Source organism: Tamandua tetradactyla, chromosome 1 (genome assembly GCF_023851605.1).
Source record: "Tamandua tetradactyla isolate mTamTet1 chromosome 1, mTamTet1.pri, whole genome shotgun sequence".
Taxonomy (NCBI): domain Eukaryota; kingdom Metazoa; phylum Chordata; class Mammalia; order Pilosa; family Myrmecophagidae; genus Tamandua; species Tamandua tetradactyla.
Window position 1 is genome coordinate 64,856,517 of NC_135327.1, and position 137,307 is coordinate 64,993,823.

The 137,307-nt window shown below is 38.2% G+C and overlaps 2 long non-coding RNA genes, 1 other non-coding gene and 1 pseudogene across 3 annotated transcripts; 1 reads left to right on the forward strand and 3 right to left on the reverse strand.

The window, feature by feature from the left end:
* Positions 1–29,384: 29,384 nt before the first annotated feature.
* On the reverse strand, positions 29,385–92,365 carry LOC143684736 (uncharacterized). Its single transcript, XR_013176135.1, has 3 exons — positions 92,328–92,365; positions 68,401–68,464; positions 29,385–29,477 (listed from the first exon to the last, which is right to left on the reverse strand). It is a non-coding gene; the product is annotated as an uncharacterized LOC143684736 (long non-coding RNA).
* On the reverse strand, positions 54,923–55,807 carry LOC143684728 (cyclin-G1 pseudogene; annotated as a pseudogene).
* On the reverse strand, positions 86,673–86,779 carry LOC143652723 (U6 spliceosomal RNA). The gene has a single exon (XR_013160806.1). It is a non-coding gene; the product is annotated as a U6 spliceosomal RNA (small nuclear RNA).
* A 12,694-nt stretch (positions 92,366–105,059) lies between the features above and the next one.
* LOC143648239 (uncharacterized) lies at positions 105,060–118,297 on the forward strand. The gene is made up of 3 exons (XR_013158470.1): positions 105,060–105,171; positions 113,402–113,530; positions 117,741–118,297. It is a non-coding gene; the product is annotated as an uncharacterized LOC143648239 (long non-coding RNA).
* Positions 118,298–137,307: the final 19,010 nt, after the last annotated feature.

Consider the following 137,307-nt stretch of genomic DNA (forward strand, 5'->3'; position numbering starts at 1 on the left):
TAACATAATATAACAATGAGACTAGAATTCCAGCGGTGCGGGGAGGAGGGATTTCATAGTACCACCCACAGGCAGTATGTAATTTTTGTGCCTCAAGCCTCTGAAAAATGAGATAACAGATCTTTTAAGTGAAAACATTAGTAAAAATCTCTGGGCAAATAAAAACTATTGTTGATAGCATTTTTGCGTTATATTGTTGAACGACAAATCAGAGTCGAGTTTGCAGACTGCAGCATTTTATTCGGGCCACCAAAGTTTTGCTGCAGCAAAGAAAGCCAGATCACTTGCAAGACCAGAAGCAGCTTCCGGGTTCTAGGGATGGCAAATGATTTTTCTAGACATAAAAAGGAAGTTAGTTTGACTCTTATTGATTGGACAAGGGTTTGTCTGTCTTATAGGGGGCGGGTTTAGGGCAGGTGGGCTTTATTTTGTATTGGGTCAAACCTAATGAATTAGGAGCTTGATCGGTTACTAGGTCAATTGCCTTGGTGGGGATTTCAAATTTCAAAAGAGAAAGAGGAAACTCAAGAGAGAATTCAAAGAAGAAGTAGGGCATGGGTTTTTTCGTTGTTGTTTTCTCTGTGTGTGTGTGTGTGTGTGTGTGTGTGTGTGTGTGTGTGTTTTGACTCTGAGTGCTCCCCGGGCCCATTAAATTAAATTATTTTTAATTTTTAAAGTAATAAGTATTAATAATTATTATTTTGTTATTATTTTTACTCCTAATAATAGGGAAAATCAAAGTAGTGACTGAAATCCTTGGCACTGGAGCCAGAAAATGACTTACAGCTCTATGACCTTAGACAAGATAGAACCTGCCCAAAACCACAGTTTTCTCACTTGAAAAATGGGTTTAAGTTCCTTTCTTTCTATGAGGATTAAATGAGTTATGTTTGTAAAGTGATTAATATTTTTTCTGCCAGACTTTCCCTTTCAGAGAAGCCATTCTACTTTTCTGAGCATCCTGGTCTTCTTTGGTATAATGGAAGCTCACTACTGACTGTTGCCTTGAATTCAGAAAATAATTAATGGTCAGTAGTTTCGAGATGATATGTACAGCCAAAGACCGAAATCCCAGAAAAAACAGGATTAGGAAGGGTTTTCAGGAAAAGGCAACATCTAAATGGCCTGGTGGAAGGATGCATTGTGCCACTGGAATTAGGGAGTTCAGGTAATTTCCTTTTTTATTAAGCTTTTCTAGCTTCCTAGGCTGCTCAAGCAAATACCATGCAATATGTTGACTTAAACCATGGGAATTTATTAGCTTATGGTTTTGAAGCTAAAAGAAAGTCCAATCAAGGCATTATCAAGGCAATGCTTTCTTTCCCAGAGACCCGCATTCTGCAGCTGGCTACTAGCAATCCTTGGCTCCTCTGCCACATGGAAAGGCACATGGCGGTGTCTGCTGGTCTCTTCCTTCTCTTCCAGGTTTCACTGATTTCAACTTCTTGCCTCTGTGGCTTTCTCTCTCTGTGTCTAATTTTCAATCTGTTGTAAAGGACTCCAGTAATAAGATCAAGACCCATCCTGAATGAGGTGGGTCACACCTGGTTTCGGTTTGCTAAATCTGCCAGAATGCAGTATACCAGAAATGGGTTGGCTTTTTCAGATAGGGATTTATTAGGTTACAAGTTTACAGTTCTAAGGCTGTTAAATGTTCAAATCAAGTCATCAGCATGACAATACCTTCTCTGAGGAAAGGCTGCTGGCATCCAGGGTTCCTCTGTCACACAGGAAGGCACATGGCAATGTTTCCTGGTCCTTCTCTCCTGTTCTAGTTTCCAAATGGGTCTCTCAGCTCCTGTAGGTCCTTGCTTGTTTCTCACAGGGCATTTGTTTCTCTGAGCCGTCTCCAAAATGTCTCTTTTTACCTCTCATAAAGCACTCCAGAAAGGGAATTAAGACCCACCTTGAATGGGCTGGATCACATCTCCATGGGAACAACCTAAGCTAAAATTCCTACCTACAATAGCTCTGTACCCAAAGGGATGAATTAAAAGAACATAGGCTTCCCTGGGGTATGTAACAGAGTCAAACCAGGATACACCTTAACTGAAGTAGCTTCATCAAAAGGTCCTACTTACAATGGGTTCATACCCATAAGAATGGATTAAATTTAAGAAAAAGTTTTCTGGGATACCTATGGCTTCAAACCACCACACTTCACCCTCTGGACCCAAAAAGACATGTCCCTTATGCAAAACACATTAATTCCACTCACAGTATCCCAAAAACCTTAAGTCATTTCAGAAACAATGCTTACTGCAAAATCTTACCAAAATCACTTATAGGTATGTTCTGTCCTGGGGCACAATTCTCCTCCATCTGTGAACCTATGAAACCTATAGAACAAGATATCTGCTTCCAGTACACAAAGAAGGGAGAGGTATAGGATTAACATTCCCATTCCCATAGGGAGAAATTGCAAAACCCAGCAGGGCATACTCCATTCGATTTCAAGTTCTGAGAGTCATCTATGGAATGATGGATTGTCCTCTGGGACTGGTGTAGCAGCAGCCTCACCCCTTCCAAATGCTTACCCAGCAGCCATGCTTTCCCCAAACACAAGCGTAAAGATTCTACCCTTTCCCAGCATCAGGATGGAAACCAGGCTCTCCACTAACTCCAGGGCACAGGACCAAATCTCTCAAAACACTGGGGTGGCAGCACTCTTCTTGAACAACAGAGTGGAAGGCCCCTCCTCTCCATGTGCTGGGACAAATTCACCCTCTCCACATACATGAGTGGGCCTACTCTCTTGGCCTGAAAAGATGTCTTTGACCCAGACCTCAGCTTCTGTGGTCTGTCCTTAAAGTGATGTTTCCTTCAATCTGTCCATACTTTGTCCCTTTTAGTCCAGGCTGGCAGTGGTTTCATCCATACAAATTATGCAAAAATCTGTCAGTTTTGTATGTAGTTCACAGGGGTCCAAATCATCAGACAATAGGACTTTCCACAGATCCTTCATGGATAATTTCACCTCCAATCCTAAATTGCAGGGAAATTTATTGGTTTCATGTTCAGTTAAACCTATACATGGAGCACTATTCTCTAGAACTTGCTTTCCAGAAGCTCAGAATTTTCCAAACCATCCATTTCTTGTTACTTTGTGCCCAGGAGTTCAGTTCTTAGCTTATCCTTTTCCTTTCACATTTTACTATAAGCTGCAAGGAGAAAGCAGACTGCTCTCTCCACAATTAGCTTGTAAATCTCCTCAGCTAACTACCTAAATTCTTCACTCTCAAATTCTGAGATCAGAACTCGATTTTGCCAAGTTCTCAGCCACTTAAAACAAGAATCCCCTTTCCTTCTGTTTTCAGTAACACAATCATCATTTCCTTCTAAGGCCTCTTTGGAAGGACCTTTAGCATCCATTTATCTATGAGCAGTCTGTCTTCAAAGCAATCCAGACTTTTCTATCAAGCCCTCACAATTCTTCTTGCCTTTACCCTTTACCCAATTCAAAAGCCATTCTCCCATTTTTGGTATTTGCAACAGCAGCATCCCACTCTCCTGTTGCCAAAATCTGTTTTATTTTCCTTAGCTGCTCAACAAATACTGTGAAATGCGTTGAGTTACACAGTAAGACTTAATCTGCTCATGGTTTTGAAGCTAAAATAAAGTCCAAATCAGGGTGTCATCAAAGCAATGCTTTCTGCCTTCAGAGAGGCATTCACCAGTGGTCCTTGGCTTCCCTGTCACATGGCAATGCACATAGCAGGATCGCCTCATCTCTCCCTTCTCTTCCAGTTTCCATCAATGTCCAGCCTCTTGTTCCTGTGGCTCTTTCTTTGAATTTCGTTATTTTAAAAGGACTTCAGTAATAGGATAAAGACCCATCCTCAATGAGGTGGGTCTCATCTTAACTGAAGTAATCTCAAAAAAGGTCCTACTTAAAATGGTTTCACAACCAAAGAAAGGGATGAAATTTAGGAACATGTGTTTCTGAGGAACATACAGCTCCAAACCTCCACATAAGCTTGGTTTTTTTGTTCTGTTTTGTTTTTGTTTTGCCTGGGCATGCACCAGGAATCAAACCCGGGTCTCTGGCATGGCAGGTGAGAACTCTGCATGCTGAGCCACCATGGCCCGCCCAGCTTGTTGGTTTTTAAAATATGTTTTTTAAAATAATAAGTCATACAAGTTCAGTGAAGTTGTCTCCTTCCTCCACATGGGTTTTAGTGCTTATGTAACATTCCTTGCATAGAGAAACATAATATGTTTAAACCAGCCCCTACTATTTTGGATATAAATATTGCTACCAGTATTTGTTATTATAGGGAATGTGAGCAATAAATATCCCTATAGCCAAAACTCCCATACTCTTCTATGATTATATTCTTAACCTAAATTTCTAGGAGTTGAATTTCTGGGCCAGAGCATATCAGTATACACACACACACATACATATATAGACAAGCTGTATACGTATACATAGATTGCCCTCCCAGCATGCTCACCAACACTGAGTGATAGTGCATTTGCCAAAATCCTCTTTACTTCTAAATTTTACAATTATTTTTATCATTGCCTATTTGATTCATTACAATCAGTATTTCACTATAATTTTAATTTACATTTTTTCAGAAGAAAGACTATCACAATAAAGAGAAAGCTTCAAACTCAGAAACTAACTGCAAACATCTCAAAATCAAACAGAAAAGGCTTTTCTTTTATAGATTAAGAGGGAGAGACAAAATTTTAGCAGATACATTTAAGGAGGAAGTTGGACAAGCAAAAAGATAGACCACAGGGACTTACATGGAAAGTATCTCCCTGTGGTCAGCTGATTCTCAGGATAAGTGGTTGAGGTCACATCCTGCATTTTAGTTCTTGCTCAGGCTTGGGAGAAAATAGAATTAAAGGGCTTATAGGAAAGCCTAATTAAATTTGTTTGAGAAAGAGCACAGGGTAAGAAATGAGCAATTAGGAACACTTGGTGAGTCTCCTGTGTTACGTAAGACAGACAAGTCTGTCCATAAACATGATTAGGGATGGAATAAGAATCATTGTGAGGTTGAGGTTATTTGGGGTAGTTTTTAAGACTGGGCTGGCCTCACATTCTGTTGGCCCTGAAGGATTAGCTGTTGAGTATGACTTTGGACTGACAGCTGTTGGAGGGTTTTGGAGAACAGGCATTTACCAAGAGATATACATTGGAATATCATAAAAGGAATAGGTATTAAAGGGAGAAAAACCAAGATTTGAAGTTTTGAGTGTGCCAATGGAGAAAATTCTAAGGTATTGGACCCAAAGCATCTTTAGATGGTGGCATGAGACAGCAGAGGCAAGATGATAAGTATTTCAGCTTGTGGTCTGAATATTTTTGGTGATGGCATAGATATCAGAGTGATTTCAGGGAACACATGCACAGCAGTTACTTTCAACCATTGGACAGTGCCTCCTTGGGAATGCAGAACTATGTCTAATGCCAGATGATTGTATAGGTCCACTTGCTGGAGTTCCTGGAGTTCCCTGGTAATGATGTTGTTGATTACAGTAAGATTGTCAACAGTTCTGGTTATTTCCCAAAGCAAAGCAAGGGAAAGGAAGAAATTCTGGCAAACTTTCTGGGTGGCCCACATAGCTGCAGCTCCAGCATGAAGGTTGCCCATATATGACCTTTTAGAGCAGTAAAGTCTTTTTAAGTCTATCTCTTTTGGAAAAGGAATGCTGCAGCCTCCTTTCAGGGCTGGGAGTCTGGGCCTAAGCTTATAGTTGTAACAGGTTTTTGCAGACTTTTTGTGTTACCTACTGCCTGGAAAACTCAAATTAGAAGTAATGGAATAGTTGAGGTCAGAAAAGAAGGCAATTTGGTTAAAGAATTGATAACAGGATCCAGTCTAGTAGATGCACTTGCCACAAATAATATACCTCATTAGAACCTATCACGGAAAAATTGCCCAATAGATATGCATTCAGGAGGTTTTTTGAAAGGATTCCATTTTGGAAAATACTGAGGTTGAAGGGGGTTCCCTTTGAAGTCTAGAGAGAAATGCTAAAGGGCCCTAAATTGATAACACAAAGGATTCCTTTAAATCTCAGACAGATGTGAGCTTTCAAAGGAAAGGGAGTACATAACCAATGATCAGAAGTGGGGTTGTGAGATCATCCTATGAGTTAAGTGAAGGAATATGCAAAGAGGAAAGAGTATAGGGGAAATTACCAAAGAGGAAACAGTTTAGGTGAGAGGGATATGAGACTATACAAGGTATGGCTCATTATGGAATACTGCCATTGCAATGATGGAAGTCAAGTAGATAGCGAAGTTGATGCTAGATGTGATAGAGAAGAAGGATTCAGCAAAGAAAGACAACAAAAATGATGAGGATGAAAGGTAGACCAAAACCTCCTAAGGTTCCAATGTCTTGGATGGAAGTTGACCACCATCCATGATGTCATCTGCTTGGTCCAAAATTTCTGGGAAAATGTCTTCCTGGTTGTTTTCTGGCTTCTCTGAGCTCTCAAGAGAGCCTCAGTTTGAGCTTTTCATTTGGGGTGGACTTCTGTTCAGACTGGCTGTTGTATCTTTTCAGTTGAGGAACATGAATCCAACATTGGGTCCCATGGAATTTGTCAGCAGTGTTAGTGGTAAAGAGAATGATATAAGGAATTTTCCAATGGAACTCAAGACTAGTTTTTCTGTTGTTTTCACTTCCAGAGAACTAAGTTTCTAATGTCAAAGTTATGGAGTGGTTTGGAGGGAGGGACTAGAGAAAAAGCAGTCTTAACTTATTGATAATAACTATGAGTATAATTAATTAATAAGTGCCTTACAGTATTTCGGAATGTCTGATTTAACCAGGTTAGAATTGTTCAGAGCCTTGGAAAAACAGGGAATTTTCATGGGTTAGCCAGTTATTTTTAAATATAGTTTTATTGATAAACCTTGACACGCAAACATTCCCTACATGGTGTATAATCAATAGCTCACAATATCATCGCACAGTTGTGTGTTTATCACCAATTATCTCTTATAGAACATTTGCATCACTCAAGAAAAATAAATAAAAAGAAAAAACTCATATAGAGGAGGGGTAGGATGGCAGGTTAGTGAAGTGTAGAGTTTAGTTCATCCTCCAGAGCAGGTAGCAAATAGCATGAACAGTATAAAACAACTGCTGGGGCTACATCAGTGACCGAACACACAGCATACACAAATCTGGAAAAGCTGGACCAGCTGAGACCCCACACAGAGGTGAAAGTTCCCCAAGCCATGGAGGCTGGCAACCCCCCCCCACACAGGCACAGAGGCCTGGTTCCCCAAGAGGAAAGGAAACAGACTTTACTAGCAGCAAGGATTAGCTTAACAAAGCTCCACTTGTGGAATTATTAACAAATTCAGACTACTGAAAATAGTCCCGCAGCACAGATAAACCTGAAATAATACATAAAGGTACTAGGAGAGAGGAGGTGGGACTGATGGGGGGAGAAAAAAAGAACAGAGGCTTTTTGAGTCAGACAGCAGCACAAAATACTGCAAAGGGGCTAGACCCCAAGGAAAGGGGCACATAGACCTGGGGATAAACAGAGCCACATACCAACATAAGCTCTTCATTGACAAACCCAAGGACCAGAGGTCTTGCACTGAAGAGTCTTTTTTTTTTTTTTCTATTTCTTAACAGCTCATTCGATAGATCTGGAAGACTTCTCAGGCTCCAGCAGTACTCCAGGGAAGGGGGGAATTAAGCTTTTCTGAGAGACATAGTAACTAGACAGGTGAAAGGAGTAAATTCCCTAAAGGTTGTATCTTACACAAGAGAAAGGTGGGGCCCAGCTCAAGAGGAATTACTCCTTCAAGGAATGCAGACCCCAAGGACCCGAAAACTAAATCAATTGATGCCAGCCTACAACCTCACCTCTGTCTCGACCACACCCAAGCAGAGAGAGTGTGCTGAAATTAAAGGCATAGCATCACTTTACACTGGTGGGGAGACACAGGCAGACAAGAGCCACGTGCTAGGCAGGAAAGGAAAAGCACAGGGTCTAGAGGCTTCTTAGGAAAGTCTGACAACCTGCTGGGTCTCATCCTTAGGAAAAAGTAATGCTGGAAACTCTTTCCTCCTAAGACATGAACCAGTCCAGTCTGGGAAAATCTGATTGGGGTCTATAATACCTCAGGAAACCCTCCTCAAAAAAAAAAAAAAAAAAAGGCTCCATATATGCATGGAGAGAAACAGGAAAACAAAACGGAAAAATTCTGATCAGTTAAACAAAACCTATGCTAGAGGTCTGGAATAAATTGAACTGAATGTCAAAGAACAGATAAAGAACAAAGCCATCCAGCAGGAAAATCCTATGAAAAAGAGTGAAAAACAACCGCCAGAATAAACTAATTAAGAAAATCAGTTGCCTAGACACCAGTAAAAAATAAGGACTCATACTAGGAAAATCAAAGATATCGCTCAGTAAAAGGAAAAAACCAATAATTCAAATGAGATACAAGAGTTGAAACAACTAGTTCAGGATGTTTTAAAAGATGTGGAAAGACTCATCAAAAATGAAAGCAACAAGCTGAGGGAGGATATAAGGAAGATATTGGGTGAACAAAAAGAAGAACTCAAAAATTTTCAAAAACAAATCACAGAACTTACGGGAATGAAAGGCACAATAGAAGAGATGGAAAAAAAACAATGGAAACATACACCAATAGATTTGAAGAAGCAGAAGAAAGAATTGGTGAACTAGAGGACTGAACATCTGAAATCTGACAAACAAAAAATATATAGGGAAAAGAAAAGAAAAATAGAGCAGAGTCTCAGGGAATTGAATAACAACATGAAGTGAATGAATATACGTGTTGTGGGTGTCTCAGAAGGAGAAGAGAAAGGAAAAGGAGGAGAAAGACTAACAGGAAATTATCATTGAAAATTTACCATCTCTTATGAAAGACATAACATTACACATCCAAGAAGCGCAGCATACCCCAAAAAGAATAGATCCAAATAGACATACTCCAAGACACTTACTAATCAGATTTTCAGATATCAAAGAGAAAGAGAGAATTTTGAAAGCAGCAAGAGAAAAGCAATGCATCACATACAAGGGAAGCCCAATAAAACTATGTGTGGATTTCTCAGCAGAAACCATGGAGGTGAGAAGGCAGTGATATGCTATATTTAAGACTCTAAAAGACAAAACTGTCAACCAAGAATTCTATGTCCAGAAAAATTGTCCTTCAAAAATGACAGGGAGATTAAAATATTTTCAGACAAACATTCACTGAGAGAATTTGTGAACAAGAGACTGCCTGTGCAAGAAATATTAAAGGTAGCACTACAGGCAGATAGAAAAAGGCCAGAGAGAGAGTCTGGAGAAGAGTGTAGAAATGAAGACTATTAGTAAAAAGAGAAAAAAAATAGATGTAACATATGAAATCCAAAAGATAAAATGGTAGAACAAAGTACTGCCTTTACAGTAATATTACTAAATGTTAATGGATTAAACTCCCAAATCAAATGGCAGCATGGATTAAAAAAATAGGACATGTCTATATGCTCTCTACAGGAGACTCATTTTAAACCCAAGAACAAAAGTAGGTTGAAGGTGAAACATGTGGAAAAGATATTTCATACAAACCACAATCAGAAAAGAGCAGGAGTAGCTGTACTAATATCTGAAAAGTTAGACTACAAATATAAAGCGATTAAAAGAGACAAAGAAGGACACTTGTCATGGTCAGGTTCATGTATCAACTTGGCCAAGTGGTGGTACCTGTTTGTCTGGTTGGGCAAGTGCTCACCTGTCTGTTGCTATGAGGACATTTCATAGAATTAGATCATGATCATGTTGGCTGCATCCACAGCTGATTCCATTTGCAATCAGCCAAGGGGAGTGTCTTCTGCAATGAATGATGCTTAATCTAATCACTGGAAGCCTTTTAAGGAGGATTTAGAAGAGAAAGCTCACTTCCTGCTTCAGCTGGCAAGCCTCTCCTGTGGAATTTGTCCAGACCCTCCCTCGAAATCATCAGCTTCATAACCTGCCCTACAGATTTCGGAATGTATGTTCCCATGGCTATGTAAGACACTTTTATAAATTTTTTATTTATGGATATTTCCAGTTGATTCTATTTCTCTAGAGAACTCTAACTAATACAGACACTATGTATAAATAAAAGGAACAATTAAACAAGAAGATATAACAACCATAAATATCTATGCACCAAGCCAGAGTACTCCAAAGTACATGAAACAAACACTGACAACACTGAAGGGAGAAATAGACACCTATACCATAATAGTTGGAGACTTCAATTTCCTACTCTCATCAATGGATAAAACATCTAGACAGAGAATCAGTAAAGAAATAGAGAATTTGAATAATACAATAAGTAAACTACACTTAATAGACATCTACTGAACATTATACCCCACAACAGCAGAATACACATTTTTCTCAAGTGTTTATGGATCATTCTCAAGGAGAGACCATATGCTGAGTCAAAAAGCAAATCTCAATAAATTTACAAGGATTGAAATCATACAAAACACTTTCTCAGACAAAATGGAATGAAGTTGGAAATCAGTAATAGGCAGAGGCCAAGAAAATCCACAAATATATGGAAGCTAAACAACACGCTTTTAAACAATCAGTGGGTCAAGGAAGAAATTACAAGAGAAATCAGTAAATATCTTGAGGGAAATGAAAATGAAAGCACAACATATCAAAATTTATGAAATGCAACAAAGGCAGTATTAAGAGGGAAATTTATTGCCTTTAATGCCTTTATCAAAAAAGAAGTAAGAAGAAATATTGAGGAATTAACTGTTCACTTGAAAAAACTAGAGAAAGAACAGCAAATTAACCCCAAAGCAAACAAACAGAAAGAAATTGTGCTGGTTTGAAAGGATGTATGTACCCTTGAAAAGCCATGTTTTAATCAAAATCCCATCTCATAAAGGCAGAATAATCCCTATTCAATACTGTATGTAATTGCATCATCTCCCTGGAGACGTAACCACATCAAGAGTGGTTGTTAAACTGGATTAGAGAAGACCTGTCTCCACCCATTTGGGTGGGTCTTGACTGGTTTACTGGAGTCCTATAAAAGAGGAAACATTTTGGAGAATGGGAGATTCAGAGAGAGCAAAGCAGAACAAAATAGCCACGAGAAGCAGAGTCCACCAGTCAGCGGTGGAGATCTTCATCTTTGGAAATGAAGAAGGAAAATGCCTCCCAGGGAGCTTCATGAAACAGGAAGCCAGGAGAAGAAGCTAGCAGATGATGCCATGTTCACCATGTACCTTTTCAGATGAGAGAGAAATCCTGACTGTGTTCGCCATGTGCCTTCTCACTTGAGAGGGAGAGATCCTGAACTTCATCAGCCTTCTTGAACCAAGATATCTTTCCCTGGTTGTCTTTGATAGGACATTCTATAGACTTGCTTTAACTGGGACATTTTCTCAGCCTTAGAACTGTAAACTAACAATTTATTAAATCCCCCCTTTTAAAAGTCATTCCATTTCTGGTGTATTGCATTCCAGCAGCTAGCAAATTAGAACAGAAATAGTGAAGATTAGAGCATAAATAAATCAAATTGAGAACAAGAAAAAAATGAGACAATTAGCAAAACCAGAAGTTGTTTTTTTGACAAAATCAATAAAATCAACAGGCCATTAGCTAGATTGACAATAAAAGAGAGAGAGAGAATATGCAAGTAAAAAAATCAGAAATGGAAGAGGAGACATAACCACTGATCCTGCAGATATAAAGAAGGTAATAAGAGGATACTATGAGCAGCTATATGCTAATAAACTAGACAATGTAGGTGAAATGGACAACTTACTAGAGAGGCATGAACAACCAACATTGATTCAAGAAGAAACAGATGACCTCAACAAACCAATCACAAGTAAAGAAATTGAACCAGTCTTCATGAAGCTCCTAAAAAAGAAAAGTCCAGGACCAGGTGACTTCACATGTGAATTCTACCAAGCATTCAAGAAAGAATTAGTACAAACACTTCAAACACATTGAAGAGGAGGGAAACCTACCTAACTCATTCTATGAAGCCAACATCACCCTACTAGCAAAGCCAGACAAAGATATTACAAAATAAGAAAACTACAGACCAATCTCTCTAACGAAAATAGATGCAAAAATCTTCAACAAAGTCCTTGCAAATTGAATCCAGCAGCACATTAAAAGAAACATACACCATGAATAAGGGGGATTTATTCCTGGAATGCAAGGATGGCTCAACATAAGAAAACCAATTAATGTAATACCCCACATCAACAGATCAAAGCAGAGAAAACACATGGTCATTTCTATTGATGCAGAAAAGGCATTTAACAAAGTTCAACAGACTTTCTTAATGAAAACACTGCAAAGGATAAGAATAGAAGGGAACTTCCTTAACATGATAAAGGGAATATATGAAAACCCACAGCTAACATCATCCTCAATGGGGACATACTGAATTTTCCCTCTAAGATCAGGAACAAGACAAAGATGTCCACTGTCACCATTGTTATTCATTGTGCTGAAGTTCTAGCCAGAGCAATTCAACAAAAGAAAAGGCATCACAACTGAAAAGCAAGAAGTAAAACTCTCACTGTTTGCAGATGACATGTTGAAAATTCCAAAAAAAAAAAAAAAACTATAGCAAAGTTCCTAGAGCTAATAAATATTACAGAGAAGTGGCAAAGTAGGAGATCAACAGCTTAAAAAATCAGTACTGTTCCTATACACTAGTAATGAGCAATCTAAGGAGGAAAAAAAATTCCACTTACAATAGCAACCAAAGAATCAAATATTTAGGAAAAAATTTAACTAAGGATACAAAAGACCTAAACACAGAAAACCATAAAAAATTGCTAAAAGAAATTATGGAGGCCCTAAATAAATGGAAGGGCATACCATGTTCATAGATTGGAAAACTAAATATAATTAAGATGTAAATTCTCCTCAAATTGATTTATAGATTCAATGCAATACTGATTAAAATCTCAACAACTTATATTACAGAAATAGAAAAACCAATATCTAAAAATTTATTTGGAAAGGAAGGGTGCATTAAATAGCTAAAAATATCTTGAGAAAGGAAAATGAAGTGGGAAGTCACACACTACCTGACTTTAAAGCACTGACATGAAGATAGATATACTGACTAATAGAATAGAATAGAGTGTTCAGATATAGACCCTCTTGTCTACGGAAAATTGATTTTTGATAAGGCAACCAAGCTAACCCACCTGGGACAGAACAGCCTCTTCAATAAATGATGCCTGGAGAGCTGGATATCCATGTGCAAAAGAATGAAAGGGGATCCATATCTCACACCTAATATAAAAATTAACTCAAAAACGATCAAAGACCTAAATATAAGAGCTAAAACCTTAAAACTTTTAGAGGAGAATGTAGAGAAATATCTTATGAAATTATAATTTTATATTATGTATACAATTATAACTGAGGCAGTTTCTTAGACCTTACACCCAAAGTTTGAGCATTGAAAAAAGAAATAGATAAATAATAACTCCTCAAAGTTAAATACGTTTGTGCATCAAACAACTTTCTCAAGAAAGTAAAAAGGCAGCCTATGCAATGGGAGATAATATTTGGAAACCACATATCAGATAAGGGTTTAGTATCCAGAATACATTAAGAGATTCTTCAACTCAACCCCAAAGGACAAACAACCCAATTTTAAAAATGGGCAAAAGACATGAACAGACACTTCTCAGAAGAGGAAATATAAATGAATAAAAGGCATATGAAAAGATGTTCAACTTCCCTGGCTATTAGGGAAATACAACTCAAAACCACAATGAGATATTATCTGACATCAACTAGAATGGACATTATCAAAAAAACAGAAAATGAAAAATGCTGGAGAAGATGTGGAGAAAGAGGCACACTTATCCACTATTGGCGGGAATGTAAAATAGTACAACCACTCTGGAAGGCAATTTGGTGGTTCCTAAGGAATCTAAGTTTAGAATTGCCATATGATCCAACAACCCCATTACAAGGTATCTACTCAGAGGAACTGAAGCAAGGACACAAATGGCTATTTTCACACTGAAGTTTATAGCAGCATTATTTATGATTGCTAAGAGATGGAAACAGCCCAAATGTCCATCAATGAATAAACGGCTAAACAAGCTGTGGTATATACATATGATGGAATATTACAAGCTGTAAAACAGAATAAAGTTGTGAAGCATGTAACAACATGGATGAAACTTCAGGCCATTATGCTGAGGGAAATTAGCCAGAAACAAAAGGACAGATACTGTATGGTCTCACTGATGTGAACTAAAATTAATGAGTGAACTTTGAGAATCGAAGAATACAGGTTATCAGGAGAGAGAAATAGGGTAGAGATTAGGCAATTGGTGCTGAAGGAATACAGATTGTATAACATGACTGATTGTAAAAATTCAGAAATGGATAGAAGATACTACCTGACTGTAGCACAATAATATAAGTACTTGTGCCAGTTTGAAAAGATGTATGTACCCTAGAAAAGCCATGTTTTAATCCTAATCCCATTTTGTAAAGTCAGCTGTTTCTTCTAATCCCTATTCAGTACCTTATGTTTGAAACCTTAATTCGATCATCTCCCTGGAGATGTGATTCAATCAAGAGCGTTTGTTAAAATGGATTAGGTGGAGACATGTCTCCACCCATTCCAGGTGGGTCTTGATTATTTTGCTGGAATTCTATAAAAGAGGAAACATTTTGGAGGAAGGAGGAGATCCAGAGAGAGCACAGAAGGACAACACAGCCACGAGAAGCAGAGTCCACCAGCCAGCGACCTTTGGAGATGAAAAAGGTAATCACCTCCTGGGGAGCTTCATGAAACAGGAAGCCAGGAGAGAAAGCTAGTAGATGATGCCATGTTTGCCATGTACTTTTCCAGATGAGAGAGAAACCTTGACCATGTTCGCCATGTGCCTTTTCACTTAAAAGAGAAACCCTGAATGTCATCGGCTTTCTTGAACCAAGGTATCTTTCCCTAGATGCCTTAGATTGGACATTTCTGTGGGCTTGTTTTCTCAGCCTTAGAACTGTAAACTTGCAACTTATTAAATTCTTTTTTTTAAACACCATTACATTTCTGGTATATTGCATTCTGGCAGCTAGCAAACTAGAACAGTACTGAATGAAGCTGAATGTATGATAGAGGGGGAAGGGATGGAAGTACATATGACCCAGAAGGAAAGGTAGAGAATAAGGACTGAGACAGTATAATTTAGGAATGCCTAGAGTGGATAATCATGCTGATTAAATACACAAATTAAAAAATGTTTTTGCATGAGGGAGAACAAATGAATGTCAGTAATGTAGGATGTTGAAAATAGATGGTATATGGGAAAAAGTACAATCAATGCAGGCTAGGGTCTGTAGTCAACAGTAACATTGTAATATGCTTCCACTGAATGTAACAAAGGCATTATGCCAAAACTAAATGTCACCAGGTGGGGGGCATGAGGAAGGGGTATGAATTCTCTGTAGAAGAAAAGGAAATGTCTTTAGCAAATTATGGTGGCAAAGGCATGTCTATATACTTAGCTTGGGTTATATGATGTGTGAATAAAACTGTTTAAAAATGAACATAGAGAAATAAGTGCTAGAGAAAATGCAAAGAAGTAGATGTTCTTATTCACTGTTGGTAGGGAAATGAGAGGTGAAGCCCCTCGGTGGTCAGTGTGATGGTTCCACAGGGGGCTAGGGGTGGGCTTGCCATATGATCCTGCAACCCTGTTGCTTAGTATATACCTGGAGGAACTGAATATGTGGACACAAATGGACATTTGCACACTGGTGTTTATGGTGGCAGTGTTCCTAACCCACAATGGATAGAAGTGGCCTAAGGGTATAGTGACTGAGGAATGGAAGGGGGAACTATGGTGTATACATACAATGGACTACTGACTGGCCACAAGAAGGAATGAAGTTGTGAGATGTGCAACTAGGTTAATGAAGCTTGGGGACTGTATGTTGAGTGAAATGTCAGAAACAGAAAGATAAATATTATCATGCCTCACTCATATGGACTATGATATAGTCCATATGAGTGAGGCATGGACTATATATATAGTCATATAGTCATATGGACTATATCATAGTCCATATGAGTGAACTGAAGTTCAAAATTTGGTGAACTGAAGTTAAGAGCATGGGTTATCAGTTTGGGGCCTATTTGAAGGGTCTTAGATTGTAAACTCTTACAGCAGTCACATATATTCATGAGTTGTAACTATTATTTCTAAATTCAGACACTAAGCTGTTTTTTTATAGCCTGGCCAGTTCTAGAAACTTTGGTATTTATGTGGCACCTGAGACTCAGAATTATAGCTCTGTAGCTATAAAAGTCAGCAGTATCCCATACAGGAATTGTTTAAAAAGTTGAAAAAGGGATTTCACTTCAAGTAGAGACATGAATGAAGCTGATCGGAATAAGACTAAGGTAAATCAGAATACAGGATAAAGGATGATATCCATATTTTGAAACTTCAACTTCTGTTTGAGACCAAAGGGAGAGATGTTTATCTGGTGCAAAATTTATATTTTGGATAGTGCATTTCCTAACTTAACCCTTATGGTCAGTTTAGTTGAATACTGTAAGAACATGGAATCTTGAAATATGGTTGAGATTTTGTTGGTTTGTCCAGGTTAGTGCGATATATCCCAGAGTAATTTGAGCAGTGAATAAAGAAGTATTTGCAAAGTGCCCTTGGAGCACTGGGGAGAAAGGAGGAAATATTCAACTTCCCCATTTGGAGAATTTCTGATATCTTCACAAGCGTTGGAGACTAAGTCAATAGACCAAGCCCTAGATCTTGGGTTCAACCCTGTGGGACTTATTCCTACAAAGTGTAGGCTAGGCCTACTTAAATTGGACATGAGTCACCCCCAGAGAACCTCTTTTGTTGCTGAGATGTGGCCTCTCTCTCTGGGCCAACGCAGCAGGTGAGCTCACTACCTTCCCCCACTTCTTGACCAGGAGGGGTAAGAGAGAAATGAGACAAAATAAAATTGAGATTTCAGGCAGAGTTGGGAAGCTATCCTGGATATTATTTTTATGCATTATACAGGTATCCCTTTTTGGATTATGGTATATTGGAGTGGCTGGAGGAAAGCGATTATAAATTTTTTCTTTTTTTTTTTATTTCTTTTTCTGGAGTGATGCAAATGTTCTGAAAGATGGTCATGGTGATGAGTGCACAACTATGTGGTGATATTTTGCACCATTGTTTGTAAACCATGGGTGGAATGTTGTATGTTAAGATTTATTGATAAGAATATTTTTTAATAAAGCTCATACATACCATACCCCTTACCCCTTCCTGTCATTGACCACTAGTATTTCCATCTACCCAATTTATTTTACCCTTTGTCCCCCCATTATTTATTTAATTTTTATCCATTTTTTAATCCATTCTTCCATACCCTGGATAAAAGGAGCAATGGGCACAAGGTTTTCATAGTCACACTGTAAAAGTTATATCGTTATACAGTCATCTTCAAGAATCTAGGCTATTGGAACACAGCTCAACAGTTTCAGGTACTTCCCTCTAGCCACTCCAATACACCATAAACTAAAAAGGGATATTTATATAACATGTAAGAAAAACCTCCAGGATAACCTGTTGACTTTGTTTGAAATCTCTTAGCCACTGAGACTTTATTTTGTCTATTTCTCCTCTTTCCCCTTTTGGTCACAAGACTTTCTCAATGTTCAGCAAAACTCAAAGAGAGAGTTTATAACTTCAGTTCTAAAATTTTCAGCCATGAGTCAGACCTAAACATAGAAATGCAAAACTCACTGGTTTGTATAAAAGACCTGATTCTCATCTTTGCCCCGCTGTTTATTTTTGCCAGGCAGATGGGACAAGTTGAGGTTACCTGCTCAATATGAGGGCTAAAACTTCCCCATTAATATTCATGGAGGAGACTTTTAAGATTTTGATTTGCTCTGGTATGTAATTTTATGGAGGCTGAGGGCCAAATTTTGGGTGAGAACTGAGGAGACACCAAGCTGCTGTCTGGGTGTCTCCAAAGTCCATCTAAGTGAATAAAATATCTAGTCTGTTTTCAAGAAGTTTTTTTTCAGCCTCGGTTGGTTGCTTTTGGGTGGCCCTGAGCCTTTCAAGAGCACCCAGTGAGGGTGGGTGGCATAAAGCTCTAGTGACCATAAGGAATTGAGGGACAGGGGTGGGAAGGAAAAACTGGCAAAGGTGGATAAAGGGGTAGAGAAAGTAAATATATTGAAAGGGGACAGATCAAAGGATTCAAGGGAGGTGGAGGGAAGCCTGAAGGTATTAAAAAGGAGGAAGGGGATGAGTGGGGAGAAGGGGCAATGGAAAGGGAGAGTTCTTAAATGAGTTAGTTTGGGAAGATCTAAAGCTTCCCAAAGAATCACTGAAGTTCCAGATTATACTTTGTGAATTTTTTCCATTTTTGGAGATACTAGGCCAAATGACTACCATGGTGGCAGAGCATCTAGTCAGCAAGGAAGGAGAAAGGAGGGTACCCAGGAGATTGAGACTTGCCCATGGGAGGGGGAAGATCAAGTAGACAAAGGAGCTAGGCAGCAAAAAGTCTTACTAGAAAGTTCCACACACCATCCTCATCTTGGAGTCAAAGGCATGTCTTTTGCAAGCCTCACTGAAGACCCAAGGATCTGCTCTGCATAATCTCTAGAGGAGAAGTTGGGAAAATTCAAGGGGACTCACAAAAGACCTGCAAAGTTCAGGGAGTATATCCTCACTTAAAAAGAGCTAGATAGATTTCCATCCAGGAAGATTCTTGCTCAAACCGAAAACAGCCAAGAAGAGCTCCATTTAATAAAATTAAAACAACTTCCTATCATACTACCACAGACAGATACGTCCAACACTGGAGTGGGAATATAATTTACCGTCCCGGATCCCTATTTCTCTAGCCAGGAAGGACACAGAGTCTCTTTCTCTCTCTCTCTCTCTCTATATATATATATATGTCAATACTGCACTGTCCTGGTTAACTTACCTCTATTGTAAGTCTTAAAACTGGGTAGAATGCAATACTAGTGATCAATGAAAGGGAGGAATAAGGGGTATGGAATGTTTAGGGTTTTCTTTTTTGTTTTTATTTCTTTTTCTGGAGTAATTTAAATGTTCAAAAAATGATCACGATGATGAATACACAATTAAGTGATGATAATGTTAACCATTTGGATGAATTGCATGGTTATGTGAAGATACATCAATAAAAATAACATTTTAAAAAATTAAGTGAATATGATATAAAGCAATTTCCAGTGGTGGCAATATTCTTACAGTAGCAAATAATCTACATTTAGGAGTTCTTTCCTATAATGCAAGGATTATTTAATACCAGCAACACAGTCTGTAAAATACTATCACATTTAACATTGCAATTTACTGAAATTATACAGAGAAAAGTCAAACGGAATTTTATATCAACTACCATTGAAAGCTCAAAAGAAGTTATTAATAAAAATATATGCCTTAGTGCTCCAATTTTCTGATTTTATTTGAAGGGGTATATGTGTGTGTGTTAGGTTTCTAAACCAACTACCGTACTTGAAACATATCAAATGTTGATGCTTTTTGAAGAGACAACTAAAATTATGCTTAGGACCTGGATTTACTCAATTGTATAATTTCTGCTATATAGCATTAATAATTAAGATAAATTCAGCTCTGAAAAAACTAGAGTCCTTTGTGTGAGCAACAAAGAAAATCAAAATCCTGAGTGCTGTGACAAGCTTCTTAATTACATGCCCAGATAGTATCCTGCCTTTCAGTGATGCTGTCTTCCAGTTACTGGCCCTATGTGACCAATGCCACAAAAAAAAAAATGAGAGAGGACTTGCTTGTCTTAATACGTATTTGCTAAAAGTAAATATAGCCACTATATTAATAGCAAAAAAAAAAAAAAAAAACTCCCAGTGTTAATACAATGCCACCAACAAAGCTGCCAATGTAAAATTTTGATCTTTTATTTTCTTTAGAATTAACAGTTGCTGCAATTGTTACTATTGAAGAAATAGATATCACTGAACTATTGTGGGCCAGAGATACGCATCCTCAGAAAATTTTGTTATATACACATATCTACTATTTATAGCTATTGTATTGCTATTTATAGCTTGCTTTAAAAAATATTTAGTTAAGTGAAGATAAACTTGGTTCTGTAACCATAAATATGAAGCCACATCATTCCAGCCCATCACTCAACTATCTGATCCTCTGTTTTGACAAATATAAACTTTCCAGTTTGGAGCCATCCTGAACATTGCTAGTGAGTGACATCTTGATACATGTATCTCTGAGCAGTTCCATTTTTACCCTAACTGATGTGACATTGAAAGTGAAATTAATGGGTAAGTCAAAGGCTATGCAAACATGAGAGTCTGGAGATTATGTATTATAACATACATGAACTTTTGCAGTATCTTCCAACTATTCCTTTTCCCACAGGCCCTAGAGAACTGTTGTTCCCCTGTTGGTAAAACAGTAAATCTCAGCTTGAGGAAAACAGCAGTGTTGTCAAAGAAGTTGTGCCAAGCAAGATAAATGGTACCATCATCAGAAGTCATGCCCATGAGGAAAACATAAAGTGTGGTAGAAGCTTGATAGGCCAATATGTAATCCTTAATTTGACTGCACACACACAACCAACCACACTGTACCAGTACCTCACCCCACCTCCCTCTGTTCAAATCTTATAAAACATGTTTGTGTCCTCTTGTCAGTGCAGACAATCATAGCAAGGAATTGCTGTATCTCTTTCTACTACCAAAGACTATGACCCCATGTAAGCCCCTAATAAATGCTCTTACTTGCGAAGCTGGACTTGTCCAAGTCATACTTTTTTCTGTTGTATCCCTTGCAGTTTGGTGGAAGGCTGCCTTTTTACACAGACCCTCACTTTATTTGAAACACACACATACATATGCATACACTTAAAAAAAACATTTTAAAAATTTAATACATGTGAAATTGAACTTACTATAAAATATGAAGTGTAAGAAAGGAGTTTGACTTGATTTCCCCCTAAGTGATTAACCAGTTTTCCCAACAAGATAAGTTAAGTTTGAATTTGGGAGAAGCAATCAGAAAATGTCTGAATCTTGAGCCATTTTGTGGACGGCAGGACTGGGCGTGGCATTAGGTTGGCACCCCATTTGGAGGAGCCAAGCAGGAGGGCATTAAGGCCAAGGATGGTGGGGAGGGGCTCACTTGGGCAGGAGACATGGCAAAAAGAAATAAAGGCTTGAAATGAAACTATCCCCTGCCCACTCAATACCAGTTAGGTCAGTTTTGTTTTTTGTTTTTTTGTTCATTTCTTTTTTGGGGGGGGGGTCCCAAAATTTGACACAGCATCAGGGGATTCCCTGATGGTAAAGTTTGATAGTTCCATTTTTTTTTTGCCCATCCTTCAAGGGATTTTGCCGATACTTTTTGGTTATCTGTTTAATGTACTCTAAGATGTATCCAGGCATTACATAAAGCTATACAGGATTAAAGGATCTCTTTCTTATTCTGGGCTCCCTGTGTTTCCATTATTCAAATGAGCTATACAGATAAATTGAGTTAGATTATGTGCTGCAGAAAATTCCAGTTACACACTAAATAAACCTTTCTTCCTTTGGTCTTAAAGAGTATGTGTGGTTCTAAAATACAGACAATAACTTCCTTACCCCTGTGTTCTAAATTACTTTAACCCCAACCTGATTGGCTTTGCTCTTCTCTCTAAATATCAGGTTTTATTATATATATATAACAGTCTCTCAAAATCCAGAAATAATAATTACCACTCTGGACTAAATGTATAGCTGTAAAATCTTACAATCTAGGCCCCTGTTGGTTAGGTCAGTTTACAAACATGTCTACAGAAAATATGGCCTTGACATGGCCATACTTGCAGATGCCTGCCAACCCTTCTCCCTGTGTCTGTCCTGTCATTCCCAGAATATGTCCTTTTGACACCCACCTGAACTGGATCAGACTCTATGGCTCAGACACTGGGATACCAAGGATGAGGAAAATGAGAACCACTAAGCACATCAGAAGAAAATGGTCAAAAGTTGGCAAGTCACAAAATATGCTACACAAAGGTCCAAAAACATATGAAAAATAATTTGGATTTCACTGATGATTTAAAAATTGCAAACTGAGTATGATAGTTTGGGAAGGTAAGTATAGAACTGCCATATGACCTGGCAATCCCACTACTAGGTATATACCCAGAAGAACTCAAAGCAGGAACTCAGACATCTGCACACCAATGTTCATAACAGTATTATTCATAATTGACAAGAGGTGGAAGCAACCCAAATGTCATCAAGAAAATAATGAATAAATAGACTATGGTATATACACACAATGGCTTATTTTGTAGTTATAAGAAGAAAAGAGATCCTGAAGCATGCAACAATATGGATGAACCTGGAAGATTTTATGTTGAATGAAATAAGCCAGTCACAAAAGGACAAATAGTGTATGATCTCACTGATATGAACTAATTATACTGAGCAAACTTTGGAAGTTAAAATCTAGAGTATAGATTATCAGGAGATAGAGGGTAGAAAATGGGCAGATGCTTGAGGTGTGCAGAATTTATTAATATGATTGAGTGTAAATGTTTAGAAGTGGATAAAGTATAATTAACAGTGCTGAGTGTGAGTATGGTTGAAAGGGGAAGTTTAGAATCATGTGGTCACTAGAAGAAAAGCCAGAGAATAAAACATGGGACTGTATAACATAGTGAACCTTGTTGTGGATGTTGACTGCTGTTAATTGTACTAATATAAAAAAGTTCTTACATGAACTAGAACAGAAATTCTTCACTATTAACTACCAAGGTATTAATAACAGGGTGGTATATGGGGAAAAATACAATTAATGCGAAAACAAAGAACAATAGTTAACAGTAACATTGTAATATTCTTTCATCAACTGTAACAAAGGTACTGTGGCAGTTAAGTACAGGTGTCAACTTGGTAAGGTGATGGTGCCTAGTTCTGTTGCTGTGGACTTGAATCATTAGCATGTGAAACTCATCTATGGCTGATCACATCCGCAGTTGACTAAGGGGAGTGCCTTCCACAATGAGTGATGTTTAATTTAATTCACTAGAGGCTTAAAAGAGAGCTCAATGCAGCATTGCCCAAGCATCTCAGCATACCTCATCCTAGCATTTGCAGCTCAGCCCAGACATTTGGAGATGTAGAAAGGACTTACCTTGGGGAAAGCTGTTGGAACCCAGAAGCCTGGAGAGAAGGCCAGCAGACATGGTCCTGTGCCTTCCCTTGCAAGAGAGAACCTCAGGTGAAAGTTAGCTGCCTTTCCTCTGAAGAACTGTTAGTTTTAACCAAATAAATCCCCTTTTACTAAAAGCCAGTTCATTCCTGGTGTATTGCATTCTGGCAGCTTCAGCAGATTAAAACAGGTATTATATCAAAGCCAAATTTCAATAATAGGGGGATATAAAGGATATGGAAACTTTTTTTCTGGAGCAATGATTGTGGTGGTGAATGCATAACTATGTGATTATACCAACAGCCATTGATTATACACTTTGGATGGATAGTATGGTGTGTGAATAAAACTAAATTGCAAACTGAAACTCAAGTTCACTCATCTCTTATATGGGTTAAAAAAAGGATAAAATTAAATTTAAAAGACAAAACACAGTAGAAGAAATAAAAGTCTGTATCAATATATTAAGTGATATCAGTTACAGAAAAAAAGTCAGTTACAGAATAATATCTCTAGTTTAAGTATTTATCTAAATGTTTTTGTGTGTGTTTATATGTACATTTATAACTCTGGAAGCAGATACCCCAGATCATTAATAATAGTGATCAGGGGGGAGGGAGTGGGGAAGAATAATGGGGATTGCTTTCACTTCTCTATATTATTTGGATTTTTTACAATAAGCAGTATTATCAGGGGAAAACAAATCAAGGTATTTCCATTAAATAAAAGAAATTCATTAAAAGAAAACAAAAAGATAATGCTTATTTTTGTTTGCATACCAATTAACTACACACTATTTACTTTTTAAATATACGTGTGTATTTACACACACAAATAAACACATCACATAGATAACCCAAAAGGTTAACAGTGCTTTATTTGGGTGATGGAATTGTGGATTGTCAGAGATACATTTCTTTTTTAACTTTTGCTTTTTTGTATCCTCTAAATTTTTTATAATAAAATCCATATTACTCTTGTCAAGAGTTCTTAAAATATATCCCAATATTTTTTTAAAAAGCTCCTACAAAGCTATAAAAAAAAGAATAAGAAAAATCAACAAATGACATATACAGACCATTCATAAAATAAAAACTACAAATGGCCAATAAAGATATAAAATTGCAAATAACCAAATAAATGCAAATTAAAACACCATGGCTGGGTGATGCAACAGTGGCTCAGTGGCAGAATTCTCACCTGCTATGCTGGAGACTTGGGTTCGATTCCTGGTGCCTGCCCATGCGAAAAAAAAAAAAAAACAGCATGGCATTTTTCACCTATCGGTATGTCAGAGCTGAAGAAGAAGCATGATTTCCAGGACTGATGAGTGCCATCAATGAGTGCAGAATTTCTGGAGAGCAGTTTGGCAGTGTCTAGCAACAGCCATACATGGTATATATGCTTTGGCTCAGAAAGCCTGGCTCTAGGAATTTACTCTAAGGAAGGAATCAGGGGTGTAAATAAAGTCTTATCTCTAGGTATTAAAAGAAGTTTTATAATGGCAAATCAAGAGAGGAAGAAACACAAGTTGGTTAAGTAAAGGCTGGTTGATGCTACTCACCAACAGAAAAGGCTGCCAAGGAATAATTTTCTTGCTGTCTGACCACCTGTCAAGGGTGCGCCTGTTCAGGGTTGGTGCTCCCTCTCCTATTTCCATGTCCTGGCCCTATTACAGGCTGTCCCCACTCCTAGCATTCACTCTGTGGGATTTTCCTGATTGCACCTAATTGAAATGATCTTTAATGACTTTTTATACCACATTTGGGGGCAGGATCCTTGTGTCTTGTTCTGCTACTCTATCCTCAGAGTGCAGTACACAGTAGGTGCCCAGTAATTATCTGTTGGCACAATAAATATAAAGGTGAAGAAAAAAGTTAGTTACACAACTACGTACAGTGTGGTTTCATTTTTTATCTTTAAAATGTGTTGTAAACATTCCTATCTCTGCAAAGGAAAAGAAACATTGTTTTTTGTGGGTGTGCCTTCTTAAATGCTCATACATTACTTTTTTCATTAAAAATTTTTTTATTGTGAACATAACATACATACAAGAAAAGCAATAAATCTCAAAGTAAATTTTAACAAGTAGTTTTAGAACAAATTTCAAAGTAGCCACAATTTCAGGTGTTTCCTTCTAGCTACTCTGACACTGGAGGCTAAACAGAAATATCAATATAATATAATGATTCAGCCGTCATATTCATTTGTTAAATCCTATCTTCTCTGATACAACTCCTTCTCCTTTGAGCCTTATTCCACTCTTTAGGGATCATGTGGGCAATAGCCATTCTAACTTTTTCATGTTGGAAAGGGGTATCGACCTTATGGGATAGGAGATGCAACAGGTAGATGCTCTTCAAGAAACTGGTAATTCTGAGTTTTAGGACTTACCTGGCCTAGAAACCATCTGAAAGTTATAGGTTTCTGAAAAATAAACTTAGTAAGTGAAACTTTACTATAGCGTTTCATATAGAGTCCTGGTTATTTTTTGGGGTTCACAGGAATTCTATTGATTGGGGCTTGGCATACCACAGCAATTAGCAATATCTAGCTGAAACTTGCATAAGAGCAGCCTCCAGAACATTCTTTCAACTCCTTTTGATACCTTGTTTAGTTATACTTTTGTCGATCCCACAGATTCAGAACCAGGCTCATCCTTGAGAGTCATGTCCCATGTTGCCAGTAAGACTCAAAGCCCCGGATGTCGTGTCCCGTATGGGGGGGTGGGTAATGATTTTACTTACAGAGTTGTTCTTAGAGAGAGAGGCCACATCTGAGGAACAAATGAAGTAACTCTTAGGCACTATTATACATAGGCTTAGTTTCTCCATTATAGATATGGGTTTTATAAGAGCAAGCCTCAAGATCAAGAGTGTGGCCGATTAACTTGGGAGTTCCTACTGTTTGAGAGAGTATCAGGGGTTTCCTAGGTGGGAAAGTTTAATAGTTTCATATTTTTTTCTCTAGTCCCTACAGTGACTTTGTTAATACTTCTTAATTATCTGCCCAACATACTCTGGAATGTATCTGGGTTGTACATTAAGCTATACAGAACTGCAATTCTTCATTCCCAATTCTAGGCTTCATGTGTTTAGGTTGTTTAATTGAACTGGCCAGACAGGTTAAATCAGATTGCATGCTGCAGAAAATTTAGGTTTTTGATAAAATAAACCTCTTCCTTTGGTCTCATACAATAGGTGAAGTTTTAAAACATAGACAATATCATCCTTTACCTTGTATTCTGATTTATCTTAGTTCCAACCAAATCAGCCTCATTCTTACATTTAATTGAAGACTGATCTCTCAGTTTCTTTAATAGTTGCTATATGTAAGAATGCTAACTTTCAGAGCTGCAGAACTCCAGCTCTGAGTCTTAGTCACACAGGTACCTAAAGGTCCAGGAAAATACCATATACATGGATAGCTCATAGAGTTTAGAAATTACATTAAAGCTCAGGAATAAATGTGACTGCTGTAAGAGCTTACAATCTAGGCCCAAATTTTCTTATAAGTATTTTCTAAAAAAGATCATGCAATATTTGTCCTTTTGTTCCTGCTTTAGTTTGCTCAACATAATGTCCTCATGGTCGCTTCACCTCATTGCATGCCTCATGACACTGTTCCTTTCCATAGCCACACAATATTCTATCATTATGTATACATTATAGTTCTCCCTTCTGCTTCTCAGTCAGTGTACTCTTCTGTTACCTTCATCCATTGGGCATTACGAATAATGTTGCCATAAATATCAGTGTAAAAATGTCTATTTGAGTCACTGCTTTCAGTTTTTTAAATTATATTCCCAGAAACAGAATTGCCTAATCATATGTGAATTCTATATTCAGCCTTCTGTGGATCCACTACATTATCCCATTCTGCTACCCTACCGAAATTGAATAGGTATACCTCTCTCTCCACATTTTCTCTAACACCTTAGTCTTTATTCATTTCTTTTATTGTTTATTACTTATTTTGATTCTGCAGATTTTGTTGAGATATATTCATCTAGTAAAATAAATAATGTTTCACAGTATCCTCACTTAGTTGTACAATCGTCATCACTCTCAATTTTAGACAACTTTCATTGCTCCAAAGAGAAAAATAACAGATAGACACACCCACATCAAAAAGAAAATCCAAAACTTCTCTTAACTCTTGATATCCTCTGTGCCAGTTTGAAATGATTTATGTACTCTAGAAAAATCATGTTTTAATCCTATTTCCACTTTATAAAGGCAGTAATTTCTTCTAATCCCTATTCAGTACTGTATGTTGGAAACTTTAATTAGCCTATCTCCATGGAGATGTAACTCAATCAGTGTGGCTATTAAACCTGATTAGGTGGAGACTTGTCTCCACCCATGATCTTGATTACTTTACTGGAATCCTATAAAACAGGAAACATTTTGGAGAAAGCGAGAGATTTGGAGAGAGCAGAGAAGGATGACAGAACACTGTAGAACAACATAGCCATGATAAGCAGAGTCCACCAGCCTTCATCTTCGGAGATGAAGAAGGAAAATGCTTTGAGGGGAGCTTCAAGAACAGGAAGCCAGGAGAGAAAGCTACTAGATGATGCTGTGTTCGCCATGTACTTTTCCAGATGAGAGAGAAACTCGGACCATGTTTGCCATGTGCCCTTCCACTTGAGAGAGAAACCCAGAACTTCATCTGTCTTCTTGAATAAGATATTTTTCCCTGTATGCTTTGATTTGGACTTTTCTATATACTTGCTTTAATTGGGACATTTCCATGGCCTAAAAACTGTTAACTTGCAACTTACTAAATTCCCCCTTTTTAAAAGCCATTTCGTTTCTGGTATATTGCATTCTGGCAACTAGCAAACCAGAACAGCCCTCCACATACCAATTATTTACCCTTAGTATTGTTGCGGTACTAGTGCTATATTCCTATTTAATAGACCATAGCATGCAATAAGTATTATAGGGATGGGAAGGGAATAAAAGCTGTTATACCTGGATTTTGTGTTAGGACCAAAAGGATTAAAGCCTGGAAAGACACAGACCCTCTAAAGGGCTGCAGCTCAGCTTCAAAGCATCTCACTCCTGAAACTGTATTAAGGTGATCCTGGATTGACAGTGCTTTCAGGCAAGTTTTTGACACAAAAACAACAGTAAAATCTTCCTTGGAGGAAAATAAAATCATGCTAAGCTTCAAAAAAAAAAAGGATGCAATAAGTAACTTTTCCCATATACCCTTCTATAATTAACTCTTTGTACAAGTGTTATCCTTTTGAAGTAGTTCATGTAATAAGTTATTTATATTTGTAGTCTCACATTACTTTTGAAATAAGGAAAACATTGCTGGGCTTGCAACAGGAATGACATATTTGCCTCAACCTCAGGGTTCCTCATCATTCAACTACACTTTTGTTTTGGTTAGGAGCTCTATAGCACCAACAGTTCTCCGCTACAGACCATGCTGTTCTAAAATGCTGTGTGAAAGTTATCAACGGACTTGAATAACTAAATTTGGAACATTACTTAACAAACGCAAACTAATGTTTGTATGGACATAGGAATGGGAAGAAGAGGAGAGAATATTACAAAGAAGACTTGGAGATGTAAACTGTGGAAACTTCCATTTTGAACTTAACCTGAGGGCACACTGCCACCTGAAGACCATTCAGAAACTAAGATAAAGCATCACTGAAATAAAAATTTAAGCTTTGGAAAATTAAATGGATTTAGGGAAATATGATTTTTAAAATTTACTTAAAAACATGTTTTTCTGAAATTTACAGTATAATTGATAATTGTATAAAATTTGGGAACTTACAGGAAGTACAATCACCCACAAACCCCACAATGCAGAGATAAATATTTAAAATTTTTAAAATAAATGATCTCTATTCTTTTTTCTATGAATCTTTTTTATTTCTGCCCCCCCCGCTTCTTTTTTTTTTTCAAATTACAGAGCCAGGACTCAAAGCTAGGTTTTCTGATACCAATGCTTTTTGGCTTTCCAAAAAAAATTTTTTTTAATTACACAAGTAATGCAAACACATATTCATTTTATACAAAATACAAACCATATAGAGGTATGTGGAATAAAACTCCTTTTCCCTCAACTTTTCTCCCTTTCCCAGAGGTAATTATATCAACAGATTGGCCACTGTATGTTATTTTAAATTTTCTTTATTACCTTAACAGCAGGAGGTCAGGAACTGGCAGGCATGTGTTTATATCCACCTCTGCCATTTATTTCTCTGTGCCACAGTTTCTTCATCTAAACAATGGAAATAATAACAGCATCTACTTTGTAAGGTGGAGTTAATATATGTAAGACACTTAGAACCGTACCTGGCACCCAGAAAATACCATGTTAATATTGCTCATTTTAATTATGTGGTTAATGAATATCTATTCTCCATTCTTTGTTTCCCCTCCAACAAAGGGGAATTCTTATAGAACAGTTTGCCAATATCTATTAAAATTTTAAATATTTGCCACTTTTGACCCAACACTTCTACTTGTAGGAATTTATCCTTCTGAAACAGTCAAAACATTGTGCAAATGTATATGTACAATTGTTCTACTTTGAAAGCTGCTGGAATATGATATACCAGAAACAAAACAGTTTTTAAACAAGAGAATTTATTAAGTTGCAAGTTTAGCGATGTCCGCCAGTTTTCTCTCCAGGAATCTTCAACAGCTTCTCCAGGGCTCTGACAATTATGTTGGCTCTGTTGGTTCTGGTGACTCTCATGGCTCTAAAGCTTTTTCCAAAATGGTTCCCTCTTAAAGGACTCCAGTAAGCAAACCCCACCTTGAATAGATGGAGACACATCAACATGGAAACCATCTAATCAAAAAGTTACCACCAATAATTGGGTGGGTCACATCTCCATGGAAACAATCAAAAAGCTTCCACCTAGCTATACTGAATGAGGACTAGAAGACATGGCTTTCCTGGGGTACACAACAGATTCAAACAGACACATTTGACCCTTTTGACCCCCAAAAGAGATGTTCTTTCCAAATGCAATACATTCATTCCATAACAATATCAGAAAGCCTTAAACCATTTCAGTAACAATACAAATACAATACAAAGTCAGAAATAGTGCGAAATCTCATGAAAGTCTGCTACAGGCATGGTGTGTCCTAAGGCAAAATTCTCCTCTGGCTCTGGAACTGTAAAGCTCAGAACAAGTTATTTGCTGCCAACATACAAAGGAGGTACAGTTGTAGTATACATATTTCCATTTCCATAGGAAGAAATTGGAAGGAACAAGAGGTCACCAGACCCAAGCAGTTTAAAAAATCTCAAGGGCAAACTCCATTAAATTTCAAAGTCTGAGAGTCATTTATCTTGGAGCTTTAGAAACTGGCAGTCCCACCCTTTGCAAAGGCCTATGCAGCAGCCCGCCTCTCTCTGAAGGCAACCTTGGGGGACATTAAGACCACCTTTTTCTTGATTCCACCCTCTCCAAGCATTGGGGCTGCACCTGGGCTCTCTGCCATTTCCAGGGCACATACTCAACCCCTCCAGGTGGTGGCAGCCAGGCTCTTCCCAGTCCCCAAGGAATGTGCTCCAGCCTCTCCACGGCTGGAGGCAGCACAACTCTTCCACGGCAAAGACATGGAAGGCCCAACTTCTGCCTTCAGTGCAAACTCACCCTTTCCAAGTGCTTTGGTGGATCTGCTCTCCTGGCCCATGGTTTCTTGACTTCAGACCTAGCTTCCAAAGTTCTGCCTCTGAAGTTATTTCTCCTCCAATGTGTCCCTTTTCTTCCCCCTCATAGTCTAGACTGGCAATGGTTCTGTTTATACATATATCACACCACTCTTGTTGGCTTTCTTTATAGTAAGCAAGGATCATACCCATCAGACAGATGGATAGGAGTTTCCACAAATCCTCCCTGGATATTTTTTTGTTTTTGTTTTTATTTTTTGTGGTTTTTCTGCCTTTGCCATTTTCCACCATTTGATTTATTTTTTATTTTTTTAAATACAAAAAAACACAAACGCAAACATTCCTATTTTGATCATTCTGTCCTACATATATAATCAGCAATTCACAATATCATCACATAGTTGCATATTCATCATCATGATAATTTCTTAGAACATCTGCATCCATTCAGAAAAAGAGATCAAATGAAAGCAGAAAAAAAATTATACATGCCATACCCCTTACCTCTACCTTTCACTGATCACTAGCATTTCAAAGTAAATTTATTTTAACATTTGTTCCCCTTATTATTTAATTTTATTTCATATGTTCTACTCATCTGTTGACAAGGTAGATAAAAGGAACATCAGACACAAGGTTTTCACAATCACACAGTCACATTGTGAAAGCTGTATCATTATACAATCATCAAGAAACATGGCTACTGGAACACAGCTCTACATTTTCAGGCAGTTCCCTCCAGCCTCTCCATTACATCTTGAATAACAAGGTGATATCCACTTAATGCATAAGAATAACCTCCAGGATAACCTCTCAACTCTGTTTGGAATCTCTCAGCCATTGACACTTTGTCTCATTTCACTCTTCCCCCTTTTGGTCAAGGTTTTCTCAATCCCTTGATGCTGAGTCTCAACTCATTCTAGGGTTTTTCTCAATCCCTTGATGCTGAGTCTCAGCTCATTCTAGGATTTCTGTCCCATGATGCCAGGAAGGTCCACACCCCTGGGAGTCATGTCCCACATAGACAGGGGGAGGGTGGTGAGGCTGCTCGTTGTGTTGGCTGGAGAAAGAGGCCACATCTGAGCAACAAAAGAGACTCTCTTGGGGGTGACTCTTAGGCCTAAATTTTAAGAAGACTTGACCTATCCTTTGCGGGGTTAAGTTTCATATGAACAAACCCCAAGACTGGGGGCTCTGCCTATAGCTTTGGTTGTCCACACTGCTTGTGAGAATATCAAGAATTCAACTGGGGGGGTTGAACTTTCCCCCGTTCTCACCATTCCCGGGAGGGGACTTTGCAAATACTTTTCCACTCACCGATCAAATCACTCTGGGATTCAATGGGGCATCACTCTGGAAAAACCAACAAAATCTCATGTCCTACTCAAGGTTCCATGTACTTATGTTGTTCAACCAACTATCTATATAAGTTATATTAGGATATGCACTAGTCAAAATATAAATTTTGTACCAAATAAACATTTTTTTCATTAGTCTCACACATAAGTTGAAATTTTAAAATATTAATTACCATCAATTTTCAGCACCCTGGAGTAATGACATTCCTTTGTTCTTCCTCATGCAAAAACACTTTTTAAATTTGTACATTTAGTCACTATCATTATACATTCTAGGGATTCCTAGATTATACCATCTCAATCTTTATAATCTATTTTTCTTTGTGATTTCATTTATGCCTCCAGTCCTCCTCCCTCTGTCATTCTCACATTCAGCTTCATTCAGTGTTTTAACATAGTTGTATTAGATAGGTAGTATTGTGCTGTCCATTTCTGAGTTTTTCTGTTCAGTCCTGTTGCACAATCTGTATACCTTCAGCTCCAATTACCCAATATCATACCTTATTTCTATCTCCTGATGGTCTCTGTCACCAACGAAATATTCCAGGTTTGTTCACTAATGTCATTTCATATCAGTGAGACCATACAGTATTTGTCCTTTTGTTTTTGGCAAATCTCACTCAGCATAATGTCCTTAAGGTCCATCCATGTTGTTACATACTTCATAACTTTATTCTGTCTTAAAGCTGCATAATAGTCCATCATATGTATATGTCACAGTTTGTTTAGCTACCTGTCTGTTGATGGACATTTTGGATGTTTCCATCTCTTGGTCATTGTAAATAGTGCTGCTATAAACATTGGTGTGCAAATGTCCATTTGTGTCCTTGCCCTCATGTCCTTTGAGTAGAGACAGCATATAGATGGGTCCTGTTTTTAATCCATTCTGCCAGACTATGTCTTTTGATTGGAGAGTTTAATCCATTAACATTTAGTGTTATTACAGTACGGGCACTACTTTCTTCTACTATTTTGCCTTCTGGATTTTATATGTCATATCTAATTTTCCTTCTTTTTACCTTTACTCATAATCTTCCCTTCTACACTCTTCTCCACACCTCTCTCTTCTGTCTTTTCGTATCTGTCTCTAGTGCTCCCTTTAGTATTTCTTGCAGAGCTGGTCTCTTGGTCACAAATTCTCTCAGTGATTTTTTGTCTGAAAATGTTTTAATTTCTCCCTCATTTTTGAAGGACAGCTTTGCTGGATATAGAATTCTTGGTTGGCAGTTTTTCTCCTTTAATAATTTAAATATATCATCCCACTGTCTTCTCGCCTCCATGATTTCTGCTGAGAGATCTATGCATAGTCTTATTGGGCTTCCCTTGTATGTGATGGATTGCTTTTCTCTTGCTGCTTTCAAGATTCTCTCTTTCTCTTTGAACTCTGACATTCTGATTAGTAAATGTCTTGGAGTACATCTATTTGGATCTATTCTCTTTGGGGTATGCTGTACTTCTTGGGTCTGTAATTTTAAGTCTTTCATAAGAGTTGGGAAATTTTCAGTGATAATTTCCTCCATTAGTTTTTCTCCTCCTTTTCCCTTCTCTTCTCCTTCTGGGACACCCACAACACGTACATTTGTGTGCTTCATATTGTCATTCAATTCCCTGAGTCCCTGTTCATATTTTTCCATTTTTTCCCCTATAGTTTCTGTTTCTTGTCGGATTTCAGATGTTCCATCCTCCAGTTCACTAATCCTATGTTCTGTCTCTCGAAACCTATCATTGTAGGTTTCCATTATTTTTTTCATCTCCTCTACCATGTCTTTCATTTCCATAAGTTCTGTGATTTGTTTTTTCAGACTTTCCATTTCTTCTTTTTGTTCATTCCTTGCCTTCTTTATATCCTCCCTCAATTTATTGATTTGGTTTTTCATGAAGTTTTCCATCTCTGTTCATATATTCTGAATTAAATGTTTCAGCTCCTGTAGCTCATTTGAATTGTTGGTTTGTTCCTTTGACTGGGCCATATCTTCAATTTTCCTAGTGTGATTTGTTATTTTTTGCTGGCATCGAGGCATTTAATTACCTTAATTAGTTTATTCTGGGGGTTGCTTTCACTTATTTTACCTAGGGTTTTCTTGCTGGATGAATTTGTTGTCTATCTGTTCTTTGACATTCAGTTCAGCTTTATCTGGACCTCTAGCTTAGGTTTTGTTTAACACAGGAGAATTTTTCAGTTCCTGTTTTCTTGTGTCTTGCCCTGCTTGTATGGTTCATTTCCCCCCACACACACACTTAGGAGGGTCTACTTAGGTATTTTAGACCCCAGCCAGATTTTCCCAGACCAAACTGGCCTCCTATCAGGAGGAAAGAGTCACCTGCGTCAGTTTTCCCTGAGGGTGAGACCCAGCAGGTTGAAAGACTTTCCTGTGAAGTCTCTGGGCTCTGTTTTTCTTATCCTTCCCAGTATGTGGTGCTTGTCTGCCTGCAGGTCCCACCAGCATAAGATGATGTGGTACCTTTAACTTTGGCAGACTCTCCCTGCTGGGAATGTGGTGGAGATGGAGGAGAGGTTGTAGGCCAGTTTTAATGGCTTCAAATGACCAAGCCCTGGTGTCCGAATTCCTTGAGGGAGGGATTCCACCCGAGTTGGGCTTCACCTCTCCCCTGGGGAAGGCACAGGCTCCAGACACACTCGCAAACAACCTTGTTTCTGCCTATGTCTGAGGCAGTTGCAGCCTAAGAAGCCCTGCCGCTGTATCCAAAGTCAGTCAAACCTTTGCAGAAACACAGCCACAAGAACCTCTGTGTCCTTTTTTTTTTTTTTCTGTTTCCATCAGCCTTGCCCCCTTGGCGCTGGAGCAAAAATAAGTGACCTCTGCTTTGACCAGGTTCACCTGAGCTGGGGACCTATTTTTAGTAGTCAGAACTTGTTAATTAATTCCACAATTGGTGTTTAGTTGAGCTCAGCCCCTGCTACCAGTAAATTCCCTTTCCTTTCCCCTCTGGGAAGCAGCCTGTGTGGGAGGGGCGCTGGCCACCACAGCTTGGGGAACTCACAGTTCTGGGGAGGCTCACAGCCGGTCCAGCTGGCCAGACTGGGGTATGCTGTGTGTCCAGTCACTGACATGGCCCAGAAGCTGTTCTGTACTGTTTCTGGTTATTTAGTAGTTTTTCTGGAGGATGAACTGAAATGCACCCATTGTTAAGCTGCCATCTTGGCCCAGAATTTTACCAATACTTTTTGATTATCTGCTTAATATATTCTAGGATGTATCCAGGCATGACATTAAGCTATACAGGATTAAAGGCCCTCATTCATATTCTGGGCTCCTTGTGTTTTGATTGTTTAAATGAGCTATCCAGACAAATTGAGTTACATTATGTGTTACAGAAAATTTAATTCCAGACAAAATAAAACTTTCTTCCTTTGGTCTCAAAGAGTAGGTGTGATTCTAAAATATTGACAATGTCTTCCTTACCATTGTTTTCTTAACTTACCCAGACCTGATTGGCTTCATTCTCATCTCGAAATACCAGATTGTCCATATATAAAACAGTCCCTCAGAAATCCAGAAATAATAGTTACCACTCCAGACTAAATGTGATGATATAAGAGCTTACAATTTGACCCCTGTTTTCTTATAAGCATTTTTTTAAAGGAGACCATACAATAATTTTATTTTATTTTAAAATTAAATTTTAAAGCTCTTTCATTTCTGGCTTATTTTGCCTCACTAATTGTCCCACAGGTTCATTCACAATGTTGCATGCCTCATGACTTTGTTCCTTTTTGCAGCAGCATAATATTCAATCATATGTATACACCAACATTTCCCAATCTCCTTCTCAGTCAGTGCATCCTTCAGCCACCTGAATTCATTAGGCATCATGTATAATGCCCAATGTCCACACAGCCTATCAACAGTCTGAATTTTACATAATTTCATTGTTCCTGAGAGAAAGATAACAAATAAACACATCCACATGAAATAGGAAATCTAAACCTCCCCTTACCACTCATCCCTCCCCGCATTATTTACCTATGGTGTTGCTGTGGTACTGCTGATGTTTTCCTGTCAAACATAGCCCATAGCATGAACTAGCAGATTTCCCCCTTTACCCTGAACTTAAACACTGTACATGAATTATACCTTTGAAGTAGTTCATGCAGTAACTTATTTATATTTGTAGTGTTAATCAGTGGGACACATAGGTCTATACAACCCCTTTTAATCATGTTCACCTTCAATATGGTAAATTACTTATAGACCTAGTGAGCCACTTTTACTTCTATCTATTCCCTTAAATTTGAGTTCAATCTCATTAACTAACCATTTACCCATCTCTAGCTTCTATGTATCTCTAAGTCCCTTATATTCTGTATTATAAGCCTCTGATTTTACCTTTACCATTTTCATAAAAGTGGAGTCATACAGCATTCATCCTTATGAGTCTGGCTTATTTCACTCAGCATTATGTCCTCAAGGCTCATCCATCTTGTCACGTGGTTCAGAATGTCATTTCATCTTACTGCTCCATAATATTCTACTGTATATATTTACCACATTTTGTTAATGCACTCATCTTTTGATAGGCATTTGGATTGTTTCCAACTTTTGATGATCGTGAATAATGCTGCAAACATTGGTTTTCAAATGTCTGTTTGTGCCACTACTTTTAGCTCTTCTGAATATATACCAAGTAGTGTTATTGCCAGGTCATAGGGCAACTTAATATTTAGATTCCTAAGGAACCATCAGAGTGTTTTCCATAGTGGCTGCAACACAATACATTCCCACCAGCAGTGCATTGGTGTCCCAATTTCTGCACATCCTCTCCAACGTTTTTAGTTTCTTGTTTGTTTAATAGCAGCCATTCTCATAGGTGTAAGGTAATATCTTATTGTAGTCTTGATCTGCATTTCCCTTATAGCTAATGAAAATGAGCATCTCTTCATGTGCTTTTTAGCCCTGCATTTACTCTTCAGAAAAACGCCTTTTCATATATTTAGTCCACTTTATAATTGGGTTTTTCATATATGCCGTTTATCACTGTTCTAGCTTGCTAGCTGTTGGGTTGCAATATGCCAGAAACTGAATAGCTGTTTAAAGGGGGGAATTTAATGAGTTGTATGATTTCTTTATATATACAGAGTATCAAACCTTTATGTGGTGTATGATTTCCAAATATTTTCTCCTGTTGAGTTGGCTGCTTCTTTACCCTTTTGACAAAGTCTTTTGAGATGCAAAAACATTTGACTTTGAGTTCTCATCTATGTATTTTTGTTGTTGTTGCTTGTGCTTTGGGTCTAGAGTTTAGGAAGCCACATCCTACTACTAGGTCTTGAAGATGTTTCCCTACATTTTCTTCTTGAAGCTTTATGGCACTAGTTCCAATATTTAGGTATTTGATCCACTGAGTTAATTTTTGTATAGGTTGTAAGGTAAGGGTCCTTCCCACCTATTTAGATTTTCTTTGATTTCTTTTAGCAATATTATGTATTCTGTGTACAAGTCCTTTACATCTCTAGCTAAGTTCATTCCTAGGAATAATTCTTTTAATTGCTATTTTGAATGGAATTTTTTCCTTAACTGACTCCTAAGTTAAATCATTGCTTGTGCAGAGAAATGTAGCTAACTTTTTCACATTAATTTTATAGCCTGCCACCTTGCTGAATTTATTAGCTCAAGTTACTTTGCTGTAGATTTCTCAGGATTTTCCAAGTATAGTATCATGTCATCTGCAAATAATGAAAGTTTTACTTCCTCCTTTCCAATTTGGATGCCTTTTATTCCTTTTTCCTGATTGCTCTAGGTAGAACTTCTAGTACAATGTTGAATAACATCAGTGACAGTTGGCATCCTTGTCTCATTCTTAATTTTAGGGGGAAATTTTCAGCCTCTCTCCATTGAATATGATGCTGGCTATGGGTTTTTCATATATGCCTTTTATCACTGTTCTAGCTTGCTAGCTGTTGGGTTGCAATATGCCAGAAACTGAATAGCTGTTTAAAGGGGAAATTTAATAAGTTGACAGTTCTAAAGCTGTGAAAATGTTCAAATTAAAGCAAAGCTGTAGAAATGTCCAACCTAAGGCATACATGGAAATATACCTTGGTTCAAGGAGGCTGATGACATTCGGGGTTTCTCTCACAACTGGAATCCCACATGGTGAACATGGTGATATTTGCTAGCTTTCTCTCCAGGCTTCTTGTTTCATGAGTCTCCCCCAGGGCTGTTTTCCTTCTTCATCTCCAAAGACCTCTGGCTGCATGGGCTCTTGTGGTTCTCATCATTCTGAAGCTTCTTCAAAATGCATCCTCTTTTAAAGGATTCCAGTAAACTAATCAAGACCCACCTGGAATGTGTGGACTCACATCTCTCTTTAATCAAAAGTTCATACCCACAATTGGGTGAGTCGCATCTTCGTGAAGATAATATAAAAGCTCCCACCTACCAGTACTGAATGAGTATTAAAGGACATGGCTTTTCTGGGGTCCACAAATTCAAACTGGCACATTCAGGTTCAGGAAGTTACCTTTGATTCCTATCTTTTGAAGCGTTTTTATCAGAAAAAAGATGTTGAATTTGGCAAATGCTTTTTAGTATCAATTGAGATGATGATATGATTTTCCCTTTTGATTTAATTAATGTGCTGTATTACATTAACTGATTTTCTTGTGTTGAACCATCCTTGTATTCCTGGTGTAAGCCCTACTGGGTCATGGTGTAAAATTCCTTTAATGTACTGCCTGATTTGATTTTGTTGAAAAATTTTGCATCTATGTTCATTAGGGAGATTGGTCTATAGTCTCCTTTCTTGTTGCATCTTTACCACATTTTAATATTAATATGATGCTAGCTTCATAAACTGAGTTACAGAATATTCCTTTTTCCTCAATTTTTTGGAAAAGTTTGAGCAGGATTGGTGTTAACTCCTTTTGGAATGTTCGATAAAATTTCCCTGTGAAGCCATCTGGCCCTGGGATTTTCTTTGTAGGAAGATTTTTGATGACTGTTTGAGTCTCTTTACTTGTGATTAGTTTGTTGAGATCTTCTATTTCTTCTTGAGTCAGTGTAGCTTGTTTGTGTGTTTCCAGGAATTTTTCCATTTAATCTAAGTTGCCTTGTTTCTAAGCAAATAGTTGTTCATTGTATCCTCTCCTGATTTTTTTTTCTTTGCAGTCTGTTATGACTCCCCTCTCATTTCTGATTTTGTCTATCTATTTGCTTATTCATTTAACTCTGCTTTAATAGTTGTTATTTCTCTTCTTCTATTTGCTCTGGGGTGAGTTTGCTGTTCTTTCCCAAATTCCTCCAGGTGAGCAATTAAGTCCTCAATTTTTGCTCTTTCTTGTTTTTTAATATAGGCATCTAGGGCAATAAATTTCCCTCTCAGCACAGCCTTTGTCATCTCCCATAAGTTCTAATATGTTGTATTCTCATTTTCATTCATCTCCAGATAAATACTGATTTCCCTAGCAATTTCTTCTTTGACCCCTGGTTGTTTAAGTGTGTGTTATTTAATCTCCATATATTTGTGAAGGTTCTCATTCTTTAGTGGTTATTGATATCCAGCTTCATTCCATTATGATCAGAGAAAGTGCTTTGAATCATTCCAATGTTTGTAAATTTATAAAGATCTGTTTTGTGCCCCAGTATATGATCTATCCTGGAGAATGTTCCATGAGCTGTAGAGAAGAATGTATATTCGGGTGTTTTGGGGTGTAATGACCTATATGTGTCTGTCAAGGTCTAATTCATTTATCAAATTTTTAAATAAATGATCTGTCTATAGAAGAGAGTGATGTTTTGAAGTTTCCTACTATTACTGCTGAAACATCTATCAATTTTGCCTCTGCCTCATGTCTCTGTTATGTACTTTGGAGCTCCTTAATTGGGAGCATAGATATTTATGATTGTTATTTCTTCTTGGTTAATTGTCCCTTTTACTAATATATAGTGTCCTTCATTGTTTTTACATTTAGCATCTATTTTGTCTGATATTAGTTTACCTATTCCTTCTTTCTTTTGGTTACAACTTACATGGAACATCTTTTTCTATCCTTTCACTTTCTATTTGTCTGTATCCTTGTGTCTAAAATGAATCTCTTGTAAGTAGGATACAGATGGATTATATTTCTTGATCAATTCTGCCAGTCTGTATCTTTTAATTAGTAGGTTTAGTCCACTAAACACTCAAAGTTATTACTGTAAAGGCATTTATCAAATCCACCATCTTACTCTTTAGATTTTATTTTTCAGATCTATATGTTCTTTTCCCTCTTCATCTTTTTATCCTTTTGGTTACCCTTACTGGTATTCTTCAATTTTATGTTGTCCTCCAGACATCCCTCTCATTTCTTTTTCAGCTGGCAGAACTCTGTTTAGTATTTCTTGTAGAGCTAGTCTCTTTTGACATATTCTCTCAGCCTTTGTTTGTATGTGAAAATCTTAATCTCTCCCTCAATTTTGAAGGACAATTTGGTTGAGAACAGAATTCTTGGCTAGAAGACTTTCTCTTTCAAGATCTTAAATCTATTGAATCATTGCCTTCTTGTCTCAATAGTGCCAGTTGATTAGCCTGAGCTCAGTCTTATGTTGTTTAGTATGTAGTAGATTGTTTTTCTCTTGGCACTTTCAGGATTTTCTGCTTCTCTTCAACATTTGATAGACTGATTAATATGTGTCTTGGGGTTGGCCTATTTGGATTTATTCTATTTAGAATTTGTTTGGCTTCTTTGATTTGCATATTTATATCTTTTATAAAAGTTAGGAAGTTTTCCCCATTATATCCTCCACAAATCTTCTTAGCCCTTTACTCTTCTCTTCTTCTTCTGGGACACTGATGATTCTTATATTTGTGTGCTTTATTTTGTCCATCATTTCCCTGAGTTCCAATTCAAAGTTTTCCATCTTTTTTTGTTATTTCCTCCTTTGTGTGTTCAAAATCAGTTGTGCTGTCTTCTGCCTCTTCAAATCTGCTGTTGTGTGTATCAAGTATATTTCTTATTTGGTCTACAGCATCTTTAATTTCTGTGATATCTGTTATTTTTCTAGCTATTCTTTCAAATTCCTCTTTATGCTCTTCTAGTGCCTTCTTTTTTTTTTCTTTTTTATTACTTTTTTTTTTTTTTTTTACATGGGCAGGCACCGGGAACCGAACCTGGGTCCTATGGCATGGCAGGTGAGCATTCTGGGACCCGCCACTGTGGCCCACCCTTCTAGTGTCTTCTTGATCTCCTTTATGTCATTAGCCATCTGTATTAGTTAGGGTTCTCTAGAGAAACAGAATCAACAGGGAACACTTGCAAATATAAAATTTATGAAAGTGTCTCACGTGACCATAGGAGTGCAGAGTCCAAAATCCACAGGGCAGGCTGCAAAGCCGATGACTCCAATGGATGGCCTGGATGAACTCCACAGGAGAGGCTCACCAGCCAAAGCAGGAATGCAACCTGTCTCCTCTGAGTCCTCCTTAAAAGGCTTCCCATGATTGGATTTAGTATCACTAATTGCAGAAGACACTCCCCTTTGGCTGATTACAAATGGAATCAGCTGTGGATGTAGCTGACGTGATCATGACCTAATCCTATGAAATGTCCTCATTGCAACAGACAGGCCAGCGCTTGCCCAATCAGATGAACAGGTACCACAACTTGGCCAAGTTGACACCTGTCCCTAACCATGACACCATCCCACTGATTTTATTTAATAAAGTTACATGAGCATCTTTGATTAGTTGTTCCAGTGCTGTGTCTTCTCTGGTGTTTTAATTTGGTCATTAGACTAAGCTGTATCTGCTTGCATCTTCATATGGCTAGTGATCTTTCATCTTTGCGGCATGTAAATATCTTGATTGGGGTACTTTGGATGTTGATTTCCTTCAGTAGTCTAAGCCTTTGTAGTTAAAGAATGGGTAAGGGGCAGGATGCAGGGTGTGGGGAAGGGCACAGCAGTCCGATGACAGGTTGCAGTGCAGGTATATGCATGGGTTGGGGACTCTACGCCAGTGCCTGTGAACATGGGTGCAGGTCATGGGGTTGTGGACATGTGATGTGGGGGCCGTGGAGATGAGGTGTAGCTCAGGTAGGTTTTGGAGCTCCGGAGCAGGATGTGGCATAGGGGACACAGAGATAGGGCATGGCAGGAGGTGGATGGGGTGGCTGAGCAGTTGTGCTGGGGCTGGTATATAGGTAGGATGTGGGTGGACATATGAAGCATATGGGTCATGGGTGTCAGGGTGTGGTGCTCAGTGAACAGAAGTCAGGGCACAGGGAAGTTGGGGCACAGATTGTCCTTGCACAGGGGGAAGTGTCCATGGGGACTGGGATGTAGATGTGCATGTGTGTAGGGGCACAGAACAGGTCACAGAGGTTGTGGGACAGGTGTCAGGGATGGATGATGATGGGTTACCAAGGACCCTGGCATGGGTCTGTAGGTGGAGGGGTGGAGTATGGTAGGGGTGCCCGCTTGTGCAGGACAGAGGGTATGTGGCACAGATGTGCCCAAGAGTACCAACCAGGTGTGGGAGAATGGCAGTGTGCTGTGGGGTTTGGCAAGGGTTTATATGTATATGTAGGGTAGGGGTGGGGTGGGGTACAGGAGTCAAGAGGTCTGTTCATGGATACGTGAGTGCCTGGCAGGGAGGATGTGGCTGTTCTGGTGCATAGGTCTGGGGGGCCGGGCCCTGGTAGACATGCATGGGGTAGCAGGGCCCTGATGTGTGTGGGTCTGTGGAGGCAGGGCCCTGGTGTGCACGTGCACAGATCTCCAGGGCAGCTGGTTGGGATTGTGCCTGCATAGGCTGGGGGAAGATGTGGCCCGGATGTGCAGGTCAGTACTTGCCCAGAGTTGAGGGGGGTATGGCATGAGTGGGCGCATGCGTGTGCACCCATCTAGGGGTCAGATGCTGATGTGCGGTGCACCGAGGTCGGGGTGAGGGTGGAGCCTGGTTGTGGTTGAGTGATTGCATGGTATGAAAATGAGAGCCTGCAGCCCGGATGCTCAGGTGACTGCCTGCAGGGGGCACAGAGGGAGGGATAGGAGTTGAGGGGCTGGCCGCTGGTATACGGGTCTCAAGAGGGGCGGGGTGAGACTGCCTGCGTGCGAAGGAGAGACTGTGCACATACACAGGGCCGGGGTGCTTGGAGCAGGTAACGGGGTTCAGGTGTGTGAGGTATGCAGGAAGTCACGAATTACATTGGAGGGTGGTGCACATAAGGGTAGCACATTCAAGCAATGCAGCTTGGCTTAATTCCTTTTCCCCATTTCCCTGTCCATGCATTCCTGATGTGGAGTAGAAGACTCTCCCAGGTCGCTTACTCCCTGAAATCACTCTCCTGGTCTTTTTTTCTGTCCCTTCTCTAGCTGGTCTTTGGAGCAGGGATGAACTTGATCTATTCTATTCTGCTGTCATCTCAGAAGATTTTTTTTTTTTTAATTTTTTGGAGTGCTGTAGATTTGCAGAAACAGCATGCAGAAAGTACAGAATTCCCATATACCTCCCTCTCACATTTAGTTTTCTCTATTAATAACATTTTGCATTTGTGTGGTATCTTTGTTACAGTCCATAAAACAATATAAGTATTATTATTATTACCATTATTATGCTATTAACTTTAGCCCACTATTTACAGTAGGGACAACTGTTTGTATGGTCAGTTCTTTAGGGTTATATGTCTGTGATAACTTAATAATCTTTGGGGTCATTTGTCTGTTTGTGATAACTTATCTACAACCCCAAATTTTCCTTTTTCTCCCTTTTGGAATATACAAATCAGTGGTGTTAATTTCATATGCAAAGTTGTGGCTCCACCCCTCTCATTCATTGCCAAAACTTTTCCATTATCCCAAACAGAATTTCTGTATCAATTAAACATTAAATCCTTATTCCCTATTCCCATTCAGTCCCTGGAAAACTGTATTCTAGTTTCTGATTTTATAAGAATGCATGCTCTGCTTATTTCATATAAATGAGATCTTGCAGTATTTGTTCTTTTAGTATTTGGCTTATTTCACTCAAAAGGTGATCTTCAAGGTTCATTCAAGTTGAAGTATGCATCAGGACTTCATTTTTTCTTACAGCTGAATTATATTCCATTTTATCTGTATACCATATTTGTTTATTCATTCATCAGTTGGTGGACTTGGGTTGCTTCCATCTTTTGGCAATTGTGAATAATGCCACTACGAACATCAGTATACAAATTCTTGTTCAATCCCTGCCTTCAGTTCTTCTGAGTATATACTTAGACGTGGGATTGCCAGGTCATATGATAATTCTAAGCTGAACTTTCTAAGGAATCAACAAACGTTTTTGTACAGTGGTTGAACTGCATTTTACATTCCCACCAACAATGAACAAGTCTTCCTATTTTCCACATCCTCTCCAACACTTGTTATTTTCTGTTTTTTAATACCAGCCTTTATAGTGGGTGTGAGAGGATGTGGTTTTGATTTGCATTCCTCTGATGGCTAATAACTTTGAACATCTTTTCATTTGCTTATTAGCCATTTGTATATCTTCTTGGGAAAAATGTGTACTAAAGTATTTTTCACATTTTAAAATTAGTTGTTTTTCTTTTGGTTATCAAGTCATAGAAGTTCTTCATATATTCAACCCTTATCAGATATATGGCCTCCAGATATTTTTCCCATTCTGTAAATTATCTTTTTACTTTTTGATAAAGTGCTTTGATGTATAAAATTTTTTTTTAATTTTGATGAGATCTCATTTATCTATTTTTCCTTTTGTTGCTTATGTTTTGGTGTCTAAAAAAAACCACTGCCTAACACAAGGTCCTGAATATGATTCCCTATACTTTCTTCTAGGAGTTTTATAGTTTTAATTCTTATAATTAGGATTTTTCTCCATTTTGAGATAATTTCTGTATAGGGTGTGAGATACAGGATGACTGTCATTCTTTTGCATATAGCCATCCTATTCTCCCAGCACTATTTGTTTTTTCCCATTGAATGGACTTGGTACCTGTGTCAGAGATCAATTGGCCAAAGGTATGAGGGTTTATTATTGAATTCTCAACTCAATTCCATTGGTCTATATATCTGTCCTTGTGCCATTACCATGCTGTTTAATTACTGGAAGTTTATAATAAGTTTTAAAATCAGGAAGTGTGAGGATGCCAACAGTTTTCTTTTTCAAGGCAATTTTGGTTTTAAGGGCTGCTCACCTTCCCAAATAGTATTCCACTTCTGCATATAACTCTATTGGAATTTTTACTAAAATATGTTGAATCTATATAATGCTTTGGGTAGAATGGACATCTTAACAATAATCTTCCAATCCATGAACACAGAATGTCCCTCCATTTATTTAGGTCTTATTTGATTTCTGTTAACAAAGTTTTATAGTTTCCCATGTATGTCCTTCACATCACTGGTTAAATTTATTTCTAGATATTTCATTCTTGAAGTTGCTATTGGAAATTGAATTTTTTTCTTATTTTCCTCCTTGGATAGTTTATTCCTAGAGTATTAGAAACAACATTTATGTTTGCCTGTTAAAGTTGTACCCCATCACATTGTTGAATTCATTTATTACCTCTAGAAGCTTTGTATGGGAATTTTTAGGATACTTTATGTCTAGGATCATAGGGAAAGTTCCACTTCCTCCTTTCCAAAGAGGATCCTTTTATTTCATTCTCTTGTCTATTGCTCTGGCTAAAACTTCCAGTCCAATAGTGAATAACAACAGTGACAGTGGGCATCCTTGTCCTGTTTCAGATCTTAGGGGGAAGTTTTCAGTCTTTCACCATTGGGCATGCTGCTAGCAGTGCGTTTTTCATAGATTCCTTTATTACTTTGAGGAAATTTCCTTCTCTTCCTGTTTTTCTTAGTGCTTTTATCAAGAAAGATGCTGATTTTATCAAATGCCTTTTCTACATCAATTTAGATGATCATGGGTTTTCCCCCCTTCATTTTGTTAATGTGGTATATTACATTCATTGATTTTCTTATGTTAAACCATCCTTGCTTATTTGGGATAAATTCCACTAGATCATATTGTATAATTCTTTTAATGTGATGTTTGATTCACTTTGCTAGTATTTTTCAATAGAAAGATTATACATTTAAAGGAAAATCATGCATAAAATACAGTTACCATGTAACAGTCTATTTCTTTTATCCTTCAACCAGTTCCTTTTAAAAAATATATTTTTTAGGTGGGCCATGGTGACTCAGCAGGCAGAGTTCTTGCCTGCCATACCAGAGACTTGGGTTCATTTCCCAGTGCCTGCCCATGCAAAAAATATATATATATATAATATATTTTGTTGAGAAATTTCCATACACATATAGTCCAAACATATTATACAATCAGTGGATCACAGTATCATCATGTAGTTGTGTATTCTTCACCATAATCATTTTTAGAACACTTGCATCACTCCAGAAATAAAAATAAAAATAATTCATACATCTCATACACTTTACCCTCCCTCTCATTGACCAACAGTATTTCAATCTACCCAACTGTTACCCTTTATCTCTTCTTATTGTTTATTAACTTTATATCTTTTTCTTACTCATCTGACAGTATCCTGGATAAAAGAAGCATTATCAGTCACATTGTAAAAGCTATATAATTATACTGCCCCCTTCAACAATCAAGGCCACTGGAACACAGTTCAATAGTTTCAGGTACTTTCCTCTAGCCACTCCAATACACCATAAACTAAAAAGGGATAGCTATATATTGTGTAAAAATAATTTCCGTGATAAACTCTCAACTCTGTTTGAAATCTTCCAGCTACTGAAACTTTAATTTGTCTCATTTCTCTCTTCCACATTTTGGTCAAGAAGACTTTCTCATCCCTATGATGTGGGTCCTACCCCATCCCTGGAAGTCAGATCCCACATTGCCAGGGAGATTTACACCCCTGGGAGTCATGTCACCTGTAGGGGGAGTGAGCAGTGAGTTCACCTGCTAAGTTGACAGCCTGTTATTAACCCCTTGCATTAGCATGGCATGTGTGTCACTGTTCATTGAAGAATATTTTTATAATTGCACTATGAACTATAGTCCACCATTTACAAATTCTGGGTTCACTGTGTTTTTCAGTTCTAAAATGCTGGGTTTTTTAAATTTTTATTCAAGTAACATGTATTCAACCATAAATTTCCTCCTTTTAACCGCACTCAAAAATATAATTCACTGGTGCTAATTATACTTAAAATGTTATGCTACAATCATCATCATCCATTACCAAAACTTCAGGAACAACCCAAATAGAAACTCTGTATAATTTAAGCATTAACTCCCTGTGATATTTAGATTCAGGTGTCAACTTTGCCAGGTGAGGGTACCTAGTTCTATTGCTGTGGACATGAGCCAATGGCATGTGAATCTCATCTGTTGCTGATTATATCTGCAGTCAACTAGGAGCCATGCCTTCTGCAATGAATGATGTTTGATTTAATTGGCTGGTGCTTAAATGAGAAAGCTCAACGTAGCACAGCCAAGCACTCAGCATACCTCATCTCAGCACTTGGAGCTTAGCCCAGGCCTTTGGAAGATGCAGAAAGGAATCACCCTGGGGAAAGTTGTTGGAACCTAGAGGCCTAGAGAGAAGGCCAGCAGAGATTGCCCTGTGCCTTCCACATAAGAAAGAATCTCAGTTGAAAGTTAGCTGCCTTTCCTCTGAAGAACTATACGTTGACTAAATAAATCCCCTTTTATTGAAAGGCAATCCATTTTTGGTGCATTGCATTCTGGCAGCTAGCAAACTACACTTCCCATACCCTATCCCCACCCCATTCCTTTGTAATTTGTATTTTATATTCTGACTCTATAGGTTTGCTTTTCTAATGATTTTGTATCACTGAGGTTACACAGTATTTGTCCTGTTTTGTTTGGCTTATTTCACACAATAGTTGTCTTCAAGTTTCATCCATTTTACTGCATATCAGAACTTAATTCTTTTTTACAGCTGAATAATATTCCATATACATCACATTTTATTTACCCAAAGCCTGATCTTCTTTGCTGATAGTTTCTGGAGTTTTATATTGTTGTTTTGGATGGGCTATCACTTGCTGTTTCTTTTCCTTGTAATATTTTGTTGCACACTGTACATTTTAATATTTTAAAGTGTCAACTTTGGGTTTTAGTCCATAGTGTATTCCTTAAGTTGTATCCAGCTAGTGATATGACAGAACATCTCAGCCCTCTTATCACACAGATCAGCCTGAGGCAAGCGAGAAGTGCAAGGTCCTCTCTGTCTTATCTGAGCCTGCTTCTTCTCCTGGGTATGTGCTCACTAGAGGCCCCAGGAATTCCCCAGTTACAGTCCACCATAGTGTGATTGAAAACTTCATCAAAACAATGGGAAAAAGTTAAAGGCTGCATTAACTGGCAAGTACTGCATTAAAAAAATGAAGCTTCAAAAGCCAGAGAAGAAGCTCCTGGTGCCCTAGCTATCTCCTTGCACGCTGCTGGTGGACCTTGCACTTCTCACTTGCCTCAGGATGATCAGCCTGATAGGAGGGCTGAGAGCTGAAGGAGAGAACACCAGCCAAAGCAGAGCTGATTTGCAAAGAGAGTAAAAGGTGCCTTCTGCCATGGTTTATTTGTTTTGATGCACTCTGGGCATTCAAAAAAAAAAAAATCTGCCATATGACTAGCTGGATACAACTTAAGGGATAGACTATGGACTAAATCCCAAAGTTGACACTTTAAAATAGTAAAATGTGTGATAGCCTATTCAAAGCAACAAGATAAAACTCCCTCGTCTATCTTTGGAACAGACCTCCTACTTAATGGGTGCTCTTTCCAGTGACTTTTTGCAAGTAATCCCTTGCACCAGACTATTTCTGGTGTAGAGGGACTGATTCCTGGATCTTCTTACTAGGCCCTTTTGCCACAATCCTCTGGTTTGCTAGTATTTTGTTGAGGATTTTTCCATCTATATTCATAAGGGATAATGGTCCATAATTTTCTTTCCTTGGCATTTTTTTTATCTAGCTTTGGTATTAGTGTGAGATTGGCCTCATTGAAGAAGTTAGGAAGTGTTCCTTCCTCTTCAGTTGTTTGTAAGAATTTGCACAAGATTGGTGTTAATTCTTATTGGGATGTTTGGTAGAATTCACCAGTGAAGCCATCTGATTCTGGACTTCTCTTTGGGATGCTTTTTATTACTAATTCAATCTCTTTACTTCTTGTTTCTCTGTTGAGATCTTCTATTGCTTCTAGAGTCATTGTAGGCAGTTTGTTTGCTTCTAAGAATTTGGTCATTTCATATAGATATAGGTAATTTGTTGACATACTGTTTTTCATAGCATTCTTTTATTATCCTTCTTATTCCTGTGGGGTAAATGGTAATGTCCCCCTGTCCATTTTTTGTTTTATTTATTTTTGTCTTCTCTCTTTTTTACTTTTCAGTCTAGCTAAAATCTTGTCAATTTTATTCATTTCTTCAAAGAACCAACTTTTGCTTTTGTTTTTCTATTTCATTTATTTCTGTTCTAATCTTTATTATTGATCCCTGCAGACTCAGGATGCTTGGTGCACTCAATTGTCAATCCTGAGACACTGGAATTTCTTTTTTTTTAAATTTTTAATTGAATAATATAACAAATACACAAAGCTAAGAAAGAAAAAAGCAATAGTTTTTAAAGAACTCTTCTACAAGTAGTTGCAGAACAGATCCCAGAGTTTGTCATAGGCTACCATATTGTCATTTCAGATTTTACCTTCTAGCTGTGACAGAACATTGGAGGCTAGAAAGAATATTATTTTTATATTTATATTTATATTATATATTTATATTTATATTATATTATATAAATATATTTATATTATATCATCACAGTAGACCTTTTTCTTTTTTTGTGAAAAATAACATATACACATAAAAGCAATAAATTTCAAAGCACAGCACAACAATTATTTGTAGAACAGATTTCAGAGTTTGGTATGGGCTACAATTCCACAATTTTAGGTTTTTATTTCTGGCTGCTCTAAAGTACTGTAGACTAAAATAAATATTAATAAGTGATTCAGCAATCAAACTTATTTGTTCAACCTTACCTTCTCTGTATAACTCCATCATCCCCTTTGATCTTTCCATCACCCTCTTTAGGGGTATTTGAGCTATGCCCATTCTGACTTTTTCATGTTGGAAGGGGCTGTCAATAATATGTAGAGTAAGGAAATAGAAGAAGCTGATGATGCTCTGGAGAGGCTGGACCCTCTAGGTTTCAGGACTTATCTGGTCCAGGGACCCATCTAGAGGTTGTATGTTTCTGGACAGTTACACTAGTGCATGGAAACTTTGTAGAAGCATACATATTGCCCAAGTGTTCTTTAGGATTGGCTGGAATGGTTTTGGTTGGGGGTTGGCAAGTTATGATAGATAGCAATATCTAACCAAAGCTTGCATAAGAGTGATCTTCAGAGTAGCCTCTTGACTGTATTTGAACTCTCTCAGCCACTGATACCTTATTTGTTATAATTCTTTTTCCTCCTTTTGGTCAGGATGGCATTGTTGATCCCACAGTGGCAGGGCCAGACTCATTCTTGGGAGTCATCTCTCATGCTGCCAGGGAGACTTTCATCCCTGATGTCATATCCCATGTAGGGGGGAGGGCAATGATTTCACTTGCAGACTTGGGCTTAGAGAGAGTGAGGCCACATCTGAGCAACAAAAGAGATCCTCCAGAACTAACTCTTAAGCATACCTACAGGTAGGCTAAGCTTCTCCACTATATACATAAGTTTCACAAGATGAAGCCTCAAAAGCAAGGGCATGGCCTATTGATTTGGGTATCCCTGATGTTTGACACAGTATCAGAGGATTCCCTGGTGGTAAAGTTTAATAGTTCCATATCGTTTTCTCCCATCCCTCAAGGGATTTTGACAGTACTTTTTAATTATCTACTTAATATATTCTAGGATGTATCCAGGCATTACATTAAACTATACAGGATTAAAGGCCCTCATTAATATTCTGGGCTTCCTGTGTTTCAATTGTTTAAATGAGCTATCCAGAGAGGTTGAGTTAGTTTATGTGCTACAGAAAATTTAGGTTCTGGACAAAATAAACTTTCTTTCTTTGGTCTCAAAGAGTAGGTGAGGTTCTAAAATGTAGCCAATGTGACACTAAAATTTCAAAGAGAGAAAGGGGCTTTATTTGCAGTTGTACAAGGTAAGAAGAACAGGCAATAAAATCTCAGATCTGTCCTCCTGAATTGAAGGAACTTTGGATTTTTCTGAAATTCAAACAAAGGGAGGTGAAGATAGTGAAGTTGGAATGTTAAAAGATATTGATTGATTTGTTCAGTTGGAAGCATTTAAGCACAGGGCCCCAGAGACTCCTCTTGGCAAAAGCTGGTTGGGATAAACATTGGGTTACAGATTGTAACCAAGTTGCAAATTGCTTAATTAACAGAAGATAACAAGTAAAGAGACTAAACTAAACAAAATAGGCCATTCAGGAACTGAGAAAATCTGGCTGGGGTAATACATATGGTTATAGGTTGCAGTAGAGTTATAAATAGTTCTTTTCACATGAGATAAGTAAGGAGGCTAAGCTAAAGAATTGGAAATCACTTAATTAACATGAGATAACAAGCAAAGGGACTAAGTTAAACAAAGTGGGCCATTAAGGGTTATAACGAAATGACAAAATCCTGATGGGACATATATGATAAAATAAGAGGATGTAAGCAGGGCTGGTCACCAGTTCAACTGGTCACTGTACAATTACAAGGTAAAGACTATGCAGTTGCAAAGCATAGCATCAGCATCAAAGAAACAATTTAAGTGAGTTTTAACAGTTACAGGTATTTACCTCTAGCTATTTCAAAAGGGTAACATATATCAAGGCTATCGGTTATTTGTTAATTCTCAATACTCAATTTCATTACTTCTTTCTACTTGCTTTGAATGCACTTTGTTTACTTTTTCTAGTTCCTCTGGAGTTTGATTAGGCCTCTCATTAAGTTCTTTTTTGTTTGCTTAATTTATTTGTTTCTTTCTTTGTTTTTTAATTTACATGAATTTATTTATTTAAATTTTAATTATGAAACGTAACATACACAAAAAAAAGCAATATATTTCAAAATACATTTTAATAAGTAGTTATAGAACAGATTTCAAAGTTTGGTATGGGTTACAGTTTCACAATTTCCTTCTAACTGCTCTAAGAAACTGGAGAATAAAAAGAAATATCAATGTAATGATTCAGTAGCTATAATCATTTATTAAATCCTAACTATTCTGTTGCAACTCTGCCATCTCTTTGATCCTTCTCCCAATATTTAGGGATATTAGGATTATGCCCACTCTAACTTTTTTTTGATCATCACAATTGACTTTTTTTGTGAAAAATAACATACATACAAAAAAAGCAACAGATTTCAAAGCACATCACAATTAGTTGTAGAACTGATTTCAGAGTTTGGTATGGGTCACAATTCTACAATTTTAAGTTTTTACTTCTAGTTGCTCTAAGATGCTGGAGACTAAAAGAAATACCAAAATAATGATTCAGCAATCATACTCATTTGTTAAACCCTGCCTTCTCTGTATAAGTTTACCACCACCTTTGATCTTTCTCCCACTCTTTAGGTGTATTTAGGCTATGCCCATTCTACTTGTTCATGTTGAAAGAGGCTCTCAATAATATGTGATAGGGGGTTGGAACTAGTTGATGTTCTGGAGAGGCTGGCCCCTCTGCATTTCAGAACTTATCTAGTCTAGGAACCCATATGGAGGTTGTAGGTTTCTGGAAAGTTACCCTAGTGCATGGAACTTTTGTAGAATCTTATATAATGCCCTAGGAGTTCTTTAGTATTGGCAGGAATGGTTTTGGTTGGTGTCATGGTCAGGTTCATGTGTCAGCTTGGCCAAGTGGTGGTACCTGTTTGTCTGGTTGGGCAAGTGTTGGCCTGTCTGTTGCAATGAGGACATTTCATTGAATTAGATCATGATCATGTCAGCTGCATCCACAGCTGATTTCATTTGTGATCAGCCAAAGGGGAGTGTCTTCTGCAATGAGTGATGCTTAATATAATCACGGGAAGCCTTTTAAGGAGGATTCAGAAGAGACAGGCTCTATTCCTCCTTCAGCTGGTGAGCCTCTCCTGTGGAATTTGTCCAGACCCTCCATCGGAATCATCAGCTTCACAACCTGCCCTGTGGATTTTGGATTCTGCATTCCCATGGTCATGTGAGATACTTTTATAAATTTTATATTTGCGAGTGTTCCCTATTGATTCAGTTTCTCTAGAGAACCCTAACTAATACAGTTAGTATTTGGCAGGTTATGGTAGGTAGCAATGTCTAACTGACGCTTGCATAAGCGTGACCTCCAAGCAGCTTCTCAACTCCATTTGAACTTTCTCAGTCACTGATACCTTGTTTGTTATGCTTCTTTTCCCCCTTTTGGTCAGGATGACATCGTCAATCCCTCGGTACCAGGACCAGGTTCATCCTTGAGAGTTATCTTCCACCTTGCCAGGAAGTCTTTCACCCCTAGATATCATGTCCCACCTAGGGGATGTTTGCTTGGTTTTTTGCTTTTTGCTTTTTTTTTTTTTGCATTTCAGTAATTTTATTGAAAGGTATATCCTTTAGTACCAAACATAGTAATAGTTTGTTAGGTTACTTCTGCCAACTCAAAGTTAACACTGATGTATTCAAAATATTGAAATGTGTCAGCCCTTTGGGAAAACTGAGAAGTTATCCACCAACATAGTTTACAAAAGTTAGGTATGACTTTTTAAATATTATTGTAGTTCTTTGGTTTATTTTTCAGTGTATATTTATTTATCTACAACATGATGTCAAATGTAAATATGAATTGGTTAAAGCTATTCTGGATGGACTCAGACTATACATGTGCACTGAGTTACTGTTTAACAACAGTGATTTTAACATACACCTTACATTCACATGGAAAATCCTGAAATTAACTATTTTAAGGGTGCCTATTCACTTTGTTTTTGGCATAGTATGGGCATTACTGAAAGTATATGCTTCCCTTTAAACTAAATTCTAAATAAGAAAATGATGATTTTATGAAAACAGTCCTTAGTAAAAACTTATAGAGTGTTAATTTAAGCCTGAACTTGCTTTGGTGGGGTAAAGCAAGTTTTTGGAGTGATTCTATTGTTCCAAGAGAAACTAAGTTTGTTGATGGGACTAGACTGAGGCAGTAGATTTTATATAAAAATGTTTATCATAGATATAAACATCACCTCTGTTCTAGAAAAAATATTAACAATAATTTAATGAATATGCCAGGTTTACCAGGTCTGTATTTTTGCTTTATATAAAATGCCCTCAAATTTAAATGTAATTGCCATGTAGTAGTAAATCCACATCTCTGGAATTTCCATCACTTGGCATTATGAGTACCAAGAAAACTAATACTCCCTCAAATAATGTTATGCCTGAAAAGTGCACGTGGAAGTTGGTTTTGATGTACACCTCACACTTTAAAAAAGCACACTTAAGATGACTTATAAGTAGGTTACCACTTTCAATACCTCCTAAATTGATCCAATACAGAAATCTGGATCAGTGTTAGAAATGAAGATTCACAGTGTATCTTCCCAGGCTTGTCATTAGTTTCTTATGTTTGCTGTTAGCTGATTTGTAAGCTTCACAGATAAATTCAAATCTAAACATAATTCTACTATAGCGTAATATTAAGCAGGCAGTTTTCCCACATCTGAGAACATCAGTGTTAATCTAGTTGTGATGTTTTGAGACTTCACAGCTTAAATCCCTTATAGCACTAATGAATCCATAGCTCAGGTTGTGGAAAAAGGCTTCAGAGAAAAGATATTGTTGCTGTAATAATCCAATTAAGGAACCGTTTCAGGAATTGTTGGAAGGTAGGTGATTCTGTAGTAACTATGCTTCAGTTGTCGTGCAGTATGCCCAGAAACAATCCATTTCAATGTCTGAACATTTGGTTTAGAACACTTGTTTGATGAATATTCAGCTAAGCACTTGGATACAAGCTCTTGCCAGAAGATCAAACCTCTGTCATTTATCTTGGAATGTTTCTGAACACATTCTACTCCTTGTGTTAATTCTATACACTTCTGTGCTTGGATCTCCAATGCAATGATAGACAATGCTAACACAGAAGGCTTTGCTTTAGAAAATATGATCCTGCAGTGGCATGCCTTAAGTTGAGCTTCTAGTCTTTCAAAATTAAGATTATTTCTCCTTCTACATGGCATGTTCTCTTGAATGAGTGAATAATAGAGTTGCAGGAATTGAAAGGCAGTAGTAGGTTTGACTTTCCAACACACCTTTTCCAATACAATCTTTTCCATTCTCATCAAGTCTGAAACTGAACCTACACTGGCTTATACGGATCGAGTCAGTTGCCAATGGGACTTCCTTTCCTCTTCAATTGATTTTATGGCCAAATAAAAGCAGCTCAGTCCAACACATCCAAGGTGCTTGGGCTGAACCTTCATTTTGGACAGGAATCTGTCCAGTAGATTCACTGCTAGAGAAAATGTCTCAGTATCAAAGCCAAAGAACTGAGTTAAACTTAGAAGATCTTTTACTTCAAAGTCCCTTAGGCTTGCAGTCATTCTGAAGCCATTATCATGTGCAGACTCAATTAGTCTCAAGCCACAGACCTTTGGCTGACATCTAGACTCCTGTTCCAAATGGGCATTCAGCTGGTGTGGCAGTGTCTGAGTGTCAGGACCTCTATCATCTGGATCGTAATGGCGGCTCCTCAGTGGTAACCACCCTCCCCGGGCCTGCTCACACCTCACCGCACAATATCAGATGCGAGAGGCCTACGAGCTGTGGGGACTCGAGGGCACGAGGGGAGAGGCCCAGGGAGGGGGAGCCGTCCTCAGCGGAGGTCCCTGCAGCGCCAATGAGAGGAAACCACCCGCTGCCTGGGTCAGCTCAGAGAAGAAGCTGCTTGGTTTTAATGTAAACAGTTTGAGTGACAAATTTTCCTCCTAAGACTGACATTATGGTGTCCCATAAGTTTTGATATGTCGGGTTTTCATTTTAACTCAACACAAGTTATTTCTTGATTTCCTTCTGATTTCTTCTTTGACCCATCGATTGTTTAGGAGTGTGTTATTTAGCTTCCATATATTTGTAGAGTTTACCAGCTCTCCCTCTGTTATTGATTTCTACCTTCTTTCCATTGTGATCAGAGTAGATGCCTTGTATAATTCCAATTTTTAAAAAATTTGTTGAGACTTGTTCTTGACCCCAAATATAGTCTATCATGGAGAATCCATGTGCACTTGAGAAGAATTTGCATTCTGCTATGTTGGGGTTCTGTGGAGGGCCAGCAGTAATCAATCAGGCCCAAGCAGGAGCAATCAATCAGGCCCAAGCAGGGAAAGTCCCCATAACATTGGGATGGAATGTCCCCAAGAGTTGAACAATAACCAATGTTAGGAAACTGAGGGAACGGGATGTGTTTTTGCAACAGCTAACGGCATTCCTCTGCTTCTATGATACACTTGCTTGCTAGCAACTGCAAAACCACAACATGATTTTAGCCTTTATAAGCACACCTTGAAAACCTCTGATGGCTGCTCTCTGAATCTTCCTTCTTGGAGGTTTCTGAGGCAGTTGCTGGCCGGCTAATAAAGACTCCAAATTGGCTTGCAGTTTTGAATTGTGTGGTCTCTCTTTCGGTGTGCCCCACAACAGTTCATTGTTCTGTATATAACTACTAGATCTAATTCATTTAGTATTGTTCAAGTTCTCTATTTCCTTTTTGTTCTTCTGTCTAGATGTTCTATCCAATGATAAAAGAAGTATATTAAGTTCTCCAACTATTATTGTAGAGATGTCTATCTCCCTCCCTCATTTTATTTGATCAATGTTTGCCTCATGCATTTTGTAACTAGGTGCATAAATGTTTATGACTGTTAATTCTTCTTGGTATATTGACATTTTTACTAATATATAGAGTCCTTATTTTTTTCTTGTAACAGTTTTTTACTTAAAGTCTACTTTGTATTACTATAGCTACCCTAATCATCTTTTTTTTGGTTGGGGGGGTTGCATGATATGAGAATCAAACCCAACTCTCCTGCATCTGGCCCTCTTATTGTTTCTGTTTGTATGAAATATTATTTTACATCCTTTTACATTCAATCTATTTGCATCTCTGCATCTAAGTTGAGTCTCTATAAACAATGCATAGTTGGATTATGCTTTTTTATCCATTCTGCCAGACTATGCCTTTTGATTGGGGAGTGTTTCTTGTTTGTTTGTTTGTTTGCTAAAGATGCTGGAATGCAATATACCAGAAATGGATTAACTTTTTAAAAAGGGATCTATTAAATTACAAGTTAGAATTCTAAGGCCATGGAACTTAAGACATCAAAAAGAAGATGACATCACTGAAAAAAAAAAAGGCCAATTGCATCTGGGTTCCTTGGTTACATGGGAAGGCACATGGTAGTGACTGCTGGCCCTTCTCTTCTGGGTTGGTTTCAAAATGGCTTTCTCAGTTCCTGTGGGTCCTTTGGCTTCTATTGAGGCATTTTCTTTTTCCAAGCATCTGTGCTCTCTCCAAAATGTCCCCCTCTTAAAGGACTCCAGTAAATGGATTAAGACACGCCTTGAATGGGCTAGGTCACATATCCATAAAAGCAACCTAATCAAAAGTTTCATTCCAACAATAGGTTTGAGCCCACAATATTGGATTAGAAAAACATGGCTTTTCTGAGGTCCATAACAGTTTCAAGCCACCACAGGGAGTTTAATCCATTTAAATTCAGTGTAATTATTGATAAGACAGGACTTACTTCATTTATCCTTATGTCTTACCTATTTGCCTCTCTTTTCCTTTATTGAAACTCCTTTTGTAAACAGTTGATTTTTTTGTAACTGATCTGTCCATCATTTCTGTCTGTGTATATTGTAAATACTTTTCTGTGGTACTTAGGTGTGTGGTTTCTCTTTTTTTTTTTTTTGTATGCTGTATGGCAGGGGTCATATTTCATCATTTTCCATGTGAGTATTCCCTTATTGCAGAACCATTTGTTGAATTTTTGTTTGGTTGGTTTTTCATTTGTTCATTTGGGAAGTGCATGGGCTAGGCATAGAACCCAGGTCTCCCACATGGCAGGTGAGAATTCTACTACTGAGCTACTCTTGCACCCCCTGTATTTAGGTTTTATTAAGCAATTTCAGTTTAACCTATTGTGCTGGTTGGAAAGGATGTATGTCTCCTAGAAAAGCCATGTTTTAATCAAAATCCCATTCCATAAAGGCAGAATAATCCCTATTCAATACTGTATGTAATTAGATCATCTCCCTAGAGATGTAACCCAGTCAAGAGTGGTTGTTAAACTGGATTAGGGGAGGTATGTCTCCACCCATTTGGGTGGGTCTTGATTAGTTACTGAAATCCTATAAAACAGGAAACATTTTGGAGAATGGGAGATTCAAAGAGAGCAAAGAATGCTGAAGCACCACGAAGCAGAGAGTCCACAAACCAGCGACCTTTGGAGATGAAGAAGGAAAACACCTCCCAGGGAGCTTCATGAAACTGGAAGCCAGGAGAGAAAGCTAGCAGATGACACAGTGTTCACCATGTGCCCTTCCAGCTGAGAGAGAAGCCCTGACTGTGTTCTCCATGTGCCTTCTCACTTGAGAGAAAAACCCTAAACTCATCAGCCTTCTTGAACCAAGGTATCTTTCCCTGGATGGATACCTTTGATTGGACATTTCTCTAGACTTGTTTTAATTAGGACATTTTCTTGGCCTTAGAACTGTAAACTAGCAACTTATTAAATTCCCTATTTTAAAAGCCATTCTGTTTCTGGAATATTGCATTCTGGTAGCTAGCAAATTAGAATAGATTTTGGTATTGGAGAGTGGGATGCTGCTGCTGGGTTTGCAAATACCAAACATGTTGGAATGGGTTTTTAAATGGTTAAGGGGAAGATTCTGGAAGAGTTATGAGAAGCTTGATTGAGAAGGCCTAGAATGCTTTGAAGAGACTGTTGGTAGAAATGTGGACTCTAAAGACACTTCTGATAAAGCTTTAGACAGAAATAAGGCATGTGTTATTATAGACTGGAAGGAAGATAAGCCTTGTTTTAAAATGGCAGGTAATCTGGCAAAGTTGTCTAATGGCTTTGACTGGAAGGCTGATTTGAAAAGCCATGAACTTGGATATTTAGCAGTAAAGATTTCCAAATTAAATGTTGAAAGTGCAACTTGGTTTTTCCTCACAGCTTATAATGAAATGAGACAGGAAAGTGATAAGCTGAGAACTGAACCCTTGGGTATAAAGGAACCAGTAATTGATGTCCTAGAAAATTCTGGGCTTCCAGGAGGGGAGACCCCAAAGAATGGTGCCCCATGTGAGGATTTGGCTAAATGTGAAACCAGCCAGCCATTTCAGAGAAAGCCAAGATGGGACATGGAGTTATGTGGGAAAGATTTGTGGAAATTCCTTATATCTGATGGGCATGATCCAAGGCTACTGCATAGAAAGCCAACAAGAGTGTTGTGGGACCTGTATAAACAGGGCTTCTGCCATTCTGGACTGGGGGGTTCAGAGAAGGGGTGAAGGGACACACTGGAGGAAAATAGCTTCAGAGGCAAAACCATGGAGTCTGAGGTCTGAAGTCAAGAAGCCTCAGGCCAGGAGAGCAGACCCACCTAAGCCCTTGGAGAGGGTGAATTTGCTCCAAAAGCAGAGGATGGGTCTTCCACCTCATTGCAGTGGAGGAGTCATGCCGCCTCATGCCTTGGAGAGGGTGAAGCATGTTCCTTGGGGTTTGGAGAGAGCCTGGCTGCCATCACATGCTGGGGTTGAGCATGTGTCCTGGAGATGGCAGAGAGCCCAGGTGCAGCCCCAATGTTTGGAGAGGGTGGAGCTGAAAAAAAGGTGATCTCCCCAGTGTCCCCCAAGGTTGCATTTGGAGAGAGGCAGACCTCTGTGTAGGCCCTTGGAAAGGGTAGGACTGCCGCTTTCTAAAGCCCCAAAGATGAATGACTCTTGGACTTTGAAATTTAATGGACTTTGTCCTGCAGGCTTTCGAAATTGCTTGAGTCTTGTGACTCCTGTGTTCCTTTCTCCCTATGGTAATGGGTATATGTATCCTATGAATATTCCTCCTTTGTATGTTGGCAGCAAATAACTTGTTTTGAGTTTTTTATAGGTCCAGAGCTGGAGGATAATTTTGCCTTAGAAATATCATGCCCATAACTAACTTTGATAGGAGTTTGTACATTTCTAACTTTGTATTTTATGTGTATTGCTACTGAAATGATTTAAGGATTTGTGATATTGTTATGAAATTAATGTATTTTGTATATGGGGAAAACATGTCTGTTTTAGGGTCCAGAGTGTAGAATGTGCTGGTTGGAAATGATGTATGTCCCATAGGAAAACCATATTTTAATCAAAATCCCATTCCATAAAGGCAGAATAATCCCTATTCACTATTGTATGTAATTAGATAATCTCCCTGGAGATGTAACCCAATCAAGAGTGGTTGCTAAATTGGATTAGGGGAGGCATGTTTCCACCCATTTGGGTGGGCCTTGATTAGTTACTGAAGTCCTATAAAAGGAAACATTTTGGAAAATGGGAGATTCAAAGAGAGCAGAGAATGCTGCAGCACCATGAAGCAGAGAGTCCACAAGCCAGCGACCTTTAGAGATGAAGGAAAACACCTCCAGGGGAGCTTCATGAAACTGGAAGCCAGGACAGAAAGCTAGCAGACGATGCGATGTTCGCCATATGCCCTTCCATCTGAGAGAAGCCCTGACTGTGTTCTTCATGTGCCTTCTCACTTGTGAGAGAAACCCTGAACTTCATCAGCCTTCTTGAACCAAGGTATCTTTTCCTAGATGGATACTTTTGATTGGACATTTCTCTAGACTTGTTTTAATTAGGACATTTTCTTGGCCTTAGAACTGTGAACTAGCAACTTATTAAATTCCCCATTTTAAAATCCATTCTGTTTCTGGTATATTGCATTCTGGCACTAGCAAACTAGAATACCTATTACTTCAAAAACATACCTATTGAACGTTTTTTTTTTTGGTATGCTGTATGGTGGCAGTCACATTTCATTCTTTTTCCATGTGACTATCCTGTTATTGCAGCACTGTTTCTTGAATTTTTTGTGGGGGAGGGTACATGGGATGGAAACTGAACATGGGTCTCCCACATGACAGATAAGAATTCTACCACTGAACTACCCTTGCACCCTATACCTACTTAACTATAATAGCACACACAGTCTCAGCTCCTATATCCCTCCACTTCCCCCTCTTTTTTTGTTTTTATCACATACTTCCTCCATATATTTTGCATGCCTATTACAAAGAAATATGATTATTTCTTATTCAATTGTATTCTAAATTCTATAGGAAAGAGTAGATTTATGTACTGAGGATACAGTACTATTGGGTTTTTTAATATCCTTTACTGGAGATCTTCACTTCCTCATACTGCTTCAGGCTACTATCTCCTGTTCTTTCCTTTCAAACTGAAGTTTTCCTTTAGTGTTTCCAGTAGGGCAGGTGTTTTGATGACAAACTCTCTCAGTTCTGGCTTATTTATGAATGTCTTAAACTATGTCATACCACTGCCTTCTTACCTGTATTGTTTCTGATGATGCTACTGGACAAAGGAAGTAAATTCTTTGCCCAATGTGCTCAAATGACCAATTCCTGAGACACTGGGGTTTAAAAGAGAAAACAAGTTTATTGCTAGATGTGAAGTAGAAGATAAGATGGCCCGGCAGCCCCAAATTTGTGTTCCCAAGTTTAGGGGGTTCAAGGTTTTTATGGATTCAAACAAGGGGAGATGGAGTTGTTACCATTATAACAGTAAGTGTACACTGGGCTGAGACTAGGCTAGAATAGCCATTACAATGGTAAGTATAAACAAGGGCTAGACTAGTTCACTTTCAGCAATTTTAGGTATTAATATTTTCTATGATATAGAAATTTTAAAAAATCGATATAATGATTTAGAAACCATAATTATCCCTTAAATGTTAAGTTCTTGGTTACCACTTCTCCCTCTCATTTGATGATTATCTCTCAATCTTGGGGATATCTGGGCAACAACTCTTCTAGTTTCTTCATGTTGTAAAGGATCATTCACATTAGCAGAGAGGGATGGAACTGGTTGTTGTTTTTGGAGAGACTGGTAATTCTGGGTTTTAGAGCTTATCTGGCATTGGAACAATCTGGAAGCTTTAAGTTTCTGACAAACAAACTCAATGAGTAAAACCTTTATAAAGCCCAGGGGTTCAAGGAATGCTGTTTGTCAGAGCTTGCCCTACTGTGGCAGTCTGCAATATCTGGCTGAAATGTGCCTAAGAGTAACCTCCAGAATGACCTCTCAACTAAATTTGAAATCTCATAGTCATTGAAACTCTATTTCTCACCCCCCCTTTCAGTCAATCAATCCCATGATGCCAGGAACAGGAATAATGAGAGTCATGTCCCACATTGCCATGGAGACTTACATCCTTGGGAGTCATATCCCACATAGGGGAGAGAGGTCAGAGTTTGGCATAGAGAGAGACCACATATGAATAACTAGGAATGATTCTCAGGCATTAATTATAAGTAGGCTCAGGTTTGTCGTTCCAGAAATAAGTTTCATAAGGTCAAACCTCTAGATTGTGGGCTTGGCTCATTAAATTAAGAACCCTTATTGCTTAAGAGAATATCAGGAGAAACAAATGCTGGATAAAATTCAGAGAAAGAGATGTACCTATTTACTGTCAGTAGGAAAATTGAGAAGTGCAGCTTCTTGGAGGACAGTGTGGTGGTTCCACAGGAGGCTAGGGGTGGGGTTGCCATATGATCCTGAACCCCCACTGCTCAGTATATACCTAAAGGAATTGAGTGTGGAGACAAGAATGGATATTTGCTCACTGGTACTTATGGCAGCAGTGTTCTTGATCCACAATGGATGGAGGTGGCCTAAGGATACCTGAGAAATGGAATGGGGAACTATGATGTATGCAGAAAATAGCTACTGAGTGGCCACAAAAAGGAATGAAGATTGGAAGCATGCAACTAGGTGAATGAACCTTAGGGACTATTGTTGAATGGAATGTCAGGAGCAAAAAGACAAGTATTATCATGTCTCAATCATATGGACTAACTATATTCTAAAAACTCAGTGAACTAAAATTGAGAGCATGGGTTATCAGGTTGGGGCCTATTGTAAAGGGTCCTGGATTGTAAGCTCTTACAGTAGTCACATATATTCAGGAGGTGTAACTGTTAATTCTAAATTCTGAGATACTAAGCTATTTGTATATAAGATGATTGTTTCCAGAAACTTTGAGTATTTATGTGACACCTGAGGCTCAGAGCAAGAGCTCCAAAGCTATGAAAGTCAGCAGTACCCCATACAGGAACTGTTTAAAAAGTTGAAAAAGTGATCAGACATTGACTAGAGATATGAAGGAAGCTGATCTGGATACAATTATGGTATATCAGAATACCTGGCAAAAGATGATAGCATCTATATTTTAGAACTTCAACTTCTGTGAGACTAAAGGGAGAGCTGTTTATTGGGTGCAAAACTTATATTTTGGGTAGTACATTTCCTAATTTAACTTGTATGTTCAATTTAGTTGAACACCATAAGTACATGAAATCTTGAATAGGGCGTGAGATTTTTTTGGTTTGTCCAGAATAGTGTGATACCCCAATAAATCCCAGAATAATTTGGACAATGAATAAAGAAGTATTTGCAAACTCCCATTGCGGAACTGGAGAAAAAGGAAGAGATGTTCACTTTCCCCATTTGGAGAATTTCTGATATTCTCACAAGCAGTGGGGACAACCAAATGAATAGTACCAGCTCTAGATCTTGGGATTTGTCCCTATGAACATTCCTGCAAAGATTATTCTAAGCCTACTTAAAATTAGGCCAAGAGACACCCCCCCCCCCCCAGAGACCCTCTTTTGTTTTCAAATGTGGCTTCTCTTACTATACCAACTTGGCAGGTGAACTCACTGCTCTCCTTCCTACGTGGGACATGATTCCTAGGAGTATAAATCTCCCTGGCAACATGGGACAGAAATCTCAGGATGAACCAGGACCTGGCATCAAGGGATTGAGAAAACTTCTTGACCATAAGGGGTGTTATGGTCAGGTTCATGTGTCAACTTGGTGAGGTGGTGGTACCTGGTTGCCTGGTTGGGCAAGTGCTGGCTGGTGTCTGTTGCTATGAGCACATTTCAGGAACTTAAATCATGACCACATTGGTGGCATCCACAGCTGACTGCATTTACAATCAGCTAAGGGGAGTGTCTTCTATAGTGAGTGATGTTTAATCTAAACACCAGAAGGTTTTTAAGGAGGATTCAGAAGAGACCATTACTCTTCCTGCTTCAGCCTACAAACCTCTCGTGATATTTCATTGAGGACGTTCATTGGAGCTGCTAGCTCATAGCCTGCCCTAAAGACCTTGGGCTCTACATCCCCACAGTTATGTAAGACACTTTTATAAATTTTATATTTACAGATATCTCCTGCTGATTCTGTTTCTCTTGAGAACCCTAGCTAATACAAGGAGGAAAAGAGAAATGAGACAAAATAAAGTTTCAGTGGTTGAGAGATTTAAAAAAGACTTGAGAGGTTATTTGGGATGTTATTCTTATACATTATACAGATATCTCTTTTTAGTTTATGGTGTATTGGAGTGGGTGGAAGGAAGTACCTGAAACACTTGAGCTGTGTTCTAGTAGCCTTGATTCTTGAAGATGATTGTAAAAAGATATAACATTTACAATGTGACTATGTAATTGTGAAAATCTTGTATCTGATGCTCCTTTTATCCAGGGTATGGACAGATGGTTAAAAATATGGATAAAAATTAAATAACAGTGGGGACAAAGGGTAAAATAAATCAGGTAGATGGGAATACTAGTGGTCAATGAGAGGGAGGGGTGAGGTGTATGGTATGTATGAGTTTTCTCTTTTTTCTTTTTATTTCTTTTTCTGGAGTGAGGCAATTGTTCTAAAAAGCAATTATGGTGATGAGTACACAACTATGTCATGATTTTGCAAGTCACTGATTATACACCATGTATGGAATGTACATGTGTGAAGATTTCTCAGTAAAAATATTTTTTATAAAAGAGGATATTTAGGAATTCTCTAGGTGGAGAAGTTTAATAGTTTTACTTTTTAAATTCCATGTCAAATTAAGCTGAATTATGTTATCTAAATAAACTGACCAGACAGGTTAAACTAGGTAGTGTGCCACAGAAAATTTAAATTTTGGACAAGTGAAACAATTCTTCTTTTGGTCTTTCATGGAAGTTTTAAAATACGGATATTGTTATTTTTTACCCTGTTTTCTGATTTATCTTAGTCTAAATGAAATCAGTTTCAGTGCCAGTTTGAATATGTTGTGTGTCCCAGAAAAGCCAAGTTCTTTAATCCTCATTCAGTATAGCTGGGTGGGATCTTTTTTATTGTTTCCATTGAGATATGACCCACCCAATGGTGGGTGGTAATTTTTTAGTTTAACTACCTCGTTTAACGTGTCTGGTCAGTTTATTTAGATAACATAATTCAGCTTAATTTGACATGAGAAACCTTCATGGATGGTTTCCATGGAGATGCATCTCCACCCATTCAAGGTGGGGTTTGCTTACTGGAGCCCTTTAGAAGGGAACCATCTTGGAAAAAGCTTTAGAGCCCACACAACGAGACACCTTTGGAGATGAAGAAGGAAAACATAACTAAGGAAACTCCTGAAACAAGAAACCAGGAGAAAAAGCTAGCAGAGTTTGCCATGTACCCTCCCAGCTGAGAGAGAAACACCAGACTTCATCAGCCTTTCTTGAGTGAAGGTAACCTCTTGTTGTACCTTAATTTGGACATTTTCATGGCCTTGCCTTGATTTGGAAATCTTCATAGTCTTAGAACTGTAAACTTGCAACTTTATAAATTCACCTTCTTAAAAGCTATTCTGGTTCTGGTATATCACATTCCAGCAGCTTGCAATCTAGAACAATTTCATTCACATTCTTAGTCAAATTCTGATTTCCTTTTCATTTTTTAAACAACATTGTTTGTAGTAATGTTGACAATCAGAGATCTAGAATTCTAATTTTGAGTCTCAGGTGTCACACAGATACTTAAAGTTCCAGGTAGACAAAGAGCAAAGCATCTCAGAATTTAGAAATAACAGTTAAACTTCAAAAGTAAGTGTGACTACAGTAAGAGCTTACAATTTAAGCCTTAATTTTCTTATAAACATTTTTTAATGATGGTACTTTCAGAAATAAAAACATTTGATAGTCACCTTGTACTGGCAATATCACAGGTTTTGTTCTGTTTCACCTTTGCACATTTACCAAAGTTGTGTTGATTAACAGGTGGAATATAATTTATGTATCTGTACTGCCAGTCTTTTAAGGTCTCTCATTGTTGTAGATGAAACTTTGACCTATAACTGGCCACATATACTTTTAGAGAAATATAACAGCTAAGCAATGTCAATGACAAGTAAATTTGGCTGTTTCCATGATTTGTAGACATTTTCTAAGAATAACTAAAACCATGACTAACAATATCATATTGTTATTTAATATCATACATATACAATGAGAACATTTCTAGTTTTTAAGAATTTTTATACCATCTCTAAATATAAGGATAATATTTTACCCATACAAATTTAGCTAAAAGAATGATAGAAAAGGCTTTTTAATTTAATACTTCCCAAACACTTCTTATGTAATATGTTACACGATTTTAGCACTTCAACTTTACAAAGTGAAAGACCAAATCTTTGTAACAGTAACAGTTTTTCTTTAAAAGTGAGAATTCTTGTTTTCTGAAATAAAGGATGATAAGCCCAAGTAAAATTAACAGAGATATTCTGATATAAAATCTTTTTCTTCTAGACAGAGTCCTTGGTTGGTTAAGAAAACTTTTTATAACTTTCATTAACAGCAGGCTAACAATTCATATTATTTTAACAGAGAGCAAAGTAAACTTCAGTTTTATATGAATACATGGTGTTCTAGTTTGCTAGCTGCTGGAATACAATATACCAGAAGCAGAATGTCTTTTAAAATGGGGATTTTAATAAGTTACTAGTTTACAATTCTAAGACCAAGAAAATATTCCAATTAAAGCAAGTCCATAGATGGGCGGGCCGCGGTGGCTCAGCGGGCAAAGTGCTTGCCTGCTATGCCGGAGGACCTCGGTTCGATTCCCGGCCCCACCCCATGTAACAAAAACGGAGAAACAGAATACAATAAAACAAGAAAATGTTTAAAAATGTTTCCCTTTCTTCCTTCCTTCCTTCCTTCTATCCTTCCTTCCTTCTCTCTGTCTTTCCTTTAAAAAAAAAAAAAAAAAAAAAAAAAAAGCAAGTCCATAGAAATGTCTAATCTAAGGAATACAGGGAAAGATAGCTTGATTCAAGAAGGCTGATGAAGTTCAGGGTTTCTCTCTCAAGTGAGAAGGCACATGGAGAACACAGTCAGGGCTTATCTTCAGCTGGAGGGGCACATGGTGAACACTGTGTCATCTGCTAGCTTTGTCTCCTGGCTTCCTGTTTCATGAAGCTCCCCGGGAGGCATTTTCCTTCTTTATCCCCAGAGGTCAATGACTGGTAGATGCTCCTTCTCATGGCTGCATCATTCTGCTCTCTCAGAATCTCTCAAATTTTCCAAAATGTTTCCTCTTTTATAGGATTCCAGTAAACTAAGCAAGACCCACCCAAATGGGTGCAGATGCTCCTCCACCTAATCCAGCTTCACAACCACTCTTGATTAAATCACATCTCCAGGGAGATTTCTAATTACAGTTTCAAACATACAATACTGAATATGGATTAGAAGAAACAGCTGCCTTTACGAAATAGGATTAGGATTAAAACATGGCTTTTCTAGGGTACATACATCATTTAAGACCAGCACATGTGGTTTGACACAAAAGCTTTTTTTTCTTAAGGTTATAGACAGGCTTATCAACTTCAGGTCAGCATTGATTGTGACAGACTAGAATTCACTTTTGTAAACCTTCCACAGTATTCCAAATCCTTCAAGGTTTGTTGTCAGATACGAAGAAAATTCACTTTAATAAAAAAAAAAAATGACTGCATTAGTATGGAAAATAATAAAAATACTATCCATCCCACCTACAGTTTTTCTTTATCCAGACTGCATATAATCTTAGAAGTAAACTTGATAACAAATTTACAAACCTTTTTGAACATCTATACTTCCTTCCAATAAGAGTATTCATGCAGATGAGAAGAGACAGAGATTCTACAAAATAATGGGAGAAGGAAGAAATTTATTCTTAAGTTTGGAACACAGCCAGGCATTTAAATAATTTATACTCACAACACACAAATGATGACTTTACAATATGTCTAAAATTTAGATTTATATCCAGAAAAACCTCAAATTTTTCTCAACATTATTCCCAAGTGCTAAACAATACCAGGAATATGTTAGCTCACAAAATTAAGTTATGGCTTCTTAAAAAACTAGTTCAGAGCTCTATTTCTCCAATACTACTTTTTTATTTATTAGATCTTCTTTGATTTTTTTTAGTAATGGTATGTAGTTTACTGTGTACAAGGCTTTTGTGTCCCTAGTTAAGTTCATTCCTAGATAGTTGATTCTTTTAGTTGCTATTTTGAATACAATTGTTTCCTTAGTTAGGACATTGCTTGGTATAGAAACATTACTGTTTTTTGCACATTAATTTTATATCCAACCACTTTGCTGAATTTGTTTATTAGCTCAAGTAACTTTGCTGTATATTCCTCAGAATCTTCCAAGAATAGTATTATGTTATCTGCAAATAATGAAAGTTTCACTTCTTCCTTTACAATTTGGATGTCTTTTATTTCTTTTTCCTGCCTGATTGCTCTAGCTAGAACTTCTAGTACAATGTTGAATAGTAGTGACAGAGAGCATCCTGGTCTCATCCCCAATCTTAGAGGAAAAGCTTTCAGTCTCTCTCCATTGAGGATGGTGCTGGCTGTGGGTTTGTCATATACACCCTGGCTAGAACTTACAGCACAATGTTGAATAACAATGGTGACAGTGGGCATCCTTGTCTTGTACCTAATCATAGAAGGAAAGCTTTCAGTCTTTCTCCACTGAGGATGATGGGTTTTTCATACAGTGCCTTTATCATGTTGAGGAAATTTCCACCTATTCTTATCCTTTGAAGTGTTTTCATCAAGAAAGGATGTTGAATTTTGTCAAAGGCTTTTTCTGCATCGATAGAGATGACTGATTTTTGTTTTTCTGCTTTGATTTGTTGATGTAGTGTATTACATTAATTGATTTTCTTACATTGAATCATCCTTGCATACCTAATAAATCCTATTTGATTATAATGTATAATTCTTTATATGTGCTCCTGGAATCAATTTGCAAGTATTTTGTTGAGGATTTTTGCATCTAAATTCATTAGAGAGATTGGTCTGTAATTTTATTTACTTGTCGTATCTTTGTCTGGCTTTGGTATTAGGGTGATGTTGGCTTCATAGAATGAATCAGGAAAATTTCCCTCCTCTTCAAATTTTTTGAAGAGTTTGAGCAAGATTGGTACTAATTCTTTCTTGAATGCTTGGTAGAATTCACATGTAAAGCCATCTGGTTCAGGACTTTTCTTTCTTGGAAACTTCTTGATAACTGACTCAATCTCTTTATTTGTGATTGGTTTGTTGAGGTCTTCTATTTCTTCTTGAGTCAATGTTGGTTATTCATGTCTTTTTAGGAAGCTGTCCATTTCATCCATGTTGTCTAGCTTATTAGCATATTGCTGCTTGTAGTGTCCTCTCATTACCTCCTTTATTTCTGTAGGGTCAGTGGTTATGTCTCCTTTTCCATTTCTGATTTTATTTATTTGCATTCTCTCTCTCTCTCTCTCTTCCCCTCCCCCCCTCCCCACCCCCTCATCAACCTAGCTAAGGTCCATCGATTTTATCAGAGAACAAACTTCTGGTTTTGTTAATTTTCTCAATTGTTTTCACATTCTCAATTTCATTTATTTCTGTTCTAATCTTTGTTATTGCTTTCCTTTTGTTTGCTTTGGGGTTACTTTGCTGTTCTTTCTTTAATTCTTCCAAGTAAACAGTTAATTCCTCAATTTTTGCTGTTTATTTTTTTATATAGGTATTTAAGGCAATAAATTTCCCTCTTAGCAATCCCTTTGCTGCATCCCATAAATTTTAATATGTTGTGTTTTCATTTTAATTTGCTTTGAGATATTTACTGATATTTCTTGTAGTTTCTTCCTTGACTCACTTGTTTAAGAATGTGTTGTTTAGCCTCCATATATTTGTGAATTTTCTGGCCCTCTACCTGTTATTGATTTACAACTTCACTCCACTATGATCCAGGAAAGTGTTTTGTATTATTTTAATCACTTTAAATTTATTGAGACTTGCTTTGTGACCTAGCATCTGGTCTAGCCTTGAAAATGACCCATGAGCACTTGAGAAAAATGTGTATCCTACTGTTGTAGGGTGTAATGTTCAGTAAATATTTGTTAAGTCTGGTTCATTTACATATTCAATTCTCTGTTTCTTTGCTGATCCTCTGACTAGATGTTCTATCCAATGATGAGAGCAGGGAATTGAAGTCTCCAGCTATTATGATAGAGGTGTCCATTTTTCCCTTCAGTGGTATCAGTGTTTGCCTCATGTACTTTGGAGCACTCTAGCTTGGTATGTTAATATTTATGACTGTTATATCTTCTAGTTGAATTGTTCCTTTTATTAATACATAGTGCCCTTCTTTGTCTCTTTTAATTGCTTTACATTTGAAGTCTAATTTGTCCAATATTAGTATAGCTACTCCTGTTCTTTGCTGATTGTTATTTGCATGAAATATATTTTCCCAACCTTTCATTTCAACCTATTTTATCCTTGGGACTAAAATAAGTCTCCTGTAGACAGCATATAGATGGGTCCTGTTTTTAAATCCATTCTACCAGTCTATTTCTTTTGATTGCAGAGTTTAATTCACTAACATTTAATATTATTACTGTAAAGGCAGTACTTCTACCACTTTGTCTTTTGGATTTTTATGTCATATCTATTTTTTTTCTCTTTTTACCTGTAATGATTGTCTTCATTTCTACATTTTTCTCCAGATCTCTCTCTCTTCTGTTTTTTTCCAATCTGCCTGTAGTGTTCCCTTTAGTATTTCTTGAAGATCTGGTCTCTTAATCACAAATTCTCTGTGATTGTCTGAAAATATTTTAATCACATCCTCATTTTTTAAGAACAATTTTGCTGGGCATAGAATTCCTGGTTAGCAGGTTTTCTCTTTCAGAATCTTAAATATATCATACCACTGCCTTCTCACCTCCATGGTTTATTCTGAGGAGTCCACACATAGTCTTATAGGGCTTCCCTTGAATGTGACAGATTGCTTTTCTTTTGCTGCTTTCAAAATTCTCTCTTTCTCTTTGACATCTGACAATCTGATTAGTAAGTATCTTGGAATATGTCTATTTGGATTATTCTGTTTGGGATATGCTGCACTTCTTGGATCTGTAATTTTATGTCTTTTGTAAGAGATGGGAAATTTTCAGTGATTATTTCCTCCACTAGTCTTTCTCTCCCTTTTCCCTTCTCTTCTCCTTTTTGGGACACCCACAACATGTATATTAATGGGTTTCATGATATCATTCAATTCCCTGAGACCATGCTCATATTTTTCCATTCTTTTCCCCATATTTTCCTTGTGTGTTTGAATTCAGATGTCCAGTCCTCTAGTTCAATATCCTTTCTTTTGCATCTTCAAATCTACTGTTGTAGGTTTCCATTGTTTTTTCTTTTTTTTTTCTTTTTGTTGTTGTTGTTGTTCTTGTTGTTCTTGTTTTGCATGGGCAGGCTCCTAGAATCAAACCTGGGTCTCTGGTATGGCAGGAAAGAATTCTGCCAGTAAGCCACCATTGCAACACCCTCCATTGTTTGTTTGTTTGTTTTTATCTCTTTTATTGTGCCTTTTATTCCCTTAAGTTCTGTGGTTTGTTTATTCAAACTTTTGAGTTTTTTATTTGCCCAATGTCTTCTTTATATCCTCCCTTAACTTGTTGATTTGATTTTTGATGAGATTTTCCATGTCTGTTCAAACATCCTGAATTAATTGTTTCAACTCCTGTATCTCATTTGTATTGTTGGTTTGTCACTTTGACTGGGCCATATCTTCAGTTTTCCTGGTATGATTCATTATTTTTTGCTGGCATCTCAGTATTTAATTTCCATAATTAGTTTATTCTGGAGATTCTTTTCACTGTTTAACCTAAGATTGACTTTTTGGATGGCTTCATTCTCTATCTGTTTTTTGACATTCAATTCAGCTTATTCTAGACCTCTGGCATAGGTTTTGTTTAATAGATCTGAATTTTTCAGTTCTTGTATTCTTGTTTCTTGCCCTGCCTGGATGGTGCCTTTTTTTTTTTCCTTAGGAGGATCTTCTTACGTATTATAGACTCCAGTCAGATTTCCCCAAATCAGACTGGCCTCCTCTCAGGAGGAAAGAGTCACCTGCATCAATTTTCCCTGGGCATGAAACCCAGCAGGTTGACAGACTTTCCTATGAGTGTTTTTACTATCCCTGCCCACTACATGGTGCTTGTCTGCCTGCAGGTCTCACTAGCATAAAGTAATGCAGTACCTTTAACTTCAGCAGACTCTCCCTGCTGGGGGCATGGTTGAGACAGAGGAGAGGTTGTAGGCTGGCTTTAATGGCTTCAGTTTTCCAGTCCCTGGGGTCTGAATTCTTTGAGGGAGCGATTCCACCTGAGCTGAGTCAGTTGGAAGTGATGCATAGGGTGAAGTCTGGTAGGGTCTCAACTCTACGCTTCTGTGTCCTGTCTATGTGGAGTCAGGCCCCACTCCTTTCCTGCGGAAGGCACAACCTCCAGGGAATTACTTCCTTTCACCTGATCAGCCTCTGTCTCTCAGACAAGCTTAATTATGCCCTTCCCTGGGGCAGTGCTGGATCCTGAGAATGCCTCCAATTCTATCTAATGTGAGTTCCATGTGGGATTTCAGCCATTTCACCTAGTCCAGACTAGTATACGCTGTGTGTCCAGTCACTGCTGTTCCCCCAGTAGTTGTTCTGTACCACTTCTAACTATTTTCTAGCTGTTTTAGAAGGCTAAATAAATTCCACATTTCACTAAGCCACCATTTTGCCCTGCCCCAATCTCCACTCAACTTCTGACCAACTAGCTACAAATTTGGGGATTCTTACTATGCCTCTGGTTTGAAAATTCACTAGAATGTCTCACAGAACCCCCTGAAAGTTTTATTATAGTAAAAGGATACAAATAAAAAGAAGTCAATAGAAGTGATGCATAGGGCGAAGTCTGGTAGGGTCTCACCTCTAAGCTTCTGTGTCCTGTCTATGTGGAGTCAGGTCACAGAACACTTCCAGCATAGAAATATATTTTCTCAATCATGGAAGCTCCTCCAAACTTCACTGTCCAAGGTTTAAATGAGTTTGTGCCATGTAAAAATGACTGATGGAAATAATGCCCAAATGGTTGGACTCAGTCTGCTGCCCCCCCCCCCAGGGATTGGGGATATGGGCTGATATAACTTGTCTCAAAACCAAAATCCCCTAATCACATGGCTAGTCTTCCATGTGGCTAGCCTCCATCTTAAGGCTGCAGATTTGGCTAGCCTCATACTGAAGTATCATTAACATGAAATATCAAGTGTAGTCCTTAGTCACCATGGAGAACAAAAGACACTCCTATCACAGAAAATTCCAAGAAGGTACCCTCTCCACAGACTGAGGACAAAAACCAGCCAAGTTTTTCATTATTCCAGGCCCCCAGGCCTCCTCCCTCTATAATTCCCACATTCAGCTTCATTCAGTGTTCTAACATTATTATATTACAGTTAGGTTGTATTGTGCTGTCCATTTCTGAATTTTTACAATCAGTCTTGTTGTACAATCTGTATCCCTTCAGCTCCAATTACCCAGTATCTACACTATTTCTATCTCTTGATGGTCTCTGTTACCAACTGAAATTCTCCAAGTTCATTCACTAATGTCAGTTCATATCAATGAGACCATAAAGTATCTGTCCTTTTGTTTCTGGCTAATCTCACTTGGCATAATGTCCTTAAGGGCCATCCATGTTGTTACATGCCTCATGACTTTATTCTGTCTTACAGCTGCATAATATTCCATGGTATGTATATACCACAGTTCGTCTAGCCACTTGTCTGTTGATGGACATTTTGGCTATTTCCATCTCTTGGCATTGTAAATAATGCTGCTATAAACATTGGTGTGTAAATGTCCATTTGTGTTCTTGCCTTCATGTTCTTTGAGTAGATACCTAGCAATGGTATTGCCAGATCATATGGCAGTTCTATACTTATCTTCCTGAGGAACCACCACACTGCCTTCCACAGCTGTTGTACCATTTGACATTCCCACCAACAGTGGATAAGTGTGCCTTTCTCCACATCCTTTCCAGCACTTGTCATTTTCTGTTTTATTGATATTGACTATTCTAGTATGTGTGAGATGATAGCTCATTGTGGTTTTGATTTGCATTTCCCTAATAGCATGGGAAGTTGAACATCTTTTCATATGCCTTTTGGCCGTTTGTATTTCCTCTTCTGGGAAGGGTCTGTTCATGACCATTTTGTAATTGGGTTGTCTGTCTCTTTGTTGTTGAGTTGAACAATCTCTTTATATATTCTGGATACTAGACATTTATCTGATATATCATTTCCAAATATTGTCTCTCATTGTGTAGGCTGTCTCTTTATTTTCTTGATGAAGATATTTGGTGTACAAAAGTGTTTAATTCTGAAGAGTTCCCATTTCTTTCTTCAATGCTTGTGCTTTGGGTGGAAGGTCTAGGAAACCGACTCCTATTATAAGATAAATAAGATATTTCCCTGGATTTTCTTCTAAAAGTTTTATGGTTTTAGATCTAATGTTTAGGTCTTTGATCCATTTTGAGTTAATTTTTGTATAGGGTGTGAGATATGGATCCTCTTTCATTCTTTTGCATATGGATCTCCTGTTCTCTAGGCACCACTTATTGAAAAGACTGTTCTATGCCAGGTGGGTTGGCTTGATTGCCTTATCAAAGATCAATTGTCCATAGAAGAGAGGGTCTATATCTGAGTACTCTATTAGATTCCATTGGTCAGTATATCTATCTTTATGCCAGTACCATGCTGTTTTGACCACTGTAGTTTCATAATACACCTTAAAGTCAGGTAGTGTGAAGCCTCCAACTTCATTTTTCTTTCTCAGGATATTTTTAGCTATTTGGGGCACCCTGACCCTCCAGATAAATTTGGTTATTGGTTTTTCTATTTCTGAAAAGTAAGTTTGGGGGATTTTAATTGGTATTGCATTGAATCTGTAAATCAATTTAGGTAGAATCAACATCTTAACTATATTTAGTCTTCCAATCCATGAATACAGTATGCTTTCCATTTATTTAGGTCTTCTATGATTTCTTTTCTCAATTGCTTGTAGTTTTCTTTGTATAGGTCTTTTGTATCTTTGGTTAAATTTATTCCTAAGTTTTTTATTCTTTTGGTTGCAATTGTAAATGGAATTTTTTTCTTGATTTCCCCCTCAGATTGTTTGTTACTAGTGTATAGAAACACTACAGATTTTTGACTGTTGATCTTGTAACCTGCCATTTTGCTGTACTCATTTATTAGCTCTAGCAGTTTTGCTGTGGATTTTTCAAGGTTTTCAACATATAGTATCATATCATCTGCAAACAATGAGAGTCTTCTTCTTTTCCAATTTTGATGCCTTGTATTTCTTTTTCTTGTCTAATTGCTCTGGCTGGAGCTTCCAACAAAATGTTGAATAACAATGGTGATAGTGGACATCCTTGTCTTGTTCCTGATCTTAGGGGGAAGGTTTTTAGTTTTTCCCCATCGAGGATGATGTTAGCTATGGGTTTTTCATATATTCCCTTTATTATGTTGAGGAAGTTGTCTTCTCCTCCTATCCTTTGAAGCATTTTCAATAAGAAAGGATGTTGAATTTTGTCAAATGCCTTTTCTGCATCAATCGAGATGATCATGTGGTTTTTCTGCTTTGATTTGTTGATATGATGTGTTACATTAATTGATTTTCTTATGTTGAACCATCCTTGCATATCTGGGATGAATCCTACTTGGTCATGGTGTACAATTTTTTTTTTTACATGGGCAGGCACCGGGAATTGAACCTGGGTCCTCTGGCATGGCAGGCAAGCATTCTTGCCTGTTGAGCCACCATGGCCCACCCTACAATTTTTTTAATGTGCTGCTGGATTCAATTTGCTAGAATTTTGTTGAGGATATTTGCATCTATATTCATTAGAGAATTGGTCTGTAGTTTTCTTTTTTTGTAATATCTTTTTCTGGCTTTGGTATGAGGGTGATGTTGGCTTCATAGAATGAGTTAGGTAGCATTCCCTCCTCTTCACTTTTTTTTGAAGAATTTGAGCAGGATTGGCACCAATTCTTTCTTGAATGTGTGGTAGAATTCACATGTGAAGCCATCTGGTTCCTGGACTTTTCTTTTTGGCGAGTTTCTTAATGACTGATTCAATTTCTTTACTTGTGATTGTTTTGGTGAGGTCGTCTATTTCTTCTCAAGTCAATGTTGGTCATTCATGCCTTTCTAGGAAGTTGTCCATTTCATCTACATTGTCTAGCTTATTAGCATAAAGTTGTTCATAGTATCCTCTCATTATTTCCTTTATTTCTGTGGGATCAGTGGTTATGTCTCCTCTTCCATTTCTGATCTTATTTATTTGCATCCTCTCTCTTTTTCTTTTTGTCAACCTTACTAAGGGTCCATCAATCTTATGGATTTTCTCATAGAACCAACTTCTGGTTTTGTTAATTTTCTCAATTGTTTTCAATTTCATTTCTTTCTGCTCTAATCTTCATTATTTCTTTCCTTTTGCTTGCTTTGGGGTTAATTTGCTGTTCTTTCTCTGGTTCTTCCAAGTGGACAGTTAATTCCTCGATTTTTGCTCTTTCTTCTTTTTTGATCTAGGCATTTAAGATGATAAATTTCCCTCTTAGCACTGCCTTTGCTGCATCCCATAAATTTTGATATGTTGTATTTTCATTTTCTTTGAGATATTTACTGATTTCTCTTGTAATGTCTTCCTTGACCCACTGGTTGTTTAAGAGTGTATTGTTGAGCCTCCACATATTTGTGAATTTTCTAGTGCTCTGCCTATTATTGATTTCCAGCCTCATTCTTTTATGATCTGAGAAAGTGTTTTGTATGATTTCAATCTTTTTAAATTTATTGAGGCTTGCTTTGTGACCCAGAATATGGTCTATCCTTGAGAATGATCCATGAGCACTTGAGAAAAAGATGTATCCTGCTGTTGTGGGGTGTAATGTTCTATATAAGTCTGTTAAGTCTAGCTCATTTATTGTATTATTCAAATTCTGTTTCTTTATTGATTCTCTGTCTAGATGTTCTGTCCATTGATGAGAGTGGGGAATTGAAGTCTCCAATTATTATGGTAGATGTGCCTATTTTTCTTTTCAGTGTTTGCCTTATGTACTTTGGAGCATTCTGGCTCAGTGAATAAGTACTTATAATTGTTATGTCTTCTTGTTGAATTGTTCCTTTTATTATATAAAGTATCCTTATTTGTCTCTTTTAACTGTTTTACATTTGAAGTCTAATTTGTTGGATATTAGTATAACTACTCTTGCTCTTTTCTGCTTGTTATTTGCATGGAATATCTTTTCCCAACCTTTCATTTTCAACCTATGTTTATCCTTGGGTTTAAGATGCCTTTCCTGTAGACAGCATATAGATGGGTCCTCTTTTTAAATCCATTCTACCAGTCTATGTCTTTTGATTGGGGAGTTTAATTCATTAACATTTAGTCTCATTACTGTATGGGCAATACTTTCTTCTACCATTTTGTATTTTGGATTTTACATGTCATATCTAATTTTTCTTCTTTTTACCTTTACTGATAGTCTTCATTTCTATACTCTTCTCCATACCTCTCTCTTCTGTCTTTTCATATCTCTCTCTAATGCTCCCTTTAGTATCTCTTGCAGAGCCGGTCTCTTGGTCACAAATTGTCTCTGTGAATTTTTGTTTGCAAATGTTTTAATTTCCCCCTCATTTTTGAAAGACAGTTTTGCTGAACATAGAATTCTTGGTTGGCAGTTTTTCTCTTTTAGTGTCTTAAACATATGATCCCACTGTCCTCTCACCTCCATGGCTTCTGCTGAGAAATCTACACATAGTCTTATTGGGCTTCCCTTGTATGTGATGGATTGTCTTACACTTGCTGCTTTCATGATTCTCTCTTTCTCTTTCACATGTGACATTCTGATTAGTAAGTGTCTTGGAGTATGTCTGTTTGGATCTATTCTATTTGAGGTATGCTGCACTTCTTGGATCTGTAATTTTAAGTCTTTCATAAGAGTTGAGAAGTTTTCAGTGATGATTTCCTCCATTAGTTTTTCTCCTCCTTTTTCCTTCTCTTCTCCTTCTGGGACACCCACAACATGTATACTCATGCGCTTCATGTTGTCATTCAATTCCCTGAGTCCCTGCTCATATTTTTCCATTCTTTTCCTTATATTTTCTTTTGCTCATTGGATTTCAGGTGTCCCATCCTCCAGTTCATTAATCCTATCTTCTGCCTCTTGAAATCTGGCATTGTAGGTTTCCATTGTTTTTTTTTTTTTTTCACCTCTTCTATTGTGCCTTTCATTACCATAAGTTCTGTGATTTTTTTCAGACTTTCAATTCTTCTTTTTGTTCATTCCTTGCCTTCTTTATATCCTCCCTCAATTCATTGATTTGATTTTTGATGAGGTTTTCCATGTCTATTCGAACATTCTGAATTAATAGTTTCAACTCCTGTATCTCATCTGAATTGTTAGTTTGTTCCTTTGACTGGGTCATTTCTTCAATTTTCAGAGTATGATTCGTTATTTTTTGCTGGTGTCTAGGCATTTAATTACCTTAATTAGTTTATTCTGGAGATTGTTTTCCCTTTTTTTTACTTAGGTTTTTCTTGCTGGATCATTTTGTTGTCTGTTCTTTGACATTCAGTTTAGCTTATTCTAGTCCTCAAACTTAGGTTTTGTTTAATCAGAATTTTTCAGTTCTTGTTGCTTTGTTTCTTGCCCTGCCCATATGGTGCCTTTCACCCACCCCTTAGGAGGGTCTACTTAGGTATTATAGACCCCAGTCAGATTTTTCCAGACCAAACAGGTCTCCTCTCAGGAGGAAAGAATCACCTGCATCAGTTTTCCTTGCAGGTGAGACCCAGCAGATTAAAAGGCTTTCCTATGAAGTCTCTAGACTTTGTGTTTTTCCTATCCTGACCAGTATGTGGTGCTTTTCTGCCTATGGGTTCCACCAGCATAAGGTGATGTGGTACCTTTAACTTCAGCAGACTCTCCCTGCTGGGGGCATGGTGGAGACAAGGGAGAGGTTGTAGGCTGGCTTTCATCACTCTACTTTTCCAGACCCTGGATTCTGAATTCCCTGAGGGAGGGATCCCACCTGAGCTAGATCCCAGCCCTCTCCTGGGGAAGGCACAGGCTCCAGCGAGCTCTCAAACAAGCTCAATTCTCCCTATGCCTGGGGCAGTGGAGCCCGAGAAGCCTTGCCGCTGTATCCAAACAGTAATCAATCCATAGAAACAGCCACAAAAGAGAAAAAGAAAAATCCTTTTCAGAGCAGGGACCTCTTTCTTTGGGTTTGCCAATCAAGAGCTTAAGTTGGTATGCTGCTTTGTGTATCTCCAGGTCCTATGTGCCCCCTCCTTTCCTGCAGGGCCCAGACCTTTTCAGATCCAAAAAACCCTCTGTTTTGTTTTTGTTTTTTTTCTTTTCTTTTTCTGTCAGCCCTGCCCCCTCTGCCCCGGGCTAAAAACAGTGACCTCTGCTTTTACGCAAGGTTCAGCTGAGCTGGGGGCCTATTTTTAGTAGTCAGAATTTGTTATTTAATTCCACATTTGGAATTCTGTTGTGCGCAGCCCCTGCTGCTAGTAAAGTTCCTTTCCTTTCCCCTCTGGGAAGCAGCCTGTGAGGGAGGGGCACTGGCCACTATAGCTTGGGGCACTCACAGTTTGGGGGGGAGCTGGCAGCTGGTCCATCTGGTCCAGACTGAGGTATGCTGTGTTTCTGGTCAATGACATGGCCCCAGAAGTTGTTCTGTACTGTTCCTGGCTATTTACTAGCTGTTCTGGAGGATGAACTAAATCACACACCTCACTGAGCTGCCATCTTGCCTTCCTAATTTTTTTATTTTTTTTAAACATAGCAGCATACAAAAACATTCTTACCATATGATTATTCCATTCTTTGTATATACTCAATAAGTTACAATAACATCACATAGTTGTGTATTCATCACCATGATCATTTCTTAGAACACTTGCAACAATTCAGAAAAAGAAATAAAAAGAAAAAAAAAAGAAAAAAACCTCATACATACCATACCCCTTACTCCTCCCTTTCATTGATTGCTAGCGTTTCCATCTACCCAATATATTTTATCCTTTAAAACAGCCCACTTTTAACAGTTTGAATACTCTCAGGTCTCTCTGAGCCTTCATTCTACTTTGGGCATTTACAATAACCTTCAAGAATTCTCTAGTATATGCAACATTTTCCTTTCCAGTAAGGATTTCCTCTGCTCAGCTCCTTTCCCCAGGGTCCTAGACTGTACTCATCTTTCTTTTTTTAACTTTGTTTTTGCATAGTATAACATATAAAGAGTAAAGAAAGAAAAAAAGCAATAGTTTTCAAAGAACTCTTCTACAAGTAGTTACAGGACAGGACCCAGAGCTTGTCATGAGCTACCATACCATCATCTAAGAAATTTCCTTCTAGCTGCTCCAGAACATTGGACTCTAGAACGAATTTTTTTTATCATCACAATTGACTTTTTTGTGAAAAATAGCATATACACAAAAAAGCAATAAATTCCAAAGCACAGTTGTAGAACATATTTTAGAGTTTGGCATGGGTTACAATTCCCCAATTTTAGGTTTTCACTTCTAGCTGATTTAAAATACTGGAGACTAAAAGAAATATCAATATAATGATTCAGCAATCATACTTGTTTTTTAAACCCTATATTTTCTGTATAACTCCACCATTACCTTTGATCTTTCTCCCACTCTTTAGTGGTATAAGGGTGTTTTAGTTTGCTAGTTGCTGGAATGCAATATACCAGAACTGGAATGGCTTTTTAAAAGGGGAATTTAATAAGTTGCTACATTACAGTTCGAAGGCCATGTAAATGTCCCAATTAAAGCAAGTCTACACAAATGTCCAAATTAGGGCACCAAAAAGAGGTTACCTTCACTCATGAAAGGCTGATGAAGTACAGGGTTTCTCTCTCAACTGGAAAGGCATATGGCAAACATGGCAACATCTGCTAGCTTTCTCTCCTGGCTTCTTGTTTCATGAAGTTCCACTAGGGGTATTCTTCTTCATCTCCAAAGGTCTCTGACTGCATGGGCTCTGTCTCTTTCAGAATCTCGAGCCTTTTCCAAAATGCTTCCTCTTTTAAAGGATTTCAGCAAACTAATCAAGACCCACCTGGAATGGGTGGAGTCACATCTCCCTCTAATCCAAGGTTAATACCCACAATTGGGTGCGACATCTCCTTGGAGATAACCTAGTCAGGCTTCCAATTTATAGTACTGAATAGGGATTAAGAGAAAAGGGTGCCTCCACATGCTGGGTTAGGATTAAAACATGGCTTTTCTAGGGTACATAAATTATTTCAAGGTGTCACAATGGGCTATGCCAATTCTAACTTTTTTATGTTGAAGAGGGCTATCAATAATTCAGGATGGGGTGGAACTAGATGTTCTGGAAAGACTAGCCCCTCTGCATTTCAGGACTTATCTGGTACAGGAACCCATTGGGAGGTTGTAGGTTTCTGGAAAGTTACCCTAGTGACCTTTGTAGAATCTTATGTAATGCCCAGGGTATTCTTTAGGATGGGCAGGAATGGTTTTGGGTGGGATTTGGCAAGTTATGGTAGTAGCAATGTCTAACTGAAGTTTGCATGAGAGTGACCTCCAGAGTAGTCCCTCAACTCTATTTGAACTCTCTCAGCCACTGATACCTTATTTGTTACACTCCTTTTCCCTCTTTTGGTCAAGATGGCATTACTGATCCCATGGTACTGGGGCAAGACTCATCCCTGTGGGTTATCTCCCATGTCTGCCAGGGAGGCTTTCCCCTGGATGTCATGTCCCCCATGGGTGGGAGGGCAATGATTTCACTTGCAGAGTTGGGCTTAGAGAGAGGCCACATCTGAGCAACAAAAGAAGTCCTCTGGAGGTGATTTTAAGGCATACCTATATGTAGGCTAAGCTTCTCTACCACATACATAAGTTTCACAAGAGCATGCCTCAAGTTCAAGGGCATGGTCTTTTGATTTGTGTGTCCATAATGTTTGAGACAGTATCCAGGGTTCCCCTGGTAGTAAAGTTTAATAGTTCCATATTTTTTCTCCCATCTCTTAAGAGACTTTGCCAATACTTTTTTATTATCTGCTTAATATATTCTAGTGTGTATCCAGGCATTATATTCAGCTACACAGGATTAAAGGCTGTCATTCTTATTCTGGACTCCCTGTGTTTGGGTTGTTTAAATGATCTATCCAGACAGGTTGAGTTAGATTATGTGCTAATGAAAATTTAGGTTCTGGACAAGATAAACCTTTCTTCCTTTGGCATCAAAGAGAATGTGAAGTTCTAAAATGCAGGCAGTATCTTCCTTACCCCTGCGTTCTGAATACCTTAATCCTGGCCTGACTGGCTTTGTTCTTATCTCTAAATACAAGGTTACGCATATATAAAACATCCCCTCAAAATTCAGAAATAACAATTACCACTCCAGACTAAATGTGGTTGCTCTGTGAACTTACAGTCTAGGCTCCAGTTTTCTTATAAGTATTTTCTAAATCAGATCATACAATATTTGCTCTTTTGTTTCTGGCTTATTTTGCCTCACCAAATAATATCCCACATGCTCTCTTTTTTCATCTTGACTGTATAAATATATACAACATAAGCCTTCTCATCTTAATCACTCCCAAGCATACATTCAATAGAATTAATCACATTCACTCATCACCTTTCATTACAAAAACTTTCACATACTTATCTTAGGTAGGGAGATGGGGCCATGGGAATTCTCCTGTTTACATAGATATAAATGTCTTCTCTTCCTTAGGAAATCATTTCCTCACAGTCCAGGGCACTGCACTGTATGTTTCTTGCCCAAGACAGCACTACTTTACTGCTCCCTTGCAGCATTCTGTAGTAATGAAGTTCTGTGAACAGCCTTCTACACACAGGGCCAGTTCTGGAATCGCAACTCCCTCAGGTCACCACCAGACAAATTGGCCCAGATATACATGCTCAATATGTGAAGGAAGGTTATTCTGCTTCCTCCAGAATGTAGACCAGGGATATGCACATTAGGAATGGAGACTGTTTCATGTAGAGCCCTGACAGTCTTGGAAGGGGCCATCCAGGGCATCAGGTGATCCTACCACTATTAAGGAGGCTTTTTCCTGATTCAGTGCTTGCCCTGCTACTGCAGTCCTTCAACTGACTTCTGGTTGTTGAGAAAGATGTTTCTGTCAGTTCTTTCTGATTTTTTCAAAGTTTCTGTGGGACAGAGCCCTGTAACTTCCCATTCCACCATCTTGATCAGGAGTGCCCTTTTAATTTTTTAAACTGCTGCCTTCTTGACTCCATGGTTTTTGATGAGAAGTTGCCACTGAATCTTATTGAGGATCCCTTATATGTGATGAGTCCCTGTTCTCTTATTGCTTTCACAATTCTCTCTTTATCTCTGACATTTGACATTCTGATTAGTATGTGCCTCAGAGTAGATATATTAGGATTTATTCTGTTTGGAGTACATTGTGGACATGTATATTTATGCCTTTCATAAGAGTTGGGAGAGTTTTGGCCATTATTTCTTCAAATGTTCCTTCTACCCTTTTTACCTTTTCTTTTCCTGTGACACTCATGGCACATAGTTTGTATGCTTCATGCTGCAGCTCATGTCCCTGAGACACTGTTCTAGTTTGCAAGCTGCTGGAATGTGATATACCAGAAATGGAATGGCTTTTTAAAAAGGGAATTTATTAAGCTGCAAGTTTACATTTCTAGGCTGTGAAAATGTCCAAATTAAAGCAAGTCTATAGAAATGTCCAATCTAAGGCATCCAGGGAAAGATATCTTGGTTCAAGAAGGCCAACAATGTTCAGGGTTTCTCCCTCAACTAGAATGGCACATGGTGAACATGGTGACATCTGCTATCTTTCTCTTCAAGCTTCTTGTTTCATGAAGCTCCTCCAGGGGCATTTTCCTTCTTCATTTCCAAAGGTCTCTGGCTGCATGGGCTCTGCTGTTCTCATGGTGCTCTCCAAATTCTTCTTCTTTTAAAGGATTCCAGAAAATTAATCACAATCCACCTGAAGTCTCTAATCAAAAGCCTTGATCAATGATACACAGTGCCAACCCCTGGTATTGGAGAAGAGGATTTTCATGTTCCATTCTATCACCAGCAAACTAGCCAGTGGCTGGACCCTACAATGGCCTGCCAGAAGGATAGGGTATGGGCATCAGTGGCAGCCACATAAGGAGAGCAGTTTTTTGTCCTTTGGTAAAGGACAAAAGAAGAGCTCTCCTCCAGCTCTTCTCTGGATGTTGTACAGTGTTCTGCTGCCTCCAGAATGTCAAGATACTTGTTTCAGACAGTTCCTGCCTATTTAATAGCCTATTTAATAGTTGTTCTAGTGGAAGGACTGAGTCCTAAAACTCTATACTCTGCTATATTCCCACAATCCTACCTCCGAATCCATACAATTTTTTACTTTTCTTCAGGGATATACCAGACCAAAAAGAATAAAGAACAAAAAAAATGTGTACTGCTCTTTAAGTCTTCTGATAAATTCTGGTATGGAAGCTGCTGTTGTCAAGGGTCCCAAAACCAAGGCTAGCATCTGTGCTGTTCCCTCAGGGATTTACCAGCCCAAAAGGAAAAAAATATAGAAGATAATAACACAGAAAACAGAAAAAGCTGCACTACCACTTTAAGTCTCCTGATAGACACTGATGATAAACCAGAAGCTGTTGCTACTGAGAGGGCTGAAACTGAGGCTAGTGCCTGTGTTAGTTGTTCAGGGAGCCACCATATCAACCTTAACTTGTATCTCCAACATTTTGGAGGATGTTTTGGTTTGCTAAAGCTACCAAAATGCAATATACCAGAAATGGATTGGCTTTTACGATGGGGATTTATTAGCCTTCAAATTTACACTTCTAAGGCCATGAAAATGTCCAATTAAGGCATCAACAAGATGATAGTCTTCTCTAAAACAGGTTTCTGGAACCTAAAGTTCCTATGTCTGATAGTAAGGCCCATGGCTGGCATCTTCTGGCCCTTTGCTCCTGAGTTTCATTGCTTTCATCTTCTCATTCCCAAGGTTTCCTCTCTGAGCTTCTGTAGGTCCTGAGATTCTCTGGGGCTTTTCTCTCTAAGCTCTCAGTTTTTCCTGTATTTTATTCTCTCAGAAAGGACTCCAGTAAAAGGATTAAGACTCGTCTTGAATGAGCTGAGTCACATCTCAATTGAAATTATCTAGCCAAAATGTCCCACCCACAATAAGTCTGCATCCACAAGAATGAATTAAAAGAATGTGGCCTTTTCTGGGATACACAACAGCTTCAAATCAACACATAGGACAGCACACAGGTTTCCTCTGCCTGTCCTTGCTCCAGCTGGCCAATCCCAGTGTTTGAGAAATGTCCAAAGGCTGAGAAATAGGGCATGGTCACCAGCTTATGTACGTACCCACTTACAAAAGCTTCAAAGCTTGGCAGCCTCTCCTTTCACCTGGCATTTCCATGTTTGTTCTAAATGCCCAATCAGTTTTCAAAGTAACCTACTAATTAATTCCAGTCTTTTTTCCAGCTCATTTATTGTTCTGGTGAAGAGACAAATCTCTACAATTTCCTACTCCACCATTTGTATCTCTGCCTTCTCTTAATTTTATTTCTTCTTTCAAATCTTTCTGCCTTTTATTTTATTTTATTTTGTCTTATAGCAATGGCTAGAACACCCAGTACAAAATAAATCAAGAGTGGTCAGGGCAGAAAAACTTGCCTTGTTCCTGATTTTAGGAGGACAAAGTATTTAGTCCCTTACCATCGTGTGATGTTAGCTGCAGGTTTTTGGGAGGTGCCGTCTATCAGACTCAAGAAATTCTCCTCTATTCTTCACTTGCTGAGAGTTTTTAAATTAAGTTGTTTTTCTTTCTCTATTTGATTTTAAAAGCTTTTAAAAACAAGGGATAGTCACACGTTGAAAATATTTTTTATAAGTTTGTCTTTTCTATGGTATATTGTAGCTTTTACTTTCATAATGAAATGTATTAAATATAATCAATGAAGTAAGCACAGATTTTCAAAAATATGGGATGCTTCACAAATTTGTGTGTCATCCTTGCACAGGGGCCATGCTAATCTTCTCTGTACCATTCCAATTTTAGTATATGTGCTACTGAAGTGGGAACTATTGTTAGTTTTTAACCATGTGAAAAATTTGAAATATAATGTGGTTTAATGTCCTATTCTTTGTGGCTTCTGGGTTTTGTGTCTATCTAGATAGGCCTTTCCCAGTCCCTTCTTCAGTGGGTGAGGCACTCCTGGTTGTCCTACTTCTTTGCCTGTTGATGAAGTAAGGAATTAACCAAGGTAATTTTAAATACTAAAATATGGTTAAAAACAGTATTTTTGGCAGAATACTGTAAGATTAAAGATAAAATAACTATAAAATATTGTATCCAATAGTTTGTTTTTCATGGAGGTCAGCACATATGAAACGACTTACTGTATGTATCAGGATTGAGCAAATAAATAAAGATACTGTGGATAATAACAACTAGGTTTCTCACTGTAAAAGCAAAGAGTTATAAGTAAGGAAACAGGGAAGGCTAAAATAAAACCTATGATATTGGATTGGAATCAAAATCAATAAGAACTCATATAATTATATTTACAGATATATTGATAGATATAGAAATAAATATAGACATATGAGTGTGCATGTATTAGTATATGTATATACATATATTCTTTAGCTTTGTGTGCTGAGATGACCTAGAAGCAATAATACCATAATCACAATGAGCACATCTGATATTTGTTTCTAAAAATCATTCTCCAGTAAACAGGGTTCCCTAGAGAAATGGCTGATTTCAGGTCAGAGACATGGAAACTACAAGATTAGCCTTCTTGTAGTTTAGACAAGATTAGACATCTTGTGCTGTCAGAAAATAAGCTAGGGCTCTGAAAATAATGGGGCATGCTGAATAGTTGAAAGAAACAATTTGAAGAAACATTGTACAAAATGCCAAAACTTAGTGGTGTAACAACAAACATTTGCTATGTCACAGTTTTCATGGATCTGAAATTCAGGCACAATTTAGTTGGGCTCCTTTGGCTCATGGTTTCTCATGAAATTGCAGCATGGTTTCTCATGAGATTGCAGTCAAACTGTTAGCCAGGAATATCTCAAGACTTGCCTGGGGAAGAATCCGCCCCAAGCTCACATACATGGTTCTTAACATGATTAATTTCTTTTTTGGACTGTTTAAGAGCCTCAGTTACTCACTAACTGCTTTTCAGAAGCCTCCATCACTTCCTTACCATGTGGGCCTCTCCATGGTGCATTTCACATCATGCACCTGGCTTCCATCAAAGCAAGGGAGCAAAGGTAGCAAGAAAGTAATAGAGAATGCCAAAATTGGAAGACACAGCCTTTTTCTTATCCTTATCTTGGAAGTGACATCCCATAAACTCTGATATATTCTACTTATTATAAGTGTCTTTTTCATTTATAAAGCCCACACTCAAGGGATGGAGATTACATGTGGGCATGAATACCAGGAAGTGGGCTTCATCAGATGCCATCGTATAAGCTGCCTACAACAAGCTTTCAACAGTCAAATCTAAGACAATTTGAGCAACAGAATAAATAATGATACTAAAGGATATAACCCACAGAATAAAATAAATATCAATGAGTCTGTACTGATATAAACAAAATAATTGTATAAATAAATAAATGGAGGAGGAGAGTATAACATTTCCATACAGTAGAATTCCATTTAATAAAAATAGAAAGAAAAATTGAAATAGAAAATTACCATTTGGCAAACACCTCAGTAATAATTACTCTAGGCAAGAATGGAAACTAAAATTTAATGGATGAAATTATGATGAGAAACTGAATAGTTTCATAATCTCAAGGTTTCTTCCTACTTGTTACTGATTAATTACAAAAGAAAGAATTTAACTTTACAGTGGATAAACCTGGCAGATACCAACTTAACAAGTTATCAGAGTTGGCAACATCATGTACTGTTCTAGCTTGTAAGCTACCCAGAATGTAATATACCAGAAACAGAATGGCTTTTTAAAAGGGGGAATTTAATAAGTTGCTCATTTATAGTTCTAAGGCTAAGATAATATCCCAATTAAAGATAGGCTATAAAAATGTCCAAATTAAGGCACCAACAAGAGGTTATCTTCACTCAATAAAGGTTGATGAAGTTTGGGATTTCTCTTTCAACTGAAAAGGCATATGGCAAACATGGTGACATTTGCTGGCTTTCTCTCCAGGCTTCTTGTTTCATGAAGCTCCCCCAGGGATGTTTTCTTTCTTAAGCTCCAAGGGTCTCTGGCTGCATGGGCTCTCATCATTCTTGTGGCTATCTTGTCATCCTCACATCATTTTCAACGGACTCTCTCCAAAATGTTTCCTCTTTTAAAGGATTCCAGTCAAGGCCCACCTGGAATGGGTGGAGTCACATCTCCCTCTAATGAAAAGTTAATACTCACAATCAGGTGAGTCACATCTCCGTGGGAACAATAGAAAAGCTCCCAGCCAACAATATTGAATGAGGATTAAAGGACATGGCTTTTCTGGGGTCCACCACAGATACAAACCAGCACATGCACCCACACTCTGTTAAGATGCACTGAAAAGTATCTAATAAGTTTAATAGCTGTATCAAATACAGTACTGGTTTACAAAGGTTTTTGTACATTTTTGAGATCATTCACGTGACCAAATATCTGGGAAAGTGTTTTTTCACCTATGATTTGTCTGTCATTGATGATTTTTTTTCTTTTCTAGAAATTGTGATATTGAGGGAAATTTATCTATACTCTTCTTCTGCTATAACACAGTTTAGAAAAAAATGTGTATATGTCTAAGAATTGTTCAATGAGCACATTTTTTCAATACTACACATGAAGGAATCAAATTTTATATCCTTGAAGTGCTGTACCAGTGCTGGCTGGAGGTATTAAGACTGAATTTATTAACTAGATATTTATTTAGCATTCAAAGTAATTTGTGAATTTGTTTTGTATTTATAAAATTTGTACCTGGAAAATATTCTTTCATTTTTAAGCATTTTACTGTGTTTTATTTCTCTAACTTCCTTAATGATCAATCAAAAAAAAAAGGTAAAACCCTCCCTGTTCCCTTTACAGTTCTTTAAGTTTTTTAGAATGGAATCATAAGTTTCTATGTACAACTTTTTTTAATTTTTAAATTTTTAAAAATATATAACAACAAACAAATGCATTCTTAACTTTGATCATTCTGTTCTACATATATAATCAAAAATTCACAATATCATCACATAGTTGCATATTCATCATCATGATCATTTCTTAGAAAATTTGCATCAATTCAAAAAAAGAAATAAAAGAAAACAGAAAAAACTTCATACATACTATATCCCTCACCCCTCCTCCTCACCAATAATGAACATTTCACTCTAAATTTATTTTAACATTTGTTCCTCCTATTATTTATTTGTGTTCTATATGTTTTACTCATCTGCTGATAAGGTGGATAAAAGGAGCATCAGACACAAGGTTTTCACAATCACACAGTCACATTGTGAAAGCTATATCATTACACAATCATCTTCAAGAAAAATGGCTAATGGAACACAGCTCTACATTTTCAGGCAGTTCCCTGCAGCCTCCCCATTACATCTTGACTAACAAGGTGACATCTATTTAATGCATAAGAATAACCTCCAGGATAACCTCTTGACTCTGTTTGGAATCTCTCAGCTATTGATACTTTATTTTGTCTCATTGCTCTTCCCCCTTTTGGTCAAGAAGGTTTTCTCAATCCCTTGATGCTAAGTCTCAGCTCATTCTAGGGGTTTTCTCAATCCCTTGATGCTGAGTCTCAGCTCATTCTAGGATTTCTGTCTCACGTTGCCAGGAAGGTCCACACCCCTGGGAGTCATGTTCCATATAGACAGGGGAAGGGTGATGAGTTTGCTTGTTGTGTTGGCTGGAGAAAGAGGCCACATCTGAGTAACAAAAAGGTCTTGTGGGTGACTCTTAGGCCTAATTTTAAGTAGGCTTGACCTATCCTTTGCGGGGTTAAGTTTCATATGAACAAACCCCAAGATTGGGGGCTCAGCCTATAGCTTTGGTTGTCCACACTGCTTGTGAGAATATCAAGAATTCAACTTGGGGAAGTTGAATTTTCCCCCTTTCTCACCATTCTCCAAAGGGGATTTTGCAAATACTTTTTTATTCACTGTTCAAATCACTCTGGGATTTATTGAGGCATCACTCTGGACAAACCAACAAAATCTCATGTCCTACTCAAGTTTCCATGTACTTATGGTGTTCAGTGAAGCTGTCTACATAAGATATATTGGGGAATGCACTAGTCAAAATATAAATTTGTACCAAATAAACATTTTTTGCTTTAGTCTTACACATAAGTTAAAATTTTTAAATATTAATTACCATCTATTTTCAATACCCTGCAGTAATGACATTCCTTTCTTCTTACTCATGCAAAAACATTTTTTAAATTTGTGCATCTAGTCACTATTATTATACACTCTAGGCATTCCTAGATTATACCATCTCAGGCTTTATTGTCTATCTTTCTTTCTGATTTCATTCGTGCCCCCAGCCCTCTTCCCTCTATCATTCTCACATTCAGCTTCATTCAGTGTTTTAACATAATTGTATTTATGTACAACTTTTTTAAGTGTACAAATAAAGTGATAATTTAAAAGAAAGAAGCACTGAAAAATGCATGGCATCATTTCTGTAGTATTCTGCAAAAAAAAAAATGCATAATCTCAATATTATCAATGAAAAAACATCAAAAATCCCAAAGTGAGGGGCATTCCATAAAATGACTTTTCAGTACTCTCAAAAGTGTCAAGGTCATGAAAGACAAAGAAACACTAAAAAACTATCACAGATTGCCAGAGGCTAAGGAGACAAGATAACTAAAGGCAACATGGAACCCTAAATTGGATCCTGGATCAGAGGAAGAAGGACTTTAATGGGAGAATAAGAAAAATTTGAGTAAAGTCTGTAAATTAATCGGTATTATTGTGCCAAGATTAATTTTCTGTATTAGATAATTGTGTTGTGGTTACATAAAATGCTCACAGTAGGGGAATCAGGTTGAAGAAAATACAGGAACTCTGTGTTGTTATTCCTATTATTTTATTTTATTTTTTTATTTTTTTGCATGAGCAGGCACCGGAAATTGAACCTGGGTCTCCAGCATGGCAGGCAAGAACTCTCCCTGCTGAGCCACCATGACCCATCCTCTTATTATTATTTTAAAGGGTTTATTGAGATATAGTTTACCTTTAGCAGTCATTCCCCACTGATCCGTCCCTCAGCCGTCAGCAAAGATTAATTTTTTTTGTCTCTATAGTATTGCTTATTTGGACATACAAATGGAACCACATAATATATGGCTGCTTGTGATTGGCTTCTTTCACTTAGCATAAAGTTTACAAAATTTATCCATGTTGTAACAAATATCAGTACTTCAGGTCTTTCTCTTGTCAATTAATATTCCATTGTATAATAATATCTCATTTTGTTTATCCAACTATCATTTGAATTGTTTCTACTTTTTGTCTACTATAAATAATGCTGCTGTGAACATCTGCTTACAACTTTTTACATGGAGGTATGTTTTCATTTCTTTGAGGTATGTACATAAGAGTGGAATTGCTGGCCATATGGTAATTCTGTGCTTACCTTCTTGAGGAACTGCTGGACTGTTTTCCAGGGTGACTATACCACTTTAAATTACTGCAAGAAATATACAAGAATTCCAACTTTTCCACATTGTCATCAACACTTATTTTCTTTCTTTTTGATCTTTATCATCCTACTGGGTATGGAGTGGGTTTTATTTGCTTTCCGTAATAACTAAAGTTATTAGTTACTAATAACTGAGCATCTTTTTATGTGCTTTTAGCCATTTATATAGCTTCTTTGAAGAAATGTCTATTCAAGTCCTGTGCCCATCTTTAAATCGGATTGCTATTTTTATTGAGTAATAAGTGTTCTTTATATGTTCTGGATACAAACCCATTATCAGATAAATGATTTGCTAATATTTTCTCATAGTTTGTGGGTTGTCCTTTTAACTTTCTTGATAGTGGTGTTTGAAGCACCAAAGTTTTCAATTTTGATAAAGTTCAGTTTACCAAGTTTTAAAATCATCTGTGTTATTTTTGCAGCTTTTATGTACACAAAAATGATTAAGAATTAAAAAGTATGTATATACATGGCCCAAAGCTTACAAGCTATGCACTACACTAACAACAGAAGATAGAAATGGAATTTTTCATTTTCTTCTCTACACCATTCTGGTTCTTTCCTTTCTCCAAATTATAGAAATGATGCAAATTTATTGTGACAATTTGGGAAATTTAAATCACTACTAAATCCACCAGCCATAGACAATCATCACTGAAGTTTAAATTCTTACCTAAAAATATAAACATTTATAAAAATTTGGGATCAGGTGTCCATTGGGGGAGAGACATGTCAACAAAGTGGGGAAGGATGGTGGTGGACTAACAGAAATTTGCATTGCAAGGATGTGACACTGTGGAGAGGTGCTCAGCCTGTGCCATTTAGAGGGGATGCTTGATCTGGCTTTAGAAGCCTAATGATTACTCTGCTTTAGGGGAAAGGAGGAGGGAGTTTTCCAGACAGTAGCCAGTAGTGAAGGCCTGAAAATGAGGCAGTGATGGAAGTCCTTGATAGTCTATGCATCTGGAGGTCGAGAAAGAGGAGATAAAGCTGGAGGATGTTGGATTTTGAAAGGCCTTGCATGACACTGGATGTAACACCCTGGGGCATCTTTGAAGAGGTTTAGACAGAGATGCAGAGTGCTAAAATTTGTATTTCAGAGATATTAGTTCATTAAGTAGTGTAGAGAACTGGTTAGGGGGACTGGAAGATGGAAATCAGGGATACAACTGGAAGAATATGGAACTGTCTGCAATACATTTTATATCCCAATATGATATATCTATATAGGTGACCATATGCCCCATTTGCCAGAGACAGTTCCAGATTACACTGTTGGTCCTAGAGTAATTATTAGTATCAACTTTCACTTTCAAAAGCATCCCAGTATAGAGGTTATAGAGGGTGCCTCTGCTATGGCCTCCAAGGGCCTCCTCCTCTCGCTTTCTCTACCCTATTCTGATGAAGGAGTCAGGCATAGTTTAGCCAGAGAGAAAAAGTGAGTATGTGATGAGCTTCAGTACAGAAGTAGTTAAGGCAGCTTCTCATATGCATCAAAAGAAAGTAGCCTTTAGCTGTGGAAAGAAGATCTTTGGGAACAGTGGAGGGGGAGTGCAATAGATTCAAGAGAAATACTCTAGCCACAGGGCAGCCCTGGTTGCAAACACTGAGGAACTGAGAAGTAGAGAACCAGAGACTTTCCAGCTGGTGCAAACAGCCTAATGCAGAAACTTGGAGCCCAAAGGAGTGCACAGATGGGGAGACAGGGTCTAGGAAGTAAGCCAAGCCATGTTCTTTGAACACACATCCCCGCGACTCACCCTACACCCCACGCACCTGAACCCCATTACCTGACCCTGTCCCCATGCTCCAAGCACCCTCAGCCCCCCAAACCCTCACATACAACCACCCCACAACCCCACCCCAAGCACAGGCATGCCTGCCCCAGCCCAACCCACCTCTCCTGTGCAAAAGCAGTCTCACCCCACCCTTCCTGAGCCCTATCTCCCCCTCCCTGCCCGATGCAGGCAGTCACCAGTGCATAAAGGCTGCAGGTGCTTACCTCCATACTCAGGCTACAGCCGCCCCCAGCACATACACTGGCACAGTCCCCCCATCCCTCCTGAGCTCTGCACTCAGGTACATCAGCTTACAGCACTCACAGATCCATGCATGCACACAGCCCCCAGTCACACATCCCAGCTCTGGGAAAGCGCTAACCTGTGCAGTTGGGCCACTTCTGCCCCAAGCCCATGTAGTAGCAATGCCAACCTGCTGCCCTAGCTGTATGCATGTGTACATGGGCCCTACCCCCCCAGATTTGTGCACCCACACAGTCACATCCTCCCACACTGCTGGGTGCCCACACTCACAGGCACCAACATAGTATCCCCAACCTGCACCTATACCTGCACTGAAATGTATCACCACACTGTTGTGCCTTGCCCCAAACACTGCATCCTACTCCACATTCATCACACAAATAGAAAGCCTTAGACTACTGAATGAAAGCAACTTTCGAGGCAAACCAATCAAGATATTTATATGCTGTGAAGACAGCAGGAGATCACTAAACATATCATGATGCAGACAGATATAGCCCAGCCTAATGACCAAATTAAAACACCAGAGGAAACACAGATTTTGGAACAACTAATCAAACATGTGCATATAACTCTACTGAATAAAATAAATCGGATGGCTAATGATTAAAGGAGATCAAGAAGACCCTAGAAGAGCATAAAGAGGAATTTGAAAGAATAAACAGAAAAATAGCAGATATCACAGGGACTAAAGATTCTGTAGACCAAATAAAAAGCATACTAGAGGCATACAACAGCAGTTTGAAGAGACAGAAGAAAGAATGAGTGATATATTGATAGGATAACTGATTCTGAACACTCAAAACAGCAAATGGCAAAAAAGATGGAAAAATTTGAATTGAGTCTCAGGGAAGTGATGGACAAAACAGAGTGCACAAATATAAGAATCATTGGTGTCCCAGAAGGAGAACAAAACAGTAAAAGGCTAGGAAGATGGGTCGAGGACATAATGGTGAAAAACTTCCCAAGCATTATAAAGGATATATATATATACAAGTCAAAGAAGCTCAACAAATTCCAAATAGAATAAATCCAAATAGGACTCTCCAGGACACATACTAATCAGTCTGTCAAATGTTGAAGAGAAGCAAAAAATCCTGAAAGCAGCAAGAGAAAAACAATCTACTATTACCAGGGAAACCAAAAAGACTGAGTTCAGGCTACTCAACTGGGACCACAGAGGTGAGAAGACAGTGGTATGATATATTTAAGATCCTGAAAGAGAAAGACATCCAGCCAAGAATTCTGAATCCGGCCAAATTATCCTTCAAAACTGAGGGAGAGATTAAAATTTTCACAGACAAACAAATGCTGAAAGAATTTGTCAACAAGAGAGTAGTCCTACAAGAAATACTAAAGGGACTTCTGCCAGTTGAAAAAAAGACAGGAGTAGGAGGTCTGGAGAAGGGCACAGAATTGAAGAGCACCAGTAACGGTAACTTAAAGGATAAAAAGAGAAAGAGGGAATAGAATACATAGATCTGACTAATAAACTCCAAAATATAAGATGTTGGATTCAAGAAATGCCTTTTCAGTAATAACTTTGAATGTTAATGGACTAAACTTACCAACTAAAAGATACAGGTTGGCAGAACGGATTAAGAAATATAATTCAAGGATGGGCCATGGTGGCTCAGTGGCAAAGTTCTTGCCTGCCATGCCAGAGACCTGGGTTCAATTCCTGGTGCCTGCCCATGCAAAAACAAACAAACAAAACAACTATAATGAGCTACATGCTACTTACAAGAGACTCGTCTTAGACATAAAGATACAAAATAGATTGAAAGTGAAAGGATAGAAAAAGATGTTCCACGCAAGTTGTAGTGAAAAGAAAGCAAGAGTAACTATATTAACATCAGACAAAATAGACTTTAAATGTAGAGACATCAAAAAAGACAAAGAAGGACACTACATATTAATGAAAGGGACAACTCACCAAGAAATAACAATCATAAATGTCTATACTCCCAATCAAGGAGCTCCAAAGTACATGAACAGACATTGGCAAAACTGAAAGGAGCAATAGATGTTTCAACAATAATAGTAGGAGACTTCAACACACCACTCTCCTATATAAATAGAACAACCAGACAGAAGATCAACAAGGAAATAGAAAAGTTAAATAACTTGATAAATGAATTAGACCTAACAGACATATATAGATCATTATACCCAAAATGACAGGATATACATTCTTCTCCAGTGCTCATGGAACATTTCCAGGGTAGATCATATACTGGGTAATGAAACTGGTCTTTATAAATTTAAAAACATTGAAGTGATTCAAAGCACTTTCTCTGATCACAATGGAATGAAGCTGGATATCAATAGTCACCAAAGAATGAGAACTTTCACAAATATATGGAGAATAAAGGACACATTCTTAAATTACCAGTGGGTCAAAAAAGAAATTGCTAGGGAAATCAGTAGCTATCTGGATATGTATGAGAATGAGGATACAACATATCAGAGCTTATGGGATGTGGCAAAGGCTGTGCTGAGAGGGAAATTTATTGCCCTAAATGCCTATATTAAAAAACAAAAAAGAGCAAAAATTGACGACTTAACTGCTCCCATGGAGAAACTTGAGTAAGAATAGCAAACTAACCCCAAAGCAAACAGAAGAAGAGAAATAACAAAGATTAAAGAGATAAATGAATGGGAGAACAAAAGAACAATAGCAAGAATCAATAAAACCCAAAGTTTGTTCTTTGAGAAAATCAATAAAATCAATGGGCTACTAGCAAGACTGACAAAGAAAAAAAGAGAGAAGATGCAAATAAACAAAACCAGAAATGAGAAGGGATGCAATTCCACAGACCCTGTAGAAATAAAGAATTCATAAGAGGTTACTATGAACAACTATATGCCAACAAACTAGGCAACTTAGCAGAAATGGACAAATTCCTGGAGGTGCACAAACAAGCTACACTGACTCAGGAAGAAATAGAAGTTCTCAACAAACCAATCACAAGTAAAGAGTTTCAAGCAGTCATCAAAAATCTTCCTACAAAGAAAAGCCCAGGGCCAAATGGCTTCACAGGGGAATTTCATGAAACAGTCCAAAAAGAACACCAATCCTACTCAAACTTTTCCAAAAAATCAAGGAAAAAGGAACATTACCTAACTAATTTTATGAGGCTAATATCATTTTAATACCAAAACCTGGTAAAGATACTGTAAGAAAGGAAAACTACAGGCCAATCTCCCTAACAAAAAAAAATTCCAATAAAATACTAGCAAATCAAATCCAATAACACATTAAAAGAATTATATACCATGACCAAGTAGGGTTTATACAAGGAATGCAAGGATGGTTCAACACAAGAAAATCAATTAATGTAATACAGCACATTAACAAATAGAAAGGGAAAAATCACACGTTCATCTTGATTGATGCTGAAAAAACATTCGACAAAATTCAGCATCCTTTTCTGATAAAAACCGCTTCAAAAGATAGGACTCAAAGGCCCTTCCTCCATATGATAAAGGGCATATACAAAACAAAACAAAACAAAAATGATAGCCAGCATCATACTCAATGGAGAGAGACTGAAATCTTCCCCTAAGATCAAGAATGAGACAAGGATGCCCACAGTCACTACTATTATTCAACATTGTGCTACAAGTTCTAGCTAGAGCAATCAGGGAAGAAAAAGAAATAAAATGTATCTAAATTGGAAAGGAAAAAGTAAAACTTTAATTATTTGCCAATGACATGATACTATACTTGGAAGATCCTGAGAAATCTACAGCAAAGTTACTTGAGCTAATAAATTCAGCAAGGTGGCAGGATATAAAATTAATGTGCAAAAGTCAGCAACATTTCTATGCACAAGAAATTACCTAACTGAGGAGTCAGTTAAGGAAAAAATTCCATTCAAAATAGCAACTAAAAGAATCAAGTACTTAGGAATTAACTTATCGATCCTTCTCCCCTCTCTTTCTCCGCCAGCCCGCCGCGCGGCGCCGGCGCCCCGCAGCAGCCGAGCCGCCCACCATCCTTCTCCCCTCTCTTTCTCCGCCGGCCCGCCGCGCGGCGCCCGCGCCCCGCAGCAGCCGAGCCGCCCGCCATCCTTCTCCCCTCTCTTTCTCCGCCGGCCCGCCGCGCGGCGCCCGCGCCCCGCAGCAGCCGAGCCGCCCGCCATCCTTCTCCCCTCTCTTTCTCCGCCGGCCCGCCGCGCAGCGCCCGCGCCCCGCAGCAGCCGAGCCGCCCGCCATCCTTCTCCCCTCTCTTTCTCCGCCGGCCCGCCGCGCGGCGCCCGCGCCCCGCAGCAGCCGAGCCGCCCGCCATCCTTCTCCCCTCTCTTTCTCCGCCGGCCCGCCGCGCGGCGCCCGCGCCCCGCAGCAGCCGAGCCGCCCGCCATCCTTCTCCCCCTTCCTCCCCCTCCTGCTCCGGCTGCTCTCCAACCACCACGGTGCCCTCTTCCCCCGCCTTCACCGTGCTCCTCCGCTACCAGCCTCGACAGCCTTGCCGCCCTCACCTTTCCTCCTCCAGAACAGCTACTGGGGGAGTGGAGATAATACAGAGCAGCTCCCGGAGCCACGAGGGAGATCAAAGGGACAGCGTACCCCATCCTGGAACGGCTGACTATCTGGGAGAACCAGCTCCGGTGAGATCACCAAGGGGCACAGGCTTTCCTGGGTGGGACGGCAAGCGACCGGAGTCCCTCCCTTCCACCTTCCCGGGCCAGCTGGTAGAATTGGACAGGCGGTCCCCTTAGGCCGCGGCGGCTGGTGCCCCCACCACACGAGGCCCCCCGGAACAACTGAGATAGTTGGGTCGGAAAACCCCAGACTGTGGAGAACAGTGACCGGGGGATCCCTTCCAAACACGTGACTCCCCCGTCGGCTGGGAACAGTGCACTCTCCCGGGCTGCGACAGCTGGCGCCCTCCCGCCACGCTTGGTGCCCCGGGCCGACTGGCTAATTTGGCCAGACGCTCTCCTGTGCTGCGACGGCCGGCGACCCTCCCCGCGTTTGGAACCCCGGGCCAGCTGGCATTCTTCCAAGACGCTTCGGCTGCCGAACCTCCCCTACGGCGAGAGTTTTCCAGAGTTGAGGGACCCACAGCAACTTTCGCTGGTGGAACCCACAGACAGGTGTGTGCCACGAGCGCCACCTACTGGGCAGGATAGGAAGAACAGAACCCAGAGATTGCACAGAAAAATCTTTCAACCTGTGGGGTCGAACACCCGGGGAAATCTGACTAAATGCCCAGACGCCAGCAGAAGATAACGGATCACTCTCAGAAAATTGAACATATGGCCCAGTCAAACGAAGAAACCAATAGTTCAAATGAGATACAGGAGCTGAAACAACTAATGCTGAATATACGAACAGAAATGGAAAACCTCTTCAAAAACGAAATCGATAAATTGAGGGAGGACATGAAGAAGACATGGGCTGAACATAAAGAAGAAATAGAAAAACTGAAAAAACAAATCACAGAACTTATGGAAGTGAAAGACAAAGTAGAAAAGATGGAAAAAACAATGGATACCTACAATGACAGATTTAAAGAAACAGAAGATAGAATTAGTGATTTGGAGGATGAAACATCTGAATTCCAAAAAGAAACAGAAACTATCCGGAAAAGAATGGAATGAACTTATCTAGGTACATAAAGGACTTCTACACTAAAAACTACATAGCATTAATAAAGAAATCAAAGAACATCTAAATTGGTGGAAAGACATTCCCTGCTCATGGATAGGAAGGTTAGATAGTTAAGATGTCAATTCTCCCCAAATTGATCTACAGATTCAATGCAGTACCAATCAAAACTCCATCAACCTGGGACTTCCGGAGAAGATGGCGGCTTAGTAAGACGCGCGGGTCTTAGTTCCTCCTCCAGAAAAGCAACTAAAGAAACAGAAACAATACAAAACAGCTCCCGGAGCCACCACAGAGACCAAAAAGACAGCATACCCCATTCTGGAATGGCTGAACGGGCAGGGAGAATCCGCTGCGGTGAGATACCCGAGGGGCGCGCGTTTTCCCGGCCGGGGCGGCTGGCGACTGGGGTCCCCTCCATGCACGTGGCTCCCCGGTCTGACTGGGAACGTTGGATAGCAGGGCCCTCCCGCCATGCTTGGCGTCTCGGGCCAGCTGGACAATTTGGACCGGCACTCCCCCAAGCCGCGGTGGCTGGCGACCCCCCCTCCATGCGCGGTTTCCTGGGCCGACTGTGAGATTCGGATTGGCAAGTTAAAGGAGCCACAGCATCTTTTACTGGTGGGCCCCGCAGACAGACGAGCACCACGAGCGCCACCTACTGGGCAAGAAAAGAAAAACAGAGCCCAGAGATTTCACAGAAAAACCTTTCAACCAGCCAGGTCCCACACCCAGGGAAATCTGATCAAATGCCCAGACACCAGCAGAAAATAATGGATGACGCTCGGAAAATTGAAGATATGGCCCAGTCAAAGGAACAAACCAATAGTTCAAATGAGATACAGGAGCTGAGACAACTAATGCTGAATATATGAACAGAAATGGAAAAACTCTTCAAAAACCAAATCAATAAATTGAGGGAGGACATGAAGAAGACATGGGCTGAACAAAAAGAAGAAATAGAAAATCTGAAAAAACAAATCACAGAACTTATGGGAGTGAAGGACAAAGAAGAAAAAATGGAAAAAACAATGGATACCTACAATGGTAGATCTAAAGAGACAGAAGCTACAATTAGTGAACTGGAGGATGGAACATCTGAATTCCAAAAAGAAACAGAAACTATAGGGAAAAGAATGGAAAAACTTGAGCAGGGGATCAGGGAACTGAATGACAATATGAAGCGCACAAATATACGTGTTGTGGGTGTCCCAGAAGGAGAAGAGAAGGGAAAAGGAGGAGAAAAACTAATGGAAGAAATTATCACTGAAAATTTCCCAACTCTTATGAAAGACCTAAATTTACAGATCCAAGAAGTGCAGCACACCCCAAAGAGAATAGACCCAAATAGGCGTTCTCCAAGACACTTACTAGTTAGAATGTCAGAGTTCAAAGAGAAAGAGAGGATCTTGAAAGCAGCAAGAGAAAAACAATCTGTCACATACAAGGGAAACCCAATAAGACTATATGTAGATTTCTCAGCAGAAACCATGGAAGTTAGAAGACAGTGGGATGATATATTTAAATTACTAAAAGAGAAAAACTGCCAACCAAGACTTCTATATCCAGCAAAATTGTCCTTCAAAAATGAAGGAGAAATTAAAACATTTATAGACAAAAAGTCACTGAGAGAATTTGTGACCAAGAGACCAGCTCTGCAAGAAATACTAAAGGGAGCACTAGAATCAGATACGAAAAGACAGAAGAGAGAGGTATGGAGTAAAGTGTAGAAAGAAGGAAAATCAGATATGATATATATAATACAAAAGCCAAAATGTTAGAGGAAAATATTATCCAAACAGTAATAACACTAAAAGTTAATGGACTGAATTCCCCAATCAAAAGACATAGAATGGCAGAATGGATTACGACCCAGCAATACCACTGCTAGGTATCTACTCAAAGGACTTAAGGGCAAAGACACAGACGGACATTTACACATCAGTGTTTATAGCAGCATTATCTACAATTGCAAAGAGATGGGAACAGCCAAAATGTCCATCAACAAACGAGTGGCTAAACAAACTGTGGCATATACCTACGATGGAATATTATGCAGCGTTAAGACAGACTAAACTTATGAAGCATGTAATAACATGGATGGACCTAGAGAACATTATGCTGAGTGAGTCTAGCCAAAAACTAAAGGACAAATACTGCATGGTCCCACTGATGTGAACCGACATTCGAGAATCAGCTTGGAATATATCATTGGTAACAGAGACCAGCAGGAGTTAGAAACAGGGTAAGATAATGGGTAATTGGAGCTGAAGGGATACAGACTGTGCAACAGGACTAGATACAAAAACTCAAAAATGGACAGCACAATAACACCTAAGTGTAATGTAACTATGTTGGAACACTGAATGAAGCTGCACCTGAAATATAGTTTTTTTTGTTTGTTTGTATCTTTTGTTTTTGTTTTTTTCTTTTTCCTTTTATATATATATATATATTATTAGTATTATTATTTTAATTCTCTTCTCTATATTAACATTCTATATCTTTTTCTGCTGTTTTGCTAGTTCTTTTCCTGAATCGATGCAAATGTACTAAGAAATGATGATCATACATCTATGTGATGATACTAAGAATTGCTGAGTGCATGTGTAGAATGGAATGATTTCTAAATGTTGTGTTAATTTCTTTTCTTTTTTTTTTGATTAATAAAAAAAATTAAAAAAAAGTAAAAAGAAAAAAACAAACAAACAAAAAAAACTCCATCAACCTACTTGAAGACTTGGAAAAGCTAGTTACCAAAATAATCTGGAATGGAAAGAGACCCCCAACAGCTAAAAGCATCCTTAAAAAGAAGAACAAAGTGGGAAGATTAACACTTCCTGACATAAAAACTTATTATAAAGCCACAGTGGTCAAAACAGCATGGTACTGGCACAAAGATAGATGTATTGACCAATGGAATTGAATCAAGAGTGAAGAAATAGACCACTAAATCTTTGGTCAACTGATTTTTGACAAGGCCCCCAAATCCACTGAACTGGGACAAAATAGTCTTTTCAATAAATGGGCATGGGAGAACTGGATATCAACAGCCAAAAGAATGAAAGAGGACCCTTATCTTACAACCTATACAAAAATTAACTTAAAGTGGATCAAACACCTAAATATAAGAACTAGAACCTTAAAGCTCCTAAAAGAAAATGTAGGGAAATATCTTCAAGAACTAATAATAGGAGGTAGCTTCCTAAACTTTACAACCAAAGCACAAGCAACAAAAGAAAAAATATCCTAGTATATTGTGTCAAACATTAGGGATGCCCAGATCAATAGGCCAATCCCTTGATCTTGAGGTTTGCTCTTGTGGAGCTTATGTGTGTAGCAGAGAAGCTTAGCTTACCTATATGTATGCCTAAGAGTTACTTCTGGAGGACCACTCTGTTGCTCAGATGCGGCCTCTCTTTCTTTAAGTCATGTATATAACATCCAGTGGTGAAAGTCTCCCTGGTGGCATGGGAAATGACTTCCAGGGATGAGCTTGCCCCTGGCACTGTGGGATTAACAATGCCATCCTGACTAAAAGGTGGAAAAGTGTAACAAATAAGGTATCAGTGGCTGAGAGAGCTCAAATAGAGTTGACAGGCTACTCTGGAGCTCACTCTTACCCAGGCTTCAGTTAGACATTGCTACCTATCATAACTTGCCAACCCCCAACCAAGACCATTCCTGCCAATCCTAAAGAACAGCTAGGGCAGTATATGAGATTCTACAAAAACTCCATGCAGCTGGGATAATTTTCCAGAAACCTACAATCTCCAGATGGGTCCCTGAACAAGATAACTCCTGAAAAGCAGAGGGGCTCTCCAGAACATCAACTAGTTCCATCCCCTCTCTCATATTATCAGCAGCCCCTTCCAACATGAAACTTCAGAATGCGCGTAGCCCAAATACCCTTAAAGAGTGGGAGAAAGATCAAAAGTGATGGTGGAGTTATCCAGAGAAGGTAGAGTTTAACAAATGAGTATGATTGCTGTATCATTATATTGATATTTACTTCGGTCTCCAGTATCTTACAGCAGCTAGAAGTAAAAAACTAAAATTGTGGAATTGTCACCCATACCAAACTCTGAAATCTGTCCTACAACTAATTGTTGCGATGTGCTTTGAAATTTAGTGCTTCTTCTGTATATATGTTATTTTTCCAAAAATAAATTAAAAGTCAATTGTGATGATAAATGCACAGCTAATAATATTGTAAATCATTGATTGCACACTTTGTATGATTGCATGGTATGTGCATATTTATCAATAAAAAATAATTTTAAAAAATTATCCCAGTATAGACAAGAAATACTATACTAAATACTACACAAACCTCTTCAACAGAACTTTCACAGTACAATTTTTACCTTTACTACCCAAGATGCACTGATATTCTACATTCTATTTCATTCTTAAAAATGTTGGTTGTAACCCATTAAACTGGTTTCATGACACACTAATAGTTGATAATCCACAGTTTGGAAAGCTCTAATCCAGGTGCCTACCACATTTTGGGAAAACGGGAAGGTGACAGACATACGCAAATGTATGGCTGAGTTTTCAACCTCATTCCAGTCCCACTGAATATAAAGTTATGTAAATACACACCAACATATGTGTACATATATTTTTAACTTTATGTATTTATATAACATACATTTATACAGAAATAGCAATTATATAGATAATACCTAACATTTAAAAGGGTATATCTATTTATATATTTTTCTTTCTTTTTTTTCCCACTTATATATTTACGTTCAAAGCAGGGTAAGAATCACTTCTTTCAGGCAGATGTCACATCCTGAAAAAGGGCCAGATGGGAACATAGAATATAGCAGATGGTACATAGCAGGCGCTCAGGGAGTCCAGTTAAGGAACACCTCTTCTCCCGTGAGTATATAACCACAGAGGTGCAAAGCTGCTGGGTTGATTAGTAAGGCATGGGAATAGCCGGCTGCGGCTACAGCCCCCACAGTGCTCTGCGCTTCCACAAGCGCAAGCGCACTCGACCCTTCTCCGCTGGCAGCTGTAACGGCTGCAGACCTCCTGGGAAGCTACAGCGTGGGCCGCTTAGGTGTTGGTAGCGGAGTAAGATGGCGCTGAAGTGCATCCAAAATGTGAGCCGCTCGCACACCCTCGGAGCCTACAGGAGAGGTCAAAGTGTAGGCCTTGGGCTCCGCGGCTGCAAAATGTAGCGCGGCTGAGGCGACGCAGGTCTGCAGTGACACCTGCCGGGGAAGGAGGGAGGCGGCGGCCATTGAAAGGAACGGCGCAGGCCGGGAGAGTCACGCAGGTCACCTGGGCCGTGTGGCGCCATCTTGTCGTCTGGGCCCACGGATATCGCGCGGGCGCGGCAGCTGGCTCTCCTAGTCTTGGGCTGTGCTGGGTCCCTGCAGGAGGAGGCGCTTGTGGGTGTCCCCAGGAGGGCTGAAAAAAGCGCGGGTTTGGAGCTGAGTCGTAGCGGATGGGAAGCAACGCGACCCCTGGAGTGAAGGGAAAGGGGCATTCCGGGCAGAGGGAAGACAAGGGAAAGGGACATTGTGATCAGAGATCTGGCGTGCGGGACGGGAAGTTGGGGTGAGGGATTGGATGATGGGGTCTCAGCTGCTACTGAAATAGGCGGCCGAGTGGGTTGACGAGGACTGGGATGGGCCTTACTGGGTAGCACTGGGATATTGGTTTTTATCCCAAAGGTAACTGGGAACCCATACAGAGTCTTGATGGGTTAATGCATTAGCTAGAATTTGGAAAATGCACAACAGTAGGAAAAGAAAGCCTTTTTTTTTTTAATTTTGCCACCTTACTAACCGTAACATTTTGGTATACCGGTTTCTAGCCTTTTCTCTAGCCTTGTTCTCTATTTTTTAAAAAAATGTGGAAAATTGAGCTTAGGCTATAGTCTGTATTCCAGTTTTTCACCTAATATCAAATATAAGCTTTTTCTATCTTATGGAATAGTATCTATAACTGTAGTTTTTAACAATAACACTCCACGAGTACCTGGCTAGTAACATATTTAATCCACTGTGGTGGTTAAAAGCATGGACTTTGGTGTCATGCAGGCCTGGGTTACAGAATGGTAGCAAATCACATAATCATCCTTAGCCTTGTATCCACATATGTTAAGTGAGGACGGAACCACCTAACAGAGTTGTTTTGAGAATTAAATAAGGTAATACCTGTTTAACCTATGCTTAATCCATAGCAAGGACTCAATATATTAACTGCTATTGTTATTATTTTATTTCTTCCTAAAGTAAATAATGTGATGAGCAATGAGCTTTTTTCTTATTTCAAGTTACTAGGTATGATTGCCAGAGGTGCAATTACAAGGTCTTTAAAGCAGGTTTAAAATAAAATGTTAGAAAGGACATTATGTAGAGTGAGCATTTACAATTCATAAATACGGCAGCAGCCAAACCACATGTGGAAAGGAGGCCCACAGGTACAGTAAAAGGGAGGGAACTCATTTAGAGCAAACACAGAAACAAGTGAGGAAATATTCTGATAGGCTGACTTTACATTTCTGTTTCTACATAGAGGTGTGTTACCAAATTGGGAGCAGATCTACATGAATTAGTATGGGATGCTTGTCCATTCTGGTGAACTGTCGCAACTGGACAGAAACTGGTTTATTACCAGGTGTTGCCTGTCTGCAATTCTGAAGGGTACATTGCATTGTTTCATTTTCTTTGAAAGCCCCTGCAGTTCAGTTGTTTTTGTTTTTGTTTTTTTTATGTCTTCTGGAAAATCCTTTCTCGGAAAGAGATCCATCCTGGCAGTGCCCAATGCAGATAGACATTTAATTCTACTTAACAATTCCCTCTTTTGGTCATTTTTCCAATGATCTTGACCAAAACACACCGGTCACCACCTTTGATTTATTTTCATGTCAGGTGTTTGAGTACATGTGGTCAGTCCTGTTCCTTTTTCTTCCTTTCTTGATTGCAGTGAGTTTTGTTGAGTGGCTATTCAATTACACTTAAGACCCTTAGAGTGGGGTGACTTAGTTGAATGGATAATGAGTACAGCACTCTTTGCATGTTGTCTTTTATTTTTACTTTCAGTTCACTAAAAACAGTCCCATTTCTATCACATTTTCCTTTTAATTAGCTATCTCAGGAACAAACATCTATCTTGAGGGTGACAGAGAATTTGGACAGAATCTTGAAACATGGTTTTTACAACAAGAAATAAAAACATATGGACTGATAATCAGATTAAAAGCATAAATCCAAAGCATACTGTCCCCATATCCCATTAAACCAAGAACCTAAGTCAGGAAATAGTTTTCTCGATTGAAGTATTTAAACTTAACTGGTACCAAAAAACACCTTAACTTGGTTTTTTAAAATATTTAGGTTATTTATTACTGTGCCAGGCTTATTAAGATAAAAGCAACCTTATTCATGGATTGTTAGGGTATGAAGAGCCCATCAATTTTACAATACCAGTGATGCTGAGCCATCTGCTTCTGCGTGGAAGGCTTGGACACTGGTGAGGGTAGTGTTAAAGCTCTGATTCAAATTATTCATTCCAGGTCATATATTCTTAGAGGAGGTACAGATGAAAGAACGAAACTCTGGACAGGAGGTAAGGGATTGGGTGCGTTAGTCCTCTTTTATTGGTTTGAGGCCTGGTGTACAAGAGAAACTAAGATAGCTTTCTGACTGACATTTAGTGTAAACAGTATATATAAAATCACAGAATCCAGTCTAATTTACAGGTAGGTTAACTACTGGTTTGAAACTGTTATGTACCCCCAGAAAAGCCATGTTCTTTTAATCCAGTCTTGCGGGGGGGCAGACCTATTTTTGGGTGGGACTCTGATTAGGTTGTTACCATAGAGATGTGACCCCACCCATTCAGGGTGAATATCCACTTACCAGAGTCCTTTAAGAGGTAGATATTTTGGAGAAAGCACAGATGCTTGGAAACAGATTTAAAATGCTCCAGGAGATACTAGGCTAAGAGATGAAATCTAGGAGTTTGCCCCGGAGAAGCTAAGAGAGGACCCACAGACACTTAGAAAAGAAAAATACCCCAGGAGAAGGCAGAAGGACCCACAGGAGTAGAGAGAACCATTTTGGAACCAACCCAGGAGAGAAGGGCCAGCAGACATCTCCTTCTTCCCATGTAACAGAGAAACTCCAGACACATTTGCCTTTCTTGAGTGAACATATCTTCTTGTTGATGCCTTAATTTGGACATTTTCGTGGTCTTAGAACTGTAAATTTTAACCTAAAAATCCCCTTTGTAAAACCAATCAATTTCTAGTATATTGCATCCAGGCAGCATTCGCAAACTGAAACAATAACAAATCCCTGTAGTGTTCTGCGGTTTACAAAGGGGATGCAAAATAGCTTAGACAATGAATAGGAGCAAAATTTGATAATTCACAGGAGTTTGCTATAGTTCTATTGAAACACAAATTTTCTCTCTACAATTGCCCTTATTATTTTTATTAGAGGTTATAGCAAATTAAGAATTTTTAATCATAAAATAGGATAGTTTCATTCAATCTGATATGATTATTTATGTAGCATAAGAAGAGTGGTTTACTAAAAAGGCCTTTTTACGTTTGCTTTGCTGGAAGTTTTCATAAGGAACCTCAGATTGAATTCTTAAAAGCCTCTTTCGGCTACAAAGCCAAGTCAAGAATATGACACCAGATTTCACCTTAAGTACTTGGAGATATGGGTGAATCTCTTTTTCATGGTTCCTGTGTCTGCCAGAACATGACCTTCCTTATCACCCCTAAGGTTGGAAACCCTGGAGCCAGGTACCAGATTACTTTTTCCCAGAGAATTTTGTAAGTATTGACTCCAAAAAGTCAGCCTGTGTTCTCTAGAGTCTTAGGTCAATCTGATTAAAAGAGCATCATTCTCAATGTGAATGTGGTGGGAAGGGAAAGTTTAGAGTCATGTATGTCACCAGAAGGAAAGTTGGAGGTTCAGACATGGGAGTGAATAACAGTGAATCTTGTGCAGACAATGTCTGTGATTAAGTGTACAAATGTAAAAAAATTATTTTATAAAGTAGAACAAGTGTACAACACTATTAAAAGAAATTAATAGGCATATGGGAAAATGTGCTGATAGGTTATAGTTAGTAGTATTTCTATTCTTTCATCAATAGTAACAAATATACCATACCAACACTGTAGGTCAATAATAGGGGGAATAAAGTATGGGAGTATTTGGTTTTCTTTTTTCTTTTAATTTTTATTTAAATTTTTAAAATGAATTTTAATGACTTAAAAACATTTTAATGAAAATATTCTAAAATTGATCGTGGGGATGTATGTGCGATGATGTAATGACACTGTGAGCCAGTGATTGTTTACTTTGAATGGCTTATATGGTGTGTGAATATATCTCAATAAAATTTCATTAAAAAAAGAGGATTATTCTTAAACATAATTTTCCAGTCAAAGCCTTTGTTATATACCCAGCATCTCCCGTGATGACCTGCCTACAAGAAGGACAAATTCTTATTGAACCTATACAAATGATTATATTGCCATAAAATAAGAATATTCAATAAGAGTTTACAAATTCTGGATGAATCAGACAGAAAAAGATAAGTGTTTTATGAATATGGATGGCTTAAGGGAAAAGGGTAAGGGATTCCTCATATCTAGAAAATAGAACATTAAAACATGAGCAATATGGGTGGGCCATGATGGCTCAGCAGGTAGAGTTCTCACTGCCATGGCAGAGACCCCGGTTCAATTCCCAGTGCCTGCCTATAAAAAAAAACACACACATTAAAAAAATAAATAAAACATGCAATATTCCAAATAAAATGTATAATCATTCTTTATCAGTTCATTCAGTTCTAGGTAATTAATCCTTGTTCTGCTTGATCTGGTGTTAGCAATCTCATGAACCCATTGTCTTCTCAGCTAGAATTCTGGAGTTTTGACTCAGTCAAGTTGTATGGCCTCAAAATTACCTAAGCATTGCGTGTTAGTTTGCAAGCTGCTGGTATACACTAAACCAGAACTGGAATGGCTTTTAAAAAGGGGGATGTAATAAATTACAAGTTTGTTCTAAGGAAGTGAAAGTGTCCAAATTAATGTACCCACAAGAATCTACCTTACTCAAGAAAGACCTGTGGGTCAGGAACACCTCTGTAAGCTGGGAAGTCATGTGGCTGGCACCTCCTAGTCCCTTGCTCCTGGGCTCTGCTGCTTCCAGCCTCTGTTCCTGCAGGGGTTCCTGACTTTACTTTTCCAGGACTGGCTTTCATCTCTTGGCTTCCCTTACCTCTCTTCAGGATCTGGCTTGCTTAGCATCTCATGGCAACATCTGCAGGCTCCAAGCATCTCCAAACATCCGTGTCTCTGTTCTCCATTTATCTGCATCTGTGTCAGCTCTACTGTGAAGTTTCTGTCAGAATGGAGGCTTCTGCCTTTTCTGTAGGCATCTGTCGTTTCTGAGCCTTCTGTTTCCAGTATGTTTCCTCTTTTAAAGAATTCCAATAAACTAATTAAGACCCACCTGGAATGGATGGATTCACATCTCCGTGTCATCAAAAGATCACACCCACATTTGGATGTGTCACATCTGCACGGAGATAATCTAATCACAATTTTCCAATAAAACATGGGTTTTCTGGGTTATGTAACACTTTCAAACCTGCACACAATGTTAGTGTGAGAGCTGAACTGGAGAGACAAGCAAGGGTGAAGATACTGCCACAGAGAATCAACATCTCGAGGCTCTCTGGCCCCCATCTGATGATAAACTCTGTGCACAAACATCTCCCCTCAGGCAGTTATGCCCTTGCAGCATTCCTGTGATTAAAAAACTCCCTTGCCCCAATGATCCCCCTCCCACAGTTACAATCTTGCAGAACTAAGGCTTGTTTTCACCAATGGAAGGCCACCAAACTCCCAAGAAGAAACCTGCTTAACTCTACCCCCAAAGCTCTTAAAAGCTCCTACTCAAATGCAGGCAGACAACAGTTGAGTTCTTGAGTCAACTGTCCCTGCTGCTTCTCCATTAAAAACCTTGCATCCCCTACTGCCTGTGCTGTGTCTCTATCTCTTGCTTCATGTGTACAACCTCCACCCAACCTGGGACTATCATTTCTGGTGCTGAAACCCAGGAAGGGGGTTCCTCCCTCTCCCCTGACCCTCCACGCTGGGGGATTAGGTTCCCCTTCCACCTGTCCTGGGCAGAGAACTATTCTCCAATTCATGGCCTTCCTTGTCATTTGCTGTATCTTAACCTGTGCAGTTTTCCTTTTACTATTTCTTTTTCTTCTCCATCTTATTCTCTCTTTGAACTGGCTCATCCTTGTCTGTCCTACTTGCAACATCTCTTTCATCTGGTGGCACATTCTGATTTAAGCACTGGGGAGAGAGGCCCTCCCTCTCCCCTGATCCTTGATCTCAGAATTCCCGCACCCCCACCCCAGAGCCACTGCCACAGCACTGTTAGATTTAGAACATCTCAACCCTGCCATTGGTTAACCTCGCAAACAACACCAGTCACAGACAATTTCTCGGGTGAGTGTCAATCCTCTTGGGGGACTCTGCTTGACTTTTCACCCTCGCCGTTTGCCCTCGGCCTATACCATGTCAGCACAGGGTGGCCCTACTGTCTCAGAAATCCTAGCGCTAGGCCAGAGCCCCCTCCTGACACACAGAGAACTGTTTCCTGCCAAGACGGACCTCAAGCAGGGATGCCTGACTCCTGGCTCACTCTCACCCTCTCTCTCTCAGAGACTGCAATAGGGGATTCTGGGACACTTGTCTACCCCTCCCAGTCCTCCCTCATCCATTTGGACTCGATATGACTCTCAACCTCCTCCTCAAAATGATTTCAGGACAGTCACATCCACCTAAAGACACTCCTCTTGGATGTCTACGGAAAATTGTTAAAGCCCTTAATTTAGCAAATGGAATTAAACAAACAAACAGAAAAGATTTTTTCTCTCCACTAAAGCCTAGCCACAATATCAGCTAGATAATCATAGCGAGTAGCTTGAAAATGAAACATTTAATTATGGGGTTCTTTTAGAGCTCAACAATTTTCTTAAATGAAGCGGCAAACAGTCTGAGATGCCCTATGTCCAAGCTTTTTGGGCTCTATGAAGGCACCTTCTCTCTGCCAGTCCTGTATTGCTTTCCAAATTGTTCTCAGTGAAAAGCCTTCCAACCCTCACTCTGCACCAGGCTCTTGCCTGCTCTTTGCTGCTACTTCTGCTCCACCCCCCTCCTCACCCTCTTTCACTGACTTCAGTCCCACTGATAACCCCCTCCTCAAAAGGAATCTCCTCCTCCACCTCCTTCAGCTCCTAGGCCACACTCTGTGCCACCATCCTCCTCTTCTCTCTCCTCTCTTAACCCCCAACTCCTCTGCACCTACCCCACTAATCTCACCACCACACCAAGAGCATAACCCTTTCTCTCTCTCAGACCTAGGGCAAATTAAGCACACCTCAGTCCTTCTCAGCCAACCCTACCAAATTAATTAAAGAATTCCAATACCTGACTCAAACTGACCCTACCAAATTAACTAAAGAATTCCAATATCTGACTCAGGACACTTATGTAATCCTTACTGCACCCACCACCCTAGAAGAAAAAAGGCGAATCCTAGCCACAGCCACAGCATATGTTGATAGCCTCCACATCCAAAACCCCACCAATCCAGCAGACCCTGTTGCAGTTCCTCCTGTACCTCCAGACTGGAACCCACTCCCCAGACTTAGCAAAAATGGCCCATTTTCTTAGTTGCTTAATTGAAGGTATGAAAAAGACCACCCTCAAGGCAGTTAACTATAATAAAGTTCAAGAAATAACACAAGGACCCAAGGAAAACCCAGCAGCCTTCGTGAAACACCTTACAGAAGCAGTATTTAAATATATTAATATAAACCCCAATTCAGAGGCTGGCAGTCTATCTTCATATTCACTTCATATCTCAGTCAGCCCCTAGTATTAAAAGGAAAACTTCAAAAACTAGAGAATGGCCCCAAGATCCACAATAGGACCTAATTCAGGTAGCCTCCCAGGTATTTAACAGTGGAGAGAAGGAACATAAACAGGAAAAACAAAAAAGGAACAGGCAAGGGGAAAAAGAGACCAGGCTAAATTCGTAATGCTAGCCACAGCCCTACAAAAGAGTTAGCCACAGATGAAAGGGACTAACCACATTGGGGGCCCCTTCACCCCTTGTACCTTGTTATAAATGTGGCAAAGAAGGATGCTGGGCCAGAACCTGTCTTAATCCCCGAACTCCACTGGGTCCCTGTCCTCTGTGCAATCAGAGTGGGCATTGGAAGGTGGATTGTTCATCGGTCTCTAACCAAAGGATAAAACAATCTCCCCAGACCCGGAGCAGGATTTTGCTGTCTCCTACCTCCTTGACCTTGCCTCCAAGGGTTGACGAAGGCTGGGCTCAGAGACCCCAACACCTCCCAGCACTGCAGCTGAACCCAGGGTAACAATGGCTGTAGCAGGTAAGTCAATCTCTTTTCTCTCAAATAGTAGCGCCACCTACTCTGTATTACCAAAATTTATGAACCCATCTTTCCTTCCTCCATCTCTATTATTAAAGTAAATGAAATACATTCCAAACCCAATACTATCCCTCCCCTAAACCAGCACAACTTTACACATCACTTTCTAATAATATCCTCCTGTCCTGTTCCCCTACTCAATAGGGATATACTAATTAAGTTATATGCAGTCATACACCTTCCAACTATAACTCTGCAACAATCAGATTTGCAACCAAACATGGTCCTGCTGCTCTCCTTAAAAACCTCTGATCTGGGCAGGCCATGGTGGCTCAGCAGGCAGAGTTCTCTCCTGCCATGCCAGACACCCGGATTCAATTCCCAGTGCCTGCCCATGCAAACAAACAAACAAAAAACCTGATCCTTCCTCCCTGCCAAACCTCCCCCTTCCACTTCTCACAGCCCATATAAACCCCCATCAAAATGAAATAAATTTTAATACACAGTTCGTGAAATTGTTTAATAAATCAGTTTTAGCAAATTAAGAAATTAATGCTAATATAACCAAGTTATAAATACAATGTTACTTATATCTTGTCAAACTCCATAAAAACAAAGTTTAAATTATGCTAAATTAACTCGAGAAACAAAACCATGTATGTTACTACATTCCTCTAATCTTTATGCTCTTACTCTATTTCCACAAGCTAACTTTTCAGTTCTCTATGCACAGCATGTATGTATTATAAATAATAATATAACTAAATTGGCCATGATGAAATTAATTGTCCCCTTCTCTGGATGTCCGCAGCATTTAGAAATGCTTTATTAGCAAGGTAAAGTATTTTATTTATCCCCTAACCATGGGTAAAATGTTTCTCTCTCTTAAATACCCAAATACTTGCCTTTACCTAACGTTTATGTTTCCTTACAACCCATTTTAAATATAATTAAAAATTTCTTAAAAGCTTCTCATTTATAATTAGTGATACTAATCATCATTAATATGATTTCTTATCCACTCTGTAACTGCCCAGAAATATTAAAATGCTATAATTCACCCTATCTTATTACTATTTTCTTAATTTTTATTATAGTATTATCTTATAATTGTTGCGTGTAACAAAAATATATAAAATATATTTAACAATGACACCCAAAGTGTTAACAAATTATATGGTAAACATTTTAAATTCTAAGGCTGATTGAAGGGTTAAAAAGGAAAAATCTGAGGGAGAAGATGGCGGCTTAGTAAGACGCGCGGGTCTTAGTTCCTCCTCAGAAAAGCAACTAAAGAAAGAGAAACAATACGAAACAGCTCCTGGAGTCAGGACAGAGACCAAAAAGACAGCGTACCCCATTCTGGAACGGCTGAAAGGGCAGGGAGAATCCACTGCGGTGAGATACCCGAGGGGTGCACGTTTTCCTGGCCGGGGCGGCTGGCGACTGGGGTCCCCTCCACGCACGTGGCTCCCCAGTCTGACTGGGAACGTTGGATAGCGGGGCCCTCCCGTCACGCTTGGCGTCTAAGGCCAGCTGGGCAATTTGGACCGGCACTCCCCCAAGCCGCGGCGGCCAGTGACCCCCGCCTCCACGCGCGGTTTTCCGGGCTGACTGCCCAGCAGACAGACGACCGCCACGAGCGCCACCTACTGGGCAGGAAAAGAAAAATAGAGCCCAGAGATTCCACAGAAAAACCTTTCAACCAGCTGGGTCCCACACCCAGGGAAATCTGATCAAATGCCCAGACACCGGCAGAAAATAATGGATGACGCTCGGAAAATTGAAGATATGGCCCAGTCAAAGGAACAAACCAATAGTTCAAATGAGATACAGGAGCTGAGACAACTAATGCTGAATATACGAACAGAAATGGAAAAACTCTTCAAAAACCAAATCAACAAATTGAGGGAGGACATGAAGAAGACATGGGCTGAACAAAAAGAAGAAATAGAAAATCTGAAAAAACAAATCACAGAACTTATGGGAGTGAAGGACAAAGAAGAAAAAATGGAAAAAACAATGGATACCTACAATGGTAGATCTAAAGAGACAGAAGCTACAATTAGTGAACTGGAGGATGGAACATCTGAATTCCAAAAAGAAACAGAAACTATAGGGAAAAGAATGGAAAAACTTGAGCAGGGAATCAGGGAACTGAATGACAATATGAAGCGTACAAATATACGTGTTGTGGGTGTCCCAGAAGGAGAAGAGAAGGGAAAAGGAGGAGAAAAACTAATGGAAGAAATTATCACTGAAAATTTCCCAACTCTTATGAAAGACCTAAAATTACAGATCCAAGAAGTGCAGCGCACCCCAAAGAGAATAGACCCAAATAGGCGTTCTCCAAGACATTTACTAGTTAGAATGTCAGAGGTCAAAGAGAAAGAGAGGATCTTGAAAGCAGCAAGAGAAAAACAATCTGTCACATACAAGGGAAACCCAATAAGACTATGTGTAGATTTCTCAGCAGAAACCATGGAAGCTAGAAGACAGTGGGATGATACATTTAAATTACTAAAAGAGAAAAACTGCCAACCAAGACTCCTATATCCAGCAAAATTGTCCTTCAAAAATGAAGGAGAAATTAAAACATTTATAGACAAAAAGTCACTGAGAGAATTTGTGACCAAGAGACCAGCTCTGCAAGAAATACTAAAGGGAGCACTAGAGTCAGATACGAAAAGACAGAAGAGAGAGGTATGGAGTAAAGTGTAGAAAGAAGGAAAATCAGATATGATATATATAATACAAAAGCCAAAATGGTAGAGGAAAATATTATCCTAACAGTAATAACACTAAAAGTTAATGGACTGAATTTCCCAATCAAAAGACATAGAATGGCAGAATGGATTACGACCCAGCAATACCACTGCTAGGTATCTACTCAAAGGACTTAAGGGCAAAGACACAGACAGACATTTGCACACCAGTGTTTATAGCAGCATTATCTACAATTGCAAAGAGATGGAAACAGCCAAAATGTCCATCAACAGACGAGTGACTAAACAAACTGTGGCGTATACCTACGATGGAATATTATGCAGCTTTAAGACAGACTAAACTTATGAAGCATGTAACAACATGGATGGACCTAGAGAACATTATGCTGAGTGAGTCTAGCCCAAAACTAAAGGACAAATACTGTATGGTCCCACTGATGTGAACTGACATTCGAGAATCAGCTTGGAATATATCATTGGTAACAGAGACCAGCAGGAGTTAGAAACAGGGTAAGATAATGGGTAATTGGAGCTGAAGGGATACAGACTGTGCAACAGGACTAGATACAAAAACTCAAAAATGGACAGCACAATAATACCTAAGTGTAATGTAACTAGGTTGGAACACTGAATGAAGCTGCACCTGAAATATGGTTTTTCGTTTGTTTGTGTGTTTGTATCTTTTGTTTTTATTTTTTTTCTTTTTCCTTTTTATATATATATTTTTTATTAGTATTATTATTTTAATTATCTTCTCTGTATTAACATTCTATATCTTTTTCTGCTGTTTTGCTAGTTCTTTTCCTAAATCGATGCAAATGTACTAAGAAATGATGATCATACATCTATGTGATGATACTAAGAATTACTGAGTGCATGTGTAGAATGGAATGATTTCTAAATGTTGTGTTAATTTCTTTTCTTTTTTTTGATTAATAAAAAAAATTTAAAAAAAAAAAGAGAAAAAAAAAAAAAAGGAAAAATCTTCAATGTCCCTGCAGTGACCTTGTAACTGTATAATTAGAGGTTATTTATGCACATTCCTTCTTGGAGAATCGGCTCTTCTCCCAGAAAGGGTTGTACTTAATAAAAATGTTTAAGCTCCAAGAAATATTCTTGGGAGCCCAGCCACCTCCCTGGGATTAAGTACTGGAGGACAATCACATAGGACATTGGCAGTTGGCCACCTGTATTCCAAAATGCTATTTAAAAGCCTAAGAATAACAGTGAATAAAAAAGTATTTGCAAAGTCCCCTTCTGGGAATGGAGAGAAAGAGGGAAAATTCAACTTCCCCAAGTTGAATTCTTGATATTCTCACAGGCAGTGTGGCCAACCAAAGCTATAGGCTGACCCAATCTTGGGGTTTGTTCATATGAAACTTAACCCCACAAAGGATAGATCAAGCCTACTTAAAATTAGGTCTAAGAGTCACCCCCAAGAGAGCCTCTTTTGTTGCTTAGATGTAGCCTCTCTCTCTCTCCAGCCAACACAACAAGCAAACTTACTGTCCTCCCCCTGTCTACGTGGGACATGACTCCCAGGTGTGTGGACCTTCCTGGCAACATGGGACAGAAATCCTAGAATGAGCTGAGACTCAGCATCAAGGGATTGAGAAAATCTTCTCGACCAAAAGGGGGAAGAGCAAATGAGACAAAATGAAGTGTCAATAGCTGAGAGATTCCAAACAGAGTCAAGAGGTTATCCTGGAGGTTACTCTTACGCATTAAATAGATATCACCTTGTTAGTCAAGATGTAATGGGGATGCTGCAGGGAACTGCCTGAAAATGTAGAGCTGTGTTCCAGTAGCCATGTTTCTTGAAGATGATTATATAATGTTATAGCTTTCACAATGTGACTGTGTGATTGTGAAAACCTTGTGTTTGCTCCTTTTGTCTACCTTATCAACAGATGAGTAAAACATATGGATTAAAAATAATAAACAATAGGGGGTAAAAAATGTTAAAGTAAATTTAGTAGATTGAAATGTTAGTGGTCAATGAAAGGGAGGGGTAAGGGGTATGGTATGTATGAATTTTTTTGTGTTGTGTTTTCATTTCTTTTTCTGAATTGATGCAAATGTTCTAAAACAATTATCATGATGATGAATATGCAACTATGTGATGATACTGTGAATTACTGATTATATATGTAGAACGGAATGATCAAAAGTTAAGAATGTGTTTGTTGTTATATTTTTTTAAAAATTAAAAATTAATAAATAAATGAATAGATAAATAAAAGCCTAAGAATGAGACTTTAAATTTCAATAGCAACTTGTGTAATTCAATTCATTTTGTAAGAAAAACCACAAATGAGATAAAGTGTCTTAAATTCAAGCTTTTAAAAAAGTATATCGGGCATTATGCCAACTGAATAGAAAAGACAGGGGAGAGAAGCTTGGAGGAGAGTGGAGAAATGAAGATTATCAAAAAGGGTTCCTGAGAGGACCAAAAAAGAATCAATAGGACATGTTAAAGCCAAAGGATATGATGGTTGAAGTAAGTACTGCCTTAAGAGTAAGAGTATTGAATGTTAATGTATTAAACGCTCCAATCAAAAGACATAGATTGATAAAATGGATAAAAGAATGATACATTTATATGCTATCTGTAATAGAATCAACTTAGACCCAAGGATACAAATAGAGGAAAGGCTGGAAAAGTTATTTCATGTAGGCAGTAATAAAAAAATAGCTAAGGTAGCTTTACAATATTGCAAAAAGTAAACTTTAAGTACAAAAATTTTAGGAGATGATGAAGAACATTAGATATTAATAGAAGGGTCAATCCACCAAAAGAAATAAATAATCATGAATATTTATGCACCTACCCACTGAGGCCCAAAATACAAGAGGCAAACACTGGCAAAACTGAAGGGAGAAATAAATGTCTCTACAATAATATTTGGAGACTTCAATACACCACTCTCACCAACAGAATATCTCAAGTGAGGAGATCATGAGGAACAGAAAACATGAATAACATGATGAAAGTATTAAACCTAACAGAAATTTACAGAACCTTACACCTCTAAACAGTACAATCTTCTCAAGTGCCCATAGATCACTCGCCAGGATAGACCATGTGTTGGCCCAAGAAACAAGTCTCAATAAGTTTTAAAATATTGAAAGCATTTGAAGAACTTTCTATTATCACAATGGAATGAAGCTGGAAATTAATAACAGGTGGTGATCAGGAATATTTACAAATATGTGGAGGTTAAACCACACACTTTTTAACAATGATCAAAGAGGAAATTGCAATATAAATTAGCAAATATTTTGTGATGTATGAAAGTGAAAACACAACATACCAAAATTTGTGGGATGCAGTGAATAAGGTGCTGAGATGGAATTTATATCCTTAAACATTTAAATTAAAAAGGAAGAAATCACTAAAATCAGAGAATTAATTCACATCTGGAAGAACAAGAAAAAGAGAAGCAAACTAATCCTAAAACAAGCAGATGGAAAGAAATAACAAAGGAGAAATAAGTGAAATTGAGAAAAAAGAATGGAGAGAATCAACAAAAACAAAAGTATTTTTTGAGATAAATAAAATTGACAATCCTTTAGCTATGCTGACAAATAGATAAAATAAAAAATTGAGAGTGGGATCACTACCACAGACCCCCATGGAAATAAAAATGATAATAACAGGATATTATGAAGAATATTGTGCCATAAGTTCTAGACAATGTAGCTGAAATGGACAATCTCCTAAAAACATGAAGGACCTATGCTGTCTATCAAAGAAGGATGCTCAACATTAGTAGGTTTTAGGAAAATGCAAATCAAAACCACAATCAGATATCATGTAACACCTACCAAAATGGCCACTATTAAACAAATAGAAAGCTACAAGTGTTGATGAGGTTGTGAAGAAATGGGAACACTTATTCATTGTTGATGGGAATGAAAAATGTTATAGCCACTGTGGATGACAATTTGAGTGTTCCTCAGGAAGCCCTCAGGAAGCTAAGTATAGAACTTCAATCCCACTCTTTCGTATATAGTCAAAAGAACTGAAAGGAGGTATGCAAACAGACATTTGCACACTGACTGTCATAGCACACATTCACAATTGCCAATAGAAGAAAGCAATCCAAATGTCTGTCAACTAATGATTGAATAAACTATATGTGGTATACACTTAAGATTGACTATTATTCTGCAGTAAGACGTAATGAAGTCCTGAAGCATGTAACATGGATGAACCTTGACAACATTAATTTAGAGAAGTAAGTCACACATAAGGACAAGTATATGATGTCACTAATATGAACTAACTATAATAAGTAAATTCATAAAGTTAAATTCCAGAATGTAGGTTACCAGGAGAGAGAATGAGGGTACAGAATGGAAAGTGAATGCATAATGTGTTCATAATTTTTAACTAGTTTAAATTTCAATGTTTAGAAATTGATAGAGGTGATAGTAGCCAGTTATGTTGAGTTGACTTAACAGCAATAAATTATGTGCTTGTAACTGAAATGGGAAATTTAGTGTCATGTGTGACACTAGAAGGGAAAGTGGAGAAAGAAAACATGGTAGCGTGATCCTTGTGGTGGATGATGAATGTGACTGATAGTACAAATATAAAATGTTTTTTTCATGGACTAGAACAAATGTACATCACTATTGCAAGAAGTTAATAATTGATTGGCATGTGGGACAAATGCACCTATTGCAAACTAAGAGTTATAGTTAACTGTAATATTTTAATATTTTATCATCAACAGTAACAGATATACTATATCAATGCTAAGAGTCAGTAATAAGGAGAAATAAGGGTTATGGAAATTTTTGATTAATGAAAGTGCTCTGAACTTGATTATGGTGATGACAGGACATCTATGCTGTGTTACCTGAGCTGTTCATTGTATGCTTGAGATGGATTGTGTGATGTGTTAACATATCTCAATAAACCTGTTAATCATAAAAAAAGTATACAACAATCATAAAACATTGAAGTACAATTTTTAAAAACAGGTGTGATATCTATATATACACCATTAATTCTTGTTAAAATTATACATTAATGTTTCAAATATGTATTAATTACAGCATTTTAAATATCTGACATTATTCTGACAAGTTTAATTTTGATGGTAATTGTATGTGATGAAATATTTGTTTAAAAATAGCTTCCAAAATCATTGTAATAACTTAAATATGAACAGTATAAAGGATGTGGGTGTTTTTTAAGCTAATTTTCAAAAACATATTTTTATCGAGACTCCATCACAAATATATCTTCTGTGGTAGTTAGATTCAATTGTCAACTTGGCCAGGTGAAGGCATCTAGTTCTGTTGCTGTGGACATAAGTCAATGGTACGTGAACCTCATCTGTTGCTCATTACATCTGCAGTTGGCTAGGAGGCATGCCTGCTGCAATAAATGACGTTTGACTTAATTGGCTGGTGCTTAAATGAAAGAGCGTAACATAGCACAGCCCAAGCAGCTCAGCATACCTCATCTCAGCACTCGCAGCTCAGCCCACGCCTTTGGAGGTGCAGAAAGAAATCACCCTGGTAAAAGTTGTTGGAACCCAGAGGCCTGGAGAAAAGGCCAGCAGAGACCATTCTGTGCCTTCCCACATAAGAAAGAACCTCAGTGGAAAGCTGGCTGCCTTTCCTCTGAAGAACTAACAAAATAAATCCCCTTTTATTAAAAACCAGTCCATCTCTGGTGTGTTGCATTCCAGCAGCTAGCAAACTAGAACACCTTCCATACATGGTGTACAAACAGTGGCTCACAATATCATCACATAATTGTGTATTCATCACCATGATCATCTTGTGGAACATTTGCACCACTCCAGAAAAAGAAATAAAAAGAAAAAAGAAAAAACTCATACATACCATACTTCTTACCCCTCCTTTTCATTGACCACTAGTATCTCCATATACCCAATTTATTTTACCCTTTGTCCCCCCTATTATTTATTTATCCTTTATCCTTTTTTTTTTTACTCATCTGTCCATACCCTGAATGAAAGGAGCATCAGACACAAGGTTTTCACAATCACACAGTCACATTGTAAAAGTTGTATGTTTATATAATTGTCTTCCTGAATCAAGACTACTGGAACACAGCTCAACAGTTTAATGTCCTTCCTTCCACCCACTCCAATACACCACAAACTAAAAAGGGATCTCTCTATATAATGCATAAGAATAACCTCCAGGATAACCTCTCAACTCTGTTTGAAATCTCTCAGCTGCTGAAACTTTATTTTGTCTCATTTCTCTTTTCCTCCTTTTGGTCAAGACTTCTTTCTCAATCCCTTGATGCCAGATCCTGGCTCATCCTGGGATTTCTGTCCCACGTGACTAAGGAGATTTACACCCCTGGGATTCATGTCCCACGTAGTGGGGAAGGACAATGAATTCACCTGCTGAGTTGGCTTAGAGAGAGAGGCTACATCTGAGCAATAAAAGAGGTTCTCTGGGGGTGACTCTTGGCCTAATGTTTAAATTAATGTTAAATTAAGTAGGCCTGTTTAAGTGCTAACCAGCATGTTACCTAGGTATTGGTTAATTGTTAAATTGGTGTGATAAGTGTTTTATGTCTGTTTAACTGTTAACTGAGGTATTCAGTGTATGCTCTGTACAGGGTTTAAAGCCCTGGCCTAAATTTGTCTATTGATTATATTCCTAAAAAATAAGTAATCCAACAATTAATTGGTATTTAATGAAATTAAGTAAGTCTGTTTAAATGCTAGCCAGTGTGTTACCTCGTTATAGTAGGAGTTAATGTCCATTTTAAGCAGTTAATGCCTGTTTGTTAGCTGGTGTGTTCAGTCTAGTTATTAATGTGTTCCTGCTTTGCTATTGGTTAAATATGCGTAACTGATTACTGATTACGGAAACTCTTTTAAAAAGTGAAGCTTTGGACTGTACTGAAAATTGAAAAGATTTTGATTATGATTCTATAAAAAAGTTTTGTTTCTGTAACATAATCTGGCCTCACTATAATTTAAAATGAAAATACTACCATTGTAGTTAAAGTTAAAGATTAGAATTGTTCTGCAAAAAGGTAGAAATGGGATGAGATAATATATTTAGTCCTTTATTTGTCCCTCTCAGAAGGATTTCTGTGTTTCTGTTTTTTGAGTAACTAATTTTTTATTTGTTTCTGAATGCATTTTCAATGTATATTCTCATACCTCCGGATGGTAGTAGCAAATTAATAAGAAAATTCTTACAGAGCTCTATTTGAGCTGCTTAGAAATAATTAGGTGACTGCTATAAATATATAAATTGATACTTCTGAAGTAAAATAGCAAAAAGAGGAAAAAAAAACTCTGAATGGCAAGATGCAAAACCTTAGTTTTGTAATTACTGTAAACAAACCTGAGACATTAGAAAGAAATTATCCCTGGAATTTCTGTAAGGCAGCAGACAACTGCCAAAGGGCTGCTTCTGGAAAAAGCAATGACCTTTTCCAATGGTCCTGGTCACAGCTTTTACTAAAATCTAATATTTGGAAACAGTTAAAGAAGAGCATAGGAACTCTCAATTCCATGGCCCTCACCTAAAACTTTCAAATCCAAACCCAGCAAACTGGATATTTTTTGTCTGTGCAACCAATTCCTACCCTAAGTCCCAACTACCTAAAGCAGGTATAGATGAGGGCCAGGCCCAGAGAGATATGGGAAGATGTGATTTATAATCCTTTTTTTACTGGGCCTGGAGATTAGAGATGTTAAGCATAAAAATACTATAAAATAGGCTACATTTGTTAATATTACCTGTGCAGTCTTAATAACCAAATAATTATTAATATATAAATAATCTCAGGATAGGAATAACTGAATAAAATCTAATTACCAAATCTCAGTAAGTAAAATGAAAGATCTTTGAGAGATAAGGGAAAGGTTTCCTGGCTTTAGACTTGGGACAAATTAAACAATTGCTGTGTATTTTCTAGAAACTGATAGTCAACGTTCTTTTACAATCATTTGTATTTTAAGATATTATGAATCCAAACAGAGTCAAGAAGTTATCCTGGAGGTTATTCTTACACATTAAATAGATATCACCTTTTTAGTTATGTCATAACAGAGAGGCTGGAGGGAACTGCCTGAAAATGTAGAGCTGTGTTCCAGTAGCCATGTTTCTTGAAGATGATTTTATAATGATATAGCTTTCACAATGTGACTGTGTGATTGTGAAAACCTTGTGTCTGATGCTTCTTTTATCTACCTTATGGACAGATGAGTAAACCATATAGATTAAAAATAAACAAATAATAGGGGGAGCAAATGTTAAAATAAATTTAGCAGATTGAAATGTTAGTGATCAATGAAAGGGAGGGGTAGGGGTTATGATATATATGAATTTTTTTCTGTTTTCTTTTTATTTTTCTGAATTGTTGCAAATGTTCTAAGAAATGATCATGATGATAAATATACAACTATGTGATGAAAAAAGATATTATGAAGACAGATTTTTTTAACCTCTGTTAAAAGGAATTTTATGATAAATTTTTTGTTTGTTTGCCTGGGCAAGCCCTGGGAATTGAACCCAGGTCTTTGGCATGGTAAGCAAGAATTCTGCCACTGAGCTACCATCACACCACCCTTCATGATAATTCTTTTTTAATTGAACAAATGCAATTTTATTCTGCTTGGGTGTGTTCTTCCTAAATCTATATAAGCTTACTGATAAATTAAGCTAGTATTGTAAATATATTATTGAAATTCCTCTTAAAATAGCCTAATTAGATAGATTAGGTTATGTGAACTGAGCAATGTACCTCATAATAATAACACATATAAAGTAGAATAAAATTGATACTATGCTAATGCTTCAAACACTATATTTAAGAAATCAGTTGAGTTTAGTAAGAAACATAAATGCATTTTTTATAACTTTGATTACCTGAATTTCAAAGAATCTGGCTTTTGGTTGCTTGGCCATTTGTTGCCTCAGTATGTGAAAGAATCTGAATTTGTAGGGGCTTTGTTAATGTCAATAAGAATATTTCTGTTAGTAAATTCTATCATAAATAAAGAAAAACTAATTATTATCTTTTTATATCTAGTTAGAATATACTTGTACCAGGGCATAGTGTAAAACAGTCATAATGAAGGAATAAAATGCTGTAAGAATTTAAAAAGCGGAGAGATAAAGGATGACCTAAAAAGTCCTCTTGGAGATGACACATGCAAGACCTTTAAATAAAAAAGTAGCATTTAAACAAATAGAACTCTAAACTAGTTTTTGGAAACCATAACTTAATTTTGTGAAATAACACATTCCTGGCATTATATAGGAGTTGGGAACATTGTTGAAAATTTTTGAGTTTTTTTCTGGATATAAATCCCCAAAATATCAAAAAGCTGATTATGTTTCAAACTTGATACTTTTCTGACCTCTGAAGGTAATACTTAATTGGACTGAGAGATTTTAGATATATTATAAAATAATATTTTATGATTATTTTATAATATATAAAATTATATATTATAAATATATAATTTTGTGTGTGTTCTCGAGTACAAAGTATATAGTTGCCTGGCTGTTTTCTAAACCCAAGCATAAATTACTTCCTTCCTCCATTATTTTATAGTATCTCACTCTCTTTCCCCTTCATGAATACTGTTATTGGAAGGAAATGTGCAGGTTCAAAAGCTTTGTGTATTTAATATATATATATAAACATATATTATATATTTAATAAAAGGAAGCTTTTGTGTTAAGCTGAGTATTCATACAAAACTAAAGTTTGGTTTTCTCCCTGTTAAAATAAGGTGATTTCAGAATAATGTCCTTGTTAATGTTTATGTTGGCATTATCCTTTATTTCAGAAAGGACATCTTCTCACTGTTAAGGGAAAAATTGTTACAAGCAATTTGTTCTTTCACCTTATATAAATAAGGTGCTAAAATAGTTTAACCTATTTTAAATTTGTATAGGAGGTGTTTGGAAAGTATTACAGTGGTTAAAAGGGATTTTCTATCTTGTTGCTGGTTAAATTTGTATAGGTAAAGAATTCATATATTTAGAGATTGCATAAGTTCCTAAAATTTTAACAATATTATCACCGTCGATGTCTTAGCCTTATACTAATCTGTATAATGTTTAGCAACGGTGTGGTTTTAGTTATTCTATAAAAGGCTACAAATCATAGAAACTGCCAAATTGTCAATTATACTGCTTTGCTATACTATTAAAAGTATAATTGCTCAACTTTATTTTTTAACTGAGAAAGATATTTATTGAAATAATACAAAGATGTTTCAAGGATGCATTGGATAATGGTCCTAAAAAGTTGGGTGTTCATAAGTGTGTGGCTGCTGAGACTAGGAAAGTCCTCTGCTCAATCAGCCACACATACATCTTTCCTGTCAAGGAAAATGTGCTGAGTTTCAGATTGGTCGAATCTACGCTAGGCTGTGATCAACTTTAAAAGGAAGGTTGAACAAGTATATATGTCATATTTTATCTGTTAAATAACATAACTCTGGTAAATGTATAAAAGTGAAACAGAGCAAAACCTCTGCTGTGGTTTCTTAACATAAAACAACTGTCTAACGTTTTTTATATCTGAAAGAAGCTATATTTAAGCTCAGATTGTAAGTGTTAACTGTTTGTCATTAAATTCTGAGGTGCTCTACTCTCTGTATTTAGCCCAGTAGTTCCCTGGAATTTTAAGTGGCTGTGTGACACCTGAAACTCAGATTTGGCTATCCAGCTCTAAAAGTTAGCATGGGTCCACAAAGCAACAGTTAAAAAAAAAACTGAAAAAGAGCAAACTCCAAATAAAATAAAATAAAATAAGCAAACACCATCAAGAATACCCTGTGGCCCAGTAAATCACCAACTTCCTCCATTTTATCTGGGAAACCTGGTTATAGGGTAACCTACAGAACTTCACCCCTGAAGAAATTAAATTCTATTCTTTCATTCTCCCAATATGTACTAGAACTATTTCTTAAGTACCACTCTCCCTATCATCATCATCCTATTTATCCATTCCCTACTTCATCCTTCCCCTTTGTATTATGTTGCCACACTGGTCTGGCAACTCTTATCCTCACAACCACAAATCCACACCCAGCCTAACTCAAAAACTTCTAAAAAGGATAAATTCCTCACTTGCTCATAACTGCTGGCTCTGTCTCTTTTGGCATCTGCATACTTGGCCATCCCTATCCCTGTTTCCCTCTGGGCTTCCACTCCACTGTGCTAACATTCCAAAAGGAACCCAGTACTCTCTTTTGAGATAAAGCAAACACCCTCATAGGCAACTGTCCCACCGTGGCAGCAAACTGAGCCTCAAAGCTATACCAATCTTATTATAATAAAATTGCCAAGCTCTCACTTCACCCTCTTCCTATACTGGACCCATAGCCATACAGATTCCTCTTCTAGCTCAAGCCCTTCTATGCATTGCCAGAGTACAACCTTCACCCAACCAGTCTGTAGGCACCCTTCCTGACTTAGCTTATAACCAAACCATTACTATTACTCCTGCTTCTAACCATCTAAACCAAAGAATAACTTGGCAAATACCCCCAGAAGCTAATGGACTTTTCCTGCAGCCTGTCTGATTCTCTGATTCCCCCCAAACCAAAATCTCTTTCCAAATTCCTTTACCTACCCCATGTCAATCCTTTTACCTATCACATTTGTACCCCTGGATACCACCATCTTCACTATGCTGTGGCCCTTCCAAGCACCTCTGTCTCCAACCTCTGAAAAGAATGACACTGACAGGAACCCTGGGCATACGGGAAAATGAACCATCCACACAAGGAAAATATTCACTTCAACGTTGATTCTCCCTACACTCGGAGATTTGTTTACAAGGCCAAGGGGCCTTTTTTATTCTATGCTTCCTCTGCTCATGTCTGTTAACCCACCAATTGGACAGGTAGCCTCATCTGTCTGTCTCCAAACATTGATATAGCCCCCAACAATCAAAGCTTCCTGGTCCCACTAATAGCCCTACTCAACCTTGAAAAACACAGTCCTCATCCCTCTCCTTGCCATGCTAGGAATAACCGCATGGATAGGAATGGGAATAGGGGGTCTTATCACATCCCTCACTTATTTCCAACAACTTTCTGATGACTTTCAACAAAGCCTAGGTGAAATAGCTGCCAGCACAGTTCAAATATAAGATCAACTAGACTCCCTAGGAGCCATCACACTTCAGAATAGAAGAGGACTCGATCTTCTCACAGCAGAAAAAGGAGATTTATATCATTTCCTAGGTGAAGAATGTTGCTTTTATGTTAACCAGTCAGAAATAGTCAAAGCTGCAACAAAACACTTAGCAGACAGAGCAGCCAAAATTAGACAACAATAAATTGAATCTTGGCTCCAACCTTTCTCTTGGATATCTATCTTCCTACCATTTTTAACTCCCCTCCTATTAATACTCCTTTTCCTATCTCTAAGACCATATATCTTCAAACTCTTGCAAAGAACTATTAAATCTATAACTCAGACCCAAATTAATCATGTTCTCCTTCTCCAAGATTATAGATATCAACATCTCAATAATACTGATGAACAATATAATCAATTAGAACTAAATCTCCATTCTCCTGGTGAAGAGGTAGAGGAAACCCCTCCATCCAAAGCCCCCTAATAGCAGCAAGCAGCCAGATCTGACTCCGATACCCCTGCTCCAAAACCATCCTCTACCTCTTCCCCTTTTCCCAACCTTCCCTAGTTTTTCTTTCTTTTATATAATAAAAAAGGACTGGAATATGTGAAAGCTGAACCAGAAAAACAAGCAAGGATGAAGATACCACTGCAGAGAATCAACATCATGAGGCTTTCCAGCCCCCACCTGGTGATAAACCCTTGTCAACAAACATCTGCCTTCTGGCAGTTAAGACCTTGCAGCATTCCTGTGATAACAACAACAACAAAAAAATCACTTGCTCCAATATTCCTTCTATTGCAGTTATAGTTGCAGAACTAAGGCAGTGTTTTCACCAATGGAAGGCCGCTAAACTCCCAGGGACCCATCTGTGAGAAACCCACCTAACTCTATCCCCAAATCTCTTAAAAACTCCTACTCAAATCCAGGCAGGCAAGAGTTGAATCTTTTTTTTCACAGGGGCAGGCACAGGGAATCAAACCTGGGTCCTCTGGCATGGCAGGCAAGAACTCTGCCTGCTGAACCATCATGGCCCACCCAAGAATTGAATTCTTGAGTCAACTCTTCCTGGTGCTTGCTCCTCCACTAATAAACTTCCCTTCCCCCACTGCCAGTGCCATGTTTCTGTCTCTGTCTCTGTCTCTGCTTCATGTGTCCAACCTCTGCCCAGCCCAGGACTTTCAATTAGAAGCCTGAGTCACAGTGGGCTTAGCATAGCCCTTTTTTTGGTTTTCTGAAACAGTCCTTTTTACTGAAGATGAAGCACTTCTAGCCTATAACTGATTGCAAGTGTTTTCAGAGAAGCGTCAGAAAATATCTGAAGATGACAGAAGACTAAAAGTGGCCATGATTAACATTGCTGTTTTACAAAAGTGAAAGTTTTGGTGAGAGTTCATTATAAAAATAATGCAATTTGAAAGAAAATTTAATTGTTTCTGTGACATATAACATTTTTAAAAATAATATGACAGATATGGCCTCTCTCTCTCTAAGCCAACAGGGCAAGTGAACTCACTGCTCTCCCCACTCTATGTGGGACATGACTTTCAGGGGTGTAAACCTCCCTGGCAAAGTGGAACAGAAATCCTGGGATGAGCCAGGATTTGGCATCAAGGGATTAAGAAAGCCTTCTCGACCAAAAGGGGAAAGAGAGAAATGAGACAAAGTATCAGTGGCTGAAAGATTTCAGTCAAGAGGTTATCTTGGAGGTTATTCTTACACATTATATAGTTATCCCCTTTTTAGTTTGTGGTGTATTCGAGTGGCTAGAGGGAAGTGCCTGAAACTATGGAACTGTGTTCCAGTAGCCTTGTTTCTTGAAAATAATTGTATAATGATATAGCTTTTACAGTGTGACTCTGTGATTATGAAAACCTTATGCCTAATGCCCCTTTTATCTAGAGTGTGGGCAGATGAGTAAAAAATATGGATAAAAGGTCAGGAATAGACCTAAAACAATAAATAAATAATAGGGGGAACAAAGATTAAAGTAGATTGAAGTACTAGTGGTCAATGAGAGGGAGGGGTAAAGGTATGGTATGTATGAGTTTTTTCTTTTTTCTTATTATTTTTCTGGAGTGATGCAAGTGTTCTAAAAAAATGATCATGATGATTAATACACAACTATATGATGATACTGTGAGCCATTGCTTGTACACCATGTATAGAATGTTTGTATGTCAAAAATGTTTGTATGTTTGCTAAGGTTTACAATAAAAATATTTTAAAAATAATAATATGACCAACAACAAAATACTCTTGTCTACTATCAGGTAGATTGTGCTAAGAAATCTCATGGATAGTGAGGTTATTGGCAAATCTCTAGAAACTTTACATAATTTATGAAATCTCTAGGAACTTTATGTAATTTATGAAATATTAACATTTCACCCATACAAATTCAACCAAAGAAAGTTAGAAAATCCTTGTTAACTTGATATCATTTCCCATGTGACCCATGACATATAAAATAAATGTAACTATTTTTTGTAATGCTTTTTCACCAGGTGAAAGAACAAATTCTTTGTGATTTTCCAGACACTGTTTGGAATGTCCAAAACACAGTTTGAAATCAAGAAAACATATTTAACCTTTGATTTTGGGAAGGTGAAATGTCAAAAGTTGTCAGATTTGAGCATTTTGTTAAATAAGATCATGGTCACTATGAAACAGTATTTGCTTCCATATTTAATCAAAGTGGCAATAAAATATTTCAAAAGTAAATAAAGCACTTAACAAAATTATTAAAAAATGACTTAGTTCTTTGAAAAGTGAGGAGGATGTTAAGGTCAAGATAAGACACGGTGGATTATTCAGATAAGATACAGAATCTTTGCTTTCTAGGCAAGTGTCCCAGATTGAAAGGATTTTGCACCCTAGAAAAGCCATGTTTTAATCCTGATCCATTTTACAGAGGCAGCCATTTCCTTTACTCCCTATTCAGCACTGTAGGTTGGAAACTTGATTAGATTACCTCCATGGAGAAGTGACATGCCCAAGTGTGGGTGTTAGTTTTGATTAGATGGAGATGTGACTCCACCCATTCCAGGTGGGTCTTGATTAGTTTTCTGGACTCCTTTAAAAGAGAAAGGATTTTGGAGAGAGTGACAGAGCCATTAGAACCCACACAGCCAAAGACCTTTGGAGATGAAGAAGGAAAATGCCTAGGGGAGCTTCATGAAACAAGAAACCTGGAGAGGAAGCTAGCAGACATTCCCATATTTGCCATGTGCCTTCCAGTTGAGAGAAAAATGCTGAATGTTGTTGGTCTTCTTGAACCAAGGTAGCTTTCCTTGGATGTCTTAGATTGGACATTTCTATAGCCTTGTTTTAATTTGGACATTTTCATGGCTTTAGAACTGTAAACTCGCAATTTAATAAATTCCCCTTTTTAAAAGCCATTTCCTCAGATGTGGCCTCTGTCTCTCAGCCAACACAACAAGCAAACTCACTGCCCTCCCCCTCTCTATGTGGGACATGACTCTCCAGGGGTGTGGGCCTTCCTGGCAACATGGTACAGAAATCTTAGAATGAGCTGGGACTCAGCATCAAGGGATTGAGAAAATCTTCTCAACCAAAAGGGGGAAGAGTGAAATGAGACAAAATAAAGTGTCAATGGCTGAGAGATTCCAAACAGAGTCAAGAGGTTATCCTGGAGATTATTCTTATGCATACATAATACAGCTATCACCTTTTTAGTTAAGGTGTAATGGAGAGGCTGGAGGGAACTGCCTGAAAATGTAGAGCTGTGTTCCAGTAGCCATGTTTCTTGAAGATGATTGCATAATGATATAGCTTTCACAATGTGACTGTGTGATTGTGAAAACCTTGTGTTTGCTCCTTTTATCTACCTTATCAACAGATGAGTAAAACATATGGATTAAAAATAATAAATAATAGGGGGTAAAAAATGTTAAAATAAATTTAGTAGATTGAAATGCTAGTGATAAATGAAAGGGAGGGGTAAGGGGTATGGTATGTATGAATTTTTTTCTGTTTTCTTTTTATTTCTTTTTCTGAATTGATGCAAATGTCCTAAGAAATCATGGTGATGAATATACAACTATGTGATGATATTGTGAGTTACAATGATATATTGTGATTATATATGTAGAATGGAATGATCATATGGTAAGAATGTGTTTTCACTTTGGTATGTTTAATAAATAAAATAAAAATAAATAAATAGAGGAAATTCAGACATAATAGGAGTTAAAAGAAAAAGCCGTCCCATTTCTGGTGTATTGCATTCTGGCAGCTACCAAACTAGAACAGCAGATTGCTGAGACGGTGAAGAAAAATCTTTTACAACCTCTTACCCAGAGCAGACCAAACCAAGAAAATTCTGTTATTTTAACAGAGAAAAGACCAAAGTCTAGTTCTATATGAATATGATGTTTGATATGAAAGCTCTTTTTAAAAATCTTATAAATAAACCTATAAAACTAGCCACCTTTGAACATGACAAATAAAATTTATTTTCACAAACCTACAACTTTTTATAATGATTCAGGTTTGCCTTATACTTCCCTGTTCATCCTTTTGCAACAATCAGTCAGTATACTGTAGGCCAAAACTAATCTCTTTTCCATAACAAATGCATACTTTGCATATATCATAAGTATTTAAAATACCACAAATATATTGGAACTGTCAGTCACAGCCTACAAAACACAACTACTCTTGAAAGAAAGTTTATCAGAATAATAACTCAATTTATTTAAACACAAATGTACATTTTTCATCTTCTTAAATATCTAGTAGATATAGTGCTAGTTCACTTGATGAGTAAGCCTATATAAATTTAAGAAGAATGTATCCAAGCAGAATAAAATTGTATGCTTGTTGTGCTGGTTTGAAAGGATGTATGGACCCTAGAAAAGCCATGTTTTAAACCTAATCCCATTTAATAAAGGCAGCCATTTCTTCTAATCCCTATTCAATACTGTATACTTGAAACTGTAATTAGATCACCTCCCTGGAGATGTGATTCAATCAAGGTGGTTGTTAAACTGGATTAGGTGGAGATGTGTCTCCACCCATTCATGTGGGTCTTGATTAATTTACTGAAATCCTATAAAAAAGAAAACATTTTGGAGAATGCAAGAGATTCTGAGAGAGCGGAATGACATAGCCATGAGAAGCAGAGAGTTCACCAGGCAGCAACCTTTGGAGATGAAGAAGGAAAATGCCTCCTGGGGAGCTTCATGAAACAGGAAGCCAGGAGAGAAGCTAGAAGATTATGCTTTGTTCTCCATGTGTCTTTCCAGCTGAGAAAGAAACCCTGATTGTGTTTGCCATGTGCCCTTCCACTTGAGAGAGAAGCCCTGAACTTCATTGGCCTTCTTAAACCGAGGTATCTTCCCCTGGATGCTTTAGATTGCACATTTCTACAGACTTGCTTTAATTGGGATATGTTCTCAACCTTAGAAGTGCAAACCAGAAACTTATTAAATTTCCCTTTTTAAAAGCCATTCTGTTTCTAGTATATCACATTCCAGCAGCTATAAGTGTTCTAGTTTGCAAGCTGCTGGAAATAGAACAGCTATTTTTTTTTTAAATAACAAGTAATCTGAGAAATCAAACTAAAGTTGATACAAAAAATTATCTGGTTTTATGGATATTATTCTCTCAGTAATTCTTTTTTTTTTTTTTTTAACTTCTACCAGTTACTTAGTATGTCTATGCCAATTATGCATTCTGAAACTGGGGAAATAACAACAGAATGGGTCTGGGGGCCCACTGGACCCACTGTGAGATGGACCTGAGCTAAAACTCTATCAGTCACCTGCCCTCCATAAGCCCACACTCTCACTGGTGGACCAGAGTGACATTTTGGTTCCCCTGGAATTAATGTCCCTTCTGAATCAGTGTCTAATAATCCCTGAAATTTCTGATTATTCCCTTTTCCCAAAAATACAGTTACCCTGGTAAAAGGCCATCGGTCTCCTTGGGGAAGGCTTGGAGGAAGATTAACAGTATAAATTTGTGGCAGTGTAGCAGGGTTCTCCACAAGAGGGACCTGGCCTCCCCTTCATTCAAGGGCTGTGGGTCTGTAAACTGTTTCAAGTCTGGAAATTGATTAAGAGGCCATGACTCTGTGTTCTTGTAATTCAAGTTAGACTTCTGTTCACTTGGCATAGAACTCTTTTATTTATACAGCTCAAAAAAGAATTTAGTAGACTGCCCATCTATGTACTTCTAGGTACCCCATGATTTACTAGCCAACACCATAAATATCTGCAAGTCAGATTATTTTGACTCCTGCTTTGAGTTTACTGTCTGTTATAATAGCCACGTCCACCCTGTCTTTGGCAATTAAGTGCTGCCACCTGGCTTCTGCCAACTTGGGATCTGGTCACCCCCATTATGTTTAAAGATTTCAGCTCAGTGACAGCAGTTCACCAGTAATATACAGAGAAGTGCAACTACAGAACTCTTCAGGGATGATGGCATGAGTCCCACAAATTTATTTCTCACTGTTCTCGTAAAAGGTACATCCTCCAGACATTCCTGGGGTGTAATTGCATTATAAATCCACTCTAACATTCCAATCTCTCTAAGCCTCTGGATCCCCTAATCTACATTATACCAGGGCAGTATATTTCAACCTCAGGTAATGACATTTCAGCCTCAGGTAATGACAGCCACCTTTTGATCCATGTTTCAGCCAACCATCCAAACAAACTGTTAATGCCTTTTCTAACCCCTCGAGCTATAACATTGAATGCAGAATCTCTGCTTAGTGGTCCCATATCAATAAATTCAGACTGATCCAGCTTTATATTCCTCCCACCATTATCCCACATCCTTAAAATCCATTGCCACACATAGTCCCCTGATTTCTGTCTATATAAATTGGAAAAGTCACACACTTCTTTTGGAGTATAATGTACCTCCTCACGTTTGATTCTTTGTGTCTCACCTTTACGGGTCTGTTGGGACTTTAGTCTAGTTATAGAACTGGAAGAAATGAGGGGTGTTGGGGGTAGGTCATGAAAAGAATTAGAAGTATCCTCCAAGCCATTTGCTTCAGGGCATTCATTTGCAGTTTCATCTGTGAAACAGGATTAATCACTCCAGGGCTAATCCCTTCAGATGGATATTGGGTGGCCAACTCCTCAAAGCAGGCTGGAGGTGGGGTGGCTGTGTCTTCAGGGCAGACTATTACAAGGTTATCTAGAGAAGACTCAGCATGGCCTAGGGTTTCAACCTCACCACTGACATCATTATCATTCCATATGTCACCATCCCATTTTTCAGGGTCCTATTCCTTTCCAATCAATGTCCTCACTTTAATGGCAGACACCATGCAAGATTGAGATTTCAGTTTCTGTTGTAAAGTTGCTACTCTAACAATAAGATTCTGAGTTTGATTTATGGAGATTTCAAGTCTATGGCTACATGAAAAAAAGATTTTCCTTCAGGACACTCATAGAAGAATTTACATCTGTCAGACAGCATGTAAGCTTCTCATTTGAAGCCTTAAGCCCATACCTTTCAGTCATTGATGTATACAGTGTATCTAACAACAACCTGCCAACATCTCTATATCTCCTATTTTCACAAAACTCTGTAAAGGTGTCAAAAACATTATCCCCCAGAGCCTAGCTTTATACAAGTGAAGCATTAGAAGAATCAAATGGTGATATTTTGGCTATCTCTTTTGCCAACTCACCCCTTGGATTGACAGTATCATTCTGATTACAGGAATCAGAGTTCTTAGTGCCTTTGAATCCAGTCAGAGTAGATAACCAATCATAAAAACCCATGTTTAAAATTCTGTTTCTTAAGAACCACTCCTGGTACCAAACTATATTAGTTATATCTAGAGAAAGAGAATCAATGAGAAATATCCATAAATACAAAATTTATAAAAGTATCTCACATAACTGAGGGAATGTAGAGTCCAAAATCCATAAGGCAGGCTGTGAAGCTGACGACTCCAATGGAGGGTCTGGACAAACTCCACAGGAGAGGCTTGCTGGCCAAATCCATAAAAGCCTTCCATTGATTAGATTAAACAACACTCATTGCAGAAGACACTTCCCTTGGCTGATAACAAATGGAATCAGGTGTGGATGCAGCTGACGTGATCATCTAGCTGATGTGAACACATCCCATAGGTGTTCTTTAGGATTGGGTGAAATGGTCCTGTTTGGAGGTTGGCAGGTTATGATAGGTAGCAAGGAGTCATGGTCAGGTTCATGTGTCAACTTGGCCAAGTGGTGGTGCCTGTTTGTCTGGTTGGGCAAGTGCTGGCTTGTCTTCTCCAATGAGGACACTTCATAGAATTAAATCTTGATCACATCAGCTGTATCCACAGCTGATTCCATTTGTAATCAGCCAAGGGGAGTGTCTTCTGCAATGAGTGATGCTTAATCGAATCACTGGAAGCCTTTTAAGTAGGATTCAGAGGAGACAGACTCTTTCCAGCTTTAGCTGGTGACCTCTCCTGTGGAGTTCATCCAGACCCTCCATCAGAATCATCGGCTTCACAGCCTGCCCTGCGGATTTTGGACTGTGCATTCCTATGGTCATGTGAGACACTTTTATAAATTTTATATTTGTGAGTGTTCTCTGTTGATTCTGCTTCTCTAGAGAACCCTAACTAATGCACAAGCTTCTAACTGAAGCTTGCATGGTTTCAGTTCCAGACCAAATAACCTTTCTTCCATTGGTCTCCTATTATTTATCTCTGCTATTACTGTGGTAATCCTGATGGTTTCCTTTTGAATGCAGCTCACAGCATGCAATGCCAGTTTTCTGCCTGTGCCCTGAACTTAAACACTCTTTATACAAGAATCATATCTTTGAAGTAATTCTTATGAGAACTAATTCATATTTCTAGTGTTAATCAGTGGGACATCTAGGTATATACAACCACTTTCAGTCTTGTTCATCTTCCATCTGGTAATATTACT